Here is a 127166-nt window from a genome sequence, read left to right as displayed (position 1 = left end):
GACCCTCTGCCCATTGTCAAGGCATGAGTTCATACAGAGGGAGTCCCTCTGCCTAGGAAGATAGAGTATTTGTAAGCTGCTAGATCCCTACACCAGTGTTTTAACCTCCCCTGACCCTGTCTCTCACAACGATTAGAGAAGCTTGTTTCCTTCCATTACCCTGAGTCTGGTGATCAGCAAGAGGACGGGGCGGCCAGCTACATCCTCTAGCCTGACATGGTGAGAAATGGCAGGAACTGCTCCTTGGCAAACCAAACAGTGACATGAGCAGACAAGAGGGGTGATGGCTCAGCAGCTAAGAGCACTTGCTGCTCTTCCAGAAGACTTGAGTTCAGTTCCCACCACATCATCAGGCAGCTCACAACCATCTATAACTCCAGCTCCACGATATCCAAATCCCTTTGCCCTCCGTGGGCACTAGCAATCACACGCACAGACCCCCACACAGACACATACACATAATTCAAAATAATAAAAAAAAATCTCTTAAAGAAGAGTAGATGACAAAGTAGGCACCTATGTTCTTCTTGACATTCGCATGATTGAAAACCACCTTCCAACCAGCAATTAGGATTAGTTTAGTTGTGAGTCATTTGGCCACAAACCTCCAGACATGAGAAGACGCTCACCAGTCCTCAGTCACCCATCTCCTGCGTAAAATGTCTCCCTAACAGCTTTCCCAAGGATGTTTCTGTAGACCAGGCTGGCCTCGAACCATCTGCCTCTGCATCCCAAATGCTGGGATTAAAGGTGTGCGCCACCACTGCCTGGCCTAAGGCTTCTCCTTAGAGCAAGAATCCGTTCCTCTTGTTTACCGCTGCCTCACTTGCTTTCCTGCTGACTAGCTTCCTGCCTGTGGTAAGCCTCCTGCTGGCTAACATTTGAGGTGGCCAGAACTTTGACCCTGGAAATATTGATTTGCAAGTGAAAAAGTGAGTGTTTTCATTGACAACACATTTGTGTCTTGTGGAGAAATAGGAGGCTGACAAATTTCAAGTACAAAGATCCATTCCCCAGATGTTGGTACAAACTGAAATGTTATTGATCAACTGGACTTTTTTCTTCTTTTTCTGGTTTCTCTGTGTAACCCTGGCTGTCCTGGAACTCACCCTGTAGACCAGGCTGGCCTTGAACTCAGAGATCTGCCTGACTCTGCCTCCCAAATACTGGGACTAAAGTCATGTGCCACCACCTCCCAGCTCGACTGGAGTCTTAACCAGTAACATATGCTTTGATTTGATTGTTTTCTTTGAGATTGAGGAAAAAATATGTAAGATAGCTTTGCTCAGTGGGAGGATTATGTCATAATTCCAAAGGTGAATTTTATCAGGCAATCAAATTGGTATCTTATGTGTTTAAGAGTATCTTATGATGATTATCCACTTATAAACAGGTATTAGTAAGCCTAAGACTGGACCAAGCAGAAGATAAGCCCCTGGAACTGTCCTGTACTAATGAAGTCTATTACTGTAGCTTGTAACTCATAGTTATCAGGCATCTATTACAAATGAACATTCAGGAAAGAAGCATGAACATGCCTTAATCTCAGAGTCACCTAAGACTAAAACAGGGGAAACGAGGCACATAAAGACCTGACACATAGAAAGCCCAGGTTTCTACCCCTAGCACTGCATAAATCAGACATGTTGGCATAAGGGAAGTGGAGGCAATAGGATCAGGAGTTCCAGATCATCTTCAGCTACCCAGAGATTTTGAGAGTAGCCTTGGCTAAATGAGGCCTGTCTACAAGCATAGCTAGAGGCCACATTTAAAAAATAAGTCACATGTTTAACAAGTAAAAACAAAGATACCATGGGAAATGTGTGTGTGTATGTGTGTGTGTGTGTTTTCGCACATTCAGGTGAGCAAGTGCATGCATTCATGGGGAACAGATCAACGTCAGGAAGCTTGCTCTATTTTTCTTCATCCTGTGTTTTGGAAACTCACTGAACCTAGAACTCACCAACTGGATTAGTCTCGCTGGCTGGTGGATTCCAGAGTCCTCCTGTCTTCATTCTCTTTATTCTGGGATTACAGGTACGCACTGCCACACCCGACCTTTTATATGAGTACTGGGGATCTGAACTCAGGTCCTCACGCTTGCACAGCAAACATTACCAAGAACTGAGGCTTCTCCTCAACCCTGGGGAGATACTTTTTAAGTAGAGGAAATAAATAGAGATGCTTGCAATTAAAAAAAAAAATGTTTGGGGGCAGTAATCTTGTGCCTTCCTAAAAGAAAAAAAAATCACATTTGTAAACATTAACTAATAGCTTATTCCTAAAAGAGAGTTCCTAATGAAAGTTTTATACTAAAAATTAACTTTTCTTTTTTGATTCATCGTCAACTTTTTTTTCCAAGACAGGGTTTCTCTGTGTAACAGTCCTGGCTGGCCTCGAACTCACCAACACCTGCCTGCCTCTGCCTCCTGAGTGCTGGGATTAAAGGCATGCGCCATCACTGCCCAGCAAGTTCAACACTTTTGTCACTGATTCCCAGCACAGAGTCTTGAGATTTGTGCTCTATACTGTGAAATAAAGGCAGGTAGTCAGGGGGAGCCTGAGTGAACTTCTTGCTTTCAGAGGCCAGTTAAGCTCTACAGGGCCACTAGTCCCACTGTGGAAAGCGCCTCTGCTATGGTTTGAAGGTAAACTATCCCCCACCGGTCATGTGCTGAGTGCTCAGCCCCCAGCTGGTGGTGCTGTGTAGCGGGGCGGTGGGAATGTTAGGACCAGAGGCCTCGCTGGAGGAAGAGATCACTGGGATTGTCTTTGGTCCCACTGTATCTTCTCCCAGGAGTTTCCACATCTTTCTCTTCCTCTACTTCCTGTCAGCCATAAGGTGAAGAATGCCGCATGCCACACACTCCTGGATGTCCTGCCCAAGTGCTTGGAGCAATAACGGACAAGAGAAACTGCTCATGCCTCCAAGGAACACAAGAGATCATTTATTCTGGAGGAAATATGAATAGCCATGGCCTAGGAACACGGATTTTAGATAATCCCCAAATATGCTTTAGTGAAGTAGCAATACCATCAAGTTTTTTATAGAAACTGAGGGAAGGTCATAAATCAACCCTTTTTAAAATGCTTTGATGGGTGTGCTGGACAGGCAGGTTTTAGTAAAGTGGGGAAAACTTACCTGTACCCCTCAAATACCACCTGACTGCGTTCTTATTCCTTTAGTTGGTTTAGTGATGTTCGTAAACCTTCCAAAGGATATACCTATATAGGTAGCGTTTCTATTGCTGTGAAGAGACACCATGACCACAGCAGCTTTTATAAATGAGAACATTTAGCTGGATGGCTTACATTTCCAGAGGTTTAGTCCATCATCATCTGGTGCACATGGCAGCACGCAGGCAGACACGGTGCTGGAGAAGGAGCTTGAGTCCTACATCTTGACTTGCAGACAATGGGAAGTGGTTTGTCTCACTGGGAGCAGCTTGGGCATAGGAGACCTCAAAGCCCATCCCCATAGTGACACACTTCTTCCAACAAGGCCACACCTACTCCAGCAAAGGCCACACCTCTAATCAGGCCATTCCCTTTGGGAGCCATTTTCTTGCAGACCACCGCAGTACCAGATAGTCATAAGGACGTGAAGGCACTCACAGAGCAGGGAAATAAATGTGTATTAAAGATGGCCTGAGATAATTTGGCTCTGGACTTGGAACACCCCAGACACCCCAGTCTTGCAGTTCTGCTGAATCAGCCTTGTAAAAGGCTCAGCACAAGGGCAGCTCTTTGCAGGAACTTTCATTCACAGACTGGAGCTCAAAATCAATCTTTCCCCCATCACCTTCTCTCAGGTATTTTCCTTGGAGAAGTGCAAAGCGTGATTCATAAAACTTGTGGCTTGCACTATCAACACACAGCTGATTTTTCAGAAACTCAGAGGAAGTTTTTTACTTTAGGCGAAACTCACCAACACGGCACCTGCCAACAGCTAGAGGGAGGCCGTAACTGTGTGCCCGCAGAGCGGACTATGCCCACTATTCTGAGTATGCAGCCTATGAAGAATTATGCAGCTTGATTCTGCATATAGAGCATCGGTCATTCAGCCTCCTTACCTGATACCCGTCCCCCACAAATCAGTCTCATAGACACTCCAGTCCTCAAGGAGGTGGATTTGAGACTTAAGGCTCCCACCCCCTCACATTTGGCACTCCATGTATAACTCTCCTTTGCAAAACCGGTCATTTCAGTGATTGGCACACTCTTAGGTTTCTGAAGCAGTTTAAAGAGACAGGAGGCAGAAAGAGACTAGAGACCGACCTCAACAGACTTGGCTGTATTTCAAACAGCAAAGGACAGACACTCTCCCACAAGAAAGGGGTGTCTGTGAAAGGGATGAGAGAGACTTGGAGTTTCTCTAGGAGGTTTGAGATATAACTCCTGGGGCTACATCCAGGCCTGCTTTTCTCCCTCCTTGTATTGTCTGATCCATCAAGACCTTGGGAGACAGGCTGACCCACTGACTGCTGTTTGAGCAGGGCCAAGTCATCCTATCAAATACAAGGAGGCAGGCAAAGCACCATTTGGTAACAGCAGTGCCTTTGTGCCAGTGCCCAAAGACAATACCGGGAAGGAAGCTTTGACATCAGCGATATTATGTAACAGTTTAGTAGCGAAATGTAAACCATTGACAGCGCTGGTTTTAAGTAGTAATGGGAGAAAATGGAGGCATAGACTAAATGGGAAAGGTGTGTCCCACAGACTTCATTAGCACAAGATAGCTCAGCACCAAGCTGTAAGCATTTATGTACTGGAATTGTAATGGCAATAGTACTTCTGGCCCAGAAAGAGACCCAGCAACAGGTTCTACTTAGTCTAGCAATTTCTTTCTTCTAAAAGGCCACGGAACTTTTTTTCTTCCTATCATTTCTAGGGCACGGGGCAGAAGGAGGTAGATAAGGGAGAGACACGGTGTCAAAGGCTGATTGCGGCCAGACTCGGGAGACAACATAGTCAGCTGCCAAGGCAACAGACGAAGCGGCATTTGATATCGATGGTTAGAAACACGCGAATGTCTTCAGGTAAACTTGCTGAAGGCGCTATATTTGAAAGTCAAGCTTTGGCGGGAGGGGGGTGCCTGCGGGTCACGTTGGCAAGGTCCTGTGCTGGCTAGTTTTATGTCAGTTTAACCCAAACTAGAGTCATTGGGGGAGAGGAAGCTCGAGTGAGAAAATGCCCCCATCAGATTGGCTGTGCTGCTTTTTCATGATTAAAATTAATGCACGAGGACCTATGCGGGCAGTGGCACCCCTAGCAGTTGGTCGGGTATTCTAGAAGACAGCAGGTTAAACAAGTCATGGGGAACAAGCCAATTAGCAGCTCCTGTCCATGGTATCTGCTTCAGTTCCTGCCTCCATATTCCTGCCTTGACTGCCCTGGATAATGGACTGCAGGCTGTCAAATGAAATAAATGTTTCTGTTAATGATGGTGCTTTATCACAGCAGTAGAAATCCTAAAGTGTGTTCATGAGAAAGCCGTCCTTATTTCACCCTGGCACCAGAAGCAGGACTGTGGAGTCAACAGGTCCTAAAATGCTAATCCGTCATTATATGCAGGATTCAACTGAGGCCACATTCTCTTCTGAAGGAGAATGGAGTAACTTTGGGGGAGAATATGAGAAAATAAAAGCTCTGAGTTAATGAAAGAGAAGACACATGGGCTCCACACTGAGTCAGGAGCCTGGCAGAAGACTAACGATCCCTTCACAAGGGAAGAGTAGACAAAATTCAAACATTGCCTGTTCCAGGGGAAACACTTCTCGGAACACATCTCAGAAGGATGATTAGCAACATGGTTGCTATCTTCGGACTCCACCATAGCTAAACTCTGTCCTAACCTTCACAATCCCTCCTGGAAGAAGGGCTCAAGCTCTGAACTCTACCAGAGCCAGGAGGTAGGGATGGAAAATGTGAACATGTCACTTTCAATAACATCAAAGAAATCAGGGGTCTATAAGCCGTTACCCAAACACGGACATAAGACAGAAAAATAGCAAGACAGCAGGATCAACATCCTGTTGTTGTTTATTTGCTGCTGCCTTTTAAGCTACGGTTATTCTAGTCAGTAACTGCGGCTCCGCCTCTGCCAGCAGCAGGTAGGCCACAAGAGCCTCAGCCTGAGAAAAGTCTGTTCCCTCAGGCACCAACTCTTTCAAAGCTACAGCAGGAACATATCTACATCTCTGTCCCTCTAAAGAACTGAAGATTCAAAGGTTGAGGTAGACTCCTGCTCCCCAGAGAGGTTGAAGAGCAAGCCCCTCACCTCTGCTAGTCCCCCAGGAAATTCTCAGTTTGTCTCCTTGCCCCTCCTTAAAAACCCTTCTCCACCACACCTCGCTCCTCCCCACAACTTCCAACCTGCTAGTTGCTGACGCACCCTCCTGACTGCAGCTGGATTTTATTTCATTAAACACATCTTTTTGCATCATTAAACAAATGTGCCAGAGCATAAACAAAAAATAACACACCTTAAAATAATATTCTACAACAACATCTGATAGCCAAACACAGCTAAACTAAACTAAGAAGTGAGCTTATTTAACTCGAGTGTCTTAAGTTTCTTTTTTATTTATTGATTTTATTGAGCTCTACATTTTTCTCTGCTCCCCTCCCTGCCTCCCCCTCCCTTTCAACCCTCTCCAGAGGTCCCCAATGTTCCCAATTTACTCAGGAGATCTTGTCTTTTTCTACTTCCCATGTAGATTAGATCCATGTATGTCTCTTTTAGTGTCCTCATTGTTGTCTAAGTTCTCTGGGATTGTGGTTTGTGGGCTGCTTTCTTTGCTTTATGTTTAAAAACCACTTATGAGTATATGTGATAATTGTCTTTCTAGGTCTGGGTTACCTCACTTAAAATGATGTTTTCTAGCTCCATCCACTTGCCTTCAAAATTCAAGATGGAAAAGTACCACATTTTCCTTATCCATTCTCCAGTTGAAGGGCATTTAAGTTGTTTCCAGGTTCTGGCTATGACAAACAAAGCTGCTATGAACATAGTTGAGCACATGTCCTTGTGGCACGATTGAGCATCCTTTGGATATATACCCAAAAGTGGTATTATTGGGTCTTGAGGAAGGTTGTTTCCTAATTTTCTGAGAAATTGCCACAATGACATCCAAAGGGGCTGAAGCAGGTTGCATTCCCACCAGCAATGTAGAAGTGTTCCCTTTACCCCACAACCTCTCCAGCATAAGTTGTCATCAGTGTTTTTGATCTTGGCCATTCTTACAGGTGTAAGATGGAATCTCAGAGTTGTTTTGATTTGCATTTCTCTGATGACTAAGGATGCTGAACATTTCCTTAAGTGTCTTTCAGCCACAGTGATCCAAAGCAACTTGGGGAAGAATGGGTTTACTTATCTTAAAGTTCTCAGGTCACACTCCATCCTGGAGTAAAGTTGGTTGGGAATGCAACTGGGGATAAGAACGGAAGCAGAACCATGGAGGGATGATGCTTACTGGCTTGCTCCTAGTAGCTCACTCAACCTACTTTCTTATACAAGTCAGAACCACTTGCCTAAGGTTGATACCACCCACACTGATCTGGGCCCTCTTGCATGAATCATTGACCAAGAAAATGCCGAACAGACTTGCCTACAGGCTAATCTTTCAGAGGTATTTTCCTCAATTGAACCTCTCTTCCCAAATGACTCTAGCTTGTGTCAAGTTGACATAAGACTAAACAACACAACTTGACACACAAACACAACATTTATCATAATCTTGTTTATCCCTAAGACCTCAAGTTAATACTGCGATAATATCATCATGTAAAGCACAGACAAACTTTTCTCTCAACTGTGGGCTACTATAAGATCAAAAACATACTAAATACTTTCTCACTCCAAGAGGGAAAAATCCAGAGCACAGTCACAACCAAAGCAAAACAAAACCAAATTTCAAAACATCAACGGCGTTAAACTTTCAGTGCTTGGCTTCTGGTACCCAGGCACAATCCCATGAGCTCCAAAGGGTCTGGGCAACATCTCTGGTTCTGCCATCCACAACATATACAGCCTGCCTCATAGCCTCAGACTGGCTCTACTCCTTAGCTGCTGCAGTCCTTGGTGGTCATTCCCTGGTATTGGTATCTCCAAAATGCTGGGGTCTTCACTGCAACCGAGGTTTCACCTTCACCAAAGGCCTCTCCCTGCCTCTCCTTAGGGATTCTGATCTTGCCGCATGGTACCAATTTCACTTCAAGACCCTTTTCTTCCTAAGGCATCTACACCTGAGGTTGCACCTTCACCAACGGCCTCTCCTGACCTCTCACAGTGCTGAGCCTCGGCCACTCTCCATGACCTCTTCGTGCCTTCAAAACCGGTGCCATCTAGGAAACATTAACACATTGCCAAGTCCAGCTGCCAGCAGGAAACACAACCATGGGCCCCTCTGGATTATAGCTTTTGTGTGCTAACCCTGAGGAACCACTTCCCAGAAAATTTCACCTCAGTAAAACTGTCCTTCAGCCCTGGCAGACTCACACAGATTGTCTCAGCAAAGCAAAGGTTTCCCTTCTGTGGGGTTAGTCTCTTGTTAATCACGGCTGATTCTTCGTCTTCAGATGACCAGAAACCACAGGTTCTTTTTGTGTTTTGTTTGTTTTTCAAGACAGGGTTTCTCTAGGTAACCCTGCCTGTCCTGGAACTTGCTCTGTAGACCAGACTGGCCTTGAACTCATAGAGATTCACCTGCCTCTTCCTCCTGAGTGCTGGGATTAAAGGTATGTGCCACCACTGTCCAGATAAACCACAGATTCTTAATACAAAAACAATCACAGGTTGCCCTCTGAAACTTTACAAATCAGACCTCTATCATCCGCATTTCTCTCAACACTCTTTATCTTCCAAGCTCCCATAGAATGGTCCATTCGGTTTTGGAAACGTGTAATATTATTTTAACTAGGCAAAGATGTGTTACATTTGTCTGAGTTGCAGAATATTACCTTAACTATTTGAAGGTGCACTGCACTTTTTTCTACTGCCTTTGTTACTGATACGCAGGTGTATTACGTTTGTTTGTGCTGTATTTGTCTAACTATGGAAAGATGTGTTGCATTTGCGTTGCCTTACCTGCCTTAGGCACCTGATTGGTCTAATGAAAAGCTGAATGGCCAATAGCTAGACAGGAGAGGGATAGGCAGGGCTGGTGGGCAGAGAGAATAAGTAGGAGGAGAAATCTAAGCTTCAGAGAGAAGAAAGAGGAGAGAATAAGGAAGAAAAAGAGGGGACATGCCCAGGTCCAGAAGCCAGGCAGCAGACAGACAGACAGACAGACACAATACAAAAAGCAGAGAAAGAAAGAAAGAAAGAAAGAAAGAAAGAAAGAAAGAAAGAAAGAAGGAAGGAAGGAAGGAAGGAAGGAAGGAAAGAAAGAAAGAAAGAAAGAAAGAAAGAAAGAAAGAAAGAAAGAAAGAAAGAAAGAAAGGTAAAAAGCCTGGAGGCAAAACATGGATGCAGGAAAACAGGTTAACTTATACAAGCTTGTGGGACAAACATAAGATAAGACCGAGCATTCATAACTAATAAGAAGTCTCCGAGTCATGGTTTGGAAGCTGGTTGGTGGCCTAAGAAAATCTGCTACAAATATTTCAAAGTTTTCTCCTGCCGAAAGATCCAAAAATTTATTACAGTCTTTCCCAAAACAAGATAGTCAGGTCTGGCACAGAAATACCCCATGATCCTGGTACCAATTTCTCTCAGGTTTCTATTGCTGAGATAAAACACCATGACCAAAAGCAACTTGGGGAACGAAAGGGTTGATTTCATCTTGCACTCCTCAGATCATACTCTCTCTCTGAAGGAAGTCAGGACAGGAACTCAAGGCAGAACTAAGGCAGAGACTATAAAAGTTTATTGGTGTGTTTCTCATGGTTTGTTCGGCCTGCTTTCTTACGCTACTCAAGACCTCATACCTAGGTTTGGCAACTCCCACAATGGATTGGACCCTCTCATGTCAATCATTAATCAATAAGATGTCTAGCAGACTTGACTACAGGCTAATCCTGGGGCCGCATTGTCTCAGTTGAGGTCCTTTTCCCAAATGATCCTAGCTTGCATCAAGTTGACATAAAATTAACCACTGTATTAAATATCTCTCATCTGCAATAATTAGGGCAGAGATGTTTCATATTTCAGAGGTTTGGGGGCTGGAAATACCTGCATGAGTCTCTCTGCGTCCTCTGTAAAAATCTGAAATCTGAACAGCTGTGAAATCAAAAGTCAGTGTCAAAAAGTCTCAGAGCACCTTGAACTTCAGAAAGATTAAATTGGACTCTCAGTACCATGAGTTTGGTTCTGTTTGATTTTGTTTGTTTTTAACACACTTAATAAGATACCTGATTGAAGAAACAGGGGATTATATCTCAAAAGGTATAAATACATTTCACTGAATAACACCGACTCCTAATGTCCATATACTACATTCCCAGGCATTGTGCAATATAACAATTGAACAAGAAGACTTGTCTAACTTATGTTTGATTAGGACAGTGGTCAGGCTCTCGCCTGGGATGCAGTCATGAAGACAGAGGTGGACACCTATGTGTAAAAAGTGATGCCTCTAGCTAACCACTGATAGTGAGGCCACACACACCCGACCTGGGGCTGCTTTCCACCCTCTGCCTGACCTGTCAATCAGACAGCGACTGTTTGTGGAGAATCTCTGGTTTACCAAGAATGGAAGATTTATTTTCTAGTCAACAAATGCTTTCAAGTAGTAATTTAACTGTCAATGAAAAATAGAAAAGGTGCTGCAGGATTTTAGCGATTCCTGGAAGCTCTCTTGTTATTGAATGAAGCTTCCTCCCAGTTGCCTGGGGAACTGATTTTAATGTCACACATCAAGCAGTTCTTCCCTGAATATAATTGTAGTTTATCTGACGCCTTGTTTAAAGCTGTTCAAATGTTTGGCTCCTGGTAATTATTTTTTGGCATCGCTCATGACAGTGACAGATCTGAAGTAATTTTAATACATTTTTTCTAAATCCTACTAATTTGTTGAATAACAAGAGAAAGAAACTTAAATAAATTGAAAATGTCTATATTACCAGCAGAACCAAGAAAGAGCCATATAAACTTGTGATAACCCAATAACTTTTGCAGGAAAGCATCTTAATGTTCCATTCACTGACGTCCCATCAGGGATGCTGAAGAGTGAGGTGGGCCTCTGCTTTGTGGATGTCAATGCTAGATGCCCAATCAAATATTTTTAATTTTTTCCTTTTACTAAAAGATTTTCAATTTTGCTTCAAGAAGTCAAGTTCCTGGCCTTGACTAAGAAAACAAACACCACCACCAACAACAAACCATACACCTTACAAATCCCTTAAAGCTATGATGGTCATGGGCATAGTTCATCCTACAAGATATTATGTTGCCAGAGGACAGACAATACTGAGCTGATAAATTCAATTACAGCCTCACAGTCTTTCTCTGCACAGGAGTACAAAGGCTAGACTAGAAGTATATTAGTCTTTCTGTGTTCAGGAGACCACAAGCCCAAATTCAGGATTACTGAGCAGAAAAACAGAGAGATCCCAATCCCCAAGAACAGCCCTGGACATCTTCCTTGGAGGATTTCCATTCCTTCAGAAACATAAAAGAATTTACTGAGCCGGTGGTGTTCAGGCCCTTACCTTCAATATGCAGATGGTAAGGACAACATAAAGACTTTGTTGTGAACCAAAAATTTCACCCTGGAATAAACTTTGTGATTGCCATGTCTGCGGAGAATTGGCCCTTGGTCCCTCAACCCTTACGAACAGCATCACATCAGTCTGTCCCTGTGTGCCATGTTAATATCAGGGTGACCGAAGGAACAGTACGAATGTAATAATTGTGAGGAGGCCTTTAGATGGTCCTCTCCCTCAAAAACGCGAAAACCCACACCAGAGTGAAGTCCTATGAATGTGAACAATGTGGGAAAGCCTTCAGCTGTCTCCAATATGTTGAGAGACATCTACTAAGGCACAGTAGAGATAGATCTCATAGAGCCTTTGAAATCATGACACAGCTCACCCTCGGAGAAACAGAGGTGAATGCAAGTAGAGAAGTAAAAGCTTCATTTATCTCCAGTGTGCCCAACTGCACACAGAGGTTAGCCGTTTCTCTTCCTCACCCTTTTGCTCATGCAGCAACTCCCACTGTAGAGAAACACTGTAAATGCAACCCTATGCTAGTTTGTAACCCTTTTGTTTCTATGTAAAATCAAGGACACATTCACACTGCAGAGAAGTCTAATAACTTTAAAGCATATCACAAGGTCGCATCCTGGCTCAGCCTTGATGATCATGGACTTTTCACCCCAAGGTGATATTTTGCTTACCAAATTTATTTTTCCTCTAAGAAGAATACTATATTAACTCAAACGAGCATTTCCTCTCTGCTATGTTACGTCAAAATCTCAAAGTTTCTTCTCAATTAAGAATAAGACCAGAAAATAAGACCACTCCCACTCCCACTTAAAGCCAAATTCGAAGTAAGCTTTATTTAAATACTGGCCAAGTGGAAGAGCTCTGGTCAGGTCCATATCCAGATTCCTGAGAAATGGGCCCAAGTCATAGTTTGCAGAAGCTTAAAAAGGAAAACCCAATAATTCATTGCATTTTCCATCAGGTCCAATCAGGGGCAAGCATACATCCTGACATATTTCCTGCCTGTGAACCTCCCACCCACATGTGATCAAGCACATCCGGTGCAGTTGGGTCACATAAGCTTACTTTGGGGAGTGAACTCATGTGACTTGTTGTCTCCCATAAACAATAGCTCCAGCATTTCAGGAACTCTCTGTCCTTGGGCAAAGGGCTTGCAGATCAGAGGCATTTTTGTTTCATGGATCTCTTAGGCATAGTCGTTAAAACTTAAAATGTAACTTTGGCTCTCACACTTTTAATTTAAAGTTCTGTCCTTTAATATCTGTGGAAAAGTTTGACCCACAAAGGGAACTCCTGACCAAACTCCTGACATATAGCTTGAGTTGACACAAAGCCCCAACAGCTTCTCTGTGCTTTAACTATACAGCACATATTGTTTTCCTAAGTCTGAGGAATCTGCTAATTTATGCTAATGTGATACGTATTTGTTTAGAGTCATCTTGCTCCTAGAAGATGCAGTACTGCTCAGATATCTAATTCAATTTTTCAAAAATGAACATAAAAAAGGCAAAGTATCTGATTTCTAAGATGGTAGTCATTTCTGGCTAGGAATCTTGGAAAAGACAACCCCAACCCTTGTGTCTTGCAGCCGTGGATCGCGAACACCCACTGAGGTGTTGACCCAGCTGCACAGGAGATGGCCAGGCTTGCTGCAGCTATTGCATGCAGCAACCAGTTTGGGGTTGGCTGCCTACTCTTGTATGGGTGCTGCTTCTCCAGCCGGGCTTGCCCACCCTACCCCCACCTCTCTAGTGCCTGAGGGCGCAGGTATCCTATGGAGACGCAACTGCAGGTATTATGCCCATGTCATGGGCCCCACAAACAAGACCACTACAGAGTAGAGGAAACCAGCCCTGAGGCTTCAGGGTAAGGGATTTTAAAGGGGAAACCCACAAGGCAGGGTGCACAAGCCTTGGCATTTCGGGATTGGGTAAAAGTATACAACTTTCTGATTTGTTGGTTGGGGTATAGAAGAATTTCAAAACAGTGGTTAATCAGATACCTACAAGGACATTTGAAGCAAACAGACGTAAACAGACATTGTTTGGACATCGTGGAGGGTCACTTTGACCAGGGCCGGCACAGTTTCTTGGGAATGTTTATGACTTTGCTGGGCTGCATTCACCACCCCTCCCCCCACCTAAAAAGGAGTTCTTTCTCAAAATGGAGTTTGTTCTGCTCCTTCACAGGTGAAACATGTATTTGTCACTATTGCAAAGTCATCCTGTTAAAATGGTGGACCTAAGCTCTGTGATGGCAGGACTGGTCCTGCTAGTAGCCTACCAATATGGTGGGCTGTCCAGTTGTGTTTGGGTGAAGAGCCAAACCTGTGACTTGTAGAATTTACAAGGTACGTGCCAGGAGTGTCTGCTAACAGTGCTAGGATCTCTGAAGGTGAGCCTCAGGGACTGTTACAACTGTCTGTGTCCCTAGATGCTGCCCAGCTGGGAGGTCAGAGCCACACACTTGGTTCATTGGCTGTTCTGAGGCCTGGAATCTGTGCTAGGCCTAACCAGGCTGGATGGTAAGGCCTTGTCCTGCGTGCTCCTGGACCCTCCTCCCGTCTACTCTTCCTTCCTACAGCTCCCTTATTGGAATACAAGATGCAAGTAGGGGTACCTGCAGGGGTCTTTGTGGTATCTGGGTGCTTCCTTCTTCCCATCTGACCACCTATAGCTGTGATGGACAAGGGCTAAGCCTGCGCTTATGATGTCCATGGTGCAGGGCCAGCGGGGTCTTCTTGGGGAATGCCCCCGTTACTGATTGGATACCATAAAGACTCTGTGGGTTTAAAAATATTTATTTATGCTGGGCGGAGGTGGTACATGCCTTTAATCCCAGCACACGGGAAGCAGAAGGAGGTGGAGCGCTGTGAATTCGAGGCCAGCATGGTCTACAGAGAGAGTTCCAAGACAGGCTCCAAAGCTACAGAGAAACCCTGTCTCAAAATACACACACACACACACACACGCACACATGCTGGGAGGTAATAGTGCATGCCTTTAATCTCAGCAGTTGGGAGGCAGAGGCAGGCGACTCTGAATTTGAGGCCAGCCTGGTCTACAGAGCAAGTTGTAGGACAGCCAGGGCTACACAGAGAAACTCTTTCTTGAAAAAAACAAAATAATAATAATAATTATTAAATATGTAATCATATAAAATATATCTCACATATTTATTACACACATATATCCCCATATATTATATATATGCATATACATATATGTGTGTATATATATGTGTGTGTGTATATGTATATATTCCCCATGTAGCCTCTGAACAGAGGCAATTTTGACATCCGTATAGAATGAGGTACCCCATTGGTTCTAGCAGGACAGTCTGCTTCTAAATCCACTGAGACATGAGCAAGCTGCCTTGTACTTCTGCTGCTGCAGAGCCAGCATCGCGCCTCCCCTGCCACGGCGGACTGTATCCCCGAACAGAGCTGTAGCATTGCCCTCCCCTGCCACAGCGGACTGTATCCCCGAACAGAGCCATAGCATTGGCCTCCTTTTCCACGGCGGGCTGACTGTATTCTGGGACAGAGCTGTAACATTGGCCTCCCCTGCCACGGCGGACTGCTTCCCTGGAACCATGAGCTAGGAGAAACCCTTCCCCACTAAGGTGTTTGGCAGAGTTTTATCACAGAGATGAAAACAACGGGCACACAAGCAATCCCATTTTTTGCTCTAATTTTTCTAACTAATGAACCTGCTTCCTCTTTCTTCTTCTACAAGGATAAATCGGTTTTTACGCTTTTATGACATGCACAGTATTAATTATATTGAAAGAACTAAAACCCAGGGCTGGAGAGATAGTTCAGCAGTTAAGAGTGAGTACCGCTCTTACAGAGGATCAAATCCAACCCCCAAAACCCAATTACCTGTGGTCCCAGCACCAGGGGACCCAATGCCTCTGGCACTCACATACGCATGTCCAAACACAGACACTGCACTTATACACATAATTTAAAATATTTTTTAGACGAAGATGTGTAAACCTAGAATCCAAAAGTAAGAACTGGGGCGTTGATATGAAACTTGGAGGGTATGAGATCTGAGGAAGATCCATGGTAGCCTCCCAATGGTAGAAATGCAGAGAACAGTGATGAGAAGGGCCGGCCCTTTACAAGACAGCTGCAATCACCCCTCCGTGACTCTGGGGACATCAAGAAAGAGGACCTGGAGGAATTCAGTAGTCAGAAGCTGGGGAGGAGTGAAACAACGCCATGACCACTCTCTTCACAACATCGCCGCAACTGTGGTTTCCTATCCAAACTTTCACCACACCCGCCACCATTTAATCTTCATTCGTGGATGAAAGCCTTATGATGCCCCACCCCTCAATGAGAGACCATGAGCAGCTGAAGGATGCCATGCGAAGGTGTGCCACTTCTTCAGTGGTATAGCCACTGACAAGTTGTCTGTGCTCCAATTAATAAACCCCAACTCGTGCTCATTCAAGTCACCACATTTAAACTCAGTGAGGAAAGGGGGCATCAAATCGTAGGGGCTTCCTAGGAAGGAGGAGGGTGATAAGAGAGGACAATAGGGGTGAAAACTCATTATATTAATGTATAAAATTATCAAAGAATAAAACATTAAAACTCTCTGCCTTCCTCCTCCCTTCCTTCTCATTTTCTCCTGCTCTCTGAAACCATGGTGTGTTGCCAAGTAACCAGCCTGTCATGCATTTAGAAACCTGCCCTGGACTGGAAGAGTCTCTCTGGGTCACAGAAGCTCTTAGTCCATAAGGCTGAGTAAGAATTCAGATGTAATTGAAGTGTGCCGTCCACACACTTGAAACTTAAATGGAACCACAAATGTTTCCCATAAAATGTATCAGATAGCTCCAGAAAACATTTTTCCTGGCAAACATACATCTGATCCCCGCCCCCCTTCCTGAAGAAACTGGAATTCAAAGCCATGATCAACATCTTTCTGCCCAAAAGAGAATTTTCTCATATTTTATTTTATTTGAAAATATTTTTTTCTGGCTGAGGATATAGCTTAGCTACTTGACAGGGATGAAGAACTGTGTTCAATCTCCAGTACTACAAAAAAAATTGGTTTTTCTTCTGCCTACAAAAATACGAACATTTGGCCACGGTGGTAAAGAGCCCAAAGCTGAGGTTAAGAGCTCAGACTGAAGTCCGGCAGACAGGGATTCCCAAGTCCTTTACTCTGTGGCCTTGGAGAAATATTCCGTTTCTCTGCTCTGCGATATTCTCACTGGTAGAAAAGAAAAATGACTTGTAAAATAAGAAATAGCATCTACAAAAAGGCTCTGGTAAATGTGCCCACAACAAAGACACATCTCTTATTCTCCTCATCCTCTGTGGCATCTATCGGCTTTATTACAAGGCAGCAGAAAGCCTTTCATCTAAGATCTTTAAAAATAAAACAAAAGGCTAACTGCTGTTTGTGTGGCTGCACCTGTCTGCACACTTACTTAGCGCCACCATATTCTGGAGATCAATGCGGTTGTTTGCCTCGGGACACAGTATCCCGGCAACACAGATTTAAACCAAGTCAGGCTCCTCCATCAAGTGGCTCTTTGCAAGCCTCCATAAATATTAGTATTATCCCTGCTTAAGGGAAATGAGCAAATGTTATGTTTATGCACTGCCTTTCTCCTGGGATTTTATAACGCTGAGCTGCCGTAGACCCTTGGAAGCGCAACAGTTTGCACCATGCAAATAGGGCAGGTGTTCAGATTTCCCACACACACACACCAGGGTCTTACAACGCTAAGGAAGAGATGCAGTCCTATGAACCCTCAAACTCATTTGCTGATAGTCACAAAGGACCCAGGAAGTCTTCTGGCTTCCCTGCACCAGGGTCTACCCTGACATTCTCTCTCTTCCCATCGGACAGACTGGCATGCAGCTTTAAGATAAAATAACACTCAGGTTATTGCCAAGACATTTAGCAAACAGTGTGTAAGTTTTCCATGTTTTAAGTGTAAATATATTCTTCATCCTAGAATCCCTTTATCCTTTCCACATCTGATTGGAAAGGAAAGCAAGCATGTCTGCTCAAATCCCTCCAGACAGGACATTTACTCTGCTAGCCACTAAGTACGGGCTTTTTGGGATTGATAAACAAGCTTACCATATTTTAATAATGAGAGAGAGAGAGAGAGAGAGAGAGAGAGAGAGAGAGAATAACATGTGAGAGTTGGTTCTCTCCTTCCACTGTATGGACTCCAGGGATTGAACTCTTTATCACGTCTGGTGGTAGCCGCCCATATCAGCTGAGCCATTCTCTGAGTCATTTCCCTGGCCCCTGATAAGAGGCTGTTACTAGAAAAATAACAATTATCTTAATAAGATTTAAACCTCCCATAATTTCACCTTTTACAGTCATTTTACTGTACTTCTGTTTTCTCTATTCTTTTTTTAAGTTATTAAGTTTTTTAGCGTGTGTTCATGTGTGACCTGAGGCGGAGGGCACACCGCCACAGCATGTGTGTGACGGTCTGGAGCGGCTTTGCTGAGCCAGGTCTTTCCTCTCTCCTTACATGGGTTCATGAGGTTGAACTTAGGTCACCAGACAAGAGCCTTTACCCTGAATGCTCAGTCATCTGTGTAACCCTAGCCTGGGGATTTTTGTTGTTGTTGTTGTTCAGGACAGGGTCTTCCTGTGTCACCCGGGCTGACCTTGAATTCCTCATACCTCGGCTTCACCCTGCAGAGTATTTCGATCACAGGTGTGTGCCACAGCCCACCATGCCTCATACCTCACATTTTCTAGTTCTTCTTAATGTTTTCCTATCTCCAGACATTTTCCCTTACTTTATCACCTTCCATTAATAATCTACATTTTATTTCACCGTTATATTTCCCATACCACAGCTAAGCTTTCTGTCTCGTTTCTCTTTTATTTTTATTTTTGTAAATATTTCATAAGGCAGTCGCTTTGCATTTACACATTGCTTGTTTGACTAGTTGATTGGTTATTGTTGTTGTTGTTTATTTTTGGAGACAGGGTCTTACTATGTAGTTTTGGCTGTCCTAGAATTTACTGTGTGGACCAGAATGGCCTCAGAAGCACAGAGAACCACCTGCCTCTGCCTCCCAAGTGCTGGAATTAAAGATGTGCACCACTATGCTTGGTCTTATTATTAAATTTTAAATAAATTAAATTTATCCTCCAATATATAAAAACAAAGTTTGTACATATCAAACAGGTAAAACATTTCGATGCATGTGTACATTGTGTAACATTTAAACCATGTGATCAAGATGGCTTCGAATAGTATTTCTTCTTCTTAGACATGTATTATTTCTTACTATGCAGCCCTGGCTGTCCTGGAACTCACTGTGCAGATCAGGCTAGACTATAGCTCACAGAGGTCTGCTTGTCTCTGCATTGGGAATGCTGGGATTGGAGGTGTGCACCACCACCACATCCGTCCATGTATTATTCCTTTATAGTGAGAATTGTCGTAACTTTCTTAGAGCCTTTTAGGACGCATCTATAGTCTGCAGCCACGCGACAGCCCTGAGGAACTTACTGTTGCCGTCCAGCTCTAACCGACACTGCAACATTGAAGACCCGTGAAGAGAATGAACGCTCTGGTCTGGGGGATCCTAACATCCCAAGCTATCCAAAACAATGTAATGCATCCGGGCAGGTCAGTCACTTGGCCAAAAGAACACTCCCCAGGAAGGCAGACCCACCTTAAATCAGCAGTTCTCAACCTGTGGGTGGCATCTCCTTTGGGGATCACATATCCTAATCCTTCCCAAACAGTTTCTCCAACTGTGGACCAAGTATTCAAACATGAGCCTCTGGGGGCCATTCTCGCTCAAATCTCCACAATGAGTGAGGTCATGAGGGACTTCCTTTCTGTGTCTGGCTTATTTCACGTAACAGAATCATCCCCAGTTTCATACCTGTATCAAGTGATAAGATTGTCTAATTTTCTAAAGACAAGATCTCCTAAGTAAATTGGGACCATGGGAGAGGGTAGAAGGAGAGGGGAGGGAAAGGGAGGGGAGTGGAGAAAAATATATAGCTCAATAAAAACAATTTTTTAAAAAAGATTTCCTTATTTTCTAGAGGCAGACACTGTTCCACTGTATATAGAGCCCACATGTTCTTTATGTTTTTAAAAATGGCTTTTGTCAGGTTTGATGGTTCACACCTTTAAACCCAGCAGCACTCAGGAAGCAGAAGCAGGTGCTTATCTGGGAAGTTCTAGACCAGCCTGGTCTACATGACCTGTTCCAGGCCAGCCAAGGAAACATAGTGAGACTCTCTCTCCAGAGGAACAAACAGCTTGTTATTATTACCCAGGTCATTTGGTAAAGCACCGTAGCCACAGAGACCAACATTTACTGTCACACTGGAACAATCGCTGAGACTCCCCGAATTCTGAATGTGTACTACGTGTAGACAGTTTAGTTTTGCATTAAGACACATTCCCTTGGGGGCTGGAGAGATGGCTCAGCGGTTAAGAGCATTGCCTGCTCTTCCAAAGGTCCTGAGTTCAATTCCCAGAAACCACATGGTGGCTCACAACCATCTGTAATGAGGTCTGGTGCCCTCTTATGGCCTGCAGGAATACATGTAGACAAAATATTGCATACATAATAAATAAATAAATATTTTTAAAAAAAGACACATTCCCTTACTCTGTATTTATAAAAATCTAAGCTAAAGGGAACATCATAAACGACTTGAACTTGAGAATACTATGTAGCTTTCTAGTTTTTAAAAAAGGGTAGTTTTAAACCAGGCAGTGGTGGCGCACACCTTTAATACCAGCACTTGGGAGGCAGGTGGATCTCTGTGAGTTCGAGGCCAGCCTGGTCTACAAAGGGCTTCCAGGACAGCCAAGGCTACACAGAGAAACCCTGTCTTGAAAAACCAAAAATAAAATAAAATCAGAGGGTAGTTTTGTTGCTGTTTTGTGCATGTGTATGTGTGTAGGTGCTGGTGGACACCAACTCTCTGGAGACAGAGTTACAGGGAATTGTTAGCTATGTGTGTTGTGAATTCTGATCTTTCAGAAGAAAAGTAAGGTTTTTTGTTTTTTGGGGGGGTATTGTTATTTCATTTTTTGTTTTTGCTTTACTGAAAATTTATTAGTCCAACAGTGCATTGCTGTTTCTTTTCAACATCTTGTTCTGCAGCTTCCTGGCTTCCTTTATCCTTTTCGCTTGGATGCCAAAGAGCTAGGCCCCAAAGCTAGCAAAAGCCTAAAGTCCATCTCTCCCTCGGCGCTGAGTCCGGTTTTCTCCCTTTAGAAGACATTTGGAACGGGCATCACAGGTCCTCTCAGGTGGGCTGGGTGGCCAGTGTGAGTTCTCTAGCAGAACTGCCTCCTTTCTTGGAGCAGAAGGCTTCCCCGGGAAATGTATGGACTTGGAGCCGTTCTCCTTCAGACACAGCACATGGCCGGGAGTGATTCAGTGGATTGGTTTCGGCTCCTTAGGTCTACAGAGACGCCAACGGTGCAAGCCACTTTCTTATGAATACCAGACATCCTGAGTTTTTGCAGGCTAAAGCCCCAGCCCAGCTCGGACCTTGGGGTGGTATCTCACTGTAGGGCACCTCACTATTTGCCTGATGGTACAGGAGGCAGGGCAAGGGGCAATGCGGAATGCTTCTCTTGCCAGATCTTGTGTAGGTTCATCTTGTGCACCCACTATTTGAACCAAGTCGCTGCTTCGTTGAGGAAGTGGGGACTCAGGATCCAGCCGATCCGGCTCGGCGCCGTGGCTGTCTCAGAAGCAAGAATTTTGAAACACTGTTTTCGCTGGCTTCCTTACAAATATCGTGGACTTTGTGGGGCTGGGGATCAAACCTAGGGTCTTGCAGATTCCAGACAAGTGCTTTGCCATTTAGCTATATGCCGGGCCTCGTCTTTCTAAGCAAACTCTTTATCTGAAAAGTGATAATAATTTAATGGTTGCTTGGATTGAGGAAGTAGCTCATTTGGTAGAATGCTTGCCTAGCACGCATAGAGCCCTGAATTTGATCCCCATCCTGTATAAACCAGATATAAACCAGAAACCAGGCACACGCCTGTAATCTCAACACTCAGTTGGTAGAGACAGGAGGATCAGAGTTTCCAGATCATCTTTGGTGTTACACGGTGATTTTGAAGCAAGCCTGGGCTACATGAGACTCTAATATATAAGTACAAACACATGTGCGCACACGCGCGCGCGCGCGCACACACACACACACACACACACACATTCCAATGGTTCCAGTGCCTCTCACTTGCTAAGCAGTCAGCCAATGCTACTGCTGACGGAGGATTTGCTTGGTCTTTGTTCTGTGGTGTTGAGGATCCATTGCTGGGGAAGCAAATGCTCACCAAACGCCTTTCTCAGCCCTGCAATGTATGTTTTCAACAAGATTAATCACTGGTCAAAACAAGTGAGAAAGAAAGTATTGAACTTACACTAACAGCTATCAAATTATCTTATACTATTAGTCAACGCAAAGGGGCAGCCTGAAGAAATACGCCGAATGCGATCAATAAAAAACATTATCTGCTGACCAGTGGTGCCTTGTCGCCTCTGTCAGAAACTGCCAGCGTCTCTTCGGAAGAGCTCCAGACAGGCGACAAACCGCCTCTGACTGCCCAGCTCACTCAGTGCCCCTGGGCAAGGCCTGAACTTCTCAGCCTCCAGCCAGTCTCAAGCTCTATCAGATGACACCGGGGCAGGTCACTCAAAAAGCAGGACATCTGCTTTGTTAGTCCTAACATGTCTAAATACAGTTTCAAACATGATTTTGAAATGTAAATTGGCTGTAAGTTGTTTTTCACTTTATTTAGCCAAAAGGCAGTGAAGCAAGTTTTAAAATTTATTTTATTTACTATTCCCAGATTATCTCATCCATAGATATGATGTATTTTACCCTCTCTCCCACTCCTGACGAACTCCTTCCTTTCCCAGTAAGCCCTCCTCTCTATTTTTATGTCATTTCATCGCCTTCCAACCTGCAGAGTTGGTTGGTTAGTTTTTTATTTTTTTTTTAAAGATTTATTTTATGTGTCTGAGTGTTTTGCTTACATGTGTCTGAGGCCTGAGGAAGCCAGAAAGGGGTGTCAGCTCCCTGGAGCTGGAGTTACAAAGGATTACGAGCCACTGTATAGATGTGGGAACTGAACCAGGGTCCTCTGCAAGAACAGCTGGTGCTCTTAACCTCTGAGCCATCTCTCCAGCCCTGATCTGCTGAGTTTATTTAGGGTGAGGAAGGTTATTTGCTGGAAATGGGAACTTAGGCTAGACCAATGAAGAAAATGACTCCCTCTGTCCCACAACCATTTACCACCAATGGGATCCACAAGGAAGGGTGGAGCTTGTGAACCCCCTTATGTGGTGGTTTGATTAGTAATAGCCCCCACAGATTCATATGTTTGAATGCTTGGCCCATAGGGAGTGGCACTATTAGGAAGTGTGGTCTTGCTAGAGTGGGCGTGGCTTTGTTACAAGAGGTGGCTTCCTGGGAGCAGACTTGGAGGTCTCAGAAGCTCAAGCCTGCCTAGTGGCTCTCAGTCTCCTGCTGCCTTCAGATCAAGATGCAGAACTCTCAGCTCCTTCTCCAGCACCATGTCTGCCTACATCTCCCTGCCATGATGATAATGAACTAAACCTCTGAAACTGTAAGCCATTCCCAGTTAAATGTTCTCCTTTATAAGAGTTGTCGCGGTCATGGCATCTCTTCACAGCAATGGAAACCCTGACTAAGACACCTTCTCTGCCCTTGATAAGACCCATCTTTTGCAGGCAACCATGCTGCAGTTAGCTCCTGAATGCAGCAGCCATGCCATGTGCAGCAGACAGCATTTCACAGAGTCCCTCCCCCCCTCAACTCTTGCACTCTCTCTGCCCCCTTCTCCAGAATGTTCTCAGGGTCATGGGGAGGGTGAACTGGAGGTCTGCTCCAGAGCCGAGCCTCAACGGTCACTTGTTCCCAGCATTTTGGGCGGCTCTGAGTCTCTGGATTAACTGTTGTCCCCTGCAAAGAGAAACCTCTCTCACCAAAGCTGGGGCTGGCACCAAGTGCCTGATCGCCAGCCCTCTCTTCCTGGCCTCCCCCAGCCACTGCCAGGCCTCAGCTATGGGCAGCCCATTCTCCCCTCTGACTCTTCCTTTGGATGACCAGATTATTCTGGTTTTCAGAGATGGTAAAATGCTCAGTGCCGAAACGGAAGAAAAACTAACATTTGTAATATCAGATTTAAAGAAAACTTGAAAAAAATTTCCACACACTTGTAATGATATGCAGATTCTGCAAACATTAATGCTTGTTTCATTTATTTCTTGTAAGTCAATCAGTACTGTGTATAAACTTAATGTGTTTTTCTTATTATTGACTTTTATTTATTATTTTGTGTGTATGTGTGTGTAGACACGTATGTGTGTAAGTGTGTGTGTTTGTGTATAGGTGTAGAGGGGTGTTGGGTCCTATATGTATATGTGTGTAGGTGTGTGAAAATGTATGTGTAGGTGTATTTATGTACATGTAGGAATGTGTGGGTGTGTATATATGTATTGTGTAGGTATATGTGTGAATGGGTGTGTAGTGTGTGTGGGTATGTAGGTGTGTACATATGTGTATACAGGTGTATATGTATATATGTGTATGCCTAGGTGTGTGGTGTGGGTGTGTGTAAGTGTGCATGTGGAGAATTATGGGGAATGGGTTCCCTCCTTCCACCTTTATATAGGATCCAGGGTCAAACTCAGGTCCTGAGCTTGCATGGAAAGTGTTTGTACTACTGAGTGAGCCATCTCACCAGACCTCAGTGTTTTCTCTTCATGGGAACTGAGATACTCCCTGCTCTTCCAGTTCTCTCTAACTCACACCTCAGATAGATTCTTAAATATGTACTCATGGAAAGTTAGAATATGTATTTATATAAAATGATATAAGCATGTTCACTACTGCTCAGGTGATGCACACATGTGGTCAAGCATCAATGTGAGAAGCGGTGTGAACAATGAGCTTGTAACAGAAAGCCACAGTTCCAGTGTGAGCACCAGTGTGAGCAGTGAGCTTGTAATGGAAAGCCACAGTTCCAGTGTGAGCACCGATGTGAACAGTGAGCTTGTAATGGAAAGCCACAGTTCCAGTGTGAACAGGGAACTTGTAACAAAAAGCCACAGTTCCAGTGTGAGCATCGGTGTGAACATGAGCTTGTAACGGAAAGCCACAGTTCCAGTGTGAGCACCAGCATGAACAGGGAGCTTGTAACGGAAAGCCACAGTTCCAGTGTGAGCATCGGTGTGAACAGGGAGCTTGTAACAGAAAGCCACAGTTCCAGTGTGAGCATCGGTGTGAACATGAGCTTGTAACGGAAAGCCACAGTTCCAGTGTGAGCACCAGCATGAACAGGGAGCTTGTAACGGAAAGCCACAGTTCCATTCCTGCTTCTGCTCCTCTAAAGCACCAGCTCTTGTTTGCTTTTTTTTTTTTTTTTTGGTTTTTCGAGACAGGGTTTCTCTGTGGTTTTGGAGCCTGTCCTGGAACTAGCTCTTGTAGACCAGGCTGGTCTCGAACTCACAGAGATCCGCCTGCCTCTGCCTCCCGAGTGCTGGGATTAAAGGCATGCGCCACCACCGCCCGGCTCTTGTTTGCTTTTTAAAATGTGTGTGTGTGTGCGTGTTCAGGTGTGTGTATTCATGTGTATTTGAGTGTCCATTGAGACTAGAATAGGGAGGTAGATCTCCAGTTACTGGAGTCTCAAGTAGCTGTGAGCCACCATGTCAGTGTTTAGAACTGAACCAAGGTCCTCTCCAAGAGCAGCCAGTATTGAGCCATCATTCCAGCCACATAAGGTACCAGCTCTGAACTAGCGCTTCTTGTTTGGGCTTTCAGTGGTGACCACAATGTCCTTGCTCCTGCTTCTTACTAATTAACTTAACACGCTGACTTTTAACTTACTACTGTGAGCGATGGGAATTTAGCACACTTACTCACCTCTAACTTCCATACTAATACCACTTTTCTTAGTTCTTCTGAGGGCAAATATGTCAATCAACACATGAAGTCTTAACATTTGCTCTAGTCACTGCAGGAAGCCAACTGATCTCCTGTTTTGTAAGTGAAGGATGTTGGTATTTGAATTCCTTGCCCTTCCCCATTTCTGGAAGCTGCCACTTTACTTTGACACAGTCTGTTTAGACCGATTTCATTCTGACCCATTATCACAGGGAACTGAAGCTCTCTGAGGAAGCTGTACCTGGCTCTAGTGAGCTGGCTCAGGGGGTAAAGTCACTTGCTGCACAAGCCTGGTTGATCTGAGTTCAACATCTGAGAACACACATAAAAGTGGGAGGAGAGCATCAGTTCCTTAAAGGTATCCTGTGGCCTCCACATGGGCAACAGGCAGCGGACAGATACACAGTAACAGCCAATTGAAACCTTTAAAGAACAGGCAGGGGGCTGGAGAGATGGCTCAGAGGTTAAGAGCATTGCCTGCTCTTCCAGAGGTCCTGAGTTCAATTCCCAGCAACCACATGGTGGCTCACAACCATCTGTAATGAGATCTGGCGCCCTCTTCTGGCGTGTGGACATACATGGAGGCAGAATGTTGTATACACAATAAATAAATAAATCTTTACAAAAAAAAAAAGAGCAGGCAGGATAGCTCTGTGGGTAAGCATGACTGCTAAGCAGGAGTTCGATTCCTAAGACCCAAGTAGGAAAAGAAGAGAACCGACTCCCACAAGTTATCCTCTGACCTCTACAGACACTGTGACATGTATGTGCCTCCCCCACACAAAATAAGTGGGTATACATTTTTTAACTGTTTTAAATAAACCTAACTACAGTTACACTCAGGATCCTGCAAGAAACTTGGCCTTGGCTTATTAGGACGTGGCCGTTGTGGAAAGATGGGACAGTACAGGTCAGGTGCCAAAATTATCTTGGCTAATTGTCTTAGGCCCTTGAACCTTTGCATTTGACCCAACAGTCTCAGAACCAACAGAGCAGTTTCTTGGAAAGTGTTGCTAACTTTGATAAACTTCTTGGCTCTGCCAAGGCTAAAGCCAAGAATGCAGGGTGTGCAGCTGCAGCAGAGCCTTTTCTGCTTTGCTGCAAGCCTCCTGCTTTGCTGCAAGCCCCTTGCCTTCTCTCCCTACCGGTGTTCTAGCACACTGCTGCAGTGTTGACAAATTATTCACTTAGAACTTTCTTTCATTCTGTGACAAGAGACATTTGTGTCACCTCTCCGGATGGAACATGTCATTCATGGCAACTTGAATTCTAATTTCTGGGCCATAGTCACCCTTGTTTGACTCAGCATAAAATGTCTTCTTTAAAGCAGTCATTACTTTCCATTGGCAGTTTGGGCACCCAGCATGGTGCCCAGAGATGACCATTGGAATTGCCCTAGTGGCTCAGGTACCACCACAGGCCTTTTCTATCATTGCAACCTTATCTCGTTTTGCACTGATGATCCCTGAGCACCAGATCACTCATTCCCTCCAAACCGAGAGTTTGGGGGACCAGGGGAACTTCCTGGGGTGTACAGTGGCCTCACAGGAAAGTCCTGAAGTAGCAGACCCAATTCCTGGATCAGAAGCAACCTTTTTGGCTCCTCTGGTAAGATATATGTAAGGCGTGCCCAGTAGTGTCTGGAACACACACATGTTCACAAAGTCAATATGCAGGACCAATCTGAGAGGTAGGGTAACCAGCCTTGGGGTAAAACTGAGGAAGCTGCCTTCAACATTCCTACCTAAATCAATCCAAAACCCATTCCATGAGTTATCATAGACGTGGAAGCCCTGCAAACATGAGAAACAGCAATTCAAGAAGGAAGTATATAGGAAAAATCCTTTGATGCTCCTGCTGGATTCATGGTTGATAATTACGGTGTACCAACTTTCAGATGCTCAGACACTGAGGTGATTTAGCTGGCAATAGCTTGGCTTTATAGGTTCCTTTATGGGGAATGTTTGACAGTCCTAATTTCCTTTTCTGTATGTTGCTCTTCGAGACAGGGTTTCTCTGTGCAGCTCTGGCTGTCCTGGAACTCGCTCTGTAGACCAGACTGGCCTCGAACTCATAGAGATCCTCCTGCCTCTGCCTCTCCAGTGCCAGGAATAAAGGGGTGAGCCACCAATGCCCAGCCAGCTCAGTTTTTTTTTATATACTTACATTTTGAAGTTCACTTTTAAACTGCCTTAGGCTGCACAGCCGGCTGCTGCACCTCCTGCTGCCAATTCCACAACTTGAAAACTGACAAATGAATTTAAATGAAAGCTGTGCAGTGTTTGTTTTCTGTTTTTGCATGTTTGTGTGTGCTGCACACTTATGTTTGTACATTATTTACACGGAACAAAACTGACTTAGAAACAAATAGGCATTCCTAACCTAGAAGCAGGGGCTTGAGCAGGGCAGAGCAGCCTGCTTGTGATTCCAGCACTCGAGAGGGTGGAGGCAGGAGGATCCAAACTTCAAACTCATCTTCAGTTACATAGGAAGAGCCAGCCCAGGAGTTTTGTTGTTGTAGCTTTTTTTTTCTTTTGCTATGTAGCCCAGGCTGGACGTGAACTCACCATATTGTAACACAGGATGATCTTATCTCAAAATAACCCTTTGCCTTAGTCCTAAGATTACAGGCACATACCATCATACCTGGCAACTCGGGTGAAATCTTAGGTAGGTGGTGGCACATGCCTTTAATCTCAGCACTTGGGAGGCAGAGGCAGGAGGATCTCTGTGAGTTCAAAGTCAGCCAGGTCTACAGTGCTAGTTTCAGGACATAGAGCTGTGATACAGAGAAACCCTGTTTCAAAAACCAAACTAAATAAATAAATAAACAAATAATTTTTTTAAAAAAAAGATTCACTTAATAATAGATCTGGAGAGATGGTTCAGCGGTTAAGAGCACTTGTTGTTCTTGCAAAAGACTTGAGTTTGGATCCCAGTAACTACTCTTAGTGGTCCACAGCCACCTATAATTCCAGTCCCAAAGGGATCTGATGCCTCTGACCTCCACAGGTACCTCACTCATGTACACACATACCCCGACACAGAGATACATGCATAGACACACATGCATGACCTCCACAGGTACCTACACTCATGTACACATCCCAACACAGAGACACATGCATGACCTCCATAGGTACCTACATTCATGTACATATACCCTGACACAGAGATGCATGTATGCACACACATGCACGACCTCCACAGGTACCTACACTCATGTACATATACCCTGACACAGAGATACTAATGCTTATAAATAATCCCTCACCCATGATACTATAAGCGAGCCTATTAAACTCATTGGATGGGCGCGGCGGGGGGGTGGGGGGAGGACAAAAACATGAAAAGTGTTAGCTCTTAAAGAAACCCAGGACAAACGGTTGAGGTGCCTATTAACATATCAAAGCTGTCGCTGGCCTCCAGTCCCACTCAGCCTTGCCAACACCTTCTTCAAGTCCAGGTTCCCCTCAGCTTCTCACCCCACACCCTGTCCTAAACCTCTCCAGCCCCCGAACTCACCTCCCTGCCCCCAGCTTCTCTGATCCCTATATAATCTTAGCCATTACAGCTACACTGTCTCTTGACTCGGTCTCTCGGCTCCTGGCTAGCTCCACTCCAGAATCTCTCTTGGTTTGCTTGCCCCCTCTCTTCTCTCTTGCTCCCCTCCATTGCTGGGTTCAGTCTGCTGACCATGTTCAATCTGGACTCTTCCAGATGCCTCTGGCTGTTCTCTCCCTTATATCTACATATATACAATAAACCTTTTCCTCAGTCATACCTAGGAGAGGTCACGTCCTAATTTTTTCATTCAAGAAGTAAGAGGGGGATAGTTGGGAAGAGGAAGGGACAGGAGGGCACAGGGCAGGGGCTCCCCAAGGGATATGAACGTAATCACAACACATGATGTGTGTATATATGAAAATACGATACTGAAGTAAGTTGTGGGCTACAATCGGGCTTGCTGGTTAAGAGCATCATTGCTCTACTAGAGGACTAGAGTTCAAATCCCAGCACCCACATGAGGCTCACGAATGTCCGTAATTCCAGCTCTGAGAGGCCCAGTGGATCCTATGGCCTCTGTGGGCCCCTGCACACGTATATATACATAAACACACACTTAAATAAAATACGTTTGGAAAACACCATTATTATTTACAACTAATATATTTAAATAAAAGCTTTTAAAACTATGTGTGTATGTGCAGGTTACGTGGGTGTGGCACGTAGGTGATAAAGAACACCTGTGTCATCAGGTCAACAGAGCATCCATGCGCAGCTTTACAGAGTCCTTGTTAAATAAAGATCGCTAAAATATACATGGAGTAGGAAAAGGTGTTGCATTAGAGTTACTAGTTTTGTTTAATGTTTCAACATGTATGACAAGCACCTCAGACAATTGTTAAGAATGTATAAACCAGGGAAAGATTGATGCCCAAATATTTATTTATTACACCTGGTGTCACGAACCTGTTGAAATCATAAAGCTATATAATACTAAATCTAGTAATAATTATTAAATGTCTAGGTTATTTCTAAAATTAAAAGACAAGCCAGGTGGTGGTGGCGCACACCTTTAATTCCAGCATATGGGAGGCAGAGGCAGGCGGATCTTTAAGTTCGAGGCCAGCCTGGTCTACAGAGAGAGTTCCAGGACAGCCAGGGCTACACAGAGGAGCCCTGTATCAAACAAACAAACAACGGAAAACTGTTATGTATAAGAAAGAACATACTTCTATAAAAATTAACAATCTATACAATTGAAGAGAAACAGCTGTGTGGGAAAATGATGCCTACTCTATTAGAGCAAGCAACGTGCTGAGGGGGAAAGCCCAGTTCAGCACTAAAGATGGCAGTGTTTCTCAAAAGATGACAGTGTTTCTCAGGTGGCCAAGGACTGGCACAGTCTGACAACAGGCTGGGAAAGCATGGATAGGATTTTCAGATGGAGCAGAATTTGTGAAAGAATGCAAGTGTGACCAAGTTGGGGAAACTATTTACAGATTGTCTTATCCCCTGTGCACGAACAACAATGTTCACAGAGCATTGCTCTGCTCTGCACAGGAATGTGTGAGTTTCTGGCACTTTCTAGTCCATTTGTCTGGAAAACAATGAACCCATCCTTCTTGTGCTTTGTGCGTGTGTGTGTGCATGTGTGTAGCTCAGTCGTTAAAAGCACTGGCTGCTCTTCCAGAGGACTCTGGTTCAATTCTGAGCACCCCCACAATTCACTGTAACTCCAATCCCCAGGGATCCAATGTCCTCTTCTGGCCTTTAAAGGCACTGCATGTATGCGTTGTATCAACATGAGCCTATGGGGGTCACTGTCACTCAAACCACCACACCAGGAGAATTGTTCATCATCAAAGGAAGTCAGGATAGGAATTCAAACATGGCAGGAACCTAGAGGCAGGAGCTGATGCAGAGGCCATGGAGAGGAGCTGCTTACTGACTTGCTCCTCATGGTTTGGTTTGTTCTGTTCAGTCTCTCTCTCTCTCCCTCCCTCCCTCCCTCCTTCCCTCCTTCCCTCCCTCCCCTTCCCTCCCTCTCTCCCTCTTTTCCTTTTTTTTCTCCCTGAGACAGAGCTTGTCAGTATAACAGCCCCGACTGTCCTAGAACTCTCTGGCCTCAAACTTAAGAGATCCGATCCGCCTGCCTCCGAGTGCTGGGACTAAGGGCATGCGTCACCATGTCCATCTCAGCCTGCTTTCTTTTAGAATCCAGGAGCACCAGCTCAGGGGTGGCATCACCCACAATGGGCTGGGCACTCACCCACCAATCACTAATAAGAAAATACCCCACAGCCCCATTTTAGGTAAGCACTTTCTTAGCTGAGGCTCCCTCCTCTCAGATGGCTCCAGTTTCTGTCAAATTGACATAAAACTAGCCAGTCTAAGCCCCTTGGTCAAATCCTCGCGGTTCTTCAGATCTTCAACACAAATGGGCATCTGGTGCCTGTGAATGTGTCACCTCAGCTTGCTCCCTCCTCCTCAACGCTGTGAGCAGACAGAAACCCAGAAGCGTCAGAATGCGCAGCTCTGGTTCTCCCTAGGAAAATCTGCTTGTCTTTAACACAGAAGCCTTCTGTCTGCTGCCAAAAATAAGACAAAGTCGGGGTGCTACGCAGAAAGTTTAGATTTTTTTAAAATTAAGAATGAATAACTCTGAACCTGATTTCTACAAAGCAGACTGGCGGCAACTTTGTCACTTCTGTGTTCTGTGTGCTTGTGTGCAGAAAGAGTTTTCAGACACCACATCAGAGCTGCTATGAATCTCCAGCCCCTCTACCCTAGCCCCACCCTAGCCCCACCCCCTCCTCTCTGCCTTTAGTTCCTCTCAGGTTCCACAAGCAGACCATGCTTGTAGCCTGCTGACCAAGACAATTCTGGTGGTGTCACCTGCAAGGAGCTAGCCATGAGGCTCTCTTGCTCCACCCTAGACTGGCTCAGTCACAATCTGCATTTTGTACCAACATTAGGGACTGATCCAGACTGTTAGCGTCAGGAGGCCCTGTTCACTGGCTCTGGTTTGCTGTTTGTCTCCCTAAATTTACTGAATTCCAAACAAGGCTATCTTCCCACTCCTCCTTGCTTTTACACTTCTTTATTGACTATGTAGGTTTCCTTGTAAGTTTTTATTTGTTTCCAGTTGCTTGATGGGGCCTCTAGAGGGGCGGAAGGAAAAGTTGTGCTTGGGCAGCAACTCAGCAAGAGATTCACATTTTCAGTCAAATCGGAAACACTGGAATGACAAACAGTTCTCATGGTTGTTTGTTAGCTGCTTGGTTGGTTGGTTTTGGGGACAAGGTTTCTCTGTGTATCTCTGGCTGTCCTGAAACTCACTCTGTAGAGCAGGCTGGCCTCAAACTCACCTGCCTCTGCCTCCTGGGTGTTGGGATTTAAGGCGTGCGCCAGCACCGCCTGGCCAAGTCTGCTTGTTTCTCTGTTGTTTGCAGTGGTCCTCTAAGCGCAGATGTGAAAAACCATGACAGATGTTTCGGAAGCTAATGGAGCAGGTCCTTACGCCGGCATCTCTTGGTGGTTTGGTTGGTTGCCCAGCATTTGGAAAGGACAGACACGCCGCTGCCTCTGAGTGCGAGGGCCAGCATCCTGCCAGAAACACTGCCACTCACAAGGCAAATGAGAAGCTCCAGCAAGGCAGAGGACCAAACTGTGTTTCTGCGTTATTCTGGCTGGTTCTAATTTTAGCATTGCAACTCTGCTGTACATTTGTCCCAGTCAGCCATCCAAGAATTGTGAAAATTAATGTTAGTGTCACGAAAGTTCCGCAGATGGCTGAACCAAGGCTGATGGGAAGATGAGCTGGTTCTGATCTTTCCAATTCTCAAAGACCCAACGGTCTCTCTCTCTTAAAATAAATGTCCTCAGTAAGATGCTATCCCAGTAATCTTTTTCCCTGCTAGAAACTGGATACTCATTAAAATCGACTTAAATCAATGGTTCTCATAGCTAGATGCACATGAGAATCCCAGGAAATCTGCTTCTCTGCTGGATCTGATTCCATTTGTGGGAGGCTGGGGCATGCAGCAAGTCTCCTGCTCTCCAGTGCCGAGTGTCAATGCTCGAACCATGTACCCTGGACATGGCGCTCTAAGAAGCTTGGGCACTCAGGCTTTGAGCTCTTAGCAAATTTGCCCATCATGATCCTCAGACTGTTGCCAGTGTCTCCACTCTCTCACTCAGATGACTGCTGTAATTCTGGGGATTAAAAAAAAAATCAGTGAAGGAAGTGAAATCAAAATTACTTCTCTTTAAGTTGGCAAAATGGCTCAGTGGGTAAAGGTGCTTACTGCCGAGCTCGATGGCTTGAGTTGGATCCCTGGAAGGAATCCATATGGTGGTAAGGAGAGAACCAATTTCTAGAAATTGTGTCTTTCCTAAACACGTTCCAAGTCACATATAAACACACACACACAAAATGCACACACACACAAACTTGAGAATGAGTGAGTGAGAGAGTGAATAAATGTAGGGGCTGGAGAGATGGCTCAGCAGTTAAGAGCGCTTGTTGCTCTTGCAGAGAACCTGGGTTCAATTCCCAGTACCTACATGTGGTTCACAGCCATTCCAAAGCCCTCTTCTGACACCAAACATGTAAGTGGTGCACACATATGCAAGCAGGCAAAATAGTCATGCATAGAAAATAAATCTAAAAAATTTAAATTAAGTTTAAAATGTTTTTGTTTGTTTGTTTGGTTGGTTTTTTGAGACAGGGTTTCCCTTTGTAACAGCACTGGATGTTCTGGAACTAGCTCTGTAGACCAGGCTGGTCTGGTACTCACAGAGATCCACTGGCCTCTGCCTCCCAAGTGCTGGGATTAAAGGCATAACTTTTTTTTATTAAGAATCTAACTTTCAGTCAGGCGATGGTGTTGCATGCCTTTAATCTTAGCACTCGGGAAGCAGAGACAGGCAGATCTCTGTGAGTTTGAGGCTAGCCTGGTCTATAGAGTGAGTTCCAGGACAGGCTCCAAAGCTACAAAGAAACCCTGTCTCAAGAAAACAAAAACAAACAAACAAACAAAGAATCTAACTTTCCTTCCCTAGGCTAAAAGAGCCATGTGAGGGCTTCTTATCATTGGATGTAGGACATTCCCAACGATTCTCTCCCTACCAGGCTTCCTCAGCACTAATCTTCAACAGCTATAACACAATATCAAAACCAAAAAAGTACCTGCTACAAACCATCGAACCCCCATTTTACCAGCGTAGACTCCTTTGTGTCTGTGCGGGGTGTGTCTGTGTGCAGTTCTACATGTGCAGCCTCTTGCAGCCACTCTCCTAATCAAAAGAACCCCACTCTACTACTGCTATGGTTTCAGTGGGGATGGAAAATGGGGTCCCAGCTGGGGATACTATTCTGTGATTTTCAAAAAGTGTTTTTAGATTTACAGGTATGAATGTTTTGCTTGCATGTATGCACACACATCATATGTGTGCCTCATGTCCCCAGATGTAAGAAGAGGTATCCCATCCTTTGAAATTACAGATGGTTGTAAGCCATCATATGGGTGCAGGAAACCCAACTAGGGTCCTCTGCAAGAAGCTCTAAACTGCTGAGACATCTCTCCAGCCCCTATTTTGTAGGTTTTTTTTTTTTTTTTTGGAGGTGAGGCCTAGTGGAAGACAAGGGCCACTAGAGACTTGACCTTAGGGTCACAGCTAATCCTACGGTCCTCTCTCTGCTGTTCATCATTACTGATATTCTGCCCCCACATGGGGCAAAGAAAGTTTGAATTGAGTCCTTTGAAACCGTGAGCAAAATAAATCTCTCCTCTAAGTGGCTTTATTTAGGTCAATGCTACTCAGTAAAAACTAATCCAGCGTCATCACAGGGTCCCCCTTGTTGCTCCTTCACCCCATCTTTCTTCTCATCCTCACTCTTTAACCATTAAGGTTTTTTTTGTGCCTGTGTTGTTTTTATTTGTGTGTTTGTGTCCATGCGAACATAAGACACGCATGTACGGGTACCCACAGAATCCAGAAGACGGTATGGAGAGTCACAGGCCGTACAGGCAGTTGTGAGCCACCCTACATGAATCCTAGGAACTGAACTCAGGACCTCTGAAAGAGCATTAAGTTTCTTCACTGCTGAGCCATCTCTATAAGAATCCTGGGTTATTTTGGATTGTTATATTGCATATATCCTTTGAGACTGGGATTGTCACACAGTATAATACTCTTGTGGTTAGTACAAGGCATTGATAGTACAGAATTTGTTGTAGTTAGTTGCATGGTATCCTACTGCATGCAAACACCATCATGTTTAAACAGTCACCCACTGAGGGATGTTTGCATAGTGCCTGAGTTTGCTTTCTGCTGCGGTGATCAAACTTTGGCTAAAAGCAGCTTGGTTGAGGAAAGGCTCTGAGTGGCTTATAAGTTACTGTCTACCATCAAGGGAGTCAAGGGAGGAACTCAAGGTCGAAACCTGGAGGCAGGAGCTGAAGCAGAGAACATGGAGAAAAACTGTTTTCTGGTTTGCTCAGCTACTTTCATACATAGCTGTGGTTTGAATGAGAATGGCCCCCATTGGCTCATATGTTTGAATACTTGGTCTCCGGTTGGTGGAACTGTTTGGGAAGGATTAGGAGGTGTGGCTTTGCTGGAGGAGGTGTGACACTGGGGCTGGGCTTTGAACTTTCAAGACTCCCAGTTAGCTCTCTGCACTGTTTACAGATTAAGGTGTGAGCTCTCAACCTCTGCCCTAGCGCCATGCCTGCCTGCCTGCTGCCATGCTCAAAGACTCTCGCCCTCTGAAACTGTTAGCCCCCGATAAACTGTTTCCTCTATGAAGTTGTTTTAGTCACAGTGTCTCATTACAGCAACAGAAAAGCAACTAAGACGATAGCCAAGACCCACCTGCCTAGGGAGGCCCTGCAGACAGTGAGCTGGGCCGTACTACAACAATAAGATTCCACCAACATGCCCGCAGGTCAATCAATATGAGGTAATCCACAAATGAGGTCCCTTCACTCAGATGACTAGTGTCAAAAAGCATGAGTAGGTTACAGGTTTTGGACTATCAGAATTTATAAATTAAAATTAATTTCTCTGGGGTAAATTCAGAAGATGCTAAGTTACACAGCAAGCTCACTTTGGTAGGGTTCTGTATCATTCTGTTTGTTTGCTTGTTTTTGATCTGTTTCTACCTCGAAAGGGCTGGGATTACAGGTGTGTACCACACCTGGTTTTATGTGGTGTTGGGGATTGAACCCAGGACAAGGCACATATCTTTTGGTCATTTTATTTTTTCCAAAGCGGGTTTCTCTGTGGAACAGCATTATCATGGAATTAGCTCTGTAGACCAGGCTGATCTCGAACTCACAGATGCACCTGCCTCTGCTGGGATTAAAGGGTGACAGCCCTGACTGTCATGGAATTCACTCTGTAGATCAGGCTGATCTCGAACTCACAGATGCATCTGCCTCTGCTGGGATTAAAGGCTACCACCACCCAGCTGCCATTTTCTAATCGGGAAGAAAGTTCTTTCAACTACTGTAAAAAAAGAGTCTGCCTTTCAACCACTTTCGATATATGGCAGATAATAGATTTAAATCCATTAAAGTAAGAAAGCTTGTTTAACAAATAAAAAAAAAAAAAACCCTAGCTCTGAAATGACCTTTCAGACACTGAAAGGTTGGTAATGGTACATCTTTCAGTATAAGATAGAGACGGGAATGGATCTATTGTAAGGAAGAACTGGTTCTATGCAAAGGGGTTGCAGCCCAGGTCTCTTCCAGTAGAGCAGGCTCGAGATAGTGGGCATGAGATGATGTTCTTGGTGACCCAGCCAGCCCCTCCCATTTTCTAGAACATTCTCCCTTATACAGTCTCTTAATTATTGGCTTTAAATGTGCTCCATGAACAACATAGATTGGCGTTTGAATACCACTTGTAGCCTTGCCAAGTTGACACATAAATTGAGCATCACCAGTCCCATATCTGTACCATTTATAGCTAATAATTTCCTTTTTCATTCAGTTTATTTGTATTTCTCCTTTTCTATTTTTTTTTTTGTCATTTTCACCAGGGATTTTTCTAAAGTATTGGTTTTGCTGGCTATTTTATACTGTTGTCTACTTTCTGTCTGTGTTCTTTCTCTGTAGACTATCATCAAAGATTAAGGAAAAATTAGATCAGCCACACCTTCTGTCTTTTGTGGCAATGACACACTTTGAATTTCAGGCTTGTGTTGTTTCAAAATGGCTACTTGTTTTTGTCATTTCCTATACGGAACATGAGTTTACACTAAACACTGTGAGGCCAGTTAGTTTCTTACTACAGGATCATATATCAAAGAATAAATCCCCCTGGAGCTGGTGAGATGGCTCAGTGGTTAAGAGCACTACAGCACTATTGCTCTTCCAGAGGACCAGGGTTCGATTCCCAGCACCCACATGGCAGCTCACAGCTTCTGTAACTCCAGTTCCAGGGATCCAACACCCTCATACAGACACACCTGCAGGCAAAAACACAAATGTACATAAAATAGAAACAAACAATTTTTAAAAAAGAAGAGATACCCCCAATTATGTTTGAGATCGAGCTGTCCACAAAGTTTGTGTGGGGAAGGGAGAGGCAGAAGATGGGAAAGCAACATACTTTGGATTTGATTTTTTTCTTTTTTTCCTCTATTTTGTTTGTTGAGACAGGGGCTTACTATGCAGCCCTGAGATTTTTTGAAATAGGGTCTCACTATATAGCTCTGAACGGCCTCATACATAGATTCCCCGGGCTCCGCAGTGCTGAGGTTAAAGGCATGCACCACCACGCTTGGCCATACGGCTCAGCATTCACTCCATGAGGCCGTGTAAACTGCAGTTCTCTCAATGAGGCTCCGGTCCTCCAGGTGTGACCTGGCTCGTTTTTGCTGTCTTACCATTACAGCGGGTACAGTTACCTGCACAAAACCACCCTCACAAGCCTGGGCCACTGACATTCCTGCATGAAAGCGGGGTAGGTCTCACATCTCAACGAGCGCCTCTACCCAGGGTATGTGTCCTCGTTCGTTTCTTGTCATCTCGACACAAGTTAGATCACCTGCAGAAAGGAATCTCGATTGAAAAGATGCCTTTCAAATTGGTCTGTAAGCAAGTCTGCGTAGTATTTTCTGATGATGTGACTGATGTGTGCGGGACCAAGCCGCTGTGGGCAGAGTCCTGGGTGGCATAAGAAAGCATGCTGAACAGTCATGGGGGTAAGCAGGTAAGTTTAATGGTCTGCTTCAGTTCCTGCCTCTAGGCTCCTGCCTTGAGTTTCTTCATCATCTTCCCTTCATGGTCTACTATAAGGTGTAAAACCAAATACACCTTTCTGCCCCAAGTTGCTTTTGGTCATAATCTTTATCATGTCTTTGAGCCGCAGTGTGTCCTTCCTAACCTTGGTAACTGTGGGATAAGAACTATCCTTTGACTACTGTACATCTGAATTTTCAATTTATTTGATCCTTTCCACCTATAATCTACCCTGATTGTGAGTCTCCTCACCTTATAATCTGCACTCACACTTTAGCTGTGTGTTCTGGTTCATGCTAATCTCTGCTTAGAACAGACAAACGGAGGGGCCGAGGAGATGGCTGAGGTCCCCGGAACCCACGTGCAGCTGAGCACAGCACACATCTGCGGTCCCAGGGCTCCTACAGTGAGGTGAGAGCTAGAGATAGGAGAATCCCCAGCAGCTCATGGGGCCACTGCAGAACTCACGCAAAGCCGAGGCTAGGACCGATACCTAAGGTACGACACCTTAACCTGCACTCACACATCAAACACACGCACGCACCACCCCAAATGTACAGAATAAACTGCCTGTTTAAAAGAGCAGTTAGACACTTCCCTTTTCTCTACCATCTTATCGAGCTTCCAAAGACTCAGCAGAACCCTGCTGCTGATGATAAGAAGGCAGCACCCAGCAGCACGGATGCTTACACAGCCACAATCTCTGAGTAAGGCCTTCAGCCTTTCTCTACTGAGCAAATGCTGCGGCAGAAGGTGGGACACGGAAAGACGATGTTAACACCACTGTGCAAATGAGAAGGTTTTATTTATTTAAAAGACCCAGACTGTACAAACAACAGAAAGCCATACATTAAAAAAGTTCCCAGGCATACAAAATAACATACCTCATTTACAAATTATTTACACTTTTGGGGCCCATATAAAAAGCCACAGTCCCGAGGGTAAGGCTGACAAGAAAGTAATCCATAATAACTCACTTGGGAAGCTGATGACCATGGCATTTCTACTACGAAACATAATGGAGGAAAGAAACCCTAGAAGGTTCTGTAATGCGCAGAGGTCTTAAGATGGAGACTTTTAATGATTTTTAAAGAAACAGTAAAAATGGCTTGCCCGAGGACATGATGGCATCCCTGGCAGTAACTGCAATCATGACATTTCTGTCTGGGGAAGGCAAGTGATCTACACAGACAGCTCTTACGCTCTTTACCGTTTGGTTTTTGCGGCACTAAGAATGGAACTCAGGGCCTTGCGCCTGCTAGGCAAGCACTCCACCTCCGAGCTGAACCCCGCCCACTGCACTGTCTCTAGACACACAGGAGTATAATAACATGTTCCCTGAAGACTAAACAAGTCCAGGGTCCATCAAAAGCCAGAGCCAAGTTTGAGTATTTCCTGACTCTTCCATTCCTTATTCCTGCTTGAATGCAAAAGCTGACAGTTTCTGGTTGGCAGAAAGATCTAATGCTTTTTGCTTTTTAGACAGATCCAGATTCTCCTTGGCTGCTTCCTCCTGGTTTTCTGCCTCGCAGATCTCACGTTTTCGCTTCTTCGCTTCAGCTCCATCACTGGCAAGCTCTCCCTTAGCCTTGTTGGTCCATGCCTTTGTAAAACATTTGGGTGAAGAGATTTTTATGCACAAAGGAAAAAATAGAATGAAAATGGTCTATTTACTTCCATGAGTAATGTTCTTGTATACAGAACAGTAATTAGCACTGAATTTTTAAGTTTATCATTAAAGGTTCTAATTGTTGACAGATTTAAATTTCTTATTCTGTGGGAGAAGATATTTGCAAACTAACCACCTGAACAAGGGTTGTGTATCCATAATATTTAAGCAACTTTGAAAACTCAATAGCAAAACTCCAAGCAGTCAGGTTAAAAATACACAATAGATTCTACACAAATATTCTCAAGATACACAGAAATGGCCAACGGGCACACAAAAAGGCTCAGCCTATCTAATCATCAGGGTCCAAAATCACAACTCACTGAGGTAATGTCCACATAGGTGTGGTGCTAGACACTTGTAATTTTGGACACTTGGGAGGCTGCTGAGACAGGACTGTCAGAAATTCAAGGGAGTCTAGGATAATTAATTAGATACTGGCTCAACAAACAACAACCATAGACACTCGGGGGTTGGAGACCAAAGAAAAATGTATTTTCCTTGGGCACTAAGGACAAACATATATATATGTATATATACCCACATACATACACACATGTGTGCATACATATATATGTGTGTGTATGTATGTATACAGACACATATACATACAGGCAAATACACATACATGTACTTTTTTTAAAAAATTAAAACAAAATGCAATCAGCAACTAGATTCAACAATGTAATCTCAGTACATTGGGGATGGGGGCAACAGAGGCAAAAGGACTGCCCAGATTGTGAGGCTGGTCTTACTTATACAGTGAGTTCCAGGGCAGTCAGGGCTAGAGAGCAGCCCCGTCACAAAACCAAATAATGCCCAAAGCCACAATCATGGGATGAAAATGTAGTTCCGTGGACGAGTGCTTACCTAACATTCACAAGGCCCTACATCCTATACACAGAAATACAAAACTCCCTAAATTAAAAAACAACAAGTACACAATCACAAATTTTGTCAAGTCTCTTCCTCTTTTACAATAAATTCATTCATGTCAATTTGTACAGGAAAACAGCAATGCTAAGAAGGTTGTAAATGCAGCTAGAAACGCCGTCACTCACAAACCCACTCAGTAGCCAGTGTCTACACGGGGGTGCCTACACTGCACACTGCCTCCCGAGGAAGTAAAGCCTGAGGTTTAATTGGCACACCACCCACATTCCAGCCTAATTTTTGTGGAAAGCTGGACCAGAGCACCAAGATTTTCTAACAAAAGGAAGTATTCTCATGTAAGCACATAGCATTACAATTTTTCTACTTTAATGGACTTGAAAGTAGTTTAAAGTTTAAATTAAATTCATTTTTGCTTACTAATCCTTTTGCTTTCAGTTCATAACTAAAGCATCTTTTTGGGAGAGTAGGTCCCTAACTAAGGACACACATTTACAGAGGTAACTTCTAAAATTATCCATGGGTACTCAGTAACAAGTCCGTTTGTCAAAATTCACCCACATCTAATTTCTTCTTCATGAGACTTTTTTTTTTTTGATATATTCAATTTCCCAATTAAAAAGGCATTTTCCTAAGAACCTTTCAAACCTGGGAAGTCCACCAAGCTCTCATCTCAGCACAGGAGCCCTTACCTTCCTCTCTTCAGCAGACAATACTCTAAATCGAATCATTCCCTCTTTTATTATGTCTGCTTCATCTGAAAAGTCAGGGTTGTCACACAAAATATGACTTCTGTTTTCTTCCAGCCACATCTGGAACCCGGTCTTTGGCCTAAAGTAATAATTATATGAAAAAAATTATAGGAAATATACTATGTAAAGTGTCACATGATCTTTGAAATCAGCCACTCACGACTCACATAAAGTAAGGGAGACACACTATACTAGTCAATAATACCCATATTTCTTTCAACAGCCTAGGCCCTGCAGGATCATTAGTGGAGAAGCCTTGGCATGGTCAAGGCATCTGTCCGTGCAGAAACACCAACTCTGCATTTTCAGTTCTTGTGTGTTTATAGGTTCAAGGTTTCCAACCTCTCTAGCTTCTGAGGCCGCGTGGCCTGAGAATTCCTCCAGCTCTCATTCATAGGCTTGCCATTCAGCAAAGCGGCGATCCGAAACCCCGCTGACTTCTCAGCCCTTCCCATCTCCACACCCGCTCACCACTGACCTGGGTTCTTCCTGCACCATCTTTAGGGAAAGCACTGACAAAGCACACTTGTAAATTTAACTGAATTCTATTACACTTTTTGTATACTTAAACGGTTTAGGTCATCAGAAGGTTTAATGGAAATATTTAAGTTTCTGAGCACTTGCTGTCATGCATCCTAAATGCTTTATGTGCATTGCTTTAAAGCAAAACCCTATGATTCAGAAATAATTAGTATCTCAACTGATAAACCAGGCAACTGAGGCTCAGAGCGATCACAGAATAAGAGTAGGACCCAAGACCAAACAGTTAAGCAGTCTGACAGCAGAACCCCCGCGTTTGGTCCATCTGTTAGCTCCACTGTTTCTCACTAAATGATTAGCCTGAATGACAAAGAGACTTACAACTAAAATTTTTATTTTTAATTAATTAATGTTGAAACAAAGTAGCTCTGGCTGTCCTAGAACAGAACTTGCTTTGTAGACCTGCCTGGCCTTGAACTCATAGAGGTCTGCTTGCCCCGGCCGGCCTCCCAAGCGCTGGGATTAAAGGGATGTGCCACCACACCTGGCTGGGGCCCGGCATCTTCATGCTTCTCTGTACACTGACCTTTGGTTTTCAGAGTTTTGAGGGCATGCAGCTGGAGTTTCAGATGATACATTTTTAGGATTTTCTTTTACTTCCTCAGTCTTATCGCCCTGTGAAGCTCTTTTCTGGAAATAGGAAGCTGCAGATGCCTATGAAACAAACAGATGTGTGAGTCTAGGGACACACATACCAACATTCAAGAGGATTGTGGAGCTAACCCAGGACGGAACACATTCCCTAGCTACACAGTGATAAACCACAGGCCTCTACCCCAGAGTGCACAAGGCCACCAAAGCAGTACCTGCTTAGACTTTGGTTTGGGCACAAGAGGCTTTATAACTGGAGATTTTTCATTATTTGCTGCTCGATTGAGAGGGATGGGCTTCCTGGATGATTTGTTCATATTGTCTAAAATATTAGTTGAACGTGTTGAATTCACTGATACAGCTGGCTCTTTGGAATTGACTAGCACCTGAAGAGAAAAGAGCATACTGTATTTGAAAAAGAAAATAACCCCATTGTAGTATGATTTTTGGAAATGAATTCATGAAGTAAACCCAGATTGAGACTGAAGCATATTGTCTCAAATACCACACCCTAAAGACAAACAGGGAGCAGCTGTCAAAATCATGAGCACTCAGCACAGGGCATGAACACCTAGAAGCAAGCGACTATAGTGATACGCCTTTAATCCCCCAGAGCCTGAGGAGGTCATTTGGAAATACCTTTTAATGATATTATTCAAACAGAAAACATCATTGGTTACCTTGAAGGGGTTTACCCGTCCTTGGCTGCTAGAGAAAACTGCACCTATTATAAGAAGAAAACTCTCAGTAGTGTTTGTTTTTTGTTTTTTTTAAAGATAACTTCTGACTTTCACAATACTAAATAGAATATTTTAATCTGTATTATATGAAAACAAAGGTACTGTGTAACTCCTTTTCTTTTTTTTTCTTTTGTTTTTTTAAAGGCAAGAGTCTCTCTAAGTCTGAGTGACTGGCCTAGAACTATTTATTATGTAAACCAGATTGGCCTCAAACTTACAGCAATCTCCCATCTCTGTCTCTCTAGTGCTAGTATTGAAAGTGTGTGCTGCCACACCTGGTCCCCATGGAACTTTTAACTAACAAGCACAGACCTCTTTCCTTCTACTAACAAACAAGCACAGACCTCTTTCCTTCTTCCAAGACAAAATAACATTAGGTGGGAACTATCCCAATTTGCTGCTGTGAGACACACTGTGACCATGTAACATGGCGCTTAGGTTAGTAATCCCTTGAATGTGGACACCCACGTCCATCTACCAAGGAACAACCTACTGATGCCTCTTTCCCCATCTTCTGACATTTACCCCTTCATCTGCCTCTCTCAAGAACAAAACGAACTCTTTACACTTCCAACTACCATCTTCTCTTACAACCCCACTGACATCACTAACATCGCCTCCTTGCCCATACATCCTCCACACAGTGGTGTAAGGTCCAGCCCTCCTACACGACAGCTAAAGCCCCAACCCATTTCTATGTGACCAAATGTGGTGGCTACTGCCTGCCTTTATTTGACCTCTCAACGCTTCCTATATACTGGGTTCTCCCTTCAGTATTTCCTCCCATCGGCTTTTTAGACATGCCATCCCAGACCTGGCCCTTTCTCTCTGGACCAGTGGTCTCTCTCTCAGTGCTTCCTCTCCTCTCCTGTATTTACTTGATGCTTAAAGGCTGGAAAGTTGCTCGACTGAGGCTCCTGGTTCTTCTTGCTTTACAAACTCCCTAATGTGTGCTCACCTATGTCCAAGGTATACACTGCTCTACTTTTGACAGTGGTTTCAGATTTATTCCAAGAGTCTTTGAAGCAAACGCCTAACCCCGTGACCTACTTAGCTAATGTAAACACGCCAGCTTCCCTTATAAACCTGTTTGTTTCTCCAGTGTTTCTGATGCTATACTGTTCTTCACTTTAGAAACACCTCAACTGCGCTAGCTTTTCTTTCTACCACCACCGCTCGCCCAAGCCAAACTATTCAGTCTCACTGGGCTGCTCTAGCAGTCTTATGTCCGCCGCACCTCAGTATCGTGTGCGATGGTTCTGCTGGGCTTAGAGCTACCGTCTCCCAGGGGCCGTACAATGATGACCGAGATTCTTAACACCATCTAGAAAATCTTTAACATTTGCCTGCTGCCTATTCCTGCAAGGCCCTACCGAACTGTTCTTTTGACCTCCTATACCCTTTTTCTGCAGTCTTCAGAAGTACTGTTTCCTCTGCGCCTGCTGCCACCCACAAAAATCCTTAGTGTCTGCTGTCAGCGTTCCATGAGAACATTCTCTGGTACCTAGCCTCTTCTGACTGGATTACAGCCATTGTTATAAGCTCCAAGTTACACAGATTTCTCACCTGATTTAAGAGCTGGCATATCAGGTGAATTTGCACTTTGGAATAAGTTCTGTCCTATAATTAAAATAAACAATACAATGTCAGTGAGGAAAATGAAGTCATCCTTGATATTCAACACCTAGACAGCAGAGATACCTTGAAAAAACATGGGCTTTTAATTTCCCTCAGTCAACCATGGAAAAGCCAATGCTCACGATGCCTTTCATCATTTATTTATTTATTTATTTATTTATTTATTTATTTATTTTATTGTTCTTGGTGGAAGGCACTCTGCACATAGAGGTCAGAGGACAACTTTCTACAGTCAGTTCTATCTACCTTTTGGTGTGCTCTGGAGGTGGCACTCAGGTGGCCAGCATGGCATGGCAAGCGCCATCACCTGCTGAGCCCCTTAGCTTTCATTACTTGAAAACATATCTCACCATGGTTGTGTGGCTCCGGCCTTTCTTCTGGAACAGTCTCTTCTCTTTCTTCAGTGTCTTCTTCAACTTGATTTCTGGCCCGTGGCTGACCCCATTCTGTAGTGGCATGACTGTAACTGAAGAGTAATAGCATGGTTCCGTAAGTGACAAACACAAGACCGATTCCACATCCAGGACAGTAAAAGAAAAGTTCAATAGCTGTTGTTCTTTTACCCAGCATTCAGTTTCTTTCTGAAATCCTCTTCTTTCTCTTCTTCCGTCTGGGTTTCTGCCAACTCAGCTGCCTTCTCTGCAGCGAGCTCACTAAGTTTTTGAGCCAATATTAATTTCCGAGAGCGAGAAGCATACTTAATGGCTAAGTTCACAGCATTTTGAGTCATTAGACTGGCCAGTTCCACACAGCGAAATTCTCGTTCCAGTTTACAAGAAAGCTAATGGGGAGAATCACAATCAAATCATGGTTAAGTAGAACTCAGAAAAATAAAAAGCTGACAGGACTGGCAAACAGAACGTCTTCTGGGTGCACTGCCTCACTGCTTCACGTCCACAAAACTGAAAAGCGTCTTGTATTCATGGTGGGCGGGCTTGACGCCCGCAGCATTTCTCGGTGGCGTAAATGAATCAAATAGCAGTGCATTTACCACAGCAGCTTAGACCCACCGAAACACGACACATTTCAGGTGTTAGCTATACTGGATGACAGCTGTCCTTCAAAATTCAAATGTAGTTCTCCTAAGTTTTTCCTGCACCATCAATCCCAATAGGGCAGGGAATTTTAAAGAGCAAATTAAAACAAAGACCGGTTATTACTTTGCTCAGAACTGGCAAACAGATGCTTCCACGTGAATTTGGATGGGAGAAGTAGGCACCCTTAAGATTTCATGTATGTCTATGATCTTCAGCTACCAGAAACAGCCATACAATCTCTAAATTACCATTTGCAATTTTTATGTCTGTAATACAAACAGTGGGATGGCTCAGTGGTTACGAATAAAGGGCTTCAGTAGGCCTGCGCAAGGCAAACACAGCTGTCAGGCCTTGCCCTTTCCCCTTTCCTCCTCCTCGCTAAACCACAGATTATATTTCTGAAGCTAGTCACCAAGGTCTAGCCCCTTATTTCACCACTTCCTCTTCCTGAGCCTAACTACCAATCAATGTATTGAAGGTTAGCAATCAAAAGCCCACCTTTTCGCTACCCTAATTAACGTGCTCAATTAAAATAAACCAACTCACCCTAACACAGGGCTTCCCTTTTTCCACTGATAAACTTACATTTGACTATGAGCCACGACTGTCTCCTTCCATCCAGAGGCGGTCCTTTGTCCAACCAGGACAAATATACCTTCCCCTCTCCCTCATCCTCTGTCTCCTGTCTTTGTCTCTTATTCCTTGCCCTTTGACCCTCTGGGGCAAATAAATCTCCTAGATAATGAGAACTTGGTCTTGGGGTATCCTGTGTCAATTCCAGTTCTTTCAAAGAACACTTGCTGCTCTTAAACGAATGTTCTTCCTCCTCCTCAGGCCTTTCTGACCACCAGGCACTCACATGGTGGTACACATACACACATGCAGACAAGTACTCGTTCGCATAAAATAAAAATAAATATTAAAAAGGAAGACAAGGAGGAAGAACAACAACATTCATGCAATAAGTCTTAGAAAATACTAGTTCTTCTTTTTGGCTTGAATTCTGAAAATTCAGCACATGACAACCCAAGCTCGAAATGAGCTCCTGACACTCTGAAGGACACTAGGAGTCTTGGAACTCATGGTGCAGGAGCATTTTGTGATTTACACCCCTGACCTATGAGCATGAAGCTCTACATATTCACCTGAGCCTCCCCAAGAGTGCTGGTACCTAAGTCCAGAGCAGTACTTCTAGTCAAGGCGGAACTCTGACTCAGAGGGCAGTGCAGTTTTCCCTCAAAGGTCAGCAGTGCACACCCAGTTGAAAGACATGGGATTACATACATGGACATCCAGTGGAAAGACATGGGATTACACACATGGACATCCAGTGGAAAGACATGGGATTACACACATGGACATCCAGTGGAAAGACATGGGATTACACACATGGACACTCAGTGGAAAGACATGGGATTACACACATGGACATCCAGTGGAAAGACATGGGATTACACACATGGACATCCAGTGGAAAGACATGGGATTACACACATGGACACTCAGTGGAAAGACATGGATTACAAACATGGACATCCAGTGGAAAGACGTGGGATTACACACATGGACACTCAGTGGAAAGACATGGATTACAAACATGGACATCCAGTGGAAAGACGTGGGATTACACACATGGACACTCAGTGGAAAGACATGAATTACAAACATGGACACTCAGTGGAAAGACAAGGGATTACACACATGGACACTCAGTGGAGAGACAAGGGATTACACACATGGACACTCAGTGGACAGACAAGGGATTACACACATGGACACTCAGTGGAGAGACAAGGGATTACACACATGGACACTCAGTGGAGAGACAAGGGATTACACACATGGACACTCAGTGGAGAGACAAGGGATTACATGCCTTCCAACAAACAAACCTGACACGGTAGCAACAAACCTTAAGAGACCCTGCTCCAAAAATACACGCAGTGAAGAACCCGAGGCACACCAAACCTGGCCAGTGGTGAGGACAACAGGCTGGGAAATTCAAGTGCCTAAGGACATGCTTAAAGCTGTCCAACCCTGGAGATCTAGAACAGACCACACCTAAAGTTGTGTTGTGGCGCAAACAAGCAGGAGTCACAAAGGCTCTCAGACTGCGAGTCATGGGGAGCACCTGCTGGAGCGGAGCACCTGCTGGAGCACAGCACCAGGAAAGCCTACTCTCCACCTATGGCCTTAGCTACAGGGCAACATTTCAACTGTACCATCAAGAGAGAGATGAAACTTTAAGGGAAAAAATTAAATCTATGAATCCTAGATGGTAAATGTAGTGTTTATTAAGTATCTTTAAGAAATATTACCTAGGGCTGGGCATGGTGATACACACCTTTGCTCACTCGGGGGGCAGAGACAGGCTGGTCTCTGTGAGTTCGATGCCAGGTTGGTCTACAGAGTGAGTTCCAGGACAGCCAGGGCTACACAGAGAAACACCCTGTCTTAAAGTTAAAAAAGATCTCAAGCTAAGAAAATAACTAAACTCTGTTTCAGCATATTTTACTCACCGCAAGCATTTTCATCAGAAGTTCTTGCTGCTCTTTTACCGCCTGATTTTTAGTGCCCTCTTCATACTCATAGCCGTTTTTAGCCAAGTAATCAAGGTAGTTGTGAAACAGGACCGAATGCCAAAACTGTTCCTGCAAAACAGATCAAAGCGCATCAAATTACCATCCCCGTAACACCCACCCCTCAAGGATCAGGTCCATCTTAAGACACCAGTTTTAAAATATTTTCTGAAAAACTCCTTTCTATATAAACTTATTTTACAACTCTAATTTCAATGTGCATTATAGCTTAGCTTTATGGTCTAGTTTTTATTTTATTTTTTTTAAAAAAAAAGGTGTCTATGTGTGTATGTGTATAAGACTGTGATTTCTTATATTAGTACTCAGAGAACTTGGAAAACTAGTTCCTAGACAACTTGCTTTCTAACTCGAATGACTAATTGCAAGGTTTCCAAAGTCTTTTACGACAACGGGCTAGGTCTAGAGTCCGATGAGTTTACGGTCAGAGTGCAGCAGGCTGACCTGACCCTACTCGGGAAGGTCTAGCTCTGGTAAGGCCCTCCCAGTCATAACCAAGTCCTTAGCAGAGAGCCCTGGAAGCTGTGGCAGCAACCACAGGTGGCCGTGGGATCGCAAGCAGTGCCCCACTGCATTATTTATAATGCAGTATCACAGTGTAGTAATACTCAACACTGGCCACGGTGATGACTTAAATCTTCTCTGTCACAGGTATTAACTATCACATGTAGAGCACTAAGACATCCACATACCTCCATTTGGCCTTTCTCTGTGGCACTCTGACAGTAAGGAAGCTTAAAGGACAATATGGCCACGGCGGGACGTGGAAGGGTGGGAGGGAACCGAGAACCTTTACAAGGGATGCACCTGTCAGTGAAAAAAGTTCCACCTTAAAGACGTTCTACAGTATCACAAAATCCACTAAACTAAAAACTTTTCAGGAATTCAGAACTATGAGCGGTAATACTATTCTAAGAGGCCTGGAGATTTCAGATGTCTTATAAACAATCCTAGTATTACTAAAAGTCCACCGGAGAAATTAAGAAGCAGCCACACTCACAAATGTGCTCATTTACATGTCCCTTTGTCACAAGATGTCATGACATATGCACACGAGATGTGTGACAGTCAGCACAAGAGAGACACAAATGTGAGCCGGGCGGTGGTGGCGCTCGCCTTTAATCCCAGCACTCGGGAGGCAGAGGCAGGCGGATCTCTGTGAGTTCGAGACCAGCCTGGTCTACAGAGTTAGTTCCAGGACAGCAAGAACTACACTGTCTACAATATCTCAAAACAAAAAATAAAAAACACAAACTAATTTTATCCTCTAACAGTCAATGGACACTACTTATTTGTGACATGGACTGTTCTATGTGCACTACTTAACAAAACCATCTCATCTTCCCAGCAATTCTGGGACGAGCACTTTCTGTCTCAGAGCTGAGAGGAAATCCCTAAGTCTGACAGTATGACCTGGCTACACGGCAGGCAGGCGGCATGACCCATGACTCAGAGACTTGGACCTTGACATCACATTGCCCTTCCAGAGTAACAACCCACACCGTCTTTACCACAAACACCAAGAGCAAACCGAAGCCCTGAGAAGTTTTAATGAATCTTTCTGGTACAAGGGCAGTTAAGTTTCCTTAAACACAGTAGGAGACTACCGCAGAAAGAAAGCCGTAGGATTTCTTCTCCGGTCTGCAGTTATCTCCAGCCACACAGAGGGAAACAATCACCTCTAAATCGGTGTAAATGAACAGACGGCGGTACAAGTTAGCCTCTCAGCACTTGGGAGCCTGAGGCACAAAGACCACGAGTTTGAAGCCAGCCAGTCTCAAATCCTTACGAGGCTCTCAAAAAAAGAAGAGGGGAAGAGGAAGCAGCAGCAGCAATGACTGAGGAGCAGTTTTTAACCTCTGAAGTCTGTTTCTTCAGAATAAAACCAAGGAAAGTATGAAAACAGCCTGTCTCAATGCACAAAACTAAATACAATTTCATTTTCTTCTTCCCTTTCTGTTTTTGAGCCACAGTCACAAACACACAGCCCAGGCTGACCCTGAAGTCCCAATTCTCCAACTCCACCATGCTAGTAGAAATACAGTCTTCATAAGCAAACTTTTCATTGCTGGGATTAAAGGTGTGCACAGCCTCCACCCGGATTAAGTGTTTGTTTTTTCAAGCTGTATTTATTTTGTGTGTATGAGTATTATGTACACCACCTTCATGTCCATGGAGTTCAGAAGAGGGTCCCCTGGAACTGGAGTATGGATGGTTGTGAGCCACCATATGAATGAGCACTGGAAATCCAAGAGTCCGGGTTCCCCGTAAGAGAGCTCTCAATGGCGGAGCCACTCCTCCAGCCCCCAAAGGCTGACTTCTTAGCACCTCAGTGTTTCAAATGTGTGCGGCTACCCCGAATGTGGTGCAGACCTGCAGTTCTAGCGCTTCGGTGGAAATCGGGAGTTCAAGGCTATCCATGATTACACGGTGATCCGAGCTCAGTTTGGGCTACGTGAGATTCAATTTCAAGAAAACCACAATCATTGCTAAATTCAAAATTTTTATTCTAAATTATGAGTATGGCCGAGAGTGGATTTGTGCAAATATGTAAGGTGCTCAAGGAGGCTAGAAGACTGCACTGGATCCCCTGGAGCTACGGCTGTAGTTGCACATCTTCAATCTTAGCACGTTAGAGGCAAAACAGGTGCTCTCTGAGTTCTGGGCCAGCCTGGTCTACGCTGCCTCAAATAATAAGATGAAACATTCAATAACAAAATGAGTCATCTTAACTTTAGTAACTAGAGAGGCTAGCAAAATCCCTTATGGGTTCAAACCATAAGCTCCTATTGATAGCTTTATGTTCAGAAATGGAAACACAAGAAATTTCCAAGGACAATCACACATCCTAACACTGATTAAAAAGTTAACTAATGCAGTCTCAAAAACACAACAAAACACAGCGTCTCATTATGTAACCCTGACAGACCTGCAACTTGCTTCGAAGACCAGATTGACCTCAAACTCAAGAGATCCAGCAGCTTCTGCCTCCTGAGTGCTGTGCCACCACACCCAGACTTTTCTTTAAAAAAATGGCATTTTTCCCTGTACTGAAGATGAAATTCGGGGTGTCTCCTACATGGTAAGCAAGAATTACAAGTATTACTACTAAATCATATCCCCAGCCAACTAATATAGCTTATAATACTAAATATATCAACAATGGAATTCTGCAGATTCTAGGCAAATATGAAAATAAGCATTGAAACCTTTATGGTTTTCTATTAAATTCAATTTTGCATTGTCTGAAAAGGCTGTATTTTATCTTCTCAAATCCCCATACTGTGGACTACACCCCACCCCAAACACTCCTGCTTTTGTCTCATGATCTGCCTAGAGATGCCAGGAATAGAATATAGGAATTCCTGTCTCTAGAGATACCTTATTCTGGATATTTTGCAAGTGGAATCAAACAATATATAGTCCTTTAAGACCTGATTTCTTTCACTTAGCATAATTTTTCCCAGGCTCATTTACATTATAAGTATGTATCAGTAATTTATAACTTTCTACAGCCCGATAACATAGATAGATCACATTTTAATTGTCCTTTTAGCAGTCAGCACATGAAAAGCAAATACATACACTTACAGATGTGCTCGCTTCGGCAGCACATACACTAAAAATACACGTATAACGTCTCAGAGGAAGCTGGAGCCAGGCACAGCACTCTAAGTGTGGATCCCAGCATTCAGGAGACAGAGGTGGGAGGACTGCCTGAATTAGAAGCCAGACTCAGTTCTACAGCGATCCAAAATCACTCTCTGCACTCTGTGATAGCCCACCTCAGCTGCTGGGGATTCTCATGGATCCCAACCACCCAGTAGTGATCAGATTTCCCTTTGCAGTGCTCTCGTATGTTACAGACAGGAGTCCACGTGTTCCCAAGCCCTCTGTTAAGCATTCGAACACAGCCTTCGGAATCCACGTAACAGGGGGTACCTAAATAACCAACAACAAAGAAATCACTTGAAAACACAGCTATGCACTGTTAAATAAACCTCCAAAAATACACACCAAGGATTCAACTTTCATTTCAAAAGCAAAAGGTGGAGGACATAATTCAGGGTTGCTTTCTGCAAGATTTTCATTACCACACAGACCCAACTGAAGAAAACCCTGACTCTGACTAAAATTTATTTTAAAAAACAAAAACAAAAAAGCAACAGTTTCAGTGAAAACTATGCCCCCTGCTGGAATATAATAGTAATTATTTTTAAGTCAATTCAACTTTTCAAAAAGTTCAAACATACATCTGAAGTCTCCTGGTTACGAAAGATACAATAATCAGCACTTGCTCTAAGGTGATGCTTTGGTTCTGTTTTTATGCTTCTTTTCTCTAATGGTCTAATTACTGTTCTGTCAAAAGCTCCCAGGTACGTGATTCTTAGGAAAAGAGAGAGAACATCACTGTTGCCCACCTACTGTTGCTCCTCAGAAGATATGTATCCCTTTTCTTATATTTTCCATAGGTGCTAGATCTGGTTGGCACTTGGGGAAAGGAAAAGCTAAAGAAATGGAGGCTACTCAGGGCAGTATTATTCCGGCATAAAGAACCAGTAACATTCCAACAGAAACGGCTGATAAGTTAAAGATGAACCAAGGTTTTCAAGTAAACGAAATGGCCAATGAAGGGCATACATCCCTAGTAAGCTATATTTAAGTCCTTGAGAGAGCTAGCAGATGCTTAAATAAGTCACCTGTCATAAACCACTGTCATAGGTCAGTAATAGAACTCCAAGAGAAATATCATGTGACCCATTAACGTAACTTTTAATCTTATATAGTACTTGTTTGTTTTTGTTTTTCGAGACAGGGTTTCTCTGTGTAACAGCCCTAGCTGTCCTAGAACTAGCTCCTGTAAACCAGGCTGGCATTGAACTCACAGAGATCTGTCTGCCTCTACCTCCCAAGTGCTGGGATTAAAGGCATGCACCACCATCACCCAGCTTTATGTAGTACTTTTAAACAAGAAATTTTAACATTTAATCATATATGGCCAAAATATTATGACTTAACATGTATGTAGTCAATGCAAATTCTCAGAGTTTTTTGATATTCCCTTTTTTAATACTAGTCTTTAAAATTCAGTATTCTATTTCTATATCTCAATTCAGATTGGCCACATTTCAAGTGTTCAAGGGCCATATATAGATTAAACACAATTTTAGAAACTTTCTAACTTATGTATAGAATTTACTGGAAAAGACATAATTTTATTAATGATTTGTATCTTCTACTTGCTATGTAACAAATAAATACTAGGAAACATAGTTTTCCAGAGTCGGAGAAATGGCTGACTGGGTGTGAGCACTAGCTGCTCTTTCAGAGGACTACAGTTTGGTTCTCAAGGCACACAGAGGTGGCGCACAACCACCTCTAACTATAGCTCCAGGGAATACGATGTCCTCCTCTGGATCCCATGGGCACACACATACACATAATTAAATTTTAATATAAACAGTATTTTTAAGTAAACACTAAAATAATAAAGTTATTTTCTTCTTGAAATGTCTTTATTATAAAGAAAGGAAATGCTCTTGCCTTCAGCAGAAAACCCCAGCCACGCAAGGTAGGACTTCCTTGTAAGAGGAAGAGGGTCGCCATGCAGAACCTGTTTTTTCTTTTGCCCCAACTCTAGCAGCTGAACTCCAAGACACTGATCTCCATCAAACCCTGTACCTAGAGAAATGCACCAGAGGTTATTCAGCCATAGTCACGTCTAAATTATATTCTGAAATTAATTTACAACACATTCTTAAAACAGCACTATCTTTATAGTTAACCCAGATGAGAATCATTCTGATACGTTGAGAAACAGATTAATAACTACACTGTGTATAAAGTGGTACTCGTTCACTCAAGCACATCTGTGGAGAACATAATCGGTACTATTCCCTGGTCACGATCTTGGACTACATAATGTAGAAAGGGAACTGAGCAACATGCATCCATCACTTTCTGCTTCCTGACTATGGATATAATGTAACCAGGTAATTTAATAAACCTGGTTGCCTTTACACCCCACCATGACGGACTGTGCCAGAGTAAACCCTTTCTCCCTCGAGTTGCTTATATCACGTGCTCTATACCATTATCATCATTATCATTATTGGTTTTTCAAGACAGGGTTTCTCTGTGTAGCCCTGGCTGTCCTGGGGTTCTCTGTTGACCAAGCTGGCCTCGAACTCAGAGATCCACCTGCCTCTCTGCCTCCCGAGTGCTGAGATCAAAGGCGTGTGCCACCACCACCCCACTCAGGTACTGTATCACAGCAACAGGAAAAGAAACTAAAACAGGGCCATTCAGAAATAGTTGGATACTCTGTCCCAAAACTCCTATCAGACAAGGCTGGCCTTGGCTCTTAAGAGATCCGCCTGCCTCTGCTCCCAAGTGCTGGGACTGAGCATGCACCACCACTGCCTGGCTTCATTCATCATTTTTTTACAAGACTAAGATAGCAAGTTTTACAATCAAGCATCCTGACACAATCTAACCAGAGACACTTATTTGAGGAATGAAACAAAAGGAGATCAGTAACAACAAAAACAGCTCAAATAGCTTCCAGTTTACTCAAGCGATATTATCATATAAGAAAAGGAAAACCTACCTCTATGGTAAACAATGCAAAGCTGTTCTCCGTGTCCTGCCATTGACACCACGGGTCCGGGAAGGCAGAAGATTTCTTTCTGAACGCCTCCAATAGTAAACAATCGAAGGAGCAAGGCAGTAGTAGCAGCAGCAGCCCACCCTTGACCAAGACATATGGCTTCAATATCTTCACTCTGAGGCATATCTACTATCCACTCCTTGCTTGAATCCCAAGAACTGAAGTGCAGGCAATGAAGCTTGCTAAAAAAAAATAAAACAAGCCAGAAACAATTGAATTTTTATATTCTTTTACTTCCCGAAACAGGATTTGTCCATGCAGCCCTGGCTACTCTACAACTCGCTCTGTAGACCAGGCTGGCCTCGAACTCACAGAGACCCGCCTGCCTCTGCCTCCTGAGTGCTGGGATAAAGGCGTGCAGCTATGTGCTATTTTTATATATAACTAACCATGATGCCAAAGTTTATTTTTCTATTTTATTACTACAATTGATTTTAAAGAAAATAATCATGAAGTTCATTTGGGGGAGGGGAGTGTGCAATGTGCATGTCTGGTGCCAGGGATACAACCACTGCCCTGAAGGTGACAAACACTCCGTGACTGTGTTACATCCCACGCTCATGAGATAAACTTAAAATAAGTTACATTAAATCTGTTGACTCATATTTTGAAGGATATTTAAAGACAGAAGAACATATTTACAAGATATTAGATGTAAAATATGAGGTAAGGGTCATCAAGTGTTTCTGTTCCATAAAGTGCACACAGAACAACAACCAAGACTTTAAACAAGTTAGAAAGTATCAAAACTTTTTAAGCAGCAGTTTTCATTAAAACAAGAATTAACATGTACGACCAAAGAGAGAGAAAGAAAAAGCAATCAGATATCACCAGTAAAACTATTGACACTGCTAAAAGCTGATGTACTCCCTGTCTCTTCTCTCTATGCATTCGGAATGCAGGCAGCACCCAAATTTGGTATCAGAAGAAATATTATTCTCTGAATACTAATTTTAAAACAAAAAGGAAATATACAGAGCTGTGCTATCTGTCTACCTATCAAATCACGTAAACTAGTTAACAATCCATTAAACAAAAAGAAAAACTTGCTAAATACTACATTTTGATGTCACCTTCCTTTTTAAAAATTATTTTTCAAAGAAAGATTTCAAATCTAATCTATGACAAAGCAAACAAAAATACTGAGGCCAGCAATAATCCAAGACTAGGACTGAATTAATTATAAGAAATATAAAAAATTTTTCAGATAATAAAAAATAATCTATACTCTAAAGTAGTAGTTACTCACAAGTATACACCAATCTGTCAAATCATCAACCTGAAGTATGGTTACATTTTCTTGTATATAAATTATTGAAAAGGAGGTTTCATACAAAACGAGGTCAAGGATACACACCATATTATTAATTCTAGGAGAATTCTAAAGGGAATTCAGGGGAACTAAGGGAACTGTCATTTTCTGAACGTTCTACGAATGTTACATTAATAGTAATAGCAGTAACAACAAAAAACATAATCTCACCTCTCTTGAATTAGAAGTCACACCCTATCATTTTCACACGCAGAAGATGCAACGAGGAGACAACTAAGAGCAAAATATATTCTGAGCTGTACTGGTGCTTACACCCAAGCCTAGTTTCTGGTATTCCATAGTATAAAAGACACAACTTGATCTAGCACACAACAATGCCAGATTCCCCCCATACCTTGCTAATTCGTCAGTGCTTTCACATGCCAACAGAACAGCTTCATGGGAAAGAGTTCCCATTGTGTAGTTGAAAGCGTTCGATAGGTGTGTTGCATGATGGATGGAGGTGTCGTGGAATTCCACATCTATGGCACTGTCCTGATCATCGTTATAGCAACGAATAATCCCAACAGAGTTCCACACCTACGAGTACGTAAGACCAGTTGAGAAAAACAAACTCCTAAGGCCATGTTACAGGAGCACTGACCAAGTACTATCCAGAGGTACCACGTTTTATCTAACTCAGCACAGCTTCAGAAAACAGTGGTAATTTCAGAGCTATAATGACTAATTATTCTTTCCTTTATAAAAAGTCACATAATCAATTAACAAATGGAATACTTAACATTTTAAAAATGACATAACACAATTGAAAAAGCACTTATCCAAACCATTAAATTCTTAAAAATTAATACCTCAAACTTTGAGTTTCTACACAAAGATATAAATGCAACATTTATTTTTCTATTCAAATAACTGGTTACAGGATAAATATACAAACTGTAACACAACATAAACTGGTACCATTTGGAAAGTTTGTCTTCTACTGATGTAAACTACAGACTCACACTTGGTCCTGGCCTGTCAGTCTTTCTTTTCGGTGTATTTGAGTGTTTTTCCTACATGTATGTATATGCACCATGTTCATGTCTGGTGCCACCAAGGCCAGAAGAGCATGTTAACATAGCTATAAATAAAATATTGGCACTAAGATGTATTGCTTGATGAGAATTATTAACAAAGTTTTATGATGAAATACCTCCTTTTGTATTTATACTAAAATGTAAGCCAAGACCAGGTCTTCGGTAAAAACATCTAACAACATTTGCAGAAAGAAAAACATCGGATAAATAACAAATAACATCCTGAACTTTCAAGCTCTCAAACTTGAAGCAAATGCTAATATTTTCATTAATCAACTCAAGAAACATCTTAATGCTCACTGTGTTATACCTTGTTTTAAATACTAAGATATTAGGTTCTCTATTCTAATTTTTAAAAATTTAAAAAGTTTTATGTGTGTGGGTTTTTAATCTGCGTGTAATGTCTGTGTACCACTGTAGAGGTCAAAAGAAGATATTCAGTTCCCTAAGACTGGAATTACAGACAGTTGTGAGCTGCCACTTTGGCTGGGCAATTGAATCTAGCTAGCACTCATAACTACTGAGCCCCTAAGATACTAACTAGTTTTAAAAAAGAACAAGCTCGCTGGGCGGCGGTGGTAGTGGTGGTTACACCTTTAATTCCAGCACACAAGAGGCAGACGCAGGCAAATTTGAGGCCAGCCTGGTCTACAGAGCAAGTCTAGAACAGCCAGGACTGTTACACAGAGAAACCCTGTCTCAAAAAACCAAAAAGGAAAAAAAAAGTGTTATATAAAAAATATAGCTAGGCATGACGGTACACACCTATAATCCTAGCACTCAGGAAGCAAAGGCAGGAGGCTATCACAAATTTGAGGTCAACCTGGTCTACATAGTGAGTACTAGGCTACTCATTGAGATTCTGAGGAATAAGGTTTAGAAATATTCCAAGAAGTATTACAAGACATACAGTCATATTTTTGTTATTTTATTTTGCAAAACAGAATTAACAAAATTTTCAATAGTAATACTGAAATAAGATTAAAAAAATTTTAGTTAACCATGAAATAAACCTACCATAAAATTACATCAATCAAAATGCTCTAGCCTAAGCAAGGTTTTTTAAAGTCAAAATTATTTTATGATAATTGTGTAAAATGATTTTCAACAAAATCATTCCAAGAAGTACCCTTAGTATAATCTTTGCAGATACATAAAATTTATAACTTGAAATTTCCTGAGTCATAATCTTTTTTTTCTTTTAAATTAAAAATCTCTGCCTTCTCCCCGCCTCCCTTTTCCCTCCCCCTCCCTTAAGCAAGGTTTTTAAAATTATTTTTGGATCTTTCAAATAAACTGTAGGGGAAACAATGCTTGAAGAATTACTTGAAAGTCAGGTGTAGCTGAAGGCTTACCATGAATCTGTGAGAGAGATGCAAGGGTGTAGAACTGGGCTGGAATGGCTTCTGTCGAGGTGTTGGCATGGGTCCATCATAGAATGGCCTTTGGGATTTTGTAAGGGGAAGATTATGAATACTGCCTGCCTGGTCATCTTCCCCTTCCTCTTTAAGAAGACCAGTGTTTAGCATTGTAGCATCTACAGAACAAAGAAGTATAAGACAATCATAATTAACAACCTAGAAAAGGAAAAGCGTTATGAAGAGCAGAGGGCGTTCCTGCATTTCTCAGGCTGACACACTACTCGTCTCTTCCAGCACGTTAAGAAATGGAGCAATGATGCAAACGTCCAGGGAGACAGAACACACGGTGCCTTATGTCAGTCTAGGCAACGACACCAAACTCTGTTAATAGTCAGTTACAGTAAAAATACTCATTTTGCCAATTCTTGATTTCTATAAATCAGTTTTTATTTCTTTTTTAAAACATTCTGGGTAGACCAGCAAGATGACTATGCAACTAAAGCTTCTTGCTGTGCAAACCTGGTAACCTGACTTTGATTCTGAGAATCCACAGAAAGGTAGAGGGAGAGAACCAACTCCATGCATGCTGTGACGTGCACATGCACGAATCATAATTTTCTTAGACTGAACCCAGATTGTTAGCCTTAATAGACAGGCACTTATACCCAATAAGCAATCTTGCTGGACCAGTTTTTGTAATTTAGTTTTGTGTATCTTTGAGCGCAGATACGCATACGCCATGGCACACGTGGAGGTCAGAGGATAACACTGGGAAGTGAGTTCTCTCCTGCTGTCTTGTGGGACTTCGGGTGGTGAGGTTGGGCATAAGAGCCTCTATCCTTGGAGCTAGACTTCTCTCTAACTTTTCTGTTGTCAATGTCGTTGAGTTAATCTCTATTATTTCCTATTTGTTTGGAGTATAACTTATTTTATAGTTTGTTAGAAAGACTTAGATGGCTGACTTGAAAATTTTTAACATAGGATTTAGAATGCAGTTCTAAACACTAATTAAGTCATCTGATAGTTTTTCTATTTATTTATTTATTTATTTATTTATTTATTTATTTATTTATTTATTATGTATACAATATTTTATCTGTGTGTATGCCTGCAGGCCAGAAGAGGGCACCAGACCCCATTGCAGATGGTTGTGAGCCACCATGTAGTTGCTGGGAATTGAACTCAGGACCTTGGGAAAGGCAGGCAATGCTCTTAACCTCTGAGCCATCTCTCCAGCCCCGCTATCTGATAGTTTTGATAACATCTGGAAAACTAATAGCAAGGGGATTATCACACGCGCAAAGTCAAATTCATACCAGCTGAGTTTTCATCATCTCCCAGGACATGACTTCTCCGTCTGAGACGATCCGCAGCCAGCATGAGGTCATCGTCCTCATCCTCATCATTTATAATTCCTTTTGGAAAAGAAGGCATCTCAACCGCATTGTCATTTAGAAAATCGCCAGCGCTACTTGTATCATCTCCGTCAAAAAGATCATTGTAATCCTTTTCCACTCTACTAGACACCTTGAAAAATCAAATTAGAACATATTAGTAAATGACGTAAAAACACAATCAGGCAAAAGGAGGCTCTTTTTCTTTTGCTGTTAATGTGGTGCCAGAGATAAATCCAGTTCCTTGCACATAAATGTATAGCCTTGATTTCCAGAGGCAACCTCTTTGTGATTTTGGGTTTTTGAGACACTGTCCCATATATCCCATGTTGGCCTCAAACTCACTATGCCACTGAGTGAACTTGCTGCCTCTACCTGGCAAGTGCTGGGACTACTACAGACAACCAAACACACCTGGCTCCTAAAGACATGTTCAAACTCTGCCAAGCACGTTCCTATGATTTAAAGTGACTAGCCAATACACTGATTCTAGGTGCTCTGTACTCTGGGGACAGGCCAGGTGTACGGACAGTCAGCAAACACCATTCGCAGGAAGCCTCCTGAAGTGCTATCACCATGTAGCACTGCTAAGTCAGCCTGCTCACCCTGCACCTCTTTTTCAGACACCGCTAAAGGACAAGGTCCTTCCCCTGACACTCCGGCTCGCTCGGCTGCTCTCCAGACCCCCAACCATCCTCACAACCTCCCACAGCTGCCTGCTGACCTCCATGCCTGATTTAAAGGCATGACTCTCTTCTACATCTCCCTCGAGGTTCCCAGCAACTGCTGGGAGTTCCCACTATTGTTTTCCTTTCTAACTCTAAAGATAGTCCTCAAACTTCCTTCTAAGTCCATTTTAACTTGTTTTATTAATAAAACTAAGAACCCACAAAAGGGAACCCCAATTTCCTCAATAACATGTAGAGACCATGAAAGGACATGGAGTCCACGAGAAAGCCTGTGGTAAAGGAGGGCCAGAGGGGCAGAAAAGGGGGGCAGGTTTTGAAGTTCAACACTGACAGCACCCACCCTGCAGAAGAAAGCTGGAATCTGGGAGGAACAAGAGCGAGGTCACTGGAACTTAAGATGCCCTTTCCAAACATACTGGAAATATTCCACCACACTATCAAGGGAATTCTTCTTATGAATTCACATCACAGTCCCCTCTGTGAAAACCTCAGAATGTTCTCTCAAGACATAACATTTTCAATGCAAAATAAATCTTTAAGTGGGCAGGGTCCACATGTGACTCAATGAGGATCCTGAATTTTTGTTGTTGTTTTTGTTTTTTGAGACATGGTTTCTCTGTGTAGCCCTGGCTGTCCTGGAACTCCTTCTGTAGACCAGGCTGGCCTTGAACTCACAAAGATCCACCTGCCTCTGTCTCTGAGTGCTGGGACTAAGTGTGTGCTGCCAAGCTGCCTAGCCGAGAGCTTGAATTTTAAATTGTGCTTTCTTTGAATGTTCTTATAGGATGCAGTTCTTTTTAAGTATAGGGTAAAAGAGACAACTGGACCAGGAAACCAACCAATCACTGAGCACCCTGACTCTGAACCCAGAGTCAGAGAAAAAAAACACCCCCTGTATTTGAGACCTGGGCCAGGGAGAGAAACATCTTTACCTCTGAATCCAGGGTTGCCAGCTCAGAGCAGGCTGGGAGCTCAGAGGACCAAGCAGAGAAGCCAGGTGAAGCTTGGAAGAGCGGAGCTAATTCAGGGCAGAAAAGGTTGATAAGCCAGTTGAGACCTGTCTCGGTAATTAAATCTTATTTTTTATTTATTTTGTTTGTTGTTTTTCGAGACAGGGTTTCTCTGCCTATCTCTGGCTGTCCTAGAACTTACTCTGTAGCCCAAGCTGGCGTCAAACTCAGAGAGATCCTCCTGCCTCTGCCTCTGCCTCTGCCTCCCTGAGTGCTGGGGTTAAAGGCGTGCGCCACCACCATCAGGCTCAGTTATAAATCTTAAGTCTTAGTTCTAAAACATTTATCTAACGATTCTCATACAAAATGCAAAAGTAGTATTTTACAAAAAATTACAAAGTAATAAAAAAGAAAAAAACAAGAAAATCATTTAGAAAAGCATTTAATGGATCAAACAAAGCTTCCTTGTAAAATATGTGAGAAATTTAGGTTGAACAGATGTAAATAGCTTTATTACAGATGATTACTGAACATCTAAGATAGAAACAAAAGCTGTAATTTCACAAGAAAATAAGGCGGTTTACTTTATTTCCTAAATCCACACCGCTGCAGAAACAGTACACATTACCTTACTGCTCGACATCTTGCCACTGAGGTCGCAAACATTCTCCAGGATCCCAAGGTTCCCTTCCACATCAGTGTAACAGATTCGACCACAAGTAGGATGCCAGGCCAGGCCACAAACCGCATAACCTTTCTCGTGTTTCACCCTAAAAATGAAAAAGTAGGCTCTTTTAAAATCACAGTCACTGGACTAGAGAATGTAATTCAGTAGTAGAGTCCTTGCCTAGAAGCATTCAATCTTCAGCACCATCCAAAACCAAATAAAAACTACATTTCTTTACTTTCTAGGTAAATCTGAACAAAAAGAAATTACACAGTACTGGAGATGGCTCAGTGTGTAAGGACTCTTGTCACCAAGCCCGAGTTTGACCTCCAGAACCCTCACGATGCGAGAACTGACTCATGCAATATCTTCTGAGCTCTATAGTACACTCCAACACGCATGCTCTCTCCAGTGTGCACACACACAATGAGTAAATAAACAAATAAATAAATAAATGGTTTTCATCATCTAAGAGCTATTTTCATTCTGATTAACAGTCAAAATGGGCAAATATTTTCTAATAAAACAAAAACAATAAATTGTACCTTTCCATGCAGTCTTTGGTTTCCACATTCCAAACTACAATTAAGCCATTAATAGTACCTGCAGCCAAATACTGCCCACAGGGAGACCAGGTAACTATATTGAGTGTCTACAAAGAAACAGTTAATAATAATGTATATTTAGAAACTACCCACTTTATTACCCCCAAATAGCTTTAAATCTCTAGTCTATATTATTCTAATTACATTTTAAATGGCAATAAAGTGTATTTATTTTTAACCTTTTTAAATAATCTTCAGCTATTAGCATATGTTGTTTTGCTAGGGAAGAAGAAATTAGTACCTGCCTAATTCTTAACAATGAAATATAACAGTAAAAAACAATGTTAACATCCTGAAGAGAAAAAAAGAATCCCCTCTAAGATTCACCACCAAATGAAGACACCAGTAAATGAAGTGAACCTTAGCAAGTCACTGTTGCTACCCTAAGCCTTGAACCGCAAAAACATACTTAAGTATAAATAGTGAATGAATAGAGATCAGTAATTTTGACCTAAAATTTGATAGAAATGAGGAAATAAGAGACAGAGACAGAATAAGAAAAATAACAAGGTGTTGGAGAGGTGGTTCAGTGGTTAGGGGCACTGGCTGCTTTTAGAAGAGGACCAGGTTTGGCTCTGCGCACCCACATGGCAGCTTACAACCATGCAGAACTCCAGTGCCAGGGGTTCACAGCCCTCTTCTGGTCTCCTCAGGCTCCAGGCAAATACACACCACTTAAAAAATAACAAAAACAAAAAACAAAAACGTACACTTAAAGAAGAATAAATTTAGCCAGGCGTGGTGGCATACGTTTCTAATCCCAGTGAGGCTGAGGCAGGTGGATTTCTTTTCTTTTTCTTGGTTTGTTTTGAGACAGACAGGGTTTCTCTGTAGCTTTGGAGCCTGTCCTGGAACTAGCTCTTATAAACCAAGCTGGCCTTGAACTCAGAGATCCTCCTGCCTCTGCCTCCTGAGTGCTGAGATTAAAGGCGTGCGCCACCACCGCCTGGCGAGGCGGGTAGATTTCTATAAATTAAATGCCAGCCTGGTCTGCATAGAGAACTCAAGGCAGAAAGGGCTATGTGGTGAGACCCTGTGGCGGTCTTAAAGAAACAGCCCCCAAAGCGAGTGGCACTATTAGGTTTGGTCTTGTTGGAGGAAGTGTGTCACTGTGGAGGCGGGCTTGGCAGTCTCAAATATACTCAAGCCACGCCCAGTAAGACAGACCCCTTCCTGCGAGTCGAGATGTAGGACTCTCATTACTTCTCCAGCATCGTGTCTCCTGCATGCCACCATGCTGCGCCAGGATAATGGACTAAACTGAAAATGTGGGCCACCCAAATTAAACGTTTTCCTTTATAAGAGTGGCTGTGGTCATGGTCTCTTCACAGCAACAGAAACCCTAACTAAGACAGGTCCTGCCTAAAAATAAATAAATCTTAAAAAAAAAAACCCTAACAATCTCTCAACTAAAGTTCTAGAGACTAGATTCATAAGTCTTATTGAAATTTACAATAAAAATTCAAGAATAATTTACTCTAATATCAAGCTAAGGGTAACTTTACTTTCTATAAATTTATTTATATACCTATATACCTTTTATTTTTATGTGTATGGCGATTTTGCCTGAATGTTTGCCTGTGTAACACAAGAGGGCATCAGATACCCTGAAACTACAGTTTCTTATGGTTGTGAGCTGCCATGTAGGTGCTGGGAATCAAGCCTGGGTTCTCTGAAAGCAGCCAGTGATCTTAAGCCCCGAGTCATCTCTCCAGCCCACATGCTTCCTCTGACAACTGTTTTAGTAGAGTGCATTCAGTTCTTGCTATAGCTACTGTTCCACTACATAGTCACTTACAAACCCACCTGAGAGATAGAACTATCTGAAAGATCAAATGGATTAGTCCAAGTTTCTCTTTTGTACAGCTTCACAGATTTTTCCACAGGAACTGCTAATAACTATTGGGAAAGACAAACAAAGTTACATAAATACAATTTGCAGAGCTAATTGCAAAGCTAATCTAGGTAAACTCACAAGACACAAGAGCAAATTTGAATTTCAATTCCTATTAATAAAACTCAAAATAAGTCACATGATTTGAAATTTTGATATGAAAAAATAAAAATGAGTGACCATCCATCTATAACTTTCAATGAAAAACAAAGCAATAGTATAGTAGCTACTGCATATAATAAATGCCATGCTTGTGTGAGTGAGAGAGAGCAAGCCACCTCGGTGCACACAGAGAGGCCAGAGGACAACCTGGAGGAGTCTGTTCTTCTTCCATCTAGTTAGGTTCTGTGGTTCAAACTCAGGCTGTCAGGCTTGTCAGCATAAAGACATCCCACTGGCCTCTGCCTCCTGAGTGTTGGAATTAAAGATGTGTGCCACCACAGAAAACAAAGCTAGTCTATTTCTAAAGACTTTCTTGTATTTTTTTAAGATTTATTTAATTTTATTGTGTGTATATTTTATCTATTTGCATGTCTGTGCCACTTGCATGCCTGATGCCCATAGAGGCCAGAGGTGAGGGTCGGATGCCCTGGAACTGGAGTTACAGATGCCTGTTAACCACTTGTAATTGCCGGGAATTGAAGCTGGGTCCTCTGAGAGAGCAGGTAGTGTTCTAAAGTGTTGAGCCATCTCTCCCACCTTAGAATCTACCCTTCTTATATCTAAAAATCCATCTCATTTGTTGCTAGGAAATAAAGGCAGAGTCCTCGATTTTTTTAATTTTTAAAAGTACATTTACATTAATTAATTTATTTTGTGTGTGTGCATGTGCAGCAGTTGGTCTTCTCCTCCCAGGTGTGTCTAGAGGATAAAATTCAGGTAGTCAAACCTGGCAGCAAGAACCTTTACCTGTTGACCATCTCACTGGCTCTATAAAACTTTTAATGTCTTGAGAAGAAAATGAAATCAACTTCTTGTTTAGTATATTCTTCCAAGAAACAGGTAAGTAGAAAAAATAAAACCACAGAAGGTCTGGGAGATACTGAGTGAAAGAACATGCTTTAACTACACAAGGTCCAGGACTTAGGAAGAAAAACAACCACAAAAAAACAGCACTATCAAAACACTGAAAAAACAAAAAGTGCACCAGGCAGTGGTAGCACACACTCCCAATCCCAGCACTCGGGAGGCAGAGGCAGGCGGATCTCTGGGAGTTCAAGGCCAGTCTGGTCCACAGAGTGAGTTCCAGGACAGGCTCCAAAGCTACGCAGAGAAACCCTGTCTCATTACCCCCTCCAAGAAAAAAAAAACAAAAAAAAAAACAAAAATAAAGACCCAAGCATTTTTTTTCTATATTTAGAAAAGGTTAATAGAGTGAGACTGAACTGGGCGGTGGTGGTGCACAGCACTTGGGAGCCAGGGACAGGGGGATCTCTGTTATTTCAAGGACTGCCTGTTTACAGAGTGAATTCTGGGACCACCAAGGCTATGCAGAGAAAACCTGTCTTGAAAAAAAAAATTAAAAAGTGGGGCTGAAGAGAGAGTGCAGCATTTAAAAGTACTGGCTGCTCTTGCTGAGCCTGGGTTTGATTCCCAGAAGCTCACAGCAGTCTGTAACTCCAGCCCAAGGGGATTCAATGCCCTTTTCTGGTCCACTCAAGCACCAGGCATGCAAGTAAAACATGCAAACAAAGAAATTAATTAGCTAAAAATCTAATAACATATTTTACTTTTAAGTAGCATATAAGATATCATCATGGAATTATTTTTTAAAAAATACACAGACTGCTTCATGAGTCTGCATGTCATCCCTGCACAGGGACCATCCTAAGATTCTCTGTATCGTCCCAGTTTTAGTAAATGTACTACCAAAGTGAATTTCCACTCTTAAGTGTTCACTCAGCTCATGGCGGCTAAGTGTGGTTATACATGCCTATAACCCCAGCATTCAGAAAGAGGCAGGAGACTTCTGACTTCTGGACTACATAGCCCTGTGTCAAAGGAAAAATATCTTCAAGATTCAAAAGGAAGGGTCTGTCCTGAAAGTCTCTCCAAATCAGAACCAGTCCTACTCATAATGGCAAATATAAGCAGACTATAAAAATTCATGAGCCGGCTGCATGTGAGCCCGTGATCCTAATACTCAGACGCAGAAGCATGAGTTTAAGGTCTTCCCTAGCTACACAGCAAGCTTGATCATGAGCCCTTTCCCAAAATAAAAAAGAATACATCAACATACATGCATGTGCGTGAATATATACATTTAAGTATTCATGTATAGTGATGTCTTTATTAATAAGTATTAACAGTCTAGCTATAGCTACTACTTTGTAGTTTGAGAGTTTGTACTTAATGCATCTTAAAGTCTATTTCATAAGAACATGGAACATAGTCCTCTAATCGTCAGAGAGAATCTAACTTTTAGGAGTACCAACATTTATCTAACCAGTTGCCTATAAATAAATCCCCAAGACATTTGCAATCTCATAGGACGGTATAATTTCTGTTATACACATATTGTAGTGCACAGGTATAAGTATACCTATAGATTATGCCTAAAAGCAGCACTGAGTCATTTATTCTGGGCAAGACTTCCATATCTCTTCAACACTGCAAATAATCCTGTTTCAGAATTGTTCCATTAGTGTTAATGAATAGGAAAATATAGGAATTCATGTAAACATATACCTTGAAAAGATCTATCCTTTGACTTTTACGAGTCCAAAGGAGTAATCATACTCTCTTGGCATGTGTTATTGCTCGTAGAGCCATCTTGCCAGTCCACACCCTAACTTTTCATATTCTTTCTAAAAATTGTCCGCTGTCCTCTCTGCAAGCATGTTATGGCATGCATGCATACATGCAAACATCACATTCATATACACAATAAAATTATTAAAAGTTAAAACATTTCTTGAAGCATTTCAGTATTATTTGACTTAAGAATTCTAAATGATATAATACAAATAAAATTATAATAAAAAAACCAAACTTCTCACATTAAAAATTAACAAGGACTGAAAGTGTTGCTTACTTTCCCGGCTCCGGGCTGCCACGCGAGTCTGCAGATGGACCTGGCATTCACAACATCATTGCACTTTTGTAGGACTGGCCAACTAATAGCACATGTCTGTTTTTTAAAAAAGAAAATTTACTCCTCTTCATCAAAATTTCTCTCAAAATTGAGGTAAAACAGACTTAACAGGTGGTTTTTTCCATTTGTTATGTCTTGGGAAAATGCAACTTAATAAATTTTAACTGTCACAACTAATTACCTATTCTGTTTTAAGTCCTTCAGATACACGAAGAGTACAAACTTTACCCAGGAGCACTCTCTGTGCACATTAAACAAACATGACTCTCACAAATCAAAAAGCCCAGAAAAGGCCTTCAATAAATTAAACATGTCAACAAAAATAAATAAATCTTGCCGGGCGATGGTGGCGCACGCCTTTAATCCCAGCACTCGGGAGGCAGAGGCAGGCGGATCTCTGTGAGTTCGAGACCAGCCTGGTTTACAGAGCTAGTTCCAGGACAGGCTCCAAAACCACAGAGAAACCCTGTCTCGAAAAAAACCAAAAAAAAAAAAAAATAAAAAAAATAAAAAAAATAAATAAATAAATCTTGAAAGGTCTGCCATAAAATAGTAAGGCATCAAAGTTATCAAAGTCAGAACTACTTCCTTCAAGACTTCAGGCAGGAACTGTGGCTACTGAGGCCTACCTGTGAAGGATATTTCCCTTATCAGCCACAGTATCTGTAAGGTCACAAACCCACTGACTGCCTCAGGGAGACCACACTGTTCCCTCTGCCCAACCAGAGAGCGTTTTAAAAAACGTGTACCAGGCGTGGTTCTATGTCACTCTCCAAGTCAAGTGTGGCTTCTGTCTTATTTGTTTCTCTATCAGCAACATCTAATACAAGGCCCCAGGTAGAGTAGCTATCCTCTAAATATATAATGACCTAACTGCCCCTTTACTATGAGTTAGTGTCAAAGAAATTACTGCTCAACATATTTATGTATATATAAGATTATCCTGGAATAATGAAAGCAATGTTTAATGCTACTCAAAGGGAACAGATTACAAAGATAAATAATTACTTGGATCAATAAGATACTATAACACCAAAAATATCATAGAAATGGGCAAAATGCTTTAAATGTAAATTTTCTAATTTACCTGATCAGAAACATTCCATACTCTGACAGTTCCATCACAACTAGATGATGCCTGCAGAAATAAACAATGTATTTTTCTATAATTACAGACATACCACATAGAAACTGGTTCAATTGAGTTAAAACAAGCCTTTGACCAATAGGGTAAATATTTCTACCAATTCTCCCATAGCTTTAAACACACTGAAGAAAATGAAAAGGGAATGAAAGGCTTACCAGAAAGATATCTTTAGGATCAAAAGACAGACTTAAAACAGGGGCATCGTGTCCTCTAAATGCTTGCTGCTGGCTGTTATCCATCACGTCCACAACTTTGACCAGAAAATCACTACAAACAGTTAAAAGGAATCACATGAGTATTTACAATACAAAAGTCTCTCGTATGATGTGGCTTGAGCATTTCAGAACAAGAGCGAATGCTGGAACACTGTTAAAACAACAGAGTGTCACCCACATTCAATAACTTGACCTTTCATTTCATTCAATAAAAATGCTGAAAAATACAGTCAAAACTTCTTACCTTTTAAAATAAAAGCACTGCCTACGTGGCTTCTCTAGATACTTCTAAGGTATTATTGCTAATCTAATTAATAGTTGCAACCATTTTAGAAAGTTCTATCACATCCCATCTCAGCAATCCAACAAGTTTGTTGGTTTTTTTTTGTTTTTTTTTTTCTTTTTTTTCACCTATAAGGAGAATTAAAAGATTCTTCAGAAACCAGGTATGGTATGGTGGTGCATACTTTTAAACCCAGTAGAGGTCAGCCTGGTCTACAGAGGGAATTGGATTGCCAGGCCTACACAGAGAAACCCTGTCTCAACAAACAGAGAGAGATAGAGATAGAGATAGAGATAGAGATAGAGATAGAGATAGAGATAGAGAGAGAGAGAGAGAGAGAGAGAGAGAGAGAGAGAGAGATTGACTCTGCAGAAATCTGGATTTTGGTTCTACCTAAAATAATTTTTTAAATTTCTAACAAGTTATCACCTTCCTCTGATCTTTTTCAGTACTAAAGGCAATAAATTTGTCTTTGTTTGTTTGTTTTTTGGTTTTTCGAGACAGGGTTTCTCTGTAGCTTTGGTGCCTGTCCCGGAACTAGCTCTTGTAGACCAGGCTGGCCTCGAACTCCCTCTGCCTCCCGAGTGCTGGGATTAAAGGTGTGCGCCACCACCGCCCGGTCTGTTTTTTTTTTTTTTTTTTTAATCACAAGTTTGTCCTCAGAATGCTTTATTAAAGACTTGGCAACAACAATAAAGGTGGACAGCATCCTATTAGCTCTCACCCTTAGAAACCCTGTGTGGGAGCTGAACTTACCTGGACCCAGCAGCAATTTTAGTGCCGTCTCTATTGAAGACCACGTGGTTTGCATTTGTCGTGAAACGTGTTAATATGCCATCCGGAAGTCCTTCAGGGAACGTGTAGACTTGGACAGTATTGTTAGAGACTGCCGTGACCAACTTCCCGTTCTTAAAGAAAAATAAAAGTTAGCCACGCTGGCATAAGAAATCTCCTACTTTAGAAAACTTAATTCTATCTTCACCAGCCAATCTTTAGCCTGTATTTTTTTAATATGGTAAGAAAAAGTTATATTTTAAAGGATGCCATGTATCGTAAACATGAGGAGAGTCAAAAGAGGTTATCAGAGAACACAGTTTCAGTGCAGAAGATGACATCAAAAGACAAAGCCGCTGCAGCAGCCCGTGGCCTTTAGGGCAGGATAAAGCCTCACAGACCCACAGCTGAGATGGAGGGACACGGAAACATGGATGGAGTCAGACAATGACAGCTGGAAGGCAGATAAGGAACTACTTCCCTTAGAGACCAGCAGGAGTCAACTGTACTACCACGTTAAATCTCAGGCTCCTGCCTCCTGGATTGTGAAGCAACGGCGTTCTAGGCTTTAAGCCACCGAGTTTGTGGTACAATGTTACACAAGGGCTAGAAAACTAATATATAATCCTCATTTTGTTTTCCTACCTTACGCACTTTTAATAACACAATGCGTGATTATTACTTGAGATAAAAAAAAAAAAACACAATATAAAAGTGCCCTGGGCAAAAAGTTTTCTACTCGTATAAAGTAATCTCTATTAATATTCAGGTTATGTCATTTTAACTTTTTCCTAAACCCATGAAATACATTTGTATATTTAAAACCCTTAAGAAGCATCACACTACACAGATATTTCTACAGCTTTTCCTATTTTCACTTATTGCAAACATCTTTTCTGATGCAGGTATAAAAAGCTATCCTGTTTTAATAGTTGCATATCTATTTTGTGGCTCTATCAAATTATAAAACAAATTCTCTGAGAATTCCCTCAATTGCTTCCAACTTTTGCTATTCCAGTGGTCCTGGGCTGTGCATTTCGGTTAGTAGGATGCTCTCCTGGTGTGCACAAAGCCCTGGCTTTGATCCCCAGCATTACATAAACCCAGCACGGTGCTGCAGCCCTATGATTCCCACCACTTGATAGATGCAAACAGTCCAGGTTCCGAAGAACAGGAGGTCAAGGTCACCCTTGGCTAAGCAAGTCTGAGCCAGTCTTAGCTGAAGTAGGCCCTCTCTCAAGAAACAAACCATAGAAAAGGAGGGTTGGGGGTAAAGAAAGATACATGCAATATATTCAAAACTTCTTTAAGAAACATTTTCTCTCTTCGACTTAGCAGTTAAGAGCAGTTACTGCTCTTCCAGAGAACCTGAATGTTCCAGGGTTCCCAGCATGAAAGGCGGCTTACAACCACCTGTAACTTTAGCCCCAAGGGACCTGGTGCCCTCTGCTAGATTCGATGTGCAAGTGCAAACACACACGTAATTTTTAAATTTTAAAATTTTTTTGAAAAATAAAAAACTAAGTGCTTCCCCCAACGATAATAGTACAGAGTAAGGGAAATTAATATTTTTATATAATCTTTCACCCAAACATAAAAGTCACATGCCAGCCTTACTTCACATCAAGTGAATTAAGTACCTTCAAGGCACATGAAAATGCCTTTTCTCCAACATTAATAGACTTGGGATCATCATCGTCCAAATCTTCCCACATCCTCACATCACCATCACTTCCACAGGTCACAATGAAACTGTGAAGGACAAACAGCATGAAAATGTCACCCAGTTTCAGGAATACTCTTTATGAAATGCTACTTTTATATATTCTGAAACAAAATCCAGACATTAGTGAATATTTTTCTCATTTTTTTCAGATAAACATCAATAAAAGACTGATAACTTTGCATTCTATAAAATGAAGATAAGTTTAATGTTCCCTACAGTTCTTCCCTGGCATAAAATTATTCCTTGTAATAATGAAGAGAAAGATGAGAACAAAATCTCTGCAATAGCAGAGACTATTTCCACATTGATCCATCATATACACCCCCCAGTACCAAGCAACATATGACACAAACTACAGCAAATGTTTGTTGAATAAATATGAGCTCAACTACCCCAAAATAATTATTCAAATAAATAACTAGATGCATCTGTTATAGCTTGTTTTTCAAACTTCTCATCTCCCAAGTGCTTCTGTTCATTTTTTTTTTAAATGCTCTATCTGGATACATATAAAACTGCAAATTAGCCAGGCAGTGGTGATGCATGCCTTTATTCCCAGCAGAGGCATCCAGCTGATAAAAGCGCCTCCTACTAATTCGTCCTCCATTCATCTTCTCTACGAATAGCCGCACTGTTTCAAACACAGTACCTTCCCACTGTGAGGGCAAAAACAAGGTTCTTATGTGTGGACATTCAAGCGTGTACGTATATTGTTTGTACGCCTGTGTTTATGCGTGTTCACGTGTGTGTGTGTGTGTGCATGTGCAGGCACAAGCATACGAAGGCACATGTTTTCTTCTATAGCTCTCACACACTGAGGCAGGGTCTCTCCTGAACCCGGAATTCATGAATTCAGCTAATCTAGCTAACCTGCTTGCTCTGGGAATCCCCTGCCTCCACCTCCTAATCGCTGGTATTACAGGCCCCTCTGAATTCTGGTTGGTCAGAATCCAACCAAACAAGATTAAAAGCAGAAGGCCTTGCATAGACACCCCGTCTACCTTCGCATATTCATCTCATGAATCTCTACATTACATTATAGCATAGATAACTTTTAATTTTTAAGCAAGCAGGGCACCAACATCACCACTCTACTGCCATGCCCCCAACTCTTTAGACTTCTTGTTTCTTTCTTTTTCATGTGGCTGGAGACTGTACTACCACTACACTATATCCCTGGCCTATCTTTATTACTGCTTAATACCCACGCAACCCTCAGGTCTCATTTCAAGACACTCCCTTAAGAGACACTTTCTGTCCTTTAACCTACATCGCCTTCCCGCCCATATGCTCATCACTTAGTAGTGCTAAGCACACTTCTAAATATACATTTATTTTGTAATTAATTTGTGCCTGATGCCTATTAATCCCAGAAGACCTTAACTTTAATAAAGGGAATGGTCGTGGCTTGTTGTCATTATCTCTAGCCCCCAGAAAAGTAGGCTCACAAATATTATTTTATGGACCAACAAACAGAGAGAGGTGGCATCGGAAGCCACACAACTTAACAGTACTTGACAGGAATGGTATTCAGAAAGATAAAAGGGAGAGAAAAGCGGCTGCAGAGATGGCTCAAGACTATGAGCACTGACTGCTCTTTCAGAGGACCTGGGTTCGGTTCCCAACACCCACAGGGCAGCTCAACAACAGACACGAAGAAACAAAAGAAAACAAATATACCTTTCTTTTTCCTAAGGAGAAGGGATCGCCCTAGTAAAATAACAGTTGAAGAAAGAAACAGAAGAAAGTCGGTTGGAAGTCAGCAAGTTAAAAAGAAAAGGGAAAGAAAGAGAACAAAGAGAAATAACATTACTAAGGCTAAAAGAGGCTACCATTGCCGACGGGATGAGCGATTTGGCAAGCAGTATGCAGTGAGCGAGCTCAAAAACTGGACGTGACACCGAATGAAATTGTGGGTGGCGAGAAGACACTCCTCTGGGGAAAGGACTTTTAACTTTCCTGAGATCTAGAACTACCACGACAGTTGAAAGCAAACGAGTCTCAGGAAACCGACGCTTCTGTTTATCCCTGCCTCCCTCCCTCCGCATGGGTCATCTTCGGCTGACATTCACACCTGGCTAGTTCTTTTTTTATTTCCCGAGACGCTTACCTTCCAGAATCATCAAAACAGACGTCGGTGTGTCCTTCCGTGTGTCCGTACCTCATGGGCTTCTGTGTGGCCGGCATCTTTCCCTTCGCCTACCTGAACAGTTTTTGTAAGAACTGGTATTTTCGTGCGTTCCACGCAGTCCTATTTCTCTCACCCGAGGAGCAACGGGACGTCACGACGGAGAGTCTGTCGCACAACCCGCCGGGGAGGTGACAAGCTTCTCCTCTGCAGGCTCAGGCAACGCGAGCAAGCAGCAGCGGGGTGCAACAGCTTCGGGGCTGAGGAAGGAGCAGTCCGCAGCAAGCAGCTTCCCGCGCTCGGGCGCGCTCGCCCTGTGCGCATGCGCGGCCCGCCGCCCAGCGCAGGTCCCGACCGAGGTCGCCGGGTGCTGGCGTCAGCGGCGCGCCGCCGCAAAGCCAAGAGCGGTGGCTGGGGCGGTGCTGAACCCGGAAGTGGTGGCGGTCCCTGGAGAGCAGGCGGAGACAGCGGCGAGTCGGACGCCGGGCTGACTGAGCCTGAGCGGGGCGGGGGATTGACGGAGAGCATCCGCCTCGCGGGAGCTGCGTGAGGAGCGGGAGTGGCCGGGCCTGCCTTCCGCGCTTGAGCGAGCGCCCAGTGATGGCGATGGTGATGGCGGCAGTTGCTCGGACAGCCCCAGTTAAGCTGCGCCCAGAGAGGTGAGAGGCGGGGAGGGTGGCCGTGAGGGCTGAGGTTTGGCTCTCCGCCCAGGCAACCACATTCGGCTCCTCGAACAGATCGAGCTCCCCGGGGCAGGGTTAGAAACGGACCTTGTCGAGCCTTATTTTTCGTGCCCTCACTTTGTCATTTCTGTCGTGAAGAAGGATGGAGTCGTTCTTGTTTCTTGTAGCAGCAGCTCTAGCTAAATAATGCTTAAGAGAGTTAACTCGGATTTCCTATTTAGTTCCCACCCAAAGTTTACTACAGTGCATTTAGATCTGAAAGAGAGTTCTCATTTATATTGTTGGACGCTTCTTTTTATCCTTACAGCCCATAACGCATCCTGTGCTAAGTAAGGTCTTGGGCCTGTCAAGTTTATGCTTTTCTTGTTTCTTCATGGTCTCCCTATTAGTATATTGGTCTCTGTTGAAAACTATGATGGGGGGGGGTAGGATTTATCTTACGGAATTTCTCAGAGTTTTTGTGGTACCCAGCATACAGTTTCAATCACTTACTTTTATCACCTGAGACATTTTTCCGTTGTAGAAGTATATTTCCCGTTTCCTCAGTCCGGATTCATTCCGAAAATTTACAAGCTTAGTTAATTCACGCCGTGATATTCTTGCTCTGGTAACATTTTGTAAAAATTAGGGTTCCAAGTAGATACTCAGGTTTGTATAGGCATAAAAAGAAAGAGTGGTTGGCTCAAAAAGAACCTGAGATTTTTTTGAAAATCCCAATTGTACCAGTTGTACCACAAGAATGTAGGTACCTGAAATGATGGTTTCTGCGTAACTTAGTTTTATTTTGAAATTGTTCAGTTTTTAGATGGACCAATTTAAAATTCTTTTGCCCAAGTAACCGGGCAATTAAAATTGTTAGGTATAGTGTGAGATTCAAGTTGAGCTGATGCTCATTTAGATATTGTCTGTATCAGAGTGGGATTTCAGAGTAATGCTATTCAGACCTCAACATTCAGAAAACTGCAAAGAGGAACAAGAGTTATAGTTGTAAATACTTTATAGTATTTGCAATACCGTTTAATTTAAAACTGTGAACCGTGTCAGCATACCTGCCCATTCTCTCTGCCCTAGCAATCAAGCCATTATTCACAGGTTAAGACAATATTTCCTTTGCTGATCTCACAAGGATGAATAAGCTTAAGCCTGAGGATTAAACAGCTCTAGTTTTTAATTTTATCTCTAACCTACTGTATGGCCTTAAGTGTGAGTTTGTCTTTTCCTGAATGTCAGATTTCTCGCCTCCAGGATGGAGTTGATACTTAGTTCCATCAAATTATGGAAGTGCAGAGAAGTTACTCATGGAGGTCTAAAACTGTTAAGACCTCATGTTATTAATTAGGCACTTTAGGTATTTAGTGGTTTTCTTTAAAGTGGGGATTAGCCTGTAAAACCTTCACATGCCAGATGCCTCCAAAACTGTGAATCCTACCTTCAGCAAATTTATGGCATATTGAGGACAATAGATCTTCAAGCAATATGTACAGAATGATAATGCAGTAATGAAATTTGCATAACTAAAGTTCTGTATTGCAAAATCATCAGGCTATCTAAAAAACATAACTTAAAAAAAATAAATCAGCCGGGCGGTGGTGGCGCACGCCTTTAATCCCAGCACTTGGGAGGCAGAGGCAGGCGGATCTCTGTGAGTTCGAGACCAGCCTGGTCTACAAGAGCTAGTTCCAGGACAGGCTCCAAAACCACAGAGAAACCCTGTCTCGAAAAAACAAAAAATAAATAAATAAATAAATAAATAAATAAATAAATCAGTGTACCTGTAATTCTGATATGAGTACCAAAATTTCCCAAATGAATTATTTATTACCAGTGCATATCTCATTTGAGTGGGTATCTGAATGAACTCGCTGCAAACAATGCCAAGATTGGAGATCCAGTTTCACTGAAGGTTAGTTTGCCCTACTGTGACCATTTTAATATCCTGAAGTTCACAAATAGTGTTGATCTCAAGGACAATAGGATGAGAGAATATAGATATATACCAAAGGTAATATTATCTATATAAATGTTATATAATCCTACACAGTTATCCAACGGACTATAGCAGAATTGCCTACATAAGATTTTTTTTAATTTTATTTTTAATTGTAAAATGTGGGGGGAGATGTGCGTGTGTGTGTGTGTGTGTGTGTGTGTGTGTGTGTATATGAATATATGAGAGAGAGAGAGAGCATCAAGTCCCCTGGAGAGCAACAAGCAATTGTGAGCTGCAAAATATGGGTTCTGGGATCTGAATTTGGGTTCCTTGCAAGCACAGCCAGTATTTATAGCTACTGAACCATCTCTCCAGTTCAGCCCCTAAAATTTCTTTTTAATAGAATACTTTTTTGTTGTTTTTGTTTTTCGAGACAGGGTTTCTCTGTATCTTTGTAGCCTGTCCTGGAACTAGGTCTTGTAGACCAGGCTGGCCTCGAACTCACAAAGATCCGCCTGCCTCTGCCTCCCAATAGAATATTTAATTGATATAAAAATCATCATTACTATGGAAGATAAGGCTGGAAGAGAGGGTGACAATAGCTGAGAACCAAATATTAGGGAAAAAAAACAAAATTTTTTTAATCTCTCTAAATGTATTATGAATGAGTGTTAATAACATTTATTCTGGGAATAAATAATACTTGTAGAAACCCAATAAGATATAAAATAGAATATAGTCAAAGTCCCTCTACCTTTAGCCACCTACTTCCTCTAGCCGAAAACAGCAGGTATTTGATTCTTATATTACCTTGGCAGTACTAGATTGACTGTTCTCATAGCAAGACAGATAAATTTTTAATATAATTTTATTCTTTGAGAATTTCACACATTATACTTTGATCTCATATTCACCACCACCTCAGTGTTACCCCAACTCCTCCCAAATCCACCCCAGCTCCCCACCCTCTTTCAACTTGGTGTCCTTGACCCACGTTAATAACCTACCATTGCCATATACTTATGAGTATAGGACCATCCGCTGGAACATGGTTGCCACACCCTTAAAGAAAGCTGACTCTTCCTCCCCTAGAAGCCATCAACTGTCAGTAGTTTCTCAGTTAAGAATGGGGTCTCATAAGCACCTCCCCACTCCATGCTAGCGTGTTCACTGGCTTGGGCTTGTGCAGGCGGCCACAGTTTCTGTGAGTTCATGAGTTCAGTGGTCCTGTCACATCCAGAAGGCTGTCTCGCCCCAGATCTCCTTGACCACCTTCCACAGTGGTCTTTTAGCTTGGGGGAGGAGTGTGATAAGGATGTCACATTTGTGGCTGAATACTCTGTTGACACTTAGTCTCTGTACTTTGATCATCAGGAATGTCTGTATTAACCACCATCCACTGTACAAAGAAACTTCTCTGATCAGGTCTGAGAAATGTGCTAATCTATTGATGTAGAGATAAGAATTTAGAAGGCAGTTTGATACTATGCCCACTTAACAGAATAATGATAATAGTTCACTCCTGGGCCCTTTTAAACTCCCTGGCCATATTCAGTGGTTTTTTTTTTGTTGTTGTTGTTGAAAGAGTCTCACTCTGGCTTTGGCTGGCCACTAAGTAGACCAGGCTGGCCTTAGACTCACAGAGATCAGATGCCCCTGCTTCCCAAGTGCTAGGATTAAAGGTGTGCTCCACCATACCTGATAGATAACATGCAATGTTTTATAGGTGGAAAAGCTAAAACTCAGAAATGTTCTGATTCGCCAGTTGTCACGTTCACCAGAGTCTGACACAGTGTCAGACTCCAGGCTGCCATAAAAGTCAGAATTGAATAGAGCAGATGACGACAGGTATTGGTCTCAGACTTGGTGTGTAGCCCAAGCTAACCTCAAACTGGAGATTCTATTTCACACCTCCTAAGTCTTGGAATTATAGGTTTATTCTATCACACATAGCTTTTAAAATTAAAACATTAAAAATTTAAATCTAGATTCATATTTTATTAGTATTTGGGTGAAATGTATTACCTACCTTGAATGTAATCGTATATAATTATTATAAAATAGTAAAAAGAATGATCTGTAGTTTTGTTTATTTATTTTTTAAAAATGCCTGGCATGGTGGCCCACACCTTTCATTTCAGCACTCAGGAGCCAAACACAGGTGGCAGTCTTTGAGTCTGAGGCCATCCTGATCTACATAGTGAGTTCCGGGACAGTCAGGGCTATGTAGAAGGACCTGCTGCTCCCCCTACACCATCAAAAACAAAAACCTTACCTAGTATTTCAGTTTAAATTTTTGTTAAGTTAGCTTGTAAGGAACTGTAAATGTCTGTGTGGGGGCAGCTGGAGAAATGGCTCAGAGGTTAAGAGTATCGGTTGCTCTTCCGGAGGACCTAGGTTCAATTCCCAGGGACAAGCTATACAAGCAAAATACCCATACACATAAAATAAAGTGAAATCGTTTTTAAAAGAACCTATAAAATCTTTATCACTTAAAGTTTATTTTCACTCAATATTTTTAAGGTATCTAAAAATTGAAAGCGTTGGAGCTGGAGAGATGGCCCAGCTGCTAAGGGCACTTGGTTATTTTAGAAGATCTGGGTTCAAGTCCCAACACACATCTGATGACTCACAATTTCTTGGGCCTTCAGAAGATCTGAAAGCCTCTTCTGGCTTCTGGGGGTACCTCCACACATGTGCACATGGCCGGCTTCTGGGAGTACCTCCACACACATGCCCTTACTCAATCGCAGACACATGAGTAAATCTTAAGAAGAAGCAGAGGAGGAGAAGAAAGAAGAAGCGGCAGCTGTTTAAAGGAGCATGTTTAATTAAATAGTAATGTGTTTTATGTATCACATATAATTATGATATTTTAGAAATACTGGAGCTTTTTCAATTTCAGATTTATTTATTTATTTGGTGTTTTGTTTTGTCATGTCAGGCTCTTGCATAGCTCAGCTGACCTTGAACTCCTGCTATTCCTGTATCCACCTCCCAAGTGCTAGCATTTCAAACACGTGCCACCGTTCTAGTATATGCTCAGCTTTTCGTGATATATTTTTGGACAGTTTCTAGCCTTAAATACATAGCTATTAGTACCTCTTCTTCCTTTTTTCGAGACAGGGTTTCTCTGTGGTTTTGGTTCCTGTCCTGGAACTAGCTCTTGTAGGCCAGGCTGGTCTCGAATTCACAGAGATCTGCCTGCCTCTGCCTCCCAAGTGCTGGGATTAAAGGCGTGCGCCACCACCGCCCGGCTCTCTTCTTCCTTTTTTACCTGCAATTTTGCCACTTTTTCATCTTCCATTTTTAGAAAAGTTCTCAGTGATCCTTATTTTTGTTAATCTCTTTGAATGTTGCTTTCGTGTACTTTAATGACAACTGTGTCCTGATTTACAAGTGAGAAAACCAAGTTAGAGTTAGACTTTCTGGAGCTTTGCAGTGTTGGAGATTGAACATGGAGCCTGATGCATGCTAGTCCAGTTCCCTACCAGGGATCTATAGCTCCTTCCTGTTCTCAAGCTTATTGAATGTTCCATATGTTAATCAATACACACCGTTTTATAATTGGAAATTACAAATTAGGAGGAAATACATCAATTTATTCCATAAAGTGTTTTAATAAGATATCTTAAATATTCTGCTTTCCAAGATTCTGTTGTTCTTCCTTCCACTTCGGGGAGGCCAGGTTTTATGTGGTGGTCAGGGGCTGAGGGCCGGAGTCCTCATTCTTGGCCCCTTCTTCAAGGAATTGAAATAAAAGCTCCCATATATTTGCAAAAGTAGCAAGGAAACTTTATTTAAACAAAGCAATATAAAAGATCATAATGCATTGTTAGGGAGCAGTGGGCTTCGTGAGCCAAGGTACTCAAGAGCCCCAGTTATCATTTGGGGCTTTTTTCTATGGGTTCAAGAGAAAAGGGGATTTTGTTAAAAGGGGGCATGATGAGGATGGTTTCCTATTTTGATTGATAGATTAGGTCATATAATCATTTTTCTACGGTACATGTTTCTTCCCATAATGCATCTGACTTTAATCATATGCACATCCAGTTATGCACAGGCATAATTAGATAGTAAATAGGGGGTTCTCTAAAAATTAACACAGCTTTTGCTTTACTGCACATGTACCTAAAGTCAGTTTACACTGGATCAAGACTAGGAAGTATTGTGAATATATTTGGATATAAACTGTTCCTTGGTCCATAGGGGAAGGGAAACCTGCATAGCTGACTAAAAAAGGTTGTAAGCGTAGCTTGATGCTGGTGGGGGCCCTGTATTGCTAGCAGGTTGTAGGTGCATTGTTCAGAGAAGGGTATGTTCATAGCTCTGGCGATAAGGGGACCTAAGCTACCAAGCACATTATTAGAAGATAGGGATGTATAGGGGCCGGAGAGACAGCTCAGCGGTTAAGAAGATAGGGATGTGTAACACAAACCCAAGAAAAGTCCCAGGTTGCTAAACTATTTATTTCCTGGGCTTGCCTGCATCCATGGACTTCCAGCCATTGGTTTTCTGCTTGCCCTTTATCTAGAGTAGCTGGCTTCAGTTGATAAATATTTAGATATATCTCTTTATCTTTGGTTCATAAGCTCATGGAGTATACATTCGTTTTAATGTTTCCCAAATTCTGTTCTATAAAAATGATTTGTGGTCAGTGCAGGAATCTGTGCCTTAAGCAGATTTCTTTACTGAAGGGCCTTTGAAGAACTTTGTTTATGGGGGTAGTAGTCTGCCAGCAAGCACTTCTCAAACTTGTTTGACAAGGGGTCCCACCTTTTTTCCCCCAGAATAAGTATTTGTATTGTTTTATTTTGACAAATAGTAATTTCATGTATTTATGGAGTACAATATGATTTTGATGGATGTAGACATAATGAAATGATTCCTATAATTAACATTTGTAGTAAGAAGGTTAAAAAGTCTGAGCATTTTGTAAATATACATTAATAGTGGTCACATGCAGTCTAATAAAGTACTGTACTGAAACTTCCTCCCACACAGAATTTTAGGACTTTTGTTTAGTGGAATATAGATTAAAGAGTCTAGCATGACCAAGCTGTGATCGGAAAGGAAGTAGAAGGAAGTGAGGGAAAGGGCAAACGAAAGTAATGGTATTGAAATAATGGTTATTTGGGCTTTCCTTTTGTTTATCTGCTTGTTTTTTAATTATTCAGTTCAGCCTTATGAGTCCTGCCTAGCTAACTCTTTAAAGGATATGCTTTTAAATACTTACTAGAAAATAAATATAATTTTTTTTTTGCTAGAACAAAAAAAATTTACTAGGGAAAGGATAATTAAAGAATGAAAACTTTTTCATCTCAAAAATTTTTTTCTCCTATACAACCTGTTTTCATTCTTTTGATATACTATTCCGAGGAATTCCTCTGTTGTCTACTAGCCAACTGGTGAAGCCTAAATGTTTATTTAGCATCCAACTTAAATATCGAGCTCTAATCTGAATGCTCTGGGGACTGGGTGGGTGCTGCAGGGAACTTGCAGTCACAAAACTCGCAGGAAAGGTCACGGGACGGAATCGCTGTCACAGTTAGAAGGCATTTGTGAATTAGGTAGTGTGTTGAATTACTCTTTGGATCACCAAATTTACTTTGGGTTAGTATTAAAAATTAGAATTCTAGTCTTAAATGTATGTCAGCATTGAGGGCGTAAGTAGTTCAATGAATAATGTACATTCACAGATTTAAAATATGCTCTATTATCCAGCAATATAGAGACTACAAATTCGTTTTCCAGATGTTTAACCCTGTGATTAACTTTTATTTCCTATAAAACTCTTGAGTTAAAATTACCTTCCTAGCCTTACTCAATAGAAATATAAGTTACACTTTTTCATTAGTGAAATTAGCATGTGGGCACTGATTTTTTTTTTTTAATCATTGTCATGCCAGTTGAATCTGGAAACTTGCTTTCTTGAAGTAATGCTTACACAAACTTGTTTTTAAACATTTGCCTCTTGCTCATTAAGAAAGAAAAACTTTTTTTTTTTAATGTCACTGTTCATTTTCCCAAGGCTGTGGGTAACATGGCTCCATTCATAAAAAGTAGTACAGGATCAAGAGCCAAAGCAGCTTCTCCTGAATGAGGCTTTTCTCTTCTTTAAAAAAGGGAGAGGAAGGGGAGTTTCTCCACAGCCCTGTCTGATTTGTACTGCACCAAAACTGCCGTAGAGCCACCCAGCCATTCTGTAACTCCTCTTTCTCTAGACAAAGCTGAGTAAATTCCGAAGATCAGCTTGGGGTAGAGCACTTATCCAACATGCATGAAGCCTGGGTTCTGACCCTAGCCTTGTAAAGAGTAATAATCATGACAACAGAGGAAATTTTCAAGAGCTAATGACTGGCTATTTGGAGCTGTGTTAGTCAGTGTTCCATTGCTGTGAACAGACGCCATGACCACAGCAACTCCTAAAAAAAGAAAGCGTTTAATTGGGGGCTGGCTTACAGTTCAGATGTTTAGTCCATCTTGGCAGGAAGCAGGGTGGCATGTAGGCAGACACGGTGCTGGACAGAAAGCTGAGAGTTCTACATCTGGATCTTCTGGCTGCAGGAAGAGAGACACTCATTAAAAGGGACGTGGTTTGGACTTTTGAGCCCTCAACGCCTGTCCCCAGTGACACACTTCCTCCATCAAGGCCATACCTCCTAATCCTTTTAAATAATGCCACTCTTTGTTGATTTGGCATTTAAATATATGAGCCATGGGGAGCATTCTTACTCAAACCACCTCAGAAGCCATGTTAGTTTTATTGAGAACGGAATGATTGAGTTTTTATATTTTTAAGAATTTGGAGCCAGGCATAGTAACACACAATTTTAATTCTATCATTTGGTAGGCAGAGGCAGGCAGATCTCTGAGAGTTCAAGACTAACCTGATCTGCATAGTGAGTTCCAGGCTAGCCAAAGCTATATAGTGAAACTGTGCTCAAAAATAAATAATTTTTAATGAATTTGGAGTGCTAGGGATGTACCTCATTAAAAGAGCATATGTGAAACCTAGGTTTGATCCCAAGCACCACAAGTCTAATGAGACTTGTGAACAATATTAGAAAAATCCCTCCCAGGTCTTTAAGTGGGAACATACAAGAGGGTTTTTTGTTGTTATTGTTTTGACATGGTACATTGATTGTTTGGTTTGACTGTTTAAGACAGGTTCTTATGCAGTACTGGCTGACTTCAAATCACTATGTACCCAAAGATAAGCTTCAAGTCCTGATCCTCCTGCCCCTACATTTGTGTCACCATGCACAGGTCACATGATGAATTGTTATTCTTTCTATACAGCGGAGGACATTCTGGATATCTTACAACATGATCTGGACATCTCAACTATCTTTTCCCAATATGATCTTACTGCAGCAAAGGGCTTTTCTAGTAATTGTTAAGAGGTTACCTATGCTATGGAATAAACCATTAAAAATCTGCTGAGTAGTTTTGGAGAGTCACTTGTTAGCTCAGTAAAAGTGAAATTAAAATACTCGCTATTTTGTGAAAGAAGAAATTTTGATTTGGATTCTTCTTAAAAGTTTAACTTACTTATTTTAAAAATATTTTAAACTTTTATTTGTGTATATGTGTGAGAGAGACACAGAAGTATTTTTTAAATGTTGTTTATTTTCCCAGATTTTGGAATTTTTACATATATGTAATGAGATCTCATGGAATAGCCCAAATCTAAAACCATTCATTCAGGTTTTGTGTATATCTTATTCACATAGCCTGATAGTAATTTTACACGCATTTTTAATTTGCCTGTGTTTTGCCTGCAGCCCACCACGTGGTCAGGTGTAGAATCTTCCACTGGTGACAACATGCTGACCCTGTAAAAGCTTGACATTTTTGGAGCATTTCAGATTTTACATTAAGGAGTCCTCAAACTATCTTCATACCTTCTAGGAGTCTAAGTTTTTAGAATGATGTACTATTTAGCACACTCGTTGACTATGGAAACTCGTCCCTCTGTTCTGAGGGGGAAATACTGTTGAAGATAAAGACAGTTTGGTATAGTATTGCTTGGAAAGTTAGGAACAGTTAGGATTTTATTTCGAAATGTATTAGTCTCTAACCAAACCACTTGATTGTTGAGGTTTTTAATATTCTGAAATTAAGAAACTTAATCATAATTAGCATGTTGTATGACTGATTTTTTGATACGAAGTCCAGCTTTCATGTGAAAATATTTAGGAAAATAGAACCTGCCTCTCAATTCCTGGCTTAACTTTTGCTTCACTTAACAAACACTTAGGTAGGCTGGAGAGATGCCCAGAAGTGAAGAGGATTTATTGGTTTTGCAGCAGACCTACATTTGGTTCCCAGCACCCACACCAGCAGGCTCACAACCACGTATGGCTGCAGTTTCAGGAGACCTGATATGATACTCTGCAGCTTCCTCGGGCACCTGCATGCTCATGGCACACACAGGCACACAATTCAAAATGACTAAAAACATGTTTCAGAAATACTTGGATAAATTCATTATGAATTCTAGTATGTGTAGCCAAGGAAATTTACCTGCTTGTTTTCAAATGATCAGGAATGTTAGAGTAGATCTGGAGAGATGGCTCAGCGGTTAAGAGTACTGACTGCCCTTCCAGAGGTCCTGAGTTCAATTCCCAGCAATCACATGGTGGGCCGTACAGAGCTTTCCAGGTCGGCCAAGACTACATTGCAAGACTTTGTCTCAGGAAACCAATAAAAGAAAAATAGGGGACGGATAAATAAGCACAGGTATACTGCAAAACTGTGAACTATTCCTATCCAAGCATGATTTATGGCTGAGAGAGGACCATACTGAAATTCCGCTATGAGAAAGGAATCCATTATGTTGCCTCCTTGGTATGAGGAAATATATCCCGATGTGATGGAGCAATGCATTAACGTGGGCACAGGACACCTGCGGCTGCCTGGCAGCATGCACCGCTCCTTCATACTGACTGCTTTCGCCTTGTGTCCAACAGGTGAGCAGGTTGCTAATTAATGACTTCCTTCTTTCTTTCTTAGATTCATCCAGAAAGTGCCCAGAAGAATCTTCCTGTCAGAAAAGCTAAAAAGGTGGTATTTATAACACTGGGAGTTGTAAATAATTTGTTTAAAATGGCTGAAAACAATAGTAAAAATGTAGATGTCCGGCCTAAAACAGGCCGCAGTAGAAGCGCTGACCGAAAGGATGGCTATGTGTGGAGTGGAAGGAAGCTGTCCTGGTCCGGGAAGACGGAGAGCTGTTCTGAGTGGGAGACCGTAGATCCTGAAGAGAAAGCCAGAGCTCCTCGAAGGAGCCAAGAAAGGGACAGCTGCTCGCCCACTGACTTGGACTTAGACAATTCCTGTGGGCATAGATTTTTAGGCCGGTCCCTTAAACAGAAGCTGCAGGATGCTGTGGGGCAGTGTTTTCCAATAAAGAACTGTAGCGGTCGGCACACTACAGGGCTTCCGTCTAAAAGGAAAATTCATATCGGTGAGCTCATGCTAGACAAGTGCCCGTTCCCACCTCCATCAGATTTAGCCTTTAGGTGGCATTTTATTAAACGACATACTGGTCCTGTAAGTCCAAAATCAGATGAATGGGTGAGCACAGACTTACCTGGGAGTAAACTGAGGGATGCTCAGCTAAAACGAAGAAACATGGAAGAAGACATACCCTGTTTCTCACATACCAGTGTTCAGCCTTGTGTCATAACTACCAACAGTGCTTCGTGTAGAGATGGTCACATAACTGGCTCTTTGATGAACTTGGTCACAAATGACAGCATAGAAGATAGTGATATGGACTCAGAGGATGAGATCATAACACTGTGCACAAGCTCCAGAAAAAGAAACAAGCCCAGGTGGGAAGTGGATGAGGAAATCCTGCAGCTGGAGGCACCTCCCAAGCAGCACACCCAGCTGGATTACGTTCACTGCCTTGTACCAGACCTCCTTCAGATCAGTAACAACCCGTGCTACTGGGGCGTTATGGACAAATACGCGGCTGAAGCTCTGCTGGAAGGAAAGCCAGAGGGCACCTTTTTACTTCGAGACTCAGCACAGGAAGATTACCTATTCTCCGTTAGTTTTAGACGCTATAGTCGTTCTCTTCATGCTAGAATTGAACAGTGGAATCACAACTTTAGCTTCGATGCCCACGATCCATGTGTCTTCCATGCTCCTGATATCACTGGGCTCCTAGAGCATTATAAGGACCCAAGTGCCTGTATGTTTTTTGAACCACTTTTATCCACTCCGCTAATCCGGACTTTCCCCTTCTCCTTACAGCATATCTGCAGAACAGTTATTTGTAATTGTACAACTTACCATGGCATCGATGCCCTTCCAATTCCTTCTCCTATGAAACTGTATCTGAAGGAATACCATTACAAGTCCAAAGTTAGGTTACTCAGGATTGGTGTGCCAGAGCAGCAGTGACGGGAAAGGCTAGGAGTGTGGACTTGCAGGTGGATTTTCATTTATTCTTAGTTTTCTTATGCCTCTTTGAATCTTTCTACAAAGGCAGTTAGAATCCAAAATAAAACTGCCCTAAATTTTAATTCCAGATTAGTTTATTTTCTTATGATACACTTGTTATATATTTTTAAGCAGGTGTTTTTTTTTACCGTGTAAATTGTATATTTTCCCCTTAATTTTACATATGGTCCAGGCATATTGAAATTTCAAGGCATTGCAAATGCATTTGAATATTGTGATTTTTTTAAAAATAATCTTCTGCTCTTCCCTGCATGTGAAATGCTTTGCTAATCTATGCTATCAGTATTCTTGTATGACAGAACAGTTACCTTTCCCACTTTGATTTTAAAATTCTTTAGTAAAGATGAGTGTTGTAGTCCATCCATAATAATGTAATGGCAAATAGGAGTGGTAGGCAACAAAATGGTTTAAAATGAAACTTAATGTGTTTTTTTTTTAAATACTACCTAAAACAGGTTGTTTGTTTGTTTTTTAATTTGGCCAATGAAAAGAGAGAATGTTATGTTCTAGAAGTGCATTTGTTCTGCAGTACAGCGGGATCATCAGTAAATCCAAATACAGCAGCCCCTCAGCCTGGAAGAGGTGACTGATATAATGTAAATTGTGTTTTTTTCTTACGGGAAGCTTTACAAATAAAATAGCATTATTAGAAACTTGGAGTTGCCAAGGCAGCTAGAGTTTTTCTGTATTAATTTATGGACTGTCACATCTACTTAGCTCTTTCCTAGGAACTCTGGTTCCTAAGGGAAATACAGTTTCTTTTTTTTTTTGTTTTGTTTTGTTTTTTCAAGACACGGTTTCTCTGTGGTTTTGGAGCCTGTCCTGGAACTAGCTCTTGTAGACCAGGCTGGTCTCGAACTCACAGAGATCCACCTGCCTCTACCTCCCAAGTGCTGGGATTAAAGGCATGCGCCACCACCGCCCGGCGAAATACAGTTTCTAAACAGCTCCCATATCCACCAGTAACAAAGAGACTTGAATAGTTTCTCATTATTTGAAACTGAACTTAAATACAAATGCAAGCAAAAAACATGGTTTAATATTTAGGAAGTTTAATATTCATTTTGGTCTTCACGACCTAAATAATGATTTCTGTCTTCATACCTAACATGTATTTTACGTGGCTTCAAAAAGGAGAAGACATGGCGATAGCTTCATGACATAACGTACTGGACAGGAGGGCAAAAAGTATTTCACATTTACTATCGTAAGGGCAGCACAGCATTTTAGGACCATCACTGGCCTGAAGTTACCAGTAAGAAAGACAAGCGGTCTGGGCCCTATTTATCTACTCAGTGACAGAGCTACACAGATTTCCCAGAGGTCCTTGTGGTAGGCTGTCTGCCCCTTTGAAATACTGTAGTAGTTTTTTATTTATTGTGTGTGTGTGTGTGTGTGTGTGTGTGTGTGTGTGTGTCTTGAGCGAGAGTGACAGTATCTCTCCATTAGTCTAGGCTGACCTCTGATTGGGGATTGTACAGCCTGAGTTTCAGGATTACAGGTTTCTTTTTCTTGCTTTCCATTTCCCTTTTTCCTTCCTTTTTTTTTTTTTGTTGCTTTTTTTTTATTTGTTTTGGTTTTTGTTGTTGTATAGATTATTTTATTTTTGTTTGTTTCTTTGTTTGTTTAAAATAGAGCTTCTCTGTGTAGCCCTGGCTGACCTGTAGCTTGTTGCATAGACCAGGCTGCCCTTGAACTCACAGAGATCCTCCAGCCTCTGCCTCACAAGTACTGGGATTAAAGATATGCATGACTTCGCCTGGCTAGTAATTGATTTTTTTGATGCTAGTTCTGCTGGATTAGAAAACTTGCTTCAGTCTGTATTGAAAGAACATTGACTCCTAAATTACAAGTCAGAACAAATGTTTCTTGCTGGTATAGTGGTGCACACCTCTAATCCCAGCACTTAAGAACCAGAGGGATGCTGCAAATGTAAACCAGTTAGAGCTGTATGGTGAGAATTTGTCTCAAAAAACTTTTTCCCTTAATTCTTGTTGTATAATATGTTAAAGAAACCTTTTCTGATCTTGAAGGACTGTTAATGTAAAGAAAACATTCTTCAGCAATAGTTTTATTGGTCATGGTAGTTCATCCCTGTATTCCCAGAACTTGGAAGACTGAGGCAGGAGGATTCCTATGTGTTCTGGAACAACCTAGGCTACAGAGTGAGACCCTGTTTCAATACCCCCCCCCCCGAAAAACACCAACCTAATAGCTTCAAATTTTTCAACCATTACAAAATTAATGTGTGGAAAATCTGTTACCATTCTCTTCTAGAATTTTTTTCCCTTAGCGGTCTAAAGATGGTCTGGATCTGTGAGAGGTAGCCACTCAGGATGTGCCTCTTACAGATGTAATGAGCCTCAGGCTGTGGACACTTGTGGGGTGACTGCATACCCTCTAAAGAAGATGCTGCCCTTCCTAGAAGTGGAGTCTCCGACTACCTCACCTTTGCTGTGGCACTTTTGTAGTTGCTGAGATGATCTCCTCTTACTAACCGGTATAGCATTTCTTAAGTCTCCTCTGGTGGCAGAATCTATAGTGTGGGAAGACTCCACTCATGCTCACAGCTCCTTATCAGAATTTGATAGACCTGTTGCTATGAAACAATTATTTTTAATATTTTTCTTTTAAAAGTAACTTTTTATCAGTACAGAACTATCTAAGGGATGACTAGCTTATTCTGTTAAAAGGTAGTTTTATAAAGAAAAGTAAAATGTAATCATGTCTTTTATAGTGGTAAAATTAGTGTTTATATGAAAGTCAATCAATATTTGATTATCTTTTAATATACTTCAGACTGATTGCTTCTATTTTCTCTGACTTCTGTTCTTTTCCATTTCAAGGTATTAACAGCTGTCAATATTTTCAAAATACTGCCATATGTGTAGCTTTGAAATGTGTATTAATTGAGGACAGGAGAGACTCCTTTTCTCTGAAATGTTTTGTGTTTCCTTTGGCACTACAACGAAAAGAAACTGGACAGTAGAGACATGGAGGGACTTGAGAACTATCTCCTGCGAAGGAAAGAAGAGTGACAAGAATAACAGGGAGCTGGGGTCTAGAGAAAGAAATGACCCACTTTCCTGTGTTTGTGAAGAACAGCAGAACTCAGAAACTAACTCATGACAAAGGTTAAAATGTATTTACTGACTTAAATAGCTAAAAATGAATAAATTTTATGAAGTACCCAAAGAAGTCTAAATTAAATGGAAATGTAACTCTTAACTTGAATTTTGAAACTTTTGAATAGTGTCAGTTACAGCTGAAAAAGTGTCCAGTGCAGGACTTGATGCGCACGCCTTTGATCCCAGCACTCAGGAGACAGAGGCAGACAGGTCTCTGAGAGTTGAGTAACAACCTGGTCAACATAGTGAGTTCCAGGCCAGCCAGGCTACATAGTGAGACCGCCTCAAAACAAAAACGAAAAAGAAAGAAAGGCAGTCGGTATGGTGGAAATGTGTAGTTTATTTGTGAAAGAAGACGGAACTAAAAGAAACAGAATAAAATATTAAAATTAAAAATGTAGGCATTACCTCAGGGAAACGCCTTGCCAGTGAAAGGGAACTACTTTCTCACTAATAGCTCTCTGGACCAGACACCACTACCTTGGGAAGCATCTTGCACAATCAGGAGGTGAACTTGACTTTTCCACCTCTCTTGAGGCTTTTCAGGACAGACCCTTCTGCTCATTGTTTAAACTACATCTTGAGTCATGCTGTGATTCCTGCAATAATGCTGAATGCATTCTTTTTAGTTTCCTTGGGTGTTTTTTTATGAAGAGTTATATGTTTATATGTGATCTTTCTGATACATAACCATGTTATTGGCCTAAATAATTATATGGCGAGAATATTAATTTAAAGAGGACCGGATAGGAATATTAGAGGAAGCTTTTAGTCAGCCTGTGGCTAGATTTATTGATTTGGTGAACAAGCCTGTATTCTTTGCTGACTTTCAGCTAATGGTGAACTGTGGTCAAAGAATGGCTTTCACTTAATGTTTTGACTTATTACAAAGAAGATAAAGAATGTTTTAGTGATTAGAAATCCTTTAAAACGTAGAACAAATGTGCAAATAAGACTCATCATCTTTTTATAAGAAAAACACATAAGCCTTTATCATTTATTCATGAGCTAAAGCCATTAAGCTAAATCAAATTATCAACTTCCTGTCTCTGGAGTTTGGTCGTTTTATAGATCCACGTAGCAGAGCACTTCTTTCCTGTGAGACAGATGTTTTGAGATCTCTTACTCTCTTTCATTAAAAGTATTTATAACTTTTAACTATAATCAGAATCCAGGAGACAAGCATATTTTTATTTTGGCAGGGCAAATTTCACAGACTATAGACTTAATTATAAGACAATCCTGAAAACAAAACAATGATTAAAATAGCTCATTTAGCCAGGTGTGGTGGTGCCCACCTTCTTTAGTCCCAGCATTTGGGAGGCAGAGGCAGGTGGATCTCTGTGAGTTCCAGGCCAGGGCTACCTAGTGAGAGACTGATTCAACAAAAAAGGAAAGAAAAGAAAAGAAAGAAAGAAGTAATCGTTATCCAAAGGAAAGGGCCTGTGACAAAACTAGCCCTGAGCTAGTGTTTCTAGTTATGGTTGTGAAGGGGTTAGTCAATCCTAAGGCCTCTTTTGTCTTACTGTCCTGTGCAATGTAGGTAACGGTCCTGTCCCTTGGTCTCCTGAACGTTCATTCAGTAAGAGGTGTCCCTTGGAGCATAGTTGAAAATAATTGCAAGTAGCTATTCAGTACTAATCGAGAATGATCAGTTCTCAAAATAGCACCTTTGTGGAGCATACAAAAATCACATTCACTGGATCTGTAGTAGGTCTTCTTGACTTGGTCTGACAGTGGAGATGACAGAAGAGTTTGGGTCTATGGTTCAAGCTCTACAATTAGATGATTGCAATCTCCTCCTGCCTTCATCAGGTCTGTGCAAACGGATGTTCGCCTTATTTGATTACATTCGCAGGAATAAAGATAATTTTTGCCATGGCTATAAATCAAATCTAAGCTTTCAGACTTAAGCCATGGTGTAAAACTCGGATCAGTTTTCTATTAGCCAAGTATGAACTATATATACTTGAATATACAGAGCCTAATGATTTCATAAAGCTATGTTGTCAGTCATGGTGTGTGATCCATACTAGCTCCACTTTCTAATCTTGGTAAACATTTGTGTGTGAGTTTAAAATTTTTAATCTAAACAAAATTTTGCTTAATTAAATCTTCATATATAAAATCCAAAAGTGTTGTTCTTGTTTGTTTTTTAAGATGTGTGTTAAATTCAGGAGCGTACCTTGATACTCTTAGGAGGGTCAGACCACAACTTTTTGAAGTCTGGTTCTCTTGTGGTTTGACTTTGAGACAGGGTCTCTCCTTGTTTGCATCCAGCCTCACCAGGGGAGTGCTGGAATTACAGCTGCTGGCCACAGCATCTAGGGTTTCGTGTGGGTTTAAGTGATCCTATTCAAGTGGTCAGGATTTTCTGGCAATCACCTTTACCTGCTAATCCAAAACCTTGGCCCCAGCCTTGTGGTTTTATTTTTCAGCTCTTTATTATTATTGGGACCTGGAAGGCGGGGGGGGGGTGGTCGAAGTCAAAGGATAATTTATGGAGTTACTTATCTTTACCTTTACCTTCATTCCAGGGGTCAAACTCAGATTGCCAAGCTTGGACAGCAAGCACTTTAACCGACTGAGCCACATTTCCGGCCGGTGTTTTTGATTTAAAAAGCATTTCTACCTTTGAATGAAAACGAGGACATGACCATTCCTAGTTCCTGCTTGATGGAAGGGATTTTATTGTAGATATGAGGGTGAGAATTTCCAGAGGCATCTGGAAGGGTCCAAAACTGTAGCAGAACTTCTTGAACTGCCAGCCCCCAAATCATGGCACAGAAACTTATTATGAAAGCTTGGCCTTAGCTTAGGCTTGTTTCTACCCAGCTCTTCTAACTTAACCCATTTCTATTCATCTACATGCTGCCACATAGCTCATGGCTTTCACCTCTCCTGCATATGCTGCTTCTCACACACACCTGATTCATCTCTCTGCTCAGAAGTTCCGCCTATCCTTCTCCCGTCCAGCTACTGTCCAATCAACTCCTTAGTAAACTAATCAGACGGCCCTTGGCAAAGACACATTTCCACGGTGTATAAAAAGATTATTATTCCACAACACAAACTGAACTGGGCCATGGGGAATGGACCAAGAGAAGAACTGAGGACCAAGAGGCCAAGAGCAGAAGACCAAGAGAGCACTTAGTCAAGATGGCAGGAGTTATATAGGTGCCAGAGGCTGGGGGATGGGAAGCCCTGCCACTGGGCTGGAGAGGTTTAGGGTAGGAGGCAGGATGAGAAGTACTGGGAAGAACCACAGGTTCTTAGTGAGACTTATCCCAGGTTTCATTGGGACCTGATATATATTCAAATCAAAAGAAGTCTGGAAAGGAAAAACTGAAAAATTACAGATCTATTTACATGTTGCTTTCTGGTATATTAGTTTTGAATCCACAAGAAACAGAAGCCAGTACCAAAACCACAGCTCTTAAGACCATGGTTCTCAGCCTTCCTAATGCTGCAACCCACTTCATGACCCCCAACCATAAAATTATTTTCATTGCTACTTCATAACTCTAATTTTGCTGCTGTTATGAATTGTAAATATCTGATATAGAACCCTGTGAAAGGGTCATTTGTCCTCCCCACCACCACCACCAAAGTGATTGCAACGCACAGGTTAAGAACAAGTATCCTCAATTTAAGACTTAAAGGGATTAAGAGATGACTCATGCTGGAGCCATTTTTGAGTGGTGATAGCCCCAAAACACAGATTTAGGTTACCTCAAATTCCATGTTCCAACTGGAACCAGCATCACAAAGTTATAGTTTTACAGAACAGAAAAAGTCATAAATCAAGGCAAGTTTAAAATACACTGGTGGATGCACTTGAGAGACAGTACATCAAGATAAAGCTTTTCTATAGGTCTAAGATGCTATCTGATGACATACTTAGCTTTTGTACTGGGAGATGCTAGTGGCCTCTTAGTACATTCCGAAAGGTTTTTATCTATTGCCACAAGATGTTAGTTTTGATAGAGTGGGCAAGTGTTACTATCCAGTCATTTACTGGTCTTCTCTGAGGGACCTAACAGGATATGTCAGCAGAAACAGACAAGATGTGGCACTAGCTGCTATGGCCACTGAGCACTCTCCCTACACACACGTGCTATATCCCCTCATAAAGGCAAGCCCTTCTCATCCCTGTGTCTTTCCTTCTGCTCTCCTTCAGACCTCTCCCCCCGCCCCATAAACCTCCCACATGAGCTCTGTTGCATTGTGTGGCTTTGTGGTATAGGAAAAAAGGGCCAGCCAAAGAAACACCCCCTGGTCCTGAAACCAGAGCCAGTGAAAAAAATACTTTAGTCACAAACCCAGAACCAAAGAAATATACCCTGACCCTGTAACCAGTGCTGAAGAAACACTGTGACCCTAGAATCAGAGCTAATGAAAGAAATATGCCCTGGCCCGGAAATTAGAGCCAAAAAGCTAAAAAAAAAAAAAAAAAAAAAAAAAAAAAAGGCAGTGAAAGAAAGACTTTGACCCTATAACCAGAATCAAATCTGCTGCCCCCTCCCACCACCACCACCTAAGCAAAAATTCAACCAATACCTGTACAGGTAAAAGCACCAATTCTCAGCCAATCTGAGCTCAAGGGACTGAAATCTGACCAATCCCCACCATGAAAATCTTGTCTTGGAAAAACAAGACTCCTAAGAATATATGTGTGGGGGAGCTGGAGAGATGGCTCAGTGGTTAAGAGCATTGCCTGCTCTTCCAAAGGCCTTGAGTTCAATTTCCAGCAACCACATGGTGGCTCACAACCATCTGTAATGAGGTCCGGTGCCCTCTTCTGGCCTGCAGGCATACACACAGAATATTGTATACATAATAAATAAATAAATAAATAAATAAATAAATATTTTTTTAAAAAAGAATGTGTGTGTGTGTGCCCTGCACCTGTTCTGTTTGCTGCTGCCTTCTTCCACCCTAGCAGAGGCAACAACTCATCTGGATTCTTTCCTCCTAATAAATCTCTTGAATGAGATTTAGGTGAAGACCTTCTTTCGCTGGAGCAGGGCTGTAACACTTACCCTGGGAAACTTTTCCCTAGCAGAACAAAGTTGTTACACTCCAGGATACTAGAGCAAAACTGTAAAAATTTCCCTGGGGAAGCCCTCTCTTGCCTGATTGGGGAAACCTTTCCCTAGAGCAGGGCTGTAAACTGATTCGCCTTCTGTGACCTGTGCTATTCCCTGAACCCTGACTGCCAGACTACTTTTCCACGGAGCTGTAACACTCAGTATTTCCTGACCCCCTGACTGCCAGGATCCCTTTTCCTCTGAGCCGCAAAGCTTACACCTTGGCTCCAACCCACCAAGGTCGCCTACTGCAGCTAAACTACTACAAGGAAGAGCCGCTGTTCTGGAGAGCTAGAGCTAGCCCAAGATAAGCTAATTAGCATCTGGCAACATTCCAATCTTTCCACGCCACTGAAATTCCAATTAGCCACTTAGTCTCTGCGGCCATAGATTGCATTCAAAAGCTTTCATTCACAACACCTTTGGAACGTTTTCCCCCCTTCCCTTATCTTTTTACCCTCAATTTTGGCTGGATTATGACTACCAGCTTGGAATTTGGCTGCAAAAACCGCTGAGCGTAGGGAGTCCAAAATCTGCTTCTAGTCACGGGCTTGCTTTGAGCATCACCAGCGGGCCAACAGGTTTTTTTGAACTCAGGAAAACAACCCAAGCTCCTGGAGCCACGCGGGCCCGCTTGCAATCTCGTGGACTGCCGGCTGGGGGCGCCGGGCGGCTGGGCGGGGCAGGCGGAAATAAAGGGGAGCCAGGCGGGCCTCCGCACTTCCCTTTCCGGTTCCAGGAGGAGCCGCGTCGGTGCCGCCTTGGTCCGTCAGGCCTCTGCTCATCTCTCTTGATTCAGCACCGCTGCTGTACCGCGCCTAGGGCTCGGATCCCGCCGGGTGAGTCTGCTACGGTGCCCACGGGAGATGGGGCGCGGGGCTGACGGGAGACGGCGCGAAGACCCGGGGGCCTGGCGGCTCTCGAACCTTCGGCGGCCGAACGCTTCGGAGAATCCTCCGGGGACCAGGCGACCGAGGGGTCTAATGGAGCGACGGTCGCTTCCTGGGGAACGCCCACGTCATGCCGGACTGGGGAGTAGGGCTGGAGCGGGCCACCCTCCCCCACGCTCCCGCCGGCGCGACCCTCTGGGGGCTCCTTCGCTCCGGTGGATCCCGGGTTCCCTTTGTTCGCTTAGCCCTAAAGGGCATCTTGTCTGGCACCCTTCGCCCCTCGCCCCACCACCGGATCCCAGCCACTCCTTTCTACTCCAAACGCGGTGGAGGAGACCCGAAATTGCCTTTACAGGAAGGAAGGTCTGGCGCCTGAAAATTCTGTGTGACAAGGTTCTTGCAGTTCGTAATTACCCATTCGTTAAATGCCTGCCCGGAACAGAATGTGCCAAGGGCTGAGTAACGTTCTCCCTTTGTAAGATTTAGGCGCAGATAGAAACGCTTCTCTCTGCCTTGAAAACCGAAAGTAATGTTTTCACTAATCCTAATGTTGCCTCAAACCAGACCCCATCGTAGATGTCACAGCCTACTACAGGAGTACAGACGTGTGCCCCCGCTGTGCTAAAGGCCTGTTTTGAAGCCAAACCCTCATTACCGGGGTCGCCATCGAAAGTCTTTGTGTAGTGGCGTTTCTTAGAGGGGAAGAATAGTTTTCTTGGCCATGATGTGTAGGCGCCACTTCCATCAAACTAATATGCTTCATGAACTTTTATGCCGTTGCAGAAGTTGGAATGTTCCTTTTGATTACAGAAGGAATCACGACGTCCGTCTAAGGTCGAGGCTTGGGGCCAGTATGCTTAGGAATTCACAGTCTTCAGATTCTGTAATTTATAGACTGTTATTTCAGAGGAGAGGTGACACCGCAAGACTCGGGGGGTTAATATTTGTACAGGCTGTACAATATTGATATTTGTACAGGCTGGGCCTGTAGTTCAGTAATTGAGCACTGGCTGCTGTGAGGCCCTAAATTCAATCCTCAAAGCTTGAGGGAAGGGGAAAAACGGGTATTGAGGTTATAGCTGGGGGTGGATGGGAAATGAAGTGGATAGTGTCAGGTCAGCTTTTGTCACCCAGTGAGTTTTGTGCCATGCTTAGGAGATTGCATTTTCTAAGCTTTCTAGTTTGGAAATAGACAAAAAAGGTGTGTGGTCATGTTGTAGCGGTTGTAAAAGCTAACGTTTATTCCGTTTATTTAATTAAGCCTCAGCAAATCTCTGGAAAATACCCACTTACCCTTGTTTATGAGACTCAACGAACTGGATTTGACTAGAGGCCCTGCAGGCCTCTACTCCGCTGCCTTTGTGCCGCGTGTCTGTATGCGAAAGAGAAGAGGGGGTGGAGAGAGTTCGAACAAGTTAAAAGCATGCACTGTTTTGGGGAAGTCTTCTGTTCCTAGCGTTCACACGAGGCAGCTCCCAACTGCCTCTGGGAAATTCCCAATAGCCTCCTTGGAAACCTGCATTAGTGAACAAACCCATAAAAAAATTTTTTTTAATTTAAAAATAGCAAGAAGGAACATTGGCTTGTTGCTTGTCTGCTATTTCCCAAGCATTGCTTTAGTTACTTGGTCAGATGGAGTCCTGTTTAGTTCCCACATAGCGTTATTGGCTCGTTCTAAATACATGAAGACACTGAAGTTGACTCAAGTCAGCGGTAAAGTGTTTGGATCCTTGTCTAGACACCTCTCCTAAAATCTGTTGTTGCTTTCTTTCTGTGTTCCTACCAGTCTGAACTGCTGCCGCTGCTTTCCCACAGATTGCCCATTCTCCCTCCCAGATTTACACAGCCTGTTCTCACCCTGGAGCCTGTCTTTAACCTAATACTCCCTTACTTTTGTTCCAGACTACAGACACAGCACGTCTCAAGAAGGGCTGTGTAATTAATTACCCTAAAGTCCAGCAGTGAGCCACACTTGGGTTCCAATAAATATGAATAAATTATAGAACAAGGCATTTTTAAGTGCTCAAGAACATTCCATGCTTTTTTAGTTACTTGTAAAACTGCATATAATCTGATAAATTAGCCAGTACTAAAGCTAACATAGATTCTAGTTCAGAATCTGCATTCAGTAGAATATATTCTAGCGTGTTGAGGGGGTCATCACAAGCATGGTTATGGGTGGCACTGTTTTTAGTTTTGATTTTGCCTGAATGGGGAAAATATGCTTTTTGGCTCCTTTTACCAATTTTAAGGTTTAATCACCCGGCTTATATTCATTCAAGGAATTGCCCATCTCTTCCTCATAATTAATACTCTCCTTATCTTCCTTAAGTATCTTGATAACAGTCTGAATTAATGCCCCAGGTGATCCAGACTTGGACAGGGATTTTCCCCTTCTTTGTGTACCTTACTCATTATTCTTGGGACCCTGGTCAGTACTCCTTCCCCTAAAGCTCCTTCTGGAGACCAAGGGACTCTTGCCAGCAACCTAACAGTTAGGATTCTCATACTGTGCCCCCTCCTTTCTTTAAGTGATGCGCAAGCTCGACATCAGGCAGAGCCTGCCCTGGTTTCTGTCCTGTTATCTCACCTGCTGTGAGCATCCCACTCTCTAATCTTGTAGCGATTTCAGGCCCCTGTTTTGGTAGGCACTTGTCACTGCTCTAGAGGCTGTGGGACCTGGGAGGATGGAGCCCATAGATGAGGTGAACTGTAGCCAAACATTAGGTGGAGGGGGGCTGAGTAATCCCGCGGGGGGGGGGTGTGGGAACCTGAGGGGTCAAGGGCACCACAAGAACACGGCCCACAGAATAAACTAACCAGAGTTCATAGGGACTCACAGAGACTGAAGTGACAATCAGGAGCCTGTATGGGTCTGACCTAGGCGTTCTGCATATATAATTGTGCAGGAGCAGGGGGCTGTCTATGAGTATTGCCTGCTTTGGGAACCTTTTATGCTCCTGCTGGGTTGCCTTGACCAGCCTGGATATGAGGGTGCCTCGTCTTCCTGTGAGTCTTGTGCTGTGTTTGGTTGATATCCCTGGGAGGCCTGCTCTTTTCTGAAGGGAAACAGAGAAGTGGATCTTGGGAGAACAGGAGAAGAAGAAGGAAGGGAAACTGGTTGAGATGTAATATATGAAAAAATAATAAATGCATATTTGAGGTGTGTTAAAGTCTCAGTGCAATAGCTCACATTTTTTCAGGGTCTCGGAATTTTATACTCTGAGAATTAAGAGGATTCATGTGAGTAAAGTGTCCAGTCACAGGGAGAAGCTGCGTGTGACTTCTCGGACCATGTGTCAACACAGTATAAACAGAAACATCTTTAGTATGCTTTTGTTGTTAGTAGTTGTTAGTAGTGCTGATAGGTTCTTGTTTTGTTTGTTTGTCCCCAAATCTCAAACTAAAAACAATAATCATACTTAATGCTCCTGAAAATGCTTCTGGTTTTTTTTTTTTTTCGAGACAGTGTTTCTCCGTAACTTTTTGGTTCCTGTCCTGGAACTAGCTTTTCTAGACCAGGCTGGCCTCGAACTCACAGAGATTCGCCTGCCTCTGCCTCCCAAGTGCTGGGATTAAAGGCGTGCGCCACCACCGCCCGGCTGTGCTTCTGATGTTTAAAAACAAGACCCATATATGACATCACTATTTAACTTTCTGTCATTTGAATCCTAGTTGTCGCAAAAGAGAAAGGAGCCGTTAGTATTGGGAAATGCAATAAAATTGTTGCCTGAAAACTCTATGGATTCAACTGGAAGGCTTTTCAGGAATAAAGTAATCACTAATGTCATAGCTTGCAAAAGTAGTGCTCTGCTCAGATATGGGTAACCAGTCAGAGAATATGGTTCAAGGAGACTATTTATATCCCCAGGAAAAGGAGCTAGAAACTCTGAAAAGAAAGGTACCCCACGGTGGGTGTGGCGGCACATGCAGGTCCTGGCTACTCAGTGCTTGAGCGGGCACCAATTCAGTTCCAGCCTAGAAACAATGCCACCCTGTCTACAAAGGAAAGTAAATATCAGCATATGCCTATACCTTGCTCTTGGGTGAGATCTAATGTTTTAAACACATCAGCTATCTCCCAGTTCATGGATAGATGTTAAGGCATTTCTCACCAGAATACTGGGTGTTGTGTTCTTATTTACCAATCCCCCCTCCCAAAAATAAATTCCTGAAAAAAATTAACCATAAAGTTCAGGAACATCTGAAGAAACTACAATGGAGTTAGCACAAGTGTCTGCTTACAATGTAGAGGTAGCCCGTGAGGTGTGAGCTAGCACAAGTGTCTGCTTACAATGTAGAGGTAGCCTGTGAGGTGTGAGCTAGCACAAGTGTCTGCTTACAATGTGGAGGTGCCCCGTGAGGTGTGAGAGGGGCTTGCGCATCAGAACTGCTCCTGCACCTGTGAGCTGGTCGCATCTAGTGCCTGGTCAGCTGGAGTCAGGCTACACACACGTGTGTTTGAACCTCTCTGCTTAAACAAGCTGACATGTAAGCTGGGGTGATAATAAAATCTGCACTGTAGAGAGCATCCCTGTTCGCTGTAAGCCTTCAGTAAATACTAGTGTCAGTGACAGCCCAGTGTTTTTAAAGGAAACTTGCCCTATTAATTGAGAAGGACTAGGTTAGTTATGAATCCCTACTTAAAAGAATTGAGAAATAGTAAACTTGTTAAACCATAAACATACTCAAAGTGGTTGTCTTTGTTGATCATAAAATTGAGATATCACAAGTAGAGACAGCTCTCTGGGTTTGGGCCTAGTTTCGGTGACATGGCTAAACACACCAAGGTTGGGAAAGACGGGGCCCACTGTGCTGCCTCCTGGAAAATGGTGAAGAAAATTGAAATCAGCCAGTACACAAAGTACCCTGCTCTATCTTTGGGAAGACCAGGATGAAGAGATGAGCCATTGGCATCTGACACTATGGTTCCTGCATAAAAACAGTGGCTGGCAGGGCCTGGACCTATATAACACCACTTCTAAGACCACAATGAAGTCTGCCATCAGAAGGTTGAAGGAACAGGGAGATCAGGAGAAGCACTGCTGCCATTTGAGACTTGCATACCCTGCGACAGACGGGTTAATTTACATAACAGAAGACCATTAATAAATACCATTTAAGAGAGTTAGAGAGACCTTCCCAGAAAGTTTTTGTCTCCTATAACAGCTAGTGTGCTTGTCATCTAACAAAATGGTGTAGGTGATTATTACTAGGTACTAAATAAGGAGAAAAAGAACACCTGTTGTCTTCTAGTCACACAGGGTCAGTGACCAACAGGTCAAAAAGTGACAGCAGGGATCAGGTGACCAGAAAGGAATGGAAGTGTGTCTTGTTTGTAGTGGCCAAAGATTAAGGTGAGCACTACCTTTGCACTTTATCCACTGTTGATTACACTTCAACTTGGAAATTGGTAGGAGTGGAGGCACCACATAAACCAGACGTCATCGTGGCAGGAGGATCAGAAGTTCAAGGCCAGCCTGATTCACACAAAATCCTGTCTCAAGGAAAAATAAAAAATAACAAAGGGTTGGTTGGGGCACTTTCCCCTGGATTCGGTGTCTAACCCTGTGGCTGACCAGTAGAGTAGGTGACCCGCCCAGTGCTGGCAGGTCATTCACAGGAGGTGAACAGCTGGTTACGCTGTCATGGTTTAAAGCAAGTTATAAAGTTTTAGTAATATCCAGAGGGTTTTGTTTTTGTTTGTGCTCTTTTTTAAGTTTAAAGATTACAGCCCAGGTATGCATAGGTACCAGGTAGATTTAGGCAAACTTGTATGTTTGACCCTATTCCACAGACTTGAGGAAAGATGAGTATATGTTTGTAGTGCCAGTGCTTAAAAGAACCTATGCTGGGGCTGGAGAGATGGCTCAGTGGTTAAGAGCATTGCCTGCTCTTCCAAAGGTTCTGAGTTCAATTCCCGGCAACCACATGGTGGCTCACAACCATCTGTAATGAGGTCTGGTGCCCTCTTCTGGCCTGCAGACATACACACAGATAGAATATTGTATACATAATAAATAAATAAATATTTAAAAAAAAAAAGAACCTATGCTGCCACAAAAGTCAGCATTATACAGACAGAGCACATTATAGTTAGGAATATATATATGTGTGTGTATGTACATACATATATGCAGCAATAATTGATTATGAAAAGAGCAAGAAAGTGTTTAAGAGAGGCTTTGGAGGAAGGACGGGGAAGAGGGAATTGATCTAATTATAATCTCAAAAAAAAAAAACCTTAAAAAGCTGAGCAAGCCAGTTAACAGCATTTGTCCGTGACCTCTGCTTCAGTTCACAACCCTTGGTTCCTGCCTGATTTCCCTCAGTGATGGATTGTGACCTGGAGTTGTAAAATAAGGTACACCCCACTCTGCTGCCCCCCAAGTCAGAATGTAAAGTAAGTAAGCTGAGCTGGAAAGAATACACTTGCCCATGTGTGAGGCTGAAGGAGTTTCTACCAAGGATCTCTTGGCCATGCAGGATCGCTTGAACCCAGAAGTTTGAGAACTCACTGGTAACATGCAGTCCTAACAGGAAGGAAGTTGGTATGGTTATCTCAGTTTTACTAGAAAAATTTTCCTATGTAAAAGAAAACGTAAGTGAGAAAGGCTCCATGTAAGTAAAACATATGTATACACAAATTCCTTTTAAAATATATAAAAATAACTGGACAGTGGTGGCGCACGTCTTTAATCCCCGCACTCAGGAGTCAGAGGCAGGTGGATCTCTGTGAGTTTGAGGCCAGCCTTGTCTACAAGAGCTAGTTCCAGGACAGCCAGGGCTGTTACACAGAGAAATCCTGTCTTTAAAAACTTGAAGTTGTGTGTGTGTGTGTGTGTGTGTGTGTATGTGTGTGTGTAAAAATACTAATTTTGACTTTTTTTTTTTTTAGGAAAAATGTCAGATGAATTTTCGGTAAGTTGAACCTTGCTAACTTTCTTATTTTATTTTTTTGTTTTTGTTTTTTGTTTTAAGGAAAGTCCTTCCAGAGAGGGTGGTGCATACTTGTAATCTAGCCCTAGAGAGGTTGGGGCAGGAAGCTTCTGAGTTCCAAGCAAGCCTGAGCTATCCAGTTGAAACCCTATCTTCTTATAAATAGTGAAAAAGTTAAAAAATAAACAAACCTACAGGGTCCTAACTAAGACATCTCAGTGTTTTTAACTTAAAAAGATACTGGACTTGTTAGGCATATGTGTTGTTTTGGTTTTTATGTTTTTACGTTTACTTTTATTTATGTTTATGTATAAGTGCATGTCATGGGAACTCCAGTGCTAGGGGCCAACACCCTTTGGCCCCTGCCAGCCTCAGGCATGCACGTTATGTGTAGAAACTCATGAAGGCAAGTTTACTTTCATGTTGCTGTGATAAGAGCATGACCAAAAGCACCTTGAATGGAGAAGCCTGCTCTCGTTTGACAGCTTATAGTGCATTGTGAAGGGAAGCCAGGGCAGGAACTCCAGGCAGGAGCCTAGAGGCGGGAACTGGAACGTAAGCCATGGAGGAACACTGACCCATTTTTTTGAGTCACATTCAACTTCCTTTGTTATATTTCCCAGGGATGGTACCTCCCATGGTGGGCATTAATCAATAATTTTGCCTACAGGCCCATCTGATGGAAGCATTTCCTCAGTTGGAGTTCACGTTTCTCAGCTGACTACAGCTGTGTTGGTTGAGAACCCACGCAGCATGTACACCACACATAATAAAATTTAAGTTCAGGGTCTGCCTGGGCTACATGAAACCTTGTCTCAAAAATAATGCATTTTATTTTGACTGTATTTACAGCATTATGTAAATTGCCTCATTTAATACTGAACTTAACACTAAAACTGTTTTTGAAACTAAGAAAGTAAAGGTCGAGAGTTGAGTGTAGAGATCCGATCCTATCCTAGTTCTGCTGCTCGGAAATAAAACACAGTAGCGCTGCTGTAGTTAGAAAAGTTGAGCTTTGGAGAGTTTGCACTGTGAGGTTAATGTTCAAGATACCTCAAATGCTTTTTTAAGAAAAGCTTCTCCGGTGTGTAGTTTAGTCTTTGAAGGTGCCACCAATCCCCAGCTATTGTGTACAGTTTGCATGGGATTTTCATCATGTTTATTTGACTTGCCCCTGGATAGGACAGATATGACATACCTGTTTTGTATTACAGTTGGCAGATGCGCTGCCTGAACCATCCTCTGCCAAAACGTCTGCTGTGAGCAATGCAAAAGCCGGCCAATCTCCTCAAGTCTGGCCAGGCTCCAACCCTTGGAGTAACCCAAGTGCTCTACCTGCTGTGCCCTCTGGACTCCCGCCAAGCGGTGCAGCGCCCTCTCCTGTGCCTTTCGGACCAGCGCCAACAGGAATGTATCCGTCTATGCCTCCAACTGGACCACCAACCGGACCCCCAGCACCCTTTCCTCCTTCTGGACCATCATGCCCCCCACCTAGTGGTCCATATCCAGCCCCTGCTGTGCCAGGCCCTGGCCCAACAGGGCCATATGCTACGCCAAATATGCCCCTTCCAGAGCTACCTAGGCCATATGGTGCACCCACAGATCCAGCTGGTACTTTAGGTCCATGGGGATCTATGTCTTCTGGACCTTGGGCACCAGGAATTGGGGGGCAGCACCCTAATATGCCATATCGACCTCCAGGGCCATACCCTACTGCTCCACCACCAATGTCAGGAGCACCACCTGTTCCATGGGGCACTGTGCCACCAGGAGCCTGGGGACCACCAGCACCATATCCTGGCCCTGCAGGATCGTATCCCACACCAGGACCCCATCCTACTCCAAATAATCCTTACCAAGTGCCTTCTGGACCTTCTGGTGCTCCACCAATGCCTGGTGGCCCCCACGTAAGTGTTCAGCTTGTTATTGACAATAGTCAGAGTCATGTTGATACACTGGAGGATTGGAGATCTTCTAAACTTAAATAGTCATGAATCTATAAATTGAGTAAATTTGAGGTTCAGGTGCAACATTTTAAAGAACAGAAGTATTCCTGCCATTAAAAATAGAAAGGGAAGGTCTCAAAGATCCCTAAAGACTGTTAGGATAGGCAGAGTGCTCTCGGCATCCTCAGATGACTAAGATGCATATTATGGGCTGTGTTGAGGGAGTGGGGACTGATTTACAATTCTTGGAGTCCTTCTACTGCGTCCACTGAATGGCAGCGTGAGAAGAGGCCTGTGTGGGTTGGTGCAGGGAACGTGGTCAGTGAGCATATAACAGACATTGCCCATCTTGCACGGTTCTCCTTGGGTTTTTGTTGGTTTTGGCCTTTTTGGATTCACTCTGTAGACCAGACTGGCCTTGGAGTCACAGATCCTCCTGCCTCTGCCTTCTGAGTGCTGGGATTAAAGGCATGCACAACGTCTCTGCCCCCCCACCCCCAGTAAGTAATTTTGAGCCTGGCACTATGCCACTATTCTTGTAAACAACCTGTTAACTCCTAACCCACCAGATAGCTAAACTAAGCACATCTCTCTGTAGAGTAGTTAACTCCCTGTCTTAACTGTGACGAGAAATAATCTTATTAAAATGTCCTTCAAAATCTCATTAGTGTAATTTCTTGCTATATATTCTCTTCCCAATTTTTTTTTTCTTGCGAAGTATGGCACAGCAAATAACATGACTTGGTGTTTGGGTTTATTACACAGTAAGTTTATCTTAAGTCACCACAAAGAGTTAATAACTATACATGTTAATTATCTCTGTGGGGCACAGAGGTTCTTGTGCTCTTAGGTAAGCACTGGGGGAACCAGGAATGTTAAATGTTAAACGCACAGGACTGTCTCTTCTGAGGAGGAGATGTAGAACCTGTTTCCTGCCCAAAAGACTGGGAGCAGATGTGGTTAATAGCCTGGTGACCTTTGCACTGTGTGGCCAAGACCACACTGGCCCCTCCCCAGACCCTTACCATGAACTTGTCAATCTGTAGGATCCATCTTTATGCCAGAGTGTTTCTATGTGCTCCTGTCTTAAGTCTCATTTTGTACATGGGCTTGAGTTATTTTTCACCAGGAAAGTTTTCACCAAATTGTGCTATACTTAAGTATGCCTAAGATAAACTACTGAGGGCTGGCATCCTCAGTGTGCACTGCTTGCCGAGTCCTGCAGATTGTCACTTGTTACCACTGCATGCAGACAGACCTCATGTGGGGGACAAGTCACACATGCAGGCAAGGCACATGTGGTGGGCACATCTGCTCGTGGTGGGCAGTCTGCATGCGGCAGCCAGCCACATGTATAAGTGAGCTGTGCGTAGCAAAAGCATGTTTTTCCATAGAGGCATATCCAGAGTGCTTTTGTTTTGAGATGTCTTAGATAAATCTAATTGGCATTTGATGCATGAGTGTTCTATAAACAAACAAATTGCAAATATAATCATATTAAGCAGTGAAAAGCATTGCCTGTAATACTCTGCCACCAAGAACAGGCATCCAAATCATGGCCAGTACTATTGGTTATGTTATGTTGATCAGAAAAATCTAGAAAATAGCTCGAAAAGAGACTCATACAATTAGTAGTTCTGTTATTTTGTAGAACTTCAATGGGAACACAAATGTTACAGTGTCCTATGCAAATAGAAAGTGACTTAAATCCCTAGGAAAAATTAAATGCAATTCTTCAGATGAATGAATGATTCTGTTTCTGTCCTGTGGTCCAGGCACAAACTCAAGAGTCATTAGCAAAGATAACAGTAGCTGGATCTGTCCAGTCTACAAGTTGGGGGAAAGGAGAATGAGAAACATAAAACCAATACACGTGCTCAGAGGCACTCATCATAGATGATGCCCAGGTCAAAGCAGCTAGCATCACCAGGAAGAAATTCCCAGGCAGCATGGAGCGCTGTGTGTTTTGTAGAATAACCTGTCCCATGGTGCAAGGGGCCTTAATGTGGCCCAGGTGGGCGCACTTGACTTCTGATGTATTGGTGTTTAGCTGGAGGCCCTCTGCCCTCATCTTTGATGTCCCAAGGCTGGATTCACAAGGTTTCATTTGGATCCATCTGCAATGACAGACTCTTACCCATTCCTGATGTTTTTCAGCCAGCCAGGCTTCTAAGTCTCAAATTGTTTAAGCCGCACAGGCCCATCTAAAGGCAGTTTAGAATGTTCTGTAGAGAAACATACCAACTGGGGTAAATTTTTAAAAATTAGATGTAAATAAGCCGGGCGGTGGTGGCACACACCTTTAATCCCAGCACTCAGGATGCAGAGACTGGTGGATGTCTCTGAGTTCAAGGCCAGCCTGGTCTGTAGAGCTGTTTTCCAGGACAGGCTTCAAAGCTACAGAGAAACCCTGTCTCGAAAAACAAAAACAAACAAATAATTAGAAGTAAATAAGGAAAGCGCCAAGAATATGGTGCTGTTCTTGTTTTCTTTTTTAATAATTGTTTTAATATTCTATGTTTTCTTTCATTTATGCCCTGGCCTTGAGATTTAAAAAGAATGCCTGTAATACGATTAATATTCATTCTTTATGGTTAATTTGGTTTACTACTGTAGACTGATTCATTGTCAATTTCGTAAGCACTGCTATGACAGCAAAATTTGTATCTGAGAAGAGCATCCTGCAGAAGCTTTCTCTGAAGCTTAGGTATAGCCCGGAGAAATGTAGAATATCTGTCAGTGCAAACGTGTAGGTGCCACACTGGAGGCACGAGAGCAAAGTGAGGGACATCCATTGTCATAATTCACTTTTCACCTCTGGGATTCACTCCAAGTGTATGACCATGGCAGTGTAAGGGGGCACACATTTGTCACACGGGCCTGCATGGGGTGTCCCACTGTACATGAAGTCTGCTAGCATTTGCGCATAGTGAGTGTTGATGGACCTGTTCTGGAGAGGCAGTACAAACTGCCCTTACCACAAAGCAATACTCAGAGTCAAGGCGCTCCTGGCGTAAGTCCTAAACACAATAAAGGAAAACATGGGGCTAAGGAATGCTGACCTAAATTTGATCAGGACAGAAATACACTGTCTAGTAACAATGACAATACCAGTCAACAACAGGGAAACAGATTAAGGACCCCCTTCAGGCAAAATTAGAGGATTAAAATAGCAAGTCACTAACACTTGTGCCAGCTTCACGTGGTAATCAGTCTGTCCTTGCAGTAGAAGCTGCTATGCTTTTCTTTGCCCTAAAGAGATTGCCCTTTTCCTTCTTCCGTGTCCCTATTGGCTATTGGGGACCTATGTGGCAATAGTTTCTTCATGAAAGGAATCATAGTTTATACATAGAGTTATTGATAAAGATTGGAGCAGGGAAATCGCAGCCGTGGTCATAGTGCCCAATGACTGGCAATTTAAAGCAGAAGAAAATTGCATAATTACTGCGTCACAGGAAAATGTGCTTTGCAAGGAAGGATCTGGTAGTGCCAGGAAAACTGAAGTTTAAGTGCTTCTGTATGTCCATTCTCCAAGTATTCTCTGACTGGTGAAGAGTCTGTAACTTTTCTTTAGAAAGGCCATTGAGGTGTCCAGGCAGACTTACTGAATTGCCATGTTGTTTCAAGACGTGTTGTGTTTTCAGTGACCCCTGTGGTCCAGTAGATTCAGGAATCCCCGCCGCTCCACCCAGTGCCTTTCCTCTCCACTCTCCTGTTCTTTGCATTAGCTGTTGCTCCGTGAAGAGGCCTGAGAGTCTGGGTCTCGTTAGCTTGCAGACAGAGTAGTGGGAACAGCAATAACATAGGCTGGGGGACTACTGTTAGGCCTTCTGTACTTGAACATTTTAATGTTGTGCCACTTTGTTTAATCTTGCTAGAGATCATAGTTTTCAGTCCTGTGGGGTTGACTTTACCTCCACAGGCCATTTTTCTATGATTATAGTAGATACATCAGTCAGCTCCAGAATCAGTTGATCATGTAAAAGTTTTTCCTTTTATGTCTAAGTCCAGTACTGGTTTATCATTGACTTTTTTTTGTTGTTGTTGTTGTTTTTTGTTTGTTTGTTTTTTCGAGACAGGGTTTCTCTGTGGTTTTGGAGCCTGTCCTGGAACTAACTCTTATAGACCAGGCTGGTCTCGAACTCACAGAGATCCGCCTGCCTCTGCCTCCCGAGTGCTGGGATTAAAGGCATGCGCCACCACCGCCTGGCTTATCATTGACTCTTTAAGTAGCCAGGTCAGCTATACTTGAAACACCTGGCTGAGATCTGTGTGAAGAACATGGCTTTCAAAAGCAGCTAATTTGCTCTGTGCGCCAGTCCCCACATTTCTCTGAACTTGAGAAAGTCCATGATATTTCCTATCTCTCTCTGAGGTCTAATTATTCCTTGGTGATCTTCACAGGCGTTACCAAAAGCCAGCCATTTAATAATAACCTTGAACCTGTCTCCCTTTAATTGTTTCTCAGTGGCATCTTTAAGTCTCCCTATGAAATCAGCATAAGGCTCAGAGGGATCTTATATGATTTTATACACACACACCACACACACACACACACACACAGAGTCAGATCCCCTATTAGTTTTCATCCAAGCAGCCATAGCTTCATCTGTACTGTGGGAGAGCAGCTGATGATCTGTTGGTCCTCATGCACCAGCCCCTATCAGCATTTCATATGAGATGTTTCCCAGATCATCCCTCAGTCCTGGTCGCTAAACTTCTTCATGGGCTTCCTCTGTAAGCCACATTTGTCATTGAAGAAATTGGGAAGTTCTAGAAGCATTTTAGCAATTGTGTGAGAATCATACAACAACCTTGTGTATTAATTCTCTAACCAAAAAAATATTCATAGCAATATGGAACAGTGAGTTCTTAGGCAGTTCAAGCCTCTTTAAAACCCATGTCTAATCCCTGATAACCATTTTGATTTTGCTGAGACTGCACTGGAAATATCAACTCACCTCACGAGTTCCTCACTGAAAATGAATTGTTTCCCCGCTCCGCCCTAGCTTGTCTGTAGTCTCTCCTAAATCCTTATCAGGAAATGGAATAAGATTACAATGATTTCTCACCCGGTGCTTCAGGGTAGCGCATCTAAATGAGGCTTCCTTGAGGGAGCTGCGGGGGTCATCACAAGCATGGTTATGGATGGCACTGGTTTTAATTTTGATTTTGCCTAAATGGGAAAAATCTGCTTTTTTGCCCCTTTTACCAATTTTAAGGTTTAATCACCCGGCTTATATTCATTCATGGAATTACCCATCTCTTCCTCATAATTAATACTCTCCTTATCTTCCTTAAGTATCTTGATAACAGTCTGAATTAATGCCCCAGGTGATCCAGACTTGGACAGGGATTTTCCCCTTCTTTGTGTACCTTACTCATTATTCTTGGGACCCTGGTCAGTACTCCTTCCCCTTAAAGCTCCTTCTGGAGACCAAGGGACTCTTGCCAGCAACCTAACAGTTAGGATTCTCATACTGTGCCCCCTCCTTTCTTTAAGTGATGTGCAAGCTCGACATCAGGCAGAGCCTGCCCTGGTTTCTGTCCTGTTATCTCACCTGCTGTGAGCATCCCACTCTCTAAGCTTGTAGCAACTTCAGGCCCCTGTTTTGGTAGGCGCTTGTCACTGCTCTAGAGGCGGTGGGACCTGGGAGGGTGGAGCCCATAGATGTGGACTAAAGTCTCATGCAATAACTACTTTATTTAGAGCTTCACAGACATCTTATACTCTTGTAGTCAAGAGAATTCACATGAATAAAGTGTCCAGGCACAGGTGCAAACCATGCACAATGGGGCACACTGAACACAGCAAAAACATGTTATAAACAGCAATAGCCAATTGTGATGAATGATCGGAAGTAAACTCACTTCTGTCGGGTGCCTTTGGGAGAGACACAAAGATAGTGCAAGAACAAGTCTATGTTATGAAGAAATTGAGGTCACAGAACTTTTGTCTTGGTTACTTGGACTGTTCCAGCAGTTCTGTTCAGCTGGTTGTTGTTTTCACAGAGACACGCCCACAATTCTAGAAGTTGATTTTTTTCTCCTTTTCTTTTGCAGTACCATTAAGTTGACAGTGGATGAAGAGATAGCGCGTTGCTCTTTGAAGTACATGGACATGCACATGAAGGCGTATATACAAATGGCTGCTTCCCTGTTGGTAAAGGGCGCTCATGAACGAACTTTTGTACCTCAAACAGTTCCTGCTTCATGTGTTTGGATATGTAGAATGTTATGTGGGTACAATCAGATAAAAATGTAAAAGCAAATCATTTAAGTGTGGTTAATGTGGTTATGTATAGTGAATAATTTTTGATAATGTTTGTTTAAAATATAACTATACCCTCAGAATCTAAAATGAAGTGGATTGTTGTTAGAATATGTAACTTAATTGGCAAAGTAATTCAAGTATTTTTTTATAATCATCCCCACCTCACACCTATATAACTGAAAACAATCGCTTAATTGAAACATGACTCAACATTTTGAGGTCCTCTAGCTACACAAACCACGGCCTCTTGTTAATATTTTAGCTACATAAATGTATTGTGTATGTGTTTACTAAGTTTAAGCCAACATTATACTCAGTTCTGTCAAAATAAGATAATGTTCCTATCACAAAAGCATGCTCAAGGGACAGGTTTCTTGCTCTGACAGCTCTAGGAAAATGTTGGTGCCAAATGTACTTAGACAAGTTAGGCTTTAATAGAGTCAGACTGCCGTGTTCTGAACCCAGCCTCAGGACGAGACAGCAGGGAGATGAGGAAGGGAGCTGCTGGGCAGTCGCTGCAGGACCTCATAATCCAGCCGCTGTCCAAGCCAGCGGGTGGAGCTGGGAGCTTTCCTCTCATTAGCGACCGCCGGGGCAGACACAGAGATGGAAGATTCCTCTTGACAATGTGGAACCCACGAATCCTTTTTCCTTAGGAAGCATTTACAAAGATGGTTCATTTCTAATGTATTATTTCCTTATCAGTTCTGGTTACTGGTAGGACTAAATAAAGGTCATTTATGCCATTTTTTTAAGGTGGAAAGTGCTCTAAATTCTGAATGACATTCTCGCAGTGACTGAACCACAACCGGTTTGAGCCGTTGCAGGATTCCACGCATGTAGTACATGTTTCTTGACCTCAATATACCAGCCAACTGAAAGGGAAAACTTGGGTTGGCAAAGCCATGGTTAGACCTCTGAATAGACCAGGTGTAGGAAGCTGAGCTTGGCAGGTGGCTCGGGCAGACACATAACCATCTAGTTCAGTGTGCATGACTGCACACCTGTTCCTTTCTAAAGGACATTTGTACCGGTACATGCTGTGAGTCTCCTAGGCAGTCTGCTCTGCAGCTCTCCCAGTAGCTACAAGGCCTGTGAGCAGCCAGTCCCACATGTATGACAGACCCTCATCCAACCCAACTTACAGGGTTCACGGAGGTGATGGAACATTTGGGAGGCAGAGGCAAGCGGATCTCTGTGAGTTTGAGGCCAGCCTGGTCTACAAAGGAAGTTTCGGGACAGCCACAGTTACACAGGGAAATCCTATCTTTGGGGGGAAAGAAGAGAGATGCTGTATTTGCCTCCTGGTGGGTTCAAAACCTTGTAATGGGGAGGTCGCGGCCCCAGCCTGAGTTCCTGGTTGTCAGATGTAGTTGCGGGCTTTAGCTTCTCAGTGTGGACCTTCCCTTCGTCTGCTCTGCTGCTCCAGGTTTGTCCAGCTTTGGGTCAGATTTTAGAGTCTTTGGCGTCACACAGCAAAGCTGCTGAAGCACATTTGAGCGTGTGCTGAGTGTGCAGGGGTGCCAAGGCAGTGACTGGTGACCTCACATGTCCCTAGTTTTGCCAGGTGGGTTCAAACATCGATTCACCAAAGATACCTCCTGCATTAAATCCTCATGACCATTAGGTGCATTTGGTGCCAACAATTTTCTAGAGCTCTGGCTGAGCGGGAAACCTGTCCTTAGAGTGTAATGCAATTTCGAAAGGAACATTTTGTTATTTTGGCAGAACTGGGTATAATGATTGGATTAAGCTTAATCACAAAACGATTGCTGATTCTTCTCCCAGGGCTTCTTGGGTCTGGAGCCCGCCCTGCCAGTCCGGGCTCCTGGGCCCTGGAGTATACTGTCACTGCCCTGCCTACCTATGAAATTTTAAGCCAATAATTATCAGCTGCCAAGTTCATCAACTGGTGTGTTGTGTTGATGATGATGTTTTGGGGAGTGTCGTTAAGAGAATCTAATGGTCCGTCCCACATGGTGTGCTATGGCCGGCACTTCCATCTTAACCGCTGCTTTATGGACTTTCCGACTGATAATGGGGACTTAGTGAATTTATTATTATCTAATGTAAGAGCAGACTTCAAAGGGATAGCAGAGTTTTCTGTTATTTTTATTTTTTTCTGAACATTTCTGCTGTTGCCCTCAGGATAGAGTATTTCTGGGTTCTAGATAGAAACAGGAAAAGCAAAATTAAATAAAAAACAAAAGGTAGCCAAATGAGGAAAAGAATCTGGAAAAGATTTTCTGTTTTTGTTTTAACCCAAGAAAAGAATAATACTTATTTTCAGGACAGTCCATGCTGGGCCAGGACTGGTCTATTAAAAAAACAATTTGTCAATAAGTGGTTGGTTCAAATGACAATTTGTTGACGTGGGTTGACAATGTTTAAATAACAAAAACAGCAAGGTGTGTGCAAGAGTAGTGTTTCTGACGCTGAGGTCTTAGGTGTGCCATGTGCACCTCTTTATCCCAGAACTCCCGCCTCTGTTCATCTTACTGCCAGTAGAGGATGAGAGGGCAGGCAGCAAAATGTTCTAGAAAACATGATGGACCTCACACTGTCTTTTAGAGATGTGAAAGCCTAACAGAAGGAGCTGCTGAGAGCAGTGGTGCCCTAGGGAAGACCAATCTTAGAGGAGCAAATGTCACCCTTTATCTTCAGAATTCTGCCCAAACAAGACGGGTAATAGTGACGGGGGCTGAGAGATTGTGTGCACACCTGAAGCTGCAGAGCCACCTGAGAACTGAGTCCGTCCCCTGTGCACATCTGTGTTGGGCTCCGTGCTGGGGAGTTGGCCACACCCATACCAGGCACCTGATAAAACGTAATTCAGAGTAGCTGACAAGATAACAGATTTGGGGCATTGGATGTTTTTCTTTTTTTCTTTTCTGTTAGGGTCTCACTTTATAACTTTGGCTAGCCTGGAGCTTTTCCCCGCCCCCTCACCCCGCATCTCCTTACCCCTCACCCCCAAGACAGCGTTTCTCTGTATAACAGTTCTGGCACTTGTTTTGTAGACCAGGCTGACCTCTAACTCCCAGAGATCCGCCTGCCTCTGCCTCCCAAGTGCTGGGATTAAAGGTGTGTGCCTCCACCGCTCAGCCTCTTTAATGTAAATGAGGAACTCACAAAAATCTTCCTGTCTCTGCTTACCAAATGCTGAAGTTAAAGGCATGTCCCTGGTTTGTTAATCTGTGTGTGTGTGTACACAGATATTCATATATATATATATATATATATATATATATATATATATATATATATATATATATATATATAATTTCAAGAGCTGGGTGGTGGTGCATACCTTTAATCCCAGCATTTACAAAACAGAAGCATTGGAATCTCTGATTTCCAGGACAGCCAGGGTTATACAGGGAAACCCTGTCTCAAAAAAAAAAAAAAAAAAAAGAAACAATAAGGGGGCTGGAGAGATGGCTCAGTGATTAAGATCACTGACTGCTCTTCTTCCAGAGGTCCTGAGTTCAATTCCCAGCAACCACATGGTGGCTCACAACCATCTGTAATGAGATCTGGCGCCCTCTTCTGGCGTGCGGGCATACATGGAGACAGAATGCTGTATACATAAGAAATAAATAAATCTTTTAAAAAAACGATAAAAGCAAAAGAATATCTTTCGAGATTGTAGTGCTGATCAGTGCAACTATTCAAGTGTGGAAGTAGCAGGATGTTTTTCCTCTTGCTTGTCTGGATAAATGGGCTTGCCCAGCCTGTCACTCATTCTCAGACATGGGCTTGTTGCCATTAAGTAGATTTGACCGATATGTGCTCCATAGAGGTTTTTTGTAATACTTTTTTTGAGATTCTGGTTTTCCCATTTATTGAATAATGGTGAATTTGGTGTGTTTTACAGCCTTATGCATTTAACTTCAGCTGCCTGCCCTGTGGTTTGAGACACACACATTTGTACTGTGAACTTTGTAAGCAGTGGAGGTTTTATCGCCTGCTCTCTATTTGCAAACAAGACAAATGTTGCTTGAAGTAGTAATTATATTTAGAAGGAGGCTATGAATGTGATACTTGAGTTGTTTCTGTGTGTAATACCTGAGAGTCTTTTTAAGAAATTTACTTTCACCAGGCAGCGGTGGTGGCGCACGCCTTTAATCCCAGCACTCGGGAGGCAGAGGCAGGCGGATCTCTGTGAGTTCGAGGCCAGCCTGGTCTACTGAGTGACTTCCAGGACAGCTGGAGATACACAGAGAAACTCTTGTCTCAAAAAAAAGAAAGAAAGGAAAGAAGAAAGAAAGAGAGAGAGACAGAGAACGAAAGAAAAACTTATTTTCATGATTTCATGGTTTCTTCGTGTATTTTCTTCCTGGGGCCCAATTCTAGGCTTCTCCGAAAAGTCCAGACCCATTAAGTTCCTGTTTGTAGTCCTAAAGAAAACAAGGGACTGCAGTTCCTGCTTGCATGTGACCTGCAGGAATTCCACCTGATTGCCTTGGACTGCCCCCACAGCTAGGCCTTCTGTAACCAGGTTATCTCTACCTGAAGTCAGGGGACCATCCTCCACCCTGCGGCCTGCCACCCCCACTCTTATAAACCGTAACTCCTTTTCCTCTGTCACACGTGGTGAGGGTCACATTAAGGTTAATGAGGTTGACCCTGTCATGGGAGTTAGCCAGCATTACAGCTCCTGTGTGAGTGAGCTGAGAATGAAAATTTGGGGAGAGATTGCAGTAAGTAAGATGCTGTTTCCTGGCCAGGCAGGTCCCTTTACTGCCGTACTAGTACTCCTGACTGGTTACCTCTCTGCAGTAGACGTCCAGAGCAGGACTCCGTCCTAGCATGAGCACATTTGTTCACGTGACACACAGTAGAATCTAATGCCACAACTATGGGAGCCATCCCTGAAGTTTATTTCTGTGGTGTTTGCATGTTTTATTTGCTTTTATGTATATGTATGCTCGTACCTGCGTGAGTGTATACCTGTGCAAGCCAGAAGAGAGCATCAGATCCTGAACTAGAGTTATAACGGAGCGACCTGATGTGGGTGCTGGGTATCAAACTCGGGTTCTCTAGAAGAACAGCCAGCGCTCCTGACTGTCCCTCCAGCCCTTACGTATCTTCTCTTAATTGGGTGAATGAAGCTGTTTTTCCTGATACCCTGTGGCGCTCTGGCGTTCCATAGACGTGGGAAGAAGTACTCGCCCATAAGTTCTTCAGAGTGGAAGTGAAGTGAAGATGTTTAGGTTGTGAAAGTGACATTGTACATTGCTTCCCTGATTCCTGGTTGAGATTTGCCTGAATCCTAACTGCAGATCGTAGGAGTCACGGTGTGATAGAATCTTAGACCATCCAGCTTTCTATGAAGTCTTGACTTTGTATAGCTGTAAGGAAGCTAAGGGGTTGAGAAAACGGGAGTTGGGGTGGTAAAGCTCTCGCCACCTAAGCATGAGGAGGATGCGAGTTGGAATCCCTAGGACCTAGAAAGGCAGTGTGGAAATGCATACTCTGTAATCTCATGGAACCTACTGGGATGCAGTAGGATTCCTCGACCCTTGTGGGCCTGCTACCCTGGGACACACAGCAGCAACTAGGCCCAAGAGACTTTCAGGATGGAAGATGATGAACATCCAAGCTTGTCCTCTGACATCTGCGTGCGCATCATGACACTCAGATACATTTACACATGAATGCATGCACACAAACCTTAAGGCACTGGGAAATTTAAGTTTGTTGCTGTGTTTGTATTCTTTTAAGCGTCATTTTATGTAGCAGTTATTTAGGCTAGTATTGCTTAAAGATGGTTTAAGGTAGTTTTAAAAGGTAGCTTTTGGGGGGGCTGGAGGTAGCTCAACAGTTAAGAGCTCTGATTGCCCATCTAGAGGGCCTGGTTCAGTTCCCAGCACCCATGTAGCAGTTGAGAACCATTTGTAACTCCTGTCTCAAGAGATCTGATATCCTCTTCTGACTTTTGTGGGCACCAGACACAAACATACTGGTAAAACATCCATACACATAAAAATAAGTGGTTAAAAGAAGGGGGAAGCTACTTTAGAGCTAAGAATCCAACTTTAACAGAGGTGAGGTAAAAGCCGGGCAGTGGTGGCACACGCCTTTAATCCCAGCACTGGGGCGGCAGAGGCAGGAGGATCTCTGAGTTCGAGGCCAGCCTGGTCTACAAGAGCTAGTTCCAGGACAGGCTCCAAAGCTACAGAGAAACCCCGTCGGGGGGGCAAGGGGAGTGAGGAAAGCCCCAAGGCCATCCCTCAAGGCTGGAGTCAGCGGTCCTGTCAGGGAGACAGCCTGCCTGCTGGGTTAACCACTCAGCTATGCACTTAGCTTTCATATGGTTCCTTCATAGACAGTTAACTTGATGTTTGCCATGCGCCATTCTGTCTTCGTTTTGTCTTTAGTGGACCTTGAATAGATGCCAAAGCTCTGGGGATGCTTTTCAGGGAAGAGACCAGAGTCTGGAGCTTCTTCCCGTACTACCTCACGTTCTGCTTCCTATCCTGGGAGCCAATGGTAGCTCTCTGCCTGCTACTCAAACCTTTGGTCGCTCTAACGCCTTGGAAGAGAAACACCGCCTCTGCAGTTCACATGCAGGATCCCACTTAGCGCTGCACATGAAGACAGAAAGGTTCTTGCCTTGTTTATAGACGAGAAAATGAAGGCTCTTACAGATCCGTGTTGTGGAACCAGAATTAAAGTCGTGGGCATGACTCTTCGAAGGTTATGTCCTGGTAGGATGCTGTTTTCCAGAGGTGAGTTTCTGTGTTCTGTGGCTGCCTAGTGCTGTGGTCCATCCAGTATTTAGTGAGTGTTCGGTAGCACACCTTGCACACGTCCCTTTTCTGGGTTTCGTTGATTATCGAAAGCACTAGTTTTGAAGCGCATACTGAGTTGCGGTTCCTCAAGTGCCGATTTATAACCAAAGCTGTGTCCGTGAAGGCAAATAATGCTCAAAGGTATCGGTGTTGAACAGCATTTAAAACCTGCATCTGAGAACAGCGTAAAAAAGGCAACAAAGGGTCAGACCCACTTCTTCCAGTCCATAGTCACCATAGAAGCACAGTGGGTGTCCAGGGCTAAGGGCTGAGCCAAAGGTGACTTGCGGATGGAAAGTAGACCACAGAGGACAATTCTGCCATATGGCTCGATTTTTCCTTTAATCTCGCCAGTACGGGACGTACTAAGTAAAGACGTCTTAATGGTTGCTGGATGACACACTGAGTACTGCCCAAATGTTTAAATAACAATTTTTATTAAGCTTTTTTTTTTGGAAAGATAATTTGGCTTAACCATTCTAGAACTTTAAAACAGTTCCATTAGAAGCCAAAACAGTGTGCGTACTTCCACTTTGAGTTGTGAAAACTGACCTTGTGCATTACTTCACTGGCTGCTGGTTGGGGTTTGCCTGAATCCTAACTGTGGGTCCTAGGAATGGTGTGACAGAATCTTGGAATATCCAGGCTTCTAGCCCTACTGAAGTCTTGACTTTGTATAAGCTGTAAAGAAGCTAAAGGGAGCGGGGCAGTGGTGGCACACGCCTTTAATCCCAGCACTCGGGAGGCAGAGGCAGGCGGATCTCTGTGCATTCGAGACCAGCCTGGTCTACAAGAGCTAGTTCCAGGACAGGCTCCAAAGCTACAGAGAAACCCTGTCTCAAAAAAAAAAAAAAAAAAAAAAAAGGCTAAGGGGTTGAGAAGGTTGTGGGGGGTGTAAATTTCTCGTGGCCCAAGCATGAGGAAGAGCTGCATTAGAATCCCTGTAATACAAATCTGACAGGTCCCAGAAGGCGACCCTTTTCAATTCAGTAAGCTACATAACTGCTAAACGCAGGTTGAGTTTATTTCAGGCTTTGAGCTGTGCGGAGATTTGGAGCAGTTGATCACTTCCTGTGCTTATCCATAAGACAGTGTCCACAGACTTGAGAAGAAAAAGGCGGAACATTCTTCCCTCTGGCCAGAGATCACTTTGATGCATTAGAATAACCAAAGTAATGTCTATCTAATATGCTGCATATCATATTAGATTAAAAATTAGATTGCACTGTACGGAAGTGATCATACATGCCTGTCTGGAATAATTCAAAACTTCATTATTAATTCACCTATACCTCTGCTTTGTATTCTCAAAGCCATCTTTTTGCTGGACCTGTAGTTCACATGTGTGAGGCCCTGGCTGCAGGTCCCAGTGCTAGAGAGAAAAAGATCCTGTTTGGTTTGGTGGGGTGGGGGTGGCTTAGGTTTTTGTTTTTTTCAAGGTAGGGTCTCACTATGTAGACCAGGCTGGCCTTGAACTCAGATCCTCCTGCTTCTGCTTCCCAAGTGCTGGGTTTAAAAGTGTGCGTCACCACTGCCCAGCTGAAAGTATCCCGTTTAAAGAATGAGTTTTAGGGTTATCCTAAGTGTATCATGTGCTCTCTCTGTCTCTCTTTCTCTGTCTCTCTCTATCTGTCTCTCTCTTTCACACACACATACACACACACACACAATCCACACAACCAGTTTAGACTGTTTTCATGGTCACCTTGGGGGAAAAAATGCCCTTCCAACCCAACACATTTATGAGCATAGAAAATGAACTTCATATATAGTAGTTAGGATACTATTCATTCTGCTGCATAGAAAACTGAGGGAAAATAACCAAGTCATGCTTTGCAGCCTCATTCTCCTTGGTAACTCATTAGCAGAGAGACGCAGAATTGGAAGCCATACGTGTTAGGATGGACAAGCTTATAGAGAAGAGTGGCTTGAAATGGGCTGAGCGGGAGGCTCTCGTTTCACTGGGTGTCCGTCCCTCAAAAACACCTGTGTTCTCAGTTCTGACCTTTGGTAGCTGCCACACGCAAATAAGGCCCAGTGTGCGGTAAAATCGCCTCTCATTTCCTCCAGCCCTGAGAGTTTATTTGGAAGGAAGAAGAGAGGTGCCTCAGAGTTACTCCACAGGACCCCTCAGTGGCCAGGAACAGCAAGGCCTTAGCTGCATCAGCATCTTTGCCAACTCTAGAGCCTGTGGTCCTCAGGAAGAATCAAATGTCTGAGCTGTCACACTGCTGTAGTCCTTAGGCTGTCTGCTGTATTCCTATCACTGCTATGACCATCTCACGGTTCCGGGGCAGTGTTCTCACACACGGGGGGGAAGCAGACTGCCACGGCCATCTCACGGTTCCGGGGCAGTGTTCTCACACGGGGAAGCAGACTGCCACGGCCATCTCCCGGTTCCGGGGCTGTGTTCTCACACACGGGGGGGAAGCAGACTGCTATGACCATCTCACGGTTCCAGGGCAGTGTTCTCACACGGGGAAGCAGACTGCCACGGCCATCTCACGGTTCCGGGGCAGTGTTCTCATACGGGGAAGCAGACTGCCACGGCCATCTCACGGTTCCGGGGCTGTGTTCTCACACACGGGGGGGAAGCAGACTGCTATGGCCATCTCACGGTTCCGGGGCAGTGTTCTCACACACGGGGGGAAGCAGACTGCCACGGCCATCTCCCGGTTCCGGGGCTGTGTTCTCACACACGGGGGGGAAGCAGACTGCTATGACCATCTCACGGTTCCGGGGCAGTGTTCTCACACGGGGAAGCAGACTGCCACGGCCATCTCACGGTTCCAGGGCTGTGTTCTCACACACGGGGGGGAAGCAGACTGCTATGGCCATCTCACGGTTCCAGGGCTGTGTTCTCACACACGGGGGGGGAAGCAGACTGCTATGGCCATCTCACGGTTCCAGGGCAGTGTTCTCACACACGGGGGGGGAAGCAGACTGCTATGGCCATCTCACGGTTCCGGGGCTGTGTTCTCACACACGGGGGGGGGAAGCAGACTGCTATGGCCATCTCACGGTTCCGGGGCTGTGTTCTCACACACGGGGGGGAAGCAGACTGCTATGGCCATCTCACGGTTCCGGGGCTGTGTTCTCACACACGGGGGGGAAGCAGACTGCTATGGCCATCTCACGGTTCCGGGGCAGTGGGGAGCCGACTGGCTTTGCTTTAGGCTACTGTCGCTGTCACAGTTGCCCCCTTCATACCCACCATTTGCTCTCTACTCTTTCCTATCTGCAGCATCTGCTCATAGAACATTCCAGAATGGTTAATTGTTCACATAGACCTCTGTGTAGTGAATGACACCTGTTCTCACCGTGCAGACTGCATGTGTCTGTGACATCAGAAGCAGCTCAATGATGTCGATTTGCATGCAAAGTGGCACCCCACGCTCCTCCAAGCCTGGCTATTTGTTAGCTGCCAGCGCATTTCATGGATGGTGCTCAGAAATCACACCTGATTGGTCAGGAGAAGCCTCTCACAGGCAGTGGGAGGAGAGGTTTGCAGCCAGGGAGAAGTACGGAGGGCCTGAAGGCTTTGGTGTGATGTACGTAGTCACACACTCAGCTCCATAATGTGCTTGTCTGTCTGTACATGTGGCATGATTTTAAAAAGCGTGTGGAGGTGATAGAGATGATGACTCAACAGCTAAAAGCACTTGGCCGCTCTTGCAAGGGTCCAGATTGAGTTCCCAGCACAGGGCAGGCAGCTCACAACCACCTGTGATTTCGGTCCCGTGGACCCGGTATCCTCTTGTGACATCTGCAGGCACTTGGGGTCATAGAGTTGCACAGGCACGGATACACACAGATAATAAATAAGTATATGGACACTTAATTTTGAAAAGAATCTGTGCATAGCTGTAATCCCAGTATCTAGGAGGATCGTTAATTCAAGGGCAGCCTGGTTTACACAGCAAAAGCCTGTCTCCAGAAACAGTAAGTCACACCACAAAGCCTCAATTTCTCTTGAACTAAAAAGACAAATAAACACCTTCAGTAGTGACTGACTGTTGAGCAGACAGCAGTAGCCTGAGTCCATGCCTAGGATTGTTCTTTTACATTAGTTGCTGTAGCCATGCACTGGTGGCGCACGCCTTTACTCCCAGCAGAGGCAGACAGATCTCTGTGAGTTCGAAGTCATCCCGTTATACAGAGCGAGTTCCCGCAGCCAGAGTTACACAGAGAAACCCTGTCTTGAGGGGGAAATTTAACTGCTTTAGAAAACAGTTGATTTTAAGAATATAAGCATTCGGGTCTTCTCCCCAGTGATTCCCTCAGCCTGGTGTCCACTACCACCCACCAAAACATGTTCTTCAGGCAGAGCATAAATGAGTCATAATCCAGCTTGTCACGCCCAGCCCTGGACAAACGGGGAGACCATTATGAAACAGTCCATCCTGTCAGGCCTAGTGTTGGAGAGACCAGAGACTGGATGTAACCCCTCAAACACAGGAAACAATGGGGTGATGATTTTCTTTGTGATGTTAAGGTAAATGTAGGAAAACAGAAACCTGCAGCCAGAACCTTCCACCTGGCTGTGTTTAACCCCTGGTCTCCCTGCTAATGGGATAAATGCCGTTGAACGAGCCTCTCCGCGCATTGCGCCCTTCATTTGTCCTGCTTCTGTAGCTCAGGCTGCAGCAAATCCCTAACTGCGTGGAGTTCTGAGAGTTAATGAGCCGCGTGACCCGCTGAATGCCAGGTTACATGTGAGCTTTTCCTGAGTCCTGGAAGGTGTTGCTGCCTCAGGCTTGTAGAATGTCTAGCCAGGGAAATAAGTGAGAACAGAGCCCCTTGTCTGGTGTGATGTCACTCGTGTGGGAAACAACTCACCTGACGACCCTCTATTGCTCAGCTACTGCTTGTGGCACTGAGTCAAACAGCCTCTGAACAATGTTAACACTTTCTCCTCAAGTCCTCCATGCACAGAAGTGAGGCGGTCAGGATGAGCCCTTCAGAAAATCCCGTCTCAGGACGGGAACACCTTAAGCTGCTTAGTCCTCGGCCATGTTCTCTGAATCAAATTCATGTGCTGTTGGATAGGAGGGATAGACCGGAAGCACAGGTCCAGGTATGAATTTTAGGGCAATGTGACCAAGCAGGCAGATGCTCTGTCCAAGGACCCACCAAGTCTACAGGAGCCACTCGACCTGAGTGGGGGCATTCCACACAGACCAGAGACTGGCGCGTTGCCTACGGCTTTCCCTGCAGCTGACCTACAAGCAGTTACACCATCCCTTCCTGCTAGGGTTGGGAATCACAGGAACTATTCATCCAAGTCTCAGGCCGACTAAAGTGCTAAAAATCTGAAGCTCAGACGAGCTGGAGTCAGTTCTTACTAAGGCTAAAGCCAGAGGGATATGAGCCAGGCCAGGACAAGATGAAAGGAAGAAGGGCAACAGAAAAGAGAAGGTGGTCTTTGTGGCCCATCTCTGTAATTCCAGCACTCCATAGGCAGAGGTAGGGGAGGAATCACCATTTCAAGGCCAGACAGATGAGCAAGTGGTTGCAGGGATAGCTCAGCAGTTGACTGTAATAGGAGCTGTGGGGCTGCGTCCCTGCCACCCAGCTCTCAGCTGCCTGGCTAGCTTATGCCCCAAAATACCGACACACAAACTGTATTCATATAAACACTGCTTGGCCCATTTCTATTAATGTATGTAGCACCACGAGGTGCGCTTACCAGGAAGATTCTAGCCTACATCCATCCTGGGTGGGAGCTTCATTGCGTCTGCCCTGTAAAGGAGCAGCATGGGGTCTGCCTCACTTCTTCTTCCTCCCAGCATTCTGTTCTGTTTACTCCACCCACCTATGTTCTAACCTATCAGGCCAAGCAGTGTTATTTCTTTATTAATTAACCAATTAAATCAACAGATTAATATATGACACTCCCACATCAGTTAACAACCAGTACTCTTCTTACATGGGACCTGAATTGGGTTCCCAGCGCCCCTGAATTTACAGGCACTGTAACTCCACCGCCAGGAGGCCTGACACCCTCTCCTAGCCTCTGTATTGCACTTCCATTCACAGATTCATACACATGCACAATCATGCAGCCAAGCCAACCTCATACCAGAACCTGAGATCCTCCTGAATCAAGTGCTAGGATTATAGGCATGCTTCAGTGCACCCAGAAGAGCAATCTGTCAGATTGTTAAAACCCTAGATGCCTATGGGCGAAATAATAATTTTGATCCATACTTGATACATATTAAGTATTGGGGGCTGCAGACCCCTGCCCCCTTGACTTTCTTTGCCTGCCTCAGACCCTTTGCCTGCTGGAGTGAACTGAGCAAAACAACTTGTTTACCTGTACCTGCAGCTGCTCTGACCACGAGACCTTGATGACAGGGGAGTGGGTTCTGATGAGGCCTGCAGCTGCAAGAACCTGAGAGCTGGGGCATGGCTATCAGTTAAGGATCCCTTTATAAGCCTGTCTAATAAAGTTGGCATTCTTGTATCAAGGATGACCCGTGTCCTTGTGTCTCTGTGTGTGTTCGTTAAGTCTACATCCTAGTTCCTGGCTCGCATTCTATCCCGTAGTAAAACTTCCAGGAGGAAATAGAAAAGTCTTTATAACTTTAAGTTCTAAGAACTACAATAAAAGATAAGGACTGCTATATAGAGAAACCTTGTCTTGGAAAACCAAAAAATTGCAATCTGCCTGTCATAGTGGTGCACACTTTTGATTCCAGCACTCCGGAGGCAGAGGCAGGTGGACCTCTGATTTTGATGCCAGCCTGGTCTACAGAATGAGTTCCAGGACAGGTAGGAATATACAGAAGCCCAGTCTCAAAAAGAGAAGAAAAGAGGAGAAAGGAAGGCATGAAGGCAGACATGAAGAACTTTTTGGTTCACAGTTGGAGGAGACACAGTCCATCATGGTGGAGAAGGCATGGAGGCAGGAAGGTGCGGCATCTTTCGTTTGGTGTCAAGAGGGAGAAATGATAAAGCCGGTCCTCAGCTCCCCTCCTCCTTTTCCTGCAGAGTATTATACTAGCATACCCAGGCCATGCAATGGCGGGCCCCACATTTACAGAGGGTCCTCTCCCTTTGTTTAACATAGTGGAGACAATTCTTTGCAGATATGCCCAGACACCTGACTCTTAAAATTCTAGATCCCTGTTGAGAGTTAATACTAACCATCGTCTTGCCCGTGGTAAAGGCATTCAAAAGCAGCTGAACAACCAACCCAAGCACAGTAACATACAATTTTAATCAGAATACTCAGGAGGCAGAGGTAGGTGGATCTCTGTGAGTTCGAGGCCAACCAAGGTTATGTATCACTACTACCCTGTCTTAAAAAGCCACACATAGAGACACACAACAGCAATAGTAACAAAAGCAATGGAACAGGCAACAATTCCAAGTTCTCATTTCCTCATCTATAAAATGGAGAAGCCAAACCAGATGTTGGGTGGCTTCCTCCTGGGTCTCACGTGCTCCTTTGTGCTTGAACTTACAGTTTCCCCAAAGGAGAAAAAGACCCATGGGAATCTGTGGGATGCTTCACAGCAGCTATGCTGACTGCAAGAAAAACACCATTGGGTAACTAAAAAGAAAATCATTAACTCTGGATGCCTTTGTATTAACAGCTCCTTTTATGACTATAAAGTTAATAGATAAAGTTAATTATAGACATCGTAGAAAATGCAGACTGTGAGAGAAGAGTTAAGAACAACTTAGCTTGCTTTTACCTTGCACATATCTGAGAGATCCACGAGCCAGGCCTTGGGCAGGCGCTGACACTGAAGCTGTTGGGTGACTTTTGTTAGTGACTCTTGCCTCTGTTAAAGTAGCTAGTCAGGATCACTTTCTGCACACACCACGGCTCCTGATAGACACCTGATCTCATCATGAGAGAGGCCCAAGTTTAGTTGCCATGGCTGGCTGCAGAGCAGACTATGCCAATGAACACCGGCTGAACGGTCATCAACTATGAATGAGACTTCAATAGACCTCCATGGACAAAAAGACGTTGCACACCTGTCTCTGTAGAACAGCACAAGCAAGGATTCTTGTGTGACTTGCCTGAAGGAAGAGCTTTGGAAGCCCACATTGAGTCTGTCTGAACCCAAAAGATGTCCATCATTTTCCTGATATTTTTGCTCAATAGGCAATGTATAATCAATGTTAGCAGGTGGTGTTGGTTGCTTTAGTCTTTATTCTCTTGAGGCTCCCTCCACCCAGCTC

General features: G+C 43.1%; 3 protein-coding genes, 1 non-coding gene and 1 pseudogene across 6 annotated transcripts; 2 read left to right on the top strand and 3 right to left on the bottom strand.

Moving 5' to 3' along the window:
* Window positions 1-20750: 20750 nt before the first annotated feature.
* On the bottom strand, window positions 20751-32678 carry LOC130884716 (60S ribosomal protein L13-like; annotated as a pseudogene).
* Window positions 32679-39228: 6550 nt separating this feature from the next.
* On the bottom strand, window positions 39229-75071 carry Wdhd1 (WD repeat and HMG-box DNA binding protein 1). The gene is made up of 25 exons (XM_057786826.1): window positions 74791-75071; window positions 72595-72706; window positions 70937-71088; window positions 69838-69949; window positions 69623-69673; window positions 68476-68571; window positions 65354-65446; window positions 63488-63594; window positions 62904-63045; window positions 60559-60769; window positions 59237-59418; window positions 57197-57381; window positions 55470-55711; window positions 54404-54541; window positions 52645-52801; window positions 49552-49666; window positions 48782-48913; window positions 45789-46006; window positions 45576-45691; window positions 45154-45207; window positions 43528-43571; window positions 43063-43233; window positions 42783-42910; window positions 41657-41795; window positions 39229-40007 (listed from the first exon to the last, which is right to left on the bottom strand). Exons 1-25 carry the CDS (start codon window positions 74865-74867, stop codon window positions 39816-39818), a joined length of 3366 nt encoding a protein of 1121 aa, XP_057642809.1. The 5' UTR covers window positions 74868-75071; the 3' UTR covers window positions 39229-39815.
* LOC130885382 (U6 spliceosomal RNA) lies at window positions 67216-67318 on the bottom strand. The gene has a single exon (XR_009058151.1). It is a non-coding gene; the product is annotated as a U6 spliceosomal RNA (small nuclear RNA).
* A 187-nt stretch (window positions 75072-75258) lies between the features above and the next one.
* Socs4 (suppressor of cytokine signaling 4) lies at window positions 75259-93107 on the top strand. 3 transcript variants are annotated; one of them, XR_009058132.1, is made up of 3 exons: window positions 75259-75467; window positions 86440-90400; window positions 90747-93107. XR_009058132.1 is itself a non-coding variant. In XM_057786517.1 (3 exons), exon 2 carries the CDS (start codon window positions 86533-86535, stop codon window positions 87838-87840), a length of 1308 nt encoding a protein of 435 aa, XP_057642500.1. In that variant the 5' UTR covers window positions 75259-75467; window positions 86440-86532; the 3' UTR covers window positions 87841-87869; window positions 90747-93107. The 3 variants fall into 3 exon arrangements, 2 of the variants coding, with proteins under 2 accessions (XP_057642500.1, XP_057642499.1); XM_057786517.1 differs by having other exon boundaries at window positions 86440-87869; XM_057786516.1 differs by having other exon boundaries at window positions 86440-93107.
* A 3748-nt stretch (window positions 93108-96855) lies between these two features.
* Mapk1ip1l (mitogen-activated protein kinase 1 interacting protein 1 like) lies at window positions 96856-112168 on the top strand. Its single transcript, XM_057786542.1, has 4 exons — window positions 96856-96957; window positions 103907-103929; window positions 105162-105854; window positions 111957-112168. Exons 2-4 carry the CDS (start codon window positions 103912-103914, stop codon window positions 111963-111965), a joined length of 720 nt encoding a protein of 239 aa, XP_057642525.1. The 5' UTR covers window positions 96856-96957; window positions 103907-103911; the 3' UTR covers window positions 111966-112168.
* The last annotated feature ends 14998 nt before the right edge of the window (window positions 112169-127166 follow it).

The sequence above is a fragment of the Chionomys nivalis genome, chromosome 12, assembly GCF_950005125.1.
Source record: "Chionomys nivalis chromosome 12, mChiNiv1.1, whole genome shotgun sequence".
In the NCBI taxonomy this organism is placed as follows: Eukaryota; Metazoa; Chordata; class Mammalia; order Rodentia; family Cricetidae; genus Chionomys; species Chionomys nivalis.
Note: the sequence above shows the minus strand (reverse complement) of the source record. Positions and strands in the feature narration are given on the sequence as shown.

Bases quoted from the DNA above. Each gene is read 5' to 3' on its own strand.
- Wdhd1 (XM_057786826.1), bottom strand. From the start codon at position 74,867: ATGCCGGCCACACAGAAGCCCATGAGGTACGGACACACGGAAGGACAC. The intron at 54,542-55,469 runs GTAGGTTTTCCT...GCATTTCTCTAG, and splicing joins TTGCATTGTTTACCATAGAG to GTACAGGGTTTGATGGAGAT. The intron at 48,914-49,551 runs GTATGTGGATGT...TCTGTTTTGCAG, and splicing joins CAGAGAAAGGCCAAATGGAG to GAACAGTTTTGGCATTCGGT.
- Socs4 (XM_057786517.1), top strand. From the start codon at position 86,533: ATGGCTGAAAACAATAGTAAAAATGTAGATGTCCGGCCTAAAACAGGC.